The sequence below is a fragment of the Caloenas nicobarica genome, chromosome 7, assembly GCF_036013445.1.
Source record: "Caloenas nicobarica isolate bCalNic1 chromosome 7, bCalNic1.hap1, whole genome shotgun sequence".
Lineage (NCBI taxonomy): Eukaryota > Metazoa > Chordata > Aves > Columbiformes > Columbidae > Caloenas > Caloenas nicobarica.
Window position 1 is genome coordinate 21,606,516 of NC_088251.1, and position 122,065 is coordinate 21,728,580.

Sequence of the window (122,065 nt, forward strand, 5' to 3'; positions counted from 1 at the left end):
GATGAGAAGAGGTATTTGCAATAATGGCAAAGAACTTCAGGAGTCTTATTTTAAAGAAAATTTTATCTCATAAAAGAGAGAGAAGGAAAATTTCCTCCCGAAACACTTTTGGTGACTGCATATCCTACAGAAGATGAGCAAGTTTACAAAAAACAAACAAACAAAAAAACTCCACCACCCACAAAAACACGAATCCAGATTTTCTTGTAGTCTGGGTACAAGCATACTATCCAGAACGAAGATACTATCCAGAAATGCAAGCTGTGCAGGAGTTCCCCAAGATGTCATGACCTGACAGAAGAGTCCTGCTCACAACCAAGGGAAGTTCACCTGGCAAAGAAAAGTAAAGCAGCCACAAAAGAGAAAGGAATAAGGGCTTAGAACTGGCACATGTCCTCAGCACCTGGAAGTGCACCACCGTACTTCGAGGGAACATGGTTTTCATGGGATTTGAAGCTCAGCACTGACAAAAGAATGGGTATGCTTCGCAATTAGAAATGCAAAGTCCATCTCAAACTTAGGTTGAGTGCAGTTTTAAACACTCACTGTAATAAAGGGACCAGAAATAAAGCATATTTTCAATTACAGTCAGTAAGACAAATCCTGGGAAGAACCAGCAGAATGCTACATGCAGCTCAGGATTAACCTCAGTTCCAGACTCTAAACATATACTTATGTTACACTTAAACAATCACTCCTGAAAATGAAAAAAAAAGAAAACGTGGGAAAAAGTGGAAAAAGACAGGTTGGGAGAAAAAACCTGGTCAGAATACACATCATAGCCTTGTGTTCTACTTCTGTAATCAATACAGATTTGCAGTTCTTTTCAGTGCAACTAGTCACACAGTAAGCCTTTCCAGAGACCCAAACGGAAGGTAAAGTCTGTGCTTCACTTATTACCAATAACATATGATAAAAAACAACAAACTAAGGAATGCGAGGAGAAAACAGATAATGGGAGGCTACTTTCTAAGTAGACTTTTCCCATCATTCACAAATCAGAAAGCAAAAACAAAGCACAGAAAAACTATGCATAATAATATAGCATATTTCATATATTACTTCCAGCCTCAGTATATTGAAGAAACATGCATATTTGTTTTAAAAAATGTGTGTGTATACACACACACACACATATATATATGTACACACATACATACATATACATATCTCTCCAGATAGTGGCAGCAGTGGAATTTGTGCACCGGTTTACCTTGGTATTATTTGTCTAAAAGTATATAAATATTTGCTCTGGATAGTCAATGAGACAAACAAGTACACCTGTACATTTATTTGCACATACCTGCTGATTTCTCTGTAAGCTTACCTGTTATATTATTCAGCACTTCTTTTAAGAGGCTAAAGCTATGCAGCAAGGGATCCCTTTCTTCATCCTATAGGTTACATATATGAAGGAAGTAATTAATGAGGCAAACATATTCCTGAATACAAACCTTAATAATGGGTCTGTAAAGAGCTCACATTCACAGAAGTACTGTGGGTTGAGTTTATCACTGTCAGTGCATTTACTCCATCAAAATCAGGAGAAGCATTTTTATTTTCCTGCTAGTGCTCCTCAATGTCATACAGCTCAAATGTCAAAGCATAGTTTCAAGACTGAGCATTCTGGTTTGGTTTTATTGCCCTTAGAAGTATTCCTGATTAGCCTGCCGCTGTTCAATACATTTCAGAGCAAATCTAGCTGATGCCATATTGAAATGGCTCATCTGGATTTGCTATAATGTTAATCTATGCAGATTGTAATGGGAACAGAAATACAATGACATTTGGTGTCATTAAAATAACTTGAAGAATCAGTGCAAACTTCATAAGAATAGCTGCATCCTTTAGCCTTAGTTTGTCTTCACGATATCAAAACAAGGAGAAGCAGCAGTTTCTCCAAGCTCTGTAAATCTGCAGTCACACCTCCTACTGAGTGCCAGTGACCACTAATGAAGAAATACCTGTTAGAAAGTAACAGGGCCCTGCCCAAACTGAAACCGCTTGTGCTGGATGACAGCCACCTGCTATTCACGTGACTTTCTGAAGTGCACCACAGACACAGTGAGCCATATGCACACATTTACACTGCGGAAGCCGTCAACTGACCAATGCATCATTAGACTTGGAAACGCTGTATTAATGGCTTTTAACAAAACAGGTTTGAAACTATTAACAGGTTTCAGCCAGGAATATAGCTGGCAGTCACAAAACAGAGCTAAAAAAAGATTCTACACTTTATGAATTTTTTTTTAAATACCATATATATAATGACTTCCCCAATTTTTATTTCATGGCTTTCATGATAAAGAAAGTCTTCTCTAAGAGGGCTGAAAGATATATAAAACCAATGTGCTAAATCAAATAACACCATATATTCAAAATCCCTGACATACCAGGTGATAGAAGTCTAAATGAGATAATTCCCACGTGGAATACAGTGTGTGGGTTTTTGTTTCTTTACAGGGTATACTGATAGAAGATTCCAGCTTTGTACCTCTTGCAGTTGCTGGCACAGAAGACATCAAAACCACTCAACATGAAACAATGCAGAAAGTTGTTCCAACTTTACTTACAAAAATACTATAACAAGTGCTAAAAAACAAAACAAAACACAGATATTTTCTGAAACCAGGTGGTTTCTGCCACAGCATGCACAATTCAAGGTCACTTACCAGATGTGTGTGAGTGCTCCATCGGGCATTACGCTTTATGGCTCCCACCACCACATTGATTTCGCCTTGTACAATGTAAATGTTCTTATCCACCATCCTGGCAATCCTGAAAATAAAGGTAATTCAAATTAATCTCCAGACCCTCAGAATCATTCCCTTCCTTAGATGAAACATCAAGTTGGCCCTGGTCAAACAAGAGGGCAGCAGAGACGCAAGGAACTCTTTGAGATCTTTGTTTTGTGCATGCAGACAAATGCAGTTATTTTGTCAAAAGGAAGACAAAAGGAAGACACTTTTCCACCGACTGTATTTTCAAGACCATAAGAGCAGACAGTTAGTTACAACAGGGCATCTGTGAAGCAAGAGTCAACTTTGCCAAGGCACATTCCTCATTTTTTTCCAGTCTATGTGATTTCAGAGAAAGATAAAGTGTTAGGGTACCAGGACAGACATCCATGACAATGCAATAACATACGCATATCCAGCACTTATGCAAAGTCCCGCAGCTCTACACAGAACACAAAGCCAATCTTGTACTCTGTTAAATAAGCATCAGTGGCTTGAATAAGCTGGCCAGAGAAAAACTCTTTGGGACTTCAAACTCTGACAAAAAAAAGTAATTTATAACAGATGTTGATTTCACACTTTGTCCATGGAAAAAGCTTTCAAGAAAGTGGGCAAGTAAAAAAAAGTCATGGGTAAGATGCCACAGAGAAATGAGCAAAACTAGAGACAAAACTGGATGGAACACAGGGAGAAAAAGTGAAAGGCAGACGTTTACCTCTCTGAGGACTTAGAGGAAAAAAGTTAAACCTGACGTACCCACAGAGTGAGCCAGAAGACGGGAAAAAAAAATTACAAGCAAGAAATATTTGTAACAATCTGAGGAAAAGAAACAAAGGGTGGACTACTATAGGGTTGTTCTCTCTACGCTAACTGTAGCCCTGATATAGTCAACCATAAAGAAATAAGAATGCAGGGGAGTGAACAGACATGACTGTTTATAAGAAATAAATAGGACTTATAAAGAAGCCAGAGTCAGATGATACCATGTCTGCAAATGAGAAGGATTCAGTGAAATGGTAGCCAAGTAATGAGACTTTTTCAGAAGATATAAAAGGAAAATGAGGAATTCAGCTTGAAATCACAACAGGCCATCCATAGGAAAGGGAAATACTGAAAACAGATGCAACATTGATCAGAACACTTCAAATCAGACATGCTCATTTAAAGGAGTCAGCTGGGTGGGGGAAGGGGCTGTAGCAGGTGACAAAACATGGAGAGCGTAAGAAGGATTTTTGCCCATGTAAAATAGCAAAGCTGAAAGGACAGAGTCTTGGTGTATTAATCCAGACCTCAGAAACACCACCACAGAAATTTCAGAACATACATCTTGGATCTGTCAGGCTTCACATTAACATATTTGAATTATCAACAACACTTTAAACATAAAAATATCCTCTGAGTGAATTATACCAATTTGCTTCAGAGCTCTGTAAATATTGGAAAGAAACAAAATATTACAAAAGATACCTTATCAAGGGAGAACATCAGATCTGTTGTTTTGATTTTTTTTTTGCAATAGGATGAATAATCTTATGGCAAAACTGTTTCTTACATCATTATATTAATTATACATAATGGTATTCCAAAGTGCTACACAATAAATTAAGGGCAAAGACAGAAGTATCTTATAATATAGGAACTGCCATGACAGGCCAGATCAATAGTTTATCTCATTCACTACTAGATGATTCAGAAAAATAAACATATAGTTCTGCCACAGTTTGCTTGTGCCCTGAAGGACAAACATTTATATCCTCCCTCCACAGCTGCATATAACAGAACCACAGATATTCTTCCTACTCATGTGTCTGATGCTTGAGAGATGTTCCCATTTTCAACAGTAACTTATTCCATTTATTATTTATAAGACTGCATTAAAATATTTCATAAAAATACCCTTGATCATGCTTTTTTCTACTTCAGTGTGTTTTCTTTGTTTTAGTACAAGGCATTAATGGGAGATTTTCTCCTCTGTGTAAAATTCCCCACTCATTTATTTAATTTTTGCAGTACTTCCAATATTTTCCATATTTCTACATAGGCAGTTTCAGGAATCAAAACTCTGGTCCACAGAAGTACTTTTGGGGAAATACTTCATACTCAAGTTTTTCCTGTCTTCACTGTTAGAAAGCAATACTGAGCATGTAAACTTTGGGGTGCTGTTCCAGACATTTAGCAAACTGACATGGAAACAAAGGCTCCCCAAATCTGATCTGGAAATGCATGTAAAGAAATACCAGACATACATATCACATGCCTTGCACACACCCAGATACTCAATAGTTCTGCCAACACTTAAATTGATGCTAAAGCTTAAATGCTATTCTGCATACTACTGAATCTGCTTGCAGGACTCCCATTTCTTTTCCTCTACTTTTAACTTAAAAGAATAAATATAGAAAAATTTGTCAAACTCAGTCCTTCCTGAATGAGGGAGACTTACAATGCTCAGTTGTTCCCAAACCTGGTGCAATCTCCGAGCTGGAAAATATGAAGAGGACAGACACAAACCTCCAACACACACCTTTTCTTTTTAACCTGCTGTGAAACCGAATGTGCAGATCCTTTCAAGCAAGGGTGCAAAAAATTCAAGTTGTTTGGCAGGGCTCTCCTGACATATTAAAATCCTGCAACACTTAAGGGGGTTTTTTTGCAATGATACCCTTTCATTGCTAACTACTTGAGAAGACTTGATGAGAATGCACTCATTTCCTCCTTGCAGATTCCATTAAATGCGGCTTTATTCAAAAGTACAAAATTTCACTTTACATACAACAAAAAAATTATTGGTCCAATGCAATTGAAATAACCTATCATGCTGGAGACACAAATACACTCTCAGATCTCTGAACATCACACCACACAGCCTACCTCACCATAAACACTCGGTAAAGACAGGGAAAAATCCTGCTTTACATTTAAGCCTGCAGTTAACCAAATAATAACACATACACGTTCCAAAGTGAACCAAAGCCAACTATTGTCGTATATGCAAAGGACCTCTGCAACCGTGTGCTGGCAAAGGAAACAGAAAATAATTACTGAGTTGGGGGGAAAGCCAGACGACTGTTTTCAGAGATGTACCTTGTAGGCTAAACCTGCCAAAAGCACAATCCATCCCTGTAAAAGTTTAAAAATTTATTTAGAGCAATGGAAATAGCTTCTCTAAACTCCGCACTTCTCAAAGCCTGCCCCTTTTAAACTATCAGATAATTTCAGCATGCATTCCTTCAACTGTATCTTTATCATATGCAATAAATACCTGCTCACACTTTAGAGCTCCCTGTAGATGTATTACATTGAAAGAAGTTTTAAGATTGAAATTAACATGCTGAGTGGCAGAGAGAAAGTGACAAGATTTACCAGACCAACCTGGAATGATCAGTTGGGTTTACAAGAGCATGGTGGTAGTCAAGCAAAACCACTAAATGTATGTTCAATATTAAAAGAAAAACAAAACAAAAACCACACAAACACAAAACACACTAACATGAATGCAGGCTTTATGTTACAAAGGTATGGTCTGAAGAATGGAATGTTGTATAACTGTTGGTTAGACAGCTTAACAGAACTACCAATGCTGAAGATCATCAAAACAGTTGAAACGACCTCCCTAGTAAAGCCATTGTTCCAACACCTCTTCATGTTTCCAGATCAAGACCAGATGCCTTTCTTGAAAGCAACCTTTAATCAAACACAAGACAGTGCACTCAGTACAGAAACAAACAGATTAAGTTCTATGGTCTTGAGTTACGCAGAAAAAAAACCAAGAAAGGGACCTATTACATTTCAAATGCTTTTTAGCTCCTTATCTCCTCGGTTAGTCCTACATAAACTCCTGCTTCTTCCTCATGATAGTTTCATACACCTGCTTAAATCTGCAGACCAGTCCTCAGATTTTGCTCCTGCTCAGAGCATCAATGGTCAACACAGTGAAAATGACAGCTCCAAACCAAGGCAACACAGCTGCCCAGCCCGCCACAAGAGACAGGGAGGCTGTGAGCATCCACAGCATCACTGCTAACAAGGTCAGGAACACTATGATTGGAAAAAGGTGGATGCCTGAGCATGTTATAAGAGAACCAAATCTAGCATGCATATGCTTCTCAAAGCCTTCAGCAATGTTCTCTGGATAGTAATTATCACTATTCTGAGACTCCTGAAACCGTATCAGATGTGAAATCTTCCCATAAAAAACACTGAGAAGATTTACATCTGCAAATTGTATCTCACACGTGCACCGAACACTCCACTGTTCAGCCTTGGAACACCCTACCCCAGAACATCCCAATGCACAGGAAGCCATTTTTTTCCTGGGTACTACCATACAAAGACTCAGATACACTTTTAGGAAACACTCCCTCCCCTGCAAGGAAAAGTCTGTAGCTCTTCTGGAAACAAGCAAGAGTTAGCATCAGAAGTTACAAAGTCTGGCAGACTTCCATCAAGTCGCTTCTTCCTCCCACTAATTTTAGCCTTCAGCTGTGGCAACTGACTCAAACCTGGTGAAACTACCCCAATAAGTAGTAGCAATAAAAAACAACATAATCACTACATATGCAAGAAAGGCAGTATTTCAAAGGAAGCTTCTGTTGACCTAAATTTGCACGGGTTATGGTAATGCATGAATAATATATATAGTCTCTGACCTAAATTTGGCCACTCAAGTCCTGATACAATACACTGCTACCAAAACAGAACACACAACCCCCTTCAGTCCATGAATCACAAACAACTCCTGCATAACTCAGAGACAGCTAGGTTACCCAGGAGCACAGCTGACAATGAAAAAGCTCCTTTTATTCCTTCTAAGCCACACATAGAAGGTACATGAATCTCTATCACAAGATTGAACTTGCTTGGGTTTTTCATGTAATAACCACTCTGCAACAAACATCACAAGCAGTAAAAGTTCAGAGAACTCAGGATGTTTCTCCAACAGCTAGCTCCTAATGCCTGGACAAAAATAATAGAAAAGTATTAATTTGTAAGTACAGCAGGGAACTGTGCAGCTCAGTGATGCCAAAAATCTGGGCAATTAAGAACACCCTTTAAAAGATATGCAGCAGCAAAGTGATAGAGGTGGCACATCAGAAAGGAAGGTGGGACAGGCTTCTCTGCAAGTCTCCACTTTCAGTTGCAACAGTGAGAAATCACCTGGGAACCAAGAAGAAATAGCAACTCGCATTTATCTGTCGGAACTGCGGAATAAAACCGAAAGTAAATATAGAGAGAAGGTCGGTTGGTTTGGTTTTTTTTTCAGTTAGTTCACACCGTTGAAACTAAAGAACACAGCACCAGCTGGACTGATAACGTACACCCTGAGTTAGCTCCGAGCCTTCCCCCCGCAACAGCTCAGGAACTGGCTATCAGCTGGGAAAGGTCTCTGTGTCCAGGGCTTTTACACAGGCCGCCTTGGCGCGGGGGAGCGGGTGCAGGCGCAGCGCACAGCCGGCACCTCCGACCCCGGCGGGGCCGCCAGCCCCGCTCCCAGCCCGCGGCGGGTGTTTGCCCAGCGCCGGGCAGCCCCCGGGGCACCGCGGGCAGGACGTCACGCGTGTCGCGTCACGGCCGGGGGCGGAGGGGGCAGCTGCCAACCCCCGCGGCGGCCCGCTGCACCCCCGCGGCGGCCCGCCCCGGCCCCCTGCCCGCCCCCGGGGCCGCCTCGGCTCCGTCCACGCCCCCGCCGGCACCGCACGGCTCCCCCGCCTGCGGCCGCTCTCCCTCCCGGCCCCGCGTCGCGATAGTATCGCGACAAGCGCTCGCCGCCCGGCACTGACCCCCGCATCCAAAATGGCGGCGCCTGCTCCCCGCGGCGGCGGCCGCTTCACATATCGGTCAGGCAAGCGGCACCGCAGGCGGGAGGGCTCGGCCCGCCCTCTGTCCGCCCCTTCCTCCCTCCCGGCGGCAGCGGGAGGCGGCGGCGGTCCCGGCGAGGCCGCCGAGCGCGGGGTCCGCCCGGGCACGGACAAGCGAAACCGGCTCCACACCGCTCTCACTGACGTGGAAACCGGCGCACCCTAACCCGCTGCCTGGTTACTGCGCCGACGGACAGCCCAAAAAACCAACCCGCACACGATGCGGCAAGCAGTTTCACCAAATGCCCAATAGGATCACGGTGCGTAACCGGAGAAGGCGGATCCCCCAGTGACAAGCAGAAGAGAGCCAATGACAGCAGAGAAGGTAGAACTAGCAGAACCGCTGGCCAATCGCGAAGGAGCCTTGCGGTCGAGGGGCGCGGCCTCGCTGGAGCTGCAGCAGCAAGGGTGGTTGAACGGAAGCCGGCGGAAGCGCTGCCTCCGCAAGGCATTGTGGGCCGGGCCGCCCGGCGGTCGCCCCGGGGCGGGACAGGCCCCGTTCCCCGGAGGAGAAACGCGCCGGCGAGGGTCCGCAAGGGGCACGGGGCCCGTGAGGCAGTGCTGGGGCCTGCCGCCTCTTGCCGGCGAGGTGGAGCGGTGGCCGCAGTAGCGCCTCTGTGCCGTACTTGCAGAGATTTCCCGAGCTGCTCCTGCGGCCCCTCCCAGCTGCTGGTCCCCTGACCCGGCCCTGAGTGGGCAGGAAGGAAAGCTGAAATGGCTGGAACGCGGCACACAGCTGCTACGGGAATACACAGCACGCACACGCAGCTGCTTCTGCCTTTGCGGTTGTGCTGGCCTGGTAACCTCCCTCAAACCTGAACACGGCTGGTGCTTTGCTCAGGTTGGTCTACAAGCCGTGTGCTGCAGCCTCGGTGCATCCAGCCTGGCAGCCAGGGACCACAACTCCGCGTAACTGCTCTTTGAAGCCGGTTTACTAGCCAACTCTTTCCAGCAAGAGCAATCACACAGCACCTAGCAAGGTGAATTCATGGTGCTGGTCCAACCTTCTCAGCCACTTTCCACGTCTATGCGCCAGTGTCAATGCAGTGTACTTCAATGGCAGAAATTTGCAGGGTTTGCTCTGCTTTAAGCCACTGCCCGTTGAACTTGGGGCAGAGGACAGAAGGTCCTCGCAGTTACCTAACAGTTTTATAGCACTAGTGTCTGCAGCCAGGTCAACCTGGGGATCTGTTGTGGCAGGTTTCAGAGCGGTCAAAGCGGCAGCTACCCCAAAATCTTAGTTCTGTCTGTAGGGAAAGCACAGATGAAACTGAAGGTGAAAAGGTCAAAGAGTATTCACTGACTGTCCTAATAACAACTTCATCTGCTGCAGTGTGGCTGAAGGAGTGAAGTTCTCAGACGAAGGCCCGAGAGAATGTGCAGCAAGACTCTTACCTGGCCAGCCAAACCCAAATCTGACTCTAATGCCACCCAACAGCCAGATGTCATCATGTCCCTCGCTTAGGGGCACAACCTCCAGAGAGGGTGTTGTCCCAGGAAGGTGTAGGATGGGACACTCTGGAAATGGTGATTACCATATCATTCCCTCTCCACATGAATAGCTGCCTGAATATTGCCTGATCGAGAATCAATGTATCTTAGGCTGAAACTGCCACCATCTCCCAGCTCTGACAGATGGAGGCCAGAGGACCTGCTTCAGATGAGCTTTACCTGATAACATGCAGGAAGTCTTTGGAGTTGGAAGTTTAAGCTGTAACTGCATTAAGCAGCCACATTTGTTCCCCAAGAGTGGAATGAGAAGCAGAATGTTCCAGTGGCCTAACCATGGGCTCAGAAGCTAAAAACTCTCACCGCAGCCTCTACTGCAGCCATAGTACATGCAGGTTTTATCTCAAGTTCCTCAGCTATAAAAGAGGTGGTCAAATACCTACCACAGAGAGATTTCAAAAACCACCTAAGCAATGAGCGAAGGTTTGCAGAACAAGATTAGTTGCCAGTGCTTTCTCCTTCCCTTCTGTCCTGTTCCAGGAGCCACTAAAGCCCCTATGGTATCTGCCAGACATTTGGAAACCCCCAGAAATTTGTCATTACCAGTCTGTCCATCCACTCCCTGCTCAGGGAAGGTGGTTTTGGGTGCTGGCCTGGCCACTGCACACAACACAGCTCAGCCAAGCCTGCCTGCCCTCTCTGCCTGACTTCTTGCCCCTTCCAGTGCCATTTACACAGCTGAGGCTCCCACCCAGCCTGATCTGGTGAATCAGACCCTGCTAACATGTTATTTATGGAAGCCTGTCACGGAGCTTGAAACCAAGCCAGCCAAGAGCCTTCTGCTTCACCCAAATGCATCTTAGTGCATTAATAAAGAGCAAACATTGCAATGTGCTTTGCATTTTTACTTACAATCCAGTACTGCATTGTCTAGAGAGAAAAACAAAACGGTTCAGCCCTGCACGGCCTGAGGAGAAGAGAGTTCACCCTCACGCACCACGGCACTGCGTTAGTCAGCCCTTAGACAGCCCAGCACCGCCCTGGCTGCACAGAAAATCCTGCTGATGTGACAGCGCAGCACCAATGCCCCCAGCTCAGCAGCAGCAGGGAAACTTGGGCTGCCTGATCCAGCAGCACTGCCAGAGCAGGCACAGCTGTGTACAGGTCACGTGTGGGCACATTGGAGCACTCTGTTTGCACCAAAGGAGCCAGGTGTAGGACCAGGACACAGGACAGTCCCTTGTCCATTTATTCGCAAGATAATGCACGAGTTCTTACACACAGCGCAGTACAATGAAGCCAGAGATCAGACAAGCACAGCCTGTGCAAATCCTTCAGGTCCCTGCTGTCTGGTCAAGAAAGCTGGGCTTTATCCTCATGGCAAAGATGCAGCTTTTCAGCAGAGTTTCTGTCTTCAGTATTCCTCCTATGCCCATAGGAGCATGTGGAGGGGATGCAAATGCACTGACAATCATCCTCTCAGGCTTTGCCCAGGTACCTGGTCAGCTCACCTGCTTTCATCTGAGACACCTGAGCAGCCAGCTCCTTGCAAGGAGAGTGTCTCCATGGTGCACACCAACTGCCTTCATCTGGGTCCAGACTGCCAGTGTGATAGCCTTCTCCCCACAAGCCTTTGATGAGACTGTCACAAATCCGTGTTGCAAATCACCTCTGCAGTCTGCACTGACGGATAGGGCTGACTTTGCACAGTCTATTACCCTTGCTCAGCCCCTTCCAGTTCGTGGTCATCTGCAGAGCCCAGATATCAGACCCATAGGCACATGCAACACAGAAATTTTCCAGCAGGTTAAATAGCCTGAGAGAGGTTGAACTTGAATCCCCTCCTCTTGGAGGCTTTTGCTATTTCTCAGAGGCTTAGTCTCCAGAAAAAGGGCAGAAAGAAGGGGCTGACTCAAAAGGAACAAGCAGTTGTCACAGCTAGAAACTACTTGCAGCCACTCTTCTCCAGAGCTGAATATCCCAAAAATGCTACTGAGTGCTGAATGCAGTGGTTCTAAGCATCTGCTTCTTTCCAGGGCAAACCCAAAGCCAGCTGAAGGCTCTTGTTTCCTTAACAGCTCTCCAAAGGAAAACTGATGTGCTGCACCTGGTGCAGTCTGCACTCCAGCCAGGACCTACAACTGAAGCAACAGAGCTAGACTGAGACACTCAAAAATATTAAAATCTTTCTCTGGAAACTATACAAAGTACAACACTGAAGCTGCAGAGCAGCCTTCTTAGGCTAAAATACCCTCCCACCTGTTCTACTTAGCCCATGTCTCAGGAACACTCCTGCACTTCCTGGTGACATGAAACCCTCCTGATGAACATCCCCATGTAATGTTTTCCATTGTCTCTTCTTGGCCAAGGCAAGCCATGCCTTTTTGGCAGGAGCAACTTGGGCTCAGTTAGTCATATCTTCGTCGCCTCTTGGCTAGACTACAGCTACGTGATACATCTGGGCATGAAGCCCACAGCACTTGGCAAATGCCAACCAGGAGAGTATGCTGCAGTGGGAGCCCTAGCTACCACAAACCCATCAAATCTTCCCTCTGCTCCCTAGGCCGTCTTTTGGCTTGGAAGCCAAGCCAAATTCAAGCCAGAGTCCTGATCTTCAAGGTATTTGATGGCATGGACCCAGTGTGGCTAAAAGATCAGTTTAGGCAAAGATGGAAACCATGATCAACAATCAACAGCTCTGCCACTCTCTGAGAGCAGTGGATGTATCCAGCATGAGGACCGCATTTGCCTGTGACAGAGGCAGGGATTTCTCTGAGAACAAACTCTTCCCAGCTGGTGAAAAATGAAGTATGTCTAAGATGCTGAGTAATTCCCTCCTTTTTCATATCCCACCTCTCTACCAAAATGTGAGCTAGGTTCACTCTGTGTTTAGTGTGCCTTTGCCTTTTTTTTGTTTGTTTTGTTTTTATTTTATGTAAAATAGTAACCTCTCTCTCCTAAATCCAGGTGAACTTGTTGGTCTCTTCCCCAGCAGTGAATTCTCCAGCTGGCAAGACAAGATGCACTACATCTTTGCACTAAGCAGCAAGATCTGCTACTACATTTCAACAACAAACACTGGAGTACTCCCTCCCAAAGAGACCCTTCAGGGGTCAGTCCAGCAGTTTCACCGAGGTCGTCCTAATGAAAGACTTAGTGCAGGTGCCTGGATGGCCTAATCCAAAAGTCTTCACACTGCACTCCACAGGGAGCAAGCTTGTGACATAGTGCCTGTTTGTATTTACAGTTCCCCAATGGAAATAGCTAGAAATACCTTTGTTCGATTATTACTTGAAAGCGTAAGCACTAACCATATTTGCTGTGGGCTACTGATGGTGAAAGATTTGGAGGGAGAAGGAGTCAATTCAAAATATGGTCCCTTCATTGCTGCAGACCTTGAGCAGTGTTTTTAGCTTCCCTGTGGCATGTGGTGATAGGGACAGACTGCCCGCTGGAAAGTGCTAGTGCTGCTATACTGGATCTGCTTCTCTTGACAGAGACAAGTGTATACCGGGATGGGTTAAAATCTGGGCTGGAAAAAGATGTGGTCTAGTTTGCTGTCATTTTTGGCAGGCTAAAAACCAGTAAGGCAAACACAAGCCTCAGATTAATATCATTTAAAAAAACCCCACAGTGATTTATCATGAGCATGTCAACGTTGTGACTCCTTTTAAATCTCCACGTTTCTACTGAATTAACGTGTTTGTGCATGTTTTTGAACTGTAATCCATAATGCCTGGGTCTACTTAACCTCTCTTTGCATCCTATGCTTCTTCATGTGCATTTGTCTTCCCATACATATCTATATGCCACGTTATGCATTTAGCAGGCTCCTTAAATATGGCTCATAAATCACATAGGGTTAAAATTCACTCCTACTCTCACAACATTATTTCCTAATCTCTGAAACATGTCAGTGGAAGAGCTTGAGGGTGACCTTTGGCATCATAAATCGGGGAGTAGGTTGACATGGAAATGACCTCAAGAAAATCAGACCGTAGAATTGTGTATCCAGCTCCGTAAGAGCCTTACAAGGGTAAACCTGTCCCCGGGGCTCCAGGGCAGGACAGAAAGGCTGAGCCCGACTTCTGCAAACCTCTCCCCGTGAGCACTGGGAGAGAGGGGACGTGTCTGCTGGGAGTGAAATGTGTTTGCAAACACGTCCAACATGTCCAAGGCTTGCTCTAGCAGAGGCGGGCATTTGGGGACATTTCAGGGAGCGATTGGACCCGGCACCGCTGCACCGGGATTTTGCCATGCACTTCGGCAGGAGCCGGGCTAGAGCCTGAACTACAAGCAGCGTTTGGGTTCCCAGAGAGCCATTTGTGGGCGGGAGCGCGGTGTTACCGCACAGCCGGAGCCCCCGTGTCCCGGGAGAAGCGGCACGGTATTGCCAGAGAAGCGCTTCTCGGTACGGCCAAGAGCCGGAACAGTGCGTGCGGTAATTAGCCTGTAATTAGCGTCTTCTGCGAGTGCTGCTCCATCGTGCAGGGGAACACTTGCAGCAGCCGACTAAGGACTTGGTTCCCCCAGAAACCTCTGCCTGGCTGGTGGCTTTAACTGTGAAGCCGAACAGGCTTGCCGCGACGGAACTGAGCCCGGGGAATGCCCAGCACGGGCTGCAGGGTACCGGATCGCCAAGCAGGGAACAACGCACGCAGGTAACGGCAGCGACAGCAGCAATACATAAGTGTACATATACATATACATGGACACCACTATGTGCCCTCAGACCTGGCAGAGCCCCGCGCCCGGGAGATGCCCCGGCGCGGCCGAGCCGGCGGCCACGGTGCGGCGGGACGGGGGCGGGACCAGCGCCGCGGGGGCGGGGCCTAGCGCCCTCCTCGGCGAATCCGGGAGCCGGGGTGCGGTGGGATGCAAGTGAGGCACGCGGCGATTGGGCGGTGGGAGCGCGGGGTGGGGCGCGGGGCGGAGCCGGGGCGGGCGGCGCTGGACGGGGCGGGCGGGCGGCGGGCGCGCAGCTGGAATGGGGCGGGCGGGAGCGGGGCGCCCGGTGCAGCTGGCGGGGGGCGCCGGCCGCCCGCCATAAAGTGAATGGCCAGGGTGAATGGGAGGCAGTCGGCCGGCGCCCTCCGCCCTCCCCGTGAGCCGCGGGCCGGCAGCGAAGCGCAGAGTGCCCGGGGAGCCGGGGGGGATTTACTTTCTGACAGCGGCAGAGCAGCCCGAGCCGCGGGCCGGGGGCCAGCTTCGCCCCTCTCGCAGGATTAAGGCCGCCCAGCCGAGCCCGCATCTGGAGCCGCTGTAAGTGCCTTTCCTTTCCCGTCCCCCCGGGCAGGGTTTTGCCCTTCTTTCCTTGTGAGCCCCTCGGCGCCAGACCGGCCGTGCGGCGCCGGCCGGCCGCAGCCCTTCTGGCGCGGGGTATGAGCATCCCCGGCGGGACGGCTCGGCGCGCTCTGCCCGGCAGCGCGGGGCCAGCCCCGCTCCTGTCCGGGGCCCGCGACCCGTCGCTTTCTGCGGGACAAGGGGCAGCAGGTAGGGGAGGGGGAGAGCAGGCGGATCGGGCCCTGTCCAGCAGTCTAGGAGAGGTCCCGGGGCCGTGTGCGGTGGAGCTGTCCCCCGACATTGCCGGCGTCGCTGCCTGCCTGGCGACGGGGCGCGGCGTCTTCCCCGCTCTGCCCTTGCAGGGCCTGGCGGCCCCTGCCCGCCGCCGCCGGGGTACCGCAACCCCGGCCACCCCCGTCGGGGCCGCCACGGGCCCCTCCCGGCAGGCGCTGCCGGAGCCTCTCACTGTTGCTAAACTTAGTCATTTTCCACTCGGACGAGCGGGGCAGGGGCTGTTTAAATTAACCGGGGCTCGCTGTAAATAACGGCGTTTCGGGCTGCGGCTCAGCTGTCTGCAGGGTCCGGGGGAGAAGGGCGCAGGGAGCAGAGGCGGGGAGACGTCGCCAGAGAAAAGGAAGGCAGCCCGACGGCTTTTGGACAGTTGGATAAATGATATTTATGTAACGGGCTGGCTCCTGTTTATAGCAGAGCCGACCTCCCTGCAGCGCCGGGGAGAGAGCGAGCCGGCCCTCGCGGACGGAGCGAACCTGCCCCGGGACGCCGCTGGCTGCTGCGCCTTGGCAGCCGGGGGTCGCGGGGCCCGACCGGGAATAACAGACCTGGTTGGGCTGCGGGTGAAGGAGCGGGGGAAACGCCGAGCCGACCCGGCGGAGCAGGGCCGCCCGGCGCCGGGAGACTGCGGGCAGAGCCGGCGCTCGGAGCTCCGGCCGCTTGCACGGGCTCCGCCGCCTCTTCGGCGCCGGGGCCACGGTGCAAACCGGCACTTTTCCGTCCCGCCGGGTGCCCAGGAAGCCCGACCGACTGCAGCGGGCGCCCGACGGAACGCGGTACCTGCCGCTCCCCCGGCTATTTCCCGCTCAACGAGTGCCGCTCCGGGCGAAGGGCTAGCCCGCCAGCGCGGTAGCCCCCTCGTTCTTCTCCCCGACCTCCTCCTCGGAGCAGGGGAGAAGGGCGGCTTCGCTGCGGGTCTGGCGAGGGAGGGCGGCCGGGGCGGGGGTCGACGCCCGCGCTCCGACGCAGCTGCTGGAGCGGCCCCAGGGGAGCGGCGAGCCCGGTGCCGCCGAGCGGGGCACACCTGTCGGCCCCTCTGCCGGCGCCTCCGTGGCTGGACAGCTGGGGGAACGGGCTGGGAGGGGGCCGGCACTGCCCCCCCAGCAGCGCCGGGGCCCTGCGGGGGCGCTGGTGGGGGTCGGTGCAGCCCTCCCGCCCCGCCGGGGCTCGGCGGCCCGGAGCAGTAGTCCCCCGGCCGGAGGTCCCAGGGCTCCACACACCTTTCCCACCCGGCCCGGCGGGTTATGAGATGTAGGGCTCGGCTCCGCACTGGCAGCCGCAGAGGGGCATGCAGCCGCAGAGAGGCATGCTGCTGCAGGGGCCCGGCAGAGCCCGGGTGTGACCCTACAGCCACTGCACCCGGCTGATGCTTCGAGCTGGTGGTGCAGGAATTAAAACCAGTCCCTCACATGCTTTCCTGTTCCCTTGTCTAAGTGAGATGCTGCTTCCCACCTGATGGGTCCACTTTAAGTGGAGACTAGTGCTGAAGGCATCCCCCAGACAAGTGGGTCCTCCATGCCTGGCCCATGGCCTGGAGGATGCTAAGGATGAAATGGCTTCATTCCTTCTGCAGTTTCCAGAGATACTAAAAGTGACAGTTCAGGAAGGTGCCTTTCAGGGGTGTCACCCTTGTTCCTGTCCCACCTTCCAGAGGCAGGGAGAGGACCACGATTTTGGTGATGGGATCAGGGTCTCCCTACATTCCCTCCCAGGCCCTCGGCCTGTTGGTGAGCCAGAAGGATGGGTGTTTGCGCAGGCTTTGATGGTGCCTTGCTGTGAGGGACAAAGAGCTGCCTGCTGGTTCCTGAGGGACCAGCAGAGCATGGTAGCTGCTTTCAGTCTCCACAAATGTCTGCAGAAGAAAAGCAGGGTTTGATTTTCATTAGAAAACCATCTCACCATGCCCAGTACTCCTTACAGGGAGACCTCACGGGGAGATGTCTTTTCCCAACAGCCTGGAGAGGGGTCTGGGTGAGGGCAGTGTTTTTTCCTGCTGTTACTGGGTTTGCATGAGTCGCCTCAGACCTGCAGCCCAGGCTTCCCCTCATGAAAGTCCGCCTGTATCCCTATAACTGAGTTGTCTGCTGTCCAAGGCACTGGTTTAAAAACCAGTATCTTTCTCTGGGAGAGAAACCATTGCAAGCCTCACTTAATATCTATTACGTTTCTACAAGGGCTTAATTCAGGCAATTAACAGATGTGAAAATTGTGACTGAATTGCAAAAGTGTTGGTTAATGTACCCTGCAGGGAGTTAGCAAAAAAGAGTGGCATCTTCTCTCTCTGTCAGAAGCTACCTAAAACCTTGAGACTGAGAGGTGAGGCTGACTTTGGAGTCTGCCAAAATGAAAAAGCCAGAAACCTGATCTACAAGGCTGCTCCAAAAGGAAGATGAGATGAGCTGGGGACATGAGGTCTGTCTCGTGACCTGGCACATGCGCCCCAGCTCTGGGGACAGGGGAGGTACCTGGGCTGGGAACAAAGTCCCAGATGGGGAGAACCGGTGTTTTCACACTGTGTGCCCTGCGGTGGGAAGGCAGTGGGATGAGACCATGGGGCCGTGAAGGGGGTGGGGGGAGGGTCAGAAATGAGGTTGTGGCATCTCCGAGTAGGCTCAGTGATTATCTGGCTGTTTGAAAATGGGAAATTGCTATTTACTTAGGGCCTGATGGCAGAGGGGGCAAAGCTCTCCCTCTTGCTGTGGGCCACTGGGGCTGAGGGCATCAAGCTGTGCCAAGCCCAGGCATTTGCTGTTGGCAGGCGGACAGCCTCCACCAACTGGCATCCAAGTTAGTGCTGAGGCTGTAGGAAAAACCCTCTCTTGTCAACACCCAGCTGAACCAAGCTGGGGTTTCAGACGGCTGGAGAAAGAGGATTTCTGAGGCCAGCCTGCTGTGCCGCACTTCCCTGCCTCCCCTTTGTGTGCTGCTCCCCCTCGCCAGCACCCCTGCCCTCCTCCCACCTCACCTCTGAATATTAATGCCTCTGGCAGATTGGATAATAATGTGACTGGGAATTGAATGAAGCTGGTTATTAGCTCTGGGCTTCCTTGGGGCATTTAAGGGAGTCCATGGGCTGTTGCTGGAGGCTCGGCAGCACAGGGGACTGGGGCTGGACCCAGCGCAGAGGGGTTCGCTTCTGTGGAAAATTATTTGCTTGAAATCCTCATGTCTCTGACCCCAGAGGAGGACAGGTACGGCAGCCTGCCCGGAGCTGCAAATTCCCGCAGGATGGTTAGTGATGGTTTTCAGCAACAATGAAATTTTAAAAGTTGCTCTCAGGAAGGAACTAGGAGATCTAGCTGGACAGAAGCAGAGAAACGTTTCTGTTATTATTAGGCTTTAAAAAGAGACAGAGAGTGAGTGAGGGGTGTCCCCTTCTTCCCTGTCCACCAGCATCAGGTTGTGCCCAGCAGATTCAGGAACAGGGCCAATCCTTTGCACACTGAACAGGAAATTTCCTGCTGATTTGCAGGGTACAAGTTCAAGCTCAGAGCCCTCATTTCTGAAGAGATGCGCCTTACGATGTCTTTCCTCAGGAGCTACCTAGCCTTTCCATAGGCAGATCTGTGGATGCTTTAGCCTAAGGAAAATATCACTGTCGTGCAAAGGAGAAACTGAGCTCTGGCAGAATTATCTAATCTGATCTGAGCCAGAAATACAACCTCTGTTCCTTGACCCTCAATCCGATGCTCTTTGCTATCTCCCAAACCACAGCTTCACCAGAAAAATAAACATTTACACCCTGTTAACTAGAGCAAAAGAGGAGGGAAACCAGAGCTGAATTTGCAGAAGCTGCTATTAATTTTGTCCATCTGATTTTTAAACTGTTATAAGTGTTCCAAGATGCATTAACGCTTCTGTAGCTGCTGGGGATCTCAGTTGATGTGGGGAGCTGGATCCTGCTTGGATTAAATTAACCCCTTCAAATCACATTCAGAGCTACTGCAACTGAGACACCTGTTAGTAAACCCCTATCAAACAAGTTCCACAATCCCAAACCTGACAGCCTAAGAAACACTGCAGTATATAGCATGTATGCTGCTCTGTTTTACATAGCCCTGATCCTGCAGACAACTCTTATTAAATAAATGCATTTATTTGCTACTTGGGGAGCTTTGGTGGGATGGCAGGGGCTGGAAGACTCGGTGCCTGCAGAGCTGCCTGCAAAAACTGAAAAAGTACAAAGACAAAATTAATGACTGGAGAGTTCAGTTACTTTTGCCTCTCTCCTCCTTCTTTCCATCGTTGCCCAGTCTCATTTCTCCCACTTCCAATGCTGCCGTTTATGCAAATCTAATTTTTAAGAAATGCTTATTATAAATGACCAATGAGAAGCATGAGAGTTTAACTATAAATCAAGTTGACCTGTCTGTGTGTGGACATTTTTATTTACTCCTCCTTCTGAAAAACAAATAAACGGCAAATCCCTCAGAAATAAAGCAGCTCCCTGCTTAGATTTGAACACACTTTAAAAGGAACCTCTTTTGTTTTAGCCATTTTTATTTCCTGTTTGTTTCTGAGCTTAGACTTGACAATGAAAACCACATGAAATTCTCTTTTTGTTCCATCAGTTTTATTTTTGGTGCAATAATATCCCAACTTCCAGTTCTGCAAGTTGATTTTTGGTTTGTTTTATTTTTCTAATGCGTTTATTGCAAGCTTATTTTTTAAAGTAAATTTATGGGAGAAGTTTTCCTCCAAAATAAAATAAGACTTTCTAGAGGACTAGGTGCATCAGGATGATTAAAAAGATAAAATCTAAATCTTGAAGCTAAATTAATTGAGCTGTGAAGGTCAGTCTGGGTATAGATCCATACCTAACCAGGGAGAAATTCCAAATTGATGAACAATATGTACTACTGTATCCCAGTTAAAAGGGTTTTGCATCTTAGCTTGTGTTGCGTGGATTTTAATAGTGATGTTTAAAAAACCCCAGTGCTTGATCGTAGCCGTGCCGCTAGTCCCAGGCCCTGGTGGGAGCCAGGGGAGGCTGTTCCCACTGCCCGGGGCTGCCGGTGGGGTTTGGGGGAGGCTGGCGGGGGCAGAGGCATTTCTGGGGGTCAGGTCCCCGTCCCCGCAGCAGGCGGCTGGCCCGGCGGTGCAAGGTTGGTGGTGTGACCTAAGCGGCAGCGTTTGGAGACAGCTCACTTCCCTCTGCCCCGGCCCTTTTCTCTCTGAGCGGCTTTGATGGGATTGCCGGAGGGCCCGGCTGGATGAGTAATGAGGGCTCTGCAATTTGCTTTCCTACCCACCCAAACTGCCTACCTCCCAAGGCTCTGCATGGGATGCAGCCTCCAGCAGATGGAAAAACTAAGGATTTGCGGGGGGGGAAGAGACAGACTTTGTACTCAGTCCTTAGGCAGCACAGTGCATTTCAGGATCCCAAAATTTAAACCTCTTGTTTTGCTGCTTGTGATGTCTGTTGTGCTCCCAAATTTAGGGACGCAAGGTGGTTTAGCCACAGCCTCGAGTGGGGCACCTGGCCGAGAGGCTATGGGGACGGAGGGCTGCCAGCCCTCGCTGCTTACCCACCCGCCGTTTCTCCTCGTTTCCCCCGATACACACAATTTAACCATTTGCCGCGGGCAAGCAGCACGATAACCAGGCAACCTGTGGGCCCGATCCTGCCAGCACCGGCCGCTTGCAAAACGCTGCAGGATCAGCCCCAGCAGTGTTTGTAGCAGGGAGAGCTAATTGCCACCCTCAGTCCCCTTCGAACAATGTCTGGGTAAACAGGCTGACCTTCAGGGCATGTTGCAAGATCCACAAAGGCAGAGCGGGGGGCAGTGAGCTCCTGCATCTCTCCCGGAGCAGCCCTCCCCCTGCCCCGGCCCTACAAGCCGCAGTATCCCAAGGAAGAAGGAGGGGATACTGTGGGCTGAAATCACCCTCTTGTTTTATTTACGGCAGCCTTAGTCCTGCAAGGATTTTTCTGCCAGAGAGCTTCAAAAAATATTAAATATAAATTGTTTGGGAAAAAAAAAAAAGACAAATCATCAGGAAACCTTACAGCCAGGCGCAGCAGACATCAGCTCCCTCCAGCACTGCAGGTTTGTGCTGTGAGACAACACATCCCTCGGAGTGAGCTAGCTGCTTCTGGGCTCTCTTTGCCTTAACCAACAAAGCCGCTTGTTGGCCATGGCGGCTGGTGTGGCCATCACAGCACCCTTAGCAGTCACTGCTTTTCCCTTTGCAGCCCTGTGACCCTCTGTGCTTTGCCAGGTTGTTTTAAAAGAATGATCCAGCACCACCGCCCCACCAAAAAAAAAAAAGAAGCTGCTTTTTAGCCACCAGTTTTGCCAAGTTTTGTCACAGAACAAATGTTTATGATCAAGTCAAACTTCTCCAGAAAGGATTTCTAGCAGAAGTGCTGACGGATGGTGGACACGGACAGTTCTACAGTGTCCCAAGGTCAGCCATCCGTAAGGGTGTGACATGCCGACAGCATGGCGGGATTCTTCCTGACCTTCAGCCCTATGCATCACTCACTTGATTAGGGGCTTTCTTGAGCTTGTTTACTAATTGTGAGAATCATTTACATCTTCAGTAACGTCTGAGTCATCCGCTGCCCTCCATCTGCATACAAAACTCCCGACAGCAGCTGGAATCACACAGCTTCAGTCCTTGATCTCGCTATCTCAAGCCTCCCTAAAATGGGCCAACTTTACAACCACAGAGATACAGAAATGACCCCACCATGCTGCCGCAAGTGCAGCCCCCACAGGAATTGGGCCAGTTTCCTTTGACTGCCGGAATAATTAGTCAAATTCATATAATCGCCCAAATAAATACAGCAACGCATACCAATCTGCTGATGACAGCCCTTGCTGCCCTTTGCTGCTGCGCGAGCAGCGTGTGCCCAGCGCCCGAGCTGCAGGCAGGTCACAGGCAGGGTGCCTCTGCCTCACACTCCTGCCTGGGATCCTGGTTTGCAAGTGTCTTGTCTTGCTTCCAGCTCTGCTTCTGCTCAGCTCATGGGTGCAAGGGAAGATTACGGTCCCTTGTACGGGGGTGGCTGTGCAGCTGTTTTCCCCCCATGCAGACATAGGCAGATCCTGCAGGGCTGGCAGGAGGTGCTGTGAAGCCAGCCTGCTGGGGCTGCGGGAATGGGCAAGGGCAGGCAGGGACGAGCAGGGTTGCTATGTCCAGGCCAATGCCTGTGCTTCTCTTTAGTGGGTCCTTTGTTTTGGTTGCGAGATTCTCCCAGGCCGAGTTTCTTACTGAAATCAATCTATTTTCTTGGTTCCCCGAAGCAAAGGGATTAATTTCTCTGAAGGACTTTTCTTTCCCCATGCTCACATTCCCTCCTGTGCTGCGGAGTCTCACCATGCCAGCAACTTTGTGTGATCACAATTCATTCAGACAAAACTGAGCCTTTGCTGGTTTGTTTTGTTCCAGATGCCTAACAAACAAAATAAGCCATAACAAAGCATGGCTTTATTAGTATAACTGCATAGCCTGTCAGAATCCCAGTCCTGGCTGATGGAGCTGAGGTGCCGAAAGCCCCACCGAGGCAGGGCATTCAAGGAATACCAGAAACCCTTCAAGGGATACCAGAAACCCAGACAGACATGGTGAGACCTCCATGCAATGCTTACATGAGTGCAAGAAGCATGAACATTTAGTTCAGGAAAAAAACCAACATTGCAGAAAGTCTGGCAGGACTTTCTGTGTTAGAATTAGCTCTTCATTTCCAAATTTTGGGCATCGTTTCGCAAAACAACCAGGTAGGCTAAGGGCAGCACTGGGGTCTAAAGATACTAACCCAGATTGTTTAATTTAAGCCAAGCCCAAGCACGTGTCCCTGTCTCTGCAGACCCCCATGGTTTAACTCAGCGGAGTCTGTACCAGACGAGTCCAGGGGCTGCAGACGCACCCGTTGGGGAGGACGGTGCATTATGTACAGGCCACGGTTACTGCAGGGCGCTTCCCCGGCGCGGGGGCACAGTGCAGCCCGTCAAATAAGCGAACGGGACACATTCCATTGTGGGCTTTTTTTGCTGTGGACATGGGTATGGAGCTGTCAATCCTTGGGACATTTCCATTGTCATAATCCTCCAGAATATGGGGGATGTATTAACCCTCTGCTGCCCAGAGCAGATGTTTCAGCTGTCACCCTCCTCTGCAGTTGAGTCTCACTTTGAAGCAGAGAAAGCAGCCAGCTTGCTCTCACCTTGCAGGCTGCTGCCAGCCCCCCAGGGAATGCATTAGGCAGTGTCCAGCAAGGCTAGGCATTTCCCTAGCACCTCTTATCTGGGGATCTGGAAACAATTAAAGGAATTTTGCTTCATTGCCTCTACCAGCTTAGATAGGCTCATTAATGTAATTTCTGAGATGAAGGATGGAGTCCCAGAACAGCCGATTAGTTTTAACTACATCACAAGCCAAGTCAGTGACAGCACCTTATCTTCCCTACCCTCTCCCCACTTTGTGTTATTGGGAACTTTTCTGTGGAGCCATGCACAAAAAGAGAAGAGAGTGGAAACAGCCAGGACACCCTCCTCAGAAAGCCAGCCTGTGCTGCCGGCTGCGGGCAGGAAGCCTGGCAGCAAGAGCGCGGCGGGGCTGCTGCGGTTAGCACAGCACCATGAGCCACCAACGATGCTTTCGCAGCCCACAGGGCAGTATCAGCCAGCCCAGTGATGGGGCAATTTGGAACAACAAATTGCTCTGACAGCAATAAGATACCAAGCACCTCAGGAAGCTTTGGCAAATCCTACCGATGGGAGGAAAAAAAAAAAACACCAAACCATGTTCCAGGCTTTAAAGTGGCACAGACTGCTATGAAACCACTCAGTGCCTGAGCTCAGGGGTTAGTGCCCAACTGCAAGGACTAAATCGAGAAATAAAGTTTATTATAACCTCTGACTCAACCCCCATTGGAGGTCGATGATCCATTTCTGAGTGTGCGCCTGAAAGCGCTGCTCAGCCAGCCTGGCCTGTGCACAGCCTGAAGTTTTGGAGGCAGGCAGCTCGCCCTCCTGTCCCGTAATGGCTCTGCGCTCTGGGTCACCGGTTGGCTGCTGCTGTTTATCTTCCAGTGATTAATGCTCGTTCTTGGTTCCTGCTGCAATTCCATTAAGATTAGAGACTTAAAACTAGGCTGAAATGTTTAGCAGTGAGTGACCCTGGTCTCCTCATAGTTGTATTTCTATAGTCTTGAGGAAGTGAAGATTAACTCTTGTCTTGCATCCCACCCTTTTTGCTTTCTAGCTTCAGGGAGGGAGCCCCTCACAGGCAGCACTCCTGTCGGCTGGCAAAGAGAGCCTGGCGCTCAGGTCATCATGTAATTCATGTGCCGTGCAGGCTGTGGCACTTGAAATCCCAGCCTGCAGGCACTCCAATGGCACCGTCCCCTGAACAAATGTATGGATCCAGAGAATAAAATGTTCTTCCAGGAGAGGACAGGCACAGTGTCAGCCCCTTCCCCTTTGACATGGGGCAGAGGAAGAGGCAGGGGCTGCTCCACGGTTGCTCAGCCCCTCCTGGGGACCAAAGTACAGAGGCAGAGCGTCTTCCTGAAAATGTACAGTTAAATAGAATCCCAAATGCTTATCTCTGCTAAAAGTAAGCCAGCACACAAGGAACACAAGCATGAGAGGAGTGAAACAATCAGCCAAACTCCATTGGGAATCTAGTTACTCCCAGCAGCTTGACTTTTGGGATTGATGGAGCAGGAAGAGACAGCTCAGATCCTCAGAGATCTAGTGTAACATCATACCTTCACCTCAGGGGATGGAAGAAAGACACCCTCCCCCTCAAATGACTGCAGAGCACCTTTCAGCCTGAGGGATAACCCTGAACCCTTTGTGGAGATCAGCAATCCCAAGCAGAAGCTGCAGTTACCAGCCCTGGCTGGAGGCACAGGCGGTGGTGGAAGCTCTCAGGACCTGGATCTGCCAGAGGCAGCCTGGCTGGGCATCCCTCCTACCTGCGGGTCACCAGCAGTCTGTGTGCTGCTGCCTAGGGACCCCAAGTATCAGGTCCCTGCTGAAGCACTCCTGCATGCCCACAGGAAGCCAAATAACCTCAAAACAACCCAAGAGACAGCTTTTCTCCTCGAGATCAACTTGCTAAAGCAGGTTCAGAAGGTAGCCTGCTCCCTGACGGTAGCACAGGGAGCTGAGCAGCATGTACTTGTCAATCTGAAGGCAGCTCTCAGCAGGCATATCCACATCACAAAAGCCACCACTATAATTAGCCTTACTTGGCTCGCAGTCAGCCTTTATGTTTCCTTCCCACCCCTCCAAAAAAAACAAGCAAAGGCATCTTTGCTCCCTGGTGATGGAGCAGCGTGTTACCGAGAACCAGGAGAGAGGTCACAGGGATCCTCGCTTGCTCTTTTTGGGTAAACAGGGTTGCCCTTCTGGTGTAGAAGTGCCCTCCTCCTCCTGCCCCAATGGCCCTGGCTTGGGCAGCCTGGCACTGATGCAGAAATCAAAAGGGAATAAACTTGAAAGGAGTAAAAGCCTAAAGCCAGAGCTGCTCTCTTCCTCCTGCCCTCCACCTTGCCCATGGGGCAGGGACAGCAGCTCCCACCTGGCTGGAGGGACCTGCAGAGGCAGCAGCCAGCACCGTCACACAGGAGCCAGGAACAGGATGCACACAGGTGGTGACTGGAAGAAAAGGCATGTTTGTTACAGATTTGGGAACCTTTATCTTGGGAGCAATTACACACATCGATGAAAGGAGTTACAGGTGCCAGGGCAAGCTCGGAGCCAGGGTAGTTTTACAAAACTGAAACCTCTGAGCAAGCCTGGCTGCATGTTGCTAGTACAGGACCTGTCCCTAAAGAAACCATTCTTTTATATTCAAAGTGAGATGGAAGACTCAGATGGAGACGATAAATTTGATTTTGTCTAAAGATGTTTTTGAGGTGCCAATTTCAGTAACTCCCTGAGAAAAGGTAAACAACTTAGTAGAAATGCCATGAAGGTTTAGCGTTGACTTTTTTAATGTCTCTGGCTATAGTAAGATCTAGCCAGTGTGGAAGAAAGCTCCTTTAATTAAACCAGAAAGGGCTGTATAATCTAGAATAATACCTACAACCTTTTGTGTTAGTGGCATGAGGCTGCTTTTGGGTAAATGCATTGGTACAGAGCTCATGTGCTGTCCCCCATGGCAGACTTTTCCTGCAGTCTCTCATAACCAGAGCAGATCCCGCTCTCTGTTTGCTTCTCTGTGACCTGCTCGCAGTGAACTGAGGCAGCCTTCCTTGATGCCATCACATAGGGCACATGAAATAGGTATGTAATTACATATATACATACAAAATCTCCCCTCTGAAATCATCCTAGTTTTAAATTCAGTTCAAAACCTTGTTCTGAGCCTGAAGTCCCAGTTTCAATTTGAATATGGACCACACTTTAAAACCAGTTTTAATCTAGGTCCCAACTGCGTCTCTGAGGCAGGTCAAGCATGCTATGTTGTGCCCTGTTCTTTGGATCAACCAAGTAATCACCTCACTGGTGCAGTAAAGGATGGTGTATGAATTTTCAATACCAGGACTGGGATGCCCTGAGCCTTGTACCTTGTGTTGTCATTTACATCTATGGAACCAGCTGTAAAATACTCCCTTCTGGTTTTCCCATCTCCACTCTAGTTTGCACGGATGAAAGCAATGCAAGATACGCAAAAAGAGTCCCAAAGCAAACAGGACCCTGTGCAGGAGGACAGCGTCTTTCAGTTACAGCAAGGCAGGAGTCTGAATTCCTCCTTAAATCTGGTCCAGTACAGAGTCAACCCCAGAAGAGAGGAAATTGCGCTTGACAGATGCAATCATATGCAAATGGCTGTAGAAGAGGGGAAATTATCATCTACAAACATTGGGCAGAAATTCCATCTGCCGCCACCTCAAGAAGGGCTCTTAATAAATTCTGAGACAGCAAAGTGACACACATCTTAATCAAGACTTAATCCATGGAATTAATTCACTGCGCGCTTCTGCATAATTCTGAGAGTAATGCTAAAAGTCGTGGCAATATCAGCAGCAGATGGACTCCCCCTACTCTGTGCAAAGGTATTAAAGAAAACAGAGCCCCTATCGCATCACTTCATGTACGTACACATGGCAAAAAGCAACAGGGCTGTGCCCTGCTGCTGCCAGGAGCTGACGCAGCCCGCGGACATCAAAGGTCAGGCTCGCCGCGAGGTGGAAATGGAAACCAGCCTCACGGCAAAGACTGAGCCCCACTGCTTCTCTCTGACAGGAGATGAGAAGACCTGGGAAACCAGCAGCAGGTCCCTGCGTTAGATGCAGCCTTTGGAGAGCGGTGATTTAGGCTGGTGTCAAGTCAGATTCATCAGCACTTGGGAAAGGCTGGGGATGGAGGTTAAGCAAAGGGGAGAGCTGAAGTAGGACTAGAGAGCAAGAAAAGCTGCTGGGAGTTTCGTGAGAGAGATCTGCTGCAGAAACGAGGTGGATAACAACCATTAGAAATGGCTCCCTGCCCTCTTGCCACAGCCTGGGAAGCACGCTTCAGGTATGGGGGTCAGCCTTGCCAAGGGCCCCAGCGACAACCCTGCTCAAAATGACAGGAGGTTTTAGACAGCTCTGAAAATACATTCTTAGTCACTGTCATCCACCTCCAAAGGAGGTGCAACAGCTATGTGATTAATCTCTTGTTTACATGTCTAAACACTAGTGCAGTCCAGGCGAAATACTGCCTTCAGTAAACTCCGTCCCCGACATGCACGGATTTGAGGGGCCAAGCAATCCTTCACCAGCTACAATCCAGTCCTCGCAAATGACTTCCATTTGCAGTCTGGAAATCCCAAACACCTGGTCCAAATCCCCCTAAATCTGAGGAACTCGGATCCCAGCACAGTGCATCAGCTGCTGTTATGTTGTAGAGTGACAGGCTCTGCAGCTGGGCAGGTGAGATATTAGCTGAGGTGACCAGAGTTTCAGGAGATGCTGTGGTCCCCTCAAAGTGGTCCAACTTGCAGAAGGCATTACACCTGCATTGGTGACAATGCATCTAACTGTGTGCAGCAGGGTCAAGACCTGAAACCCAGATTTAAGAGCTAGCGCAGGGCCAGCTCACCTTTCCAAGGTGATGTGGCTGGGCTTGTACCACCTACTGCTTCACAGCTGTCTCTTCATGAGCATTCAACATGATCCAGCACAGAGCAGTGCTCACAGCCAGGCTCCTCTGGGCAATACAGGTGAACGGCGCAGGGTTCCCAAGGAAGAGTGTGATGAGAATAATTGATCCTGCGACAGATCAGCATGGAAAAAAAAGGTGGCTGAGGAGTCCCAGTGGTGCCTGAAGTTGTGGGGAGCAGCACCACTAGCTTCCCAGCTGGGATGCTTTCAGCCAGAAGAGGTGACCCATGGCCACAGAAGAGGGTCTTGGGAGGACACAGGGTGCCTTCAGCCCAGATGACCTAGGGCTGGAAGTGAGCTGCTGCTGCAGCCGGGCTCACTCATCCCCAGGCACCCAAGGATGTGTAATGTGATTCCAGTGTTAATTCAGGCTCCAGAGGTCCTTGTGTACCCAAAAGGAGTCCCTGTGCACTGGCCAGGATCTCTGCTCATGGCAGTGGCTGTGCAGGCAGATGTGCCTTCCTATCAGTGCCACGCACAGGAGTGCATTTCTTTGGGGATGTGTAAGTGTCTGCATTAACTCTCTCTGGACTGCCTTCCTGCATTAGGCTTTATTTATGCTTGACCAGTTTGTGGAGAAGCAAAGGAACAAGAGGAGGGAAGCTGGGCAGGGAGGATGGGAGGCGGGATGTCTGGAGAAGGTGCTAACAGCCCTTGGCTGGCCCAGAACCACTTCCTCAGATCTCCGTTACACAGCATGCTCCTGGCGTTGCTATTTCAGTCTGAATGTCACCTATAAATTGGAGGCTCTTTCTCTGAAGGCTGCAAATAGAAGTGTCACTAGATGATCTTTGATTTATAGGGAAGCTCAGCAGAAAGCCTGGCATGTCCATTTTCCAGCCAGGAAACTCAAACTGGTCCAAGGATCACACAGGGATCCTTTGCCTTTCCTATACCTTTCGTCAAGTGTTGGCAAGTGCCTCCCAGAGAGGGTGGGGAGAGGTGACACATGCAGATTCATCTCCCTAATCACCCTATGCCTGCTGCTTTTTCAGATTTCTCCTCCTCTGCCACCCACCCCTGCCTCATGGATTTCAACCTGCTGGCGGACACAGAGGCTCGCAGCCCAGCCTTGTCTCTCTCAGACTCCGGGACCCCTCAACACGAGCACAGCTGCAAAGGACAGGACCACAGCGGTGAGTGCAAGGCTCAAGATGCCGGAGAGGTCCTGACCTGTCCTTGTGGGTGGATCTGGGTGGCCGGTTGCTTGCAAGAGCTGGCTGCTGTTCTCCTGGGAACACACTGAACTTCTTCTTGCACCGTGAGCCAGCACAGTGCCATGGCAGCACAGCCATCCCAGTGAGCAGGGGGAAGGCATAGGGGCATGTATCACAATGACAGCGCTGTCCTAGTGATAGGAGGTGCCTGGCTGGGTTGCAGGAAGCCACCGCTGACAGAGCATGCAGGCAGGAGTCAGGCAAGTGAGGTCACTGCCCAACTGAGATTTTATTGTATTCACATAAACCAGGTCCCCGGAGCAGGAGAGTTCTCCCTGCAACATGGGAAGTCCCATCCAAGGAATGGAAGGCTATGCCTGGTTATAAATTACCCTTTTTTAAAAACCCTATTTAAATTTCTGAGTTTGAAACTTTCCATGCTACAGGTTAACCTTGGGCTGAACTTTCCAGGTTCAGGCAATAAGAAGGAAGAGAAGTACCATCTTGCCCCTGCTTTAATTGAAAAAGCCTGGTTGCCTGTGCCTTGGCACAAGGCTCCACCGTGGGCAGTGGGTTGCTCCTGTCCTGAGAAGGTCCCTCTGACCATTCCTGAAGGCTGAACAAAGCCCATACTTCCTGTATTCTTTATCAAGCCCTGAAGAAGAAACATCACCATTCACATCTGCTCAGAAATCACCTACCAAATGCTATGGCTTCCCCTGGATTTCGCATCTGTCCTGTGAGTGCTCCATCCCTCATTGCTCTGGATGCAGCAGGACAATGCAAAGCTGCGCCGCCGGTGCCAGCACGAGGGGAGGTGAGGGCTGGGGACAGCCTGCTGCTCCCTGCGTAAAGCCTCCAGGCTCACCCGCATGCAAAAGCTAATAAACATAATGACGCAGATTAACATTCCTCAGAGTAAGTATTGTGAAGTGAGTTGTGCTGGGATAACTACGGTCAGAGAATCCACCCACCAAATTCCCCACTGCACGCGTACCTTAGTTGGGCACATCCCCAAGCTCAGTGGCTCCTTGTCAGCTGCTTTGGATGCACGGCGGTCATCTCTATTCAAGTGGCCTTCCGGATCGAGCCCACCCTGGCACACTGCAGAACTGCCAATTTAGGAGCTGACTTTTATTTCCATTAGGCATGAGCAGCTAATTCCAGCTATGACCACAGTCGTTTCATTGAGTGGGCGAATGTGCACGAGATATATTCCACACCCTATTTTGGGTTGACAATAAATGCTGGGTGCCTGGCTACGTCACTCCCCACTGTCTTAAATGGTCTAGAAATATAAACGGTTCTGGGAGGCGGGTGTTTGCCAGCGCTACCTGCATGCAGAGGCTGGCAGCTTGTGCATTTGCACCAGAGAGGCCGATGGCAGCCGCATATCTCCAGTGCCAGGCAGAGCATGTCACCAAGGGCTGCCCGAGATGGGGTGGGGCTGTACTTCTGGCACGTCTTGCCTCCCTCCTCAGCTCTGCTTCCTTCATCCGCAGAATGTGGGATCCTGAGGAAGGGAGCACAAACCTTCTTGTCTGGGCTCAGCTCTCAGAGATCTCCTGGGATGGTGTGGAGTGGTTTCTGACACCCCCTTCTGTTAGGTTTCATCAGGCAGCAAAGGTCAGGTGGAGAGCAAGGATGAAGAGGGAGGTGGTGAGGAGCTGCCCTGCATCTCCCTGAATTCTGCTCCTCAGTATGGATTCAGGGCACCCACAGGGTCTGTCCTTCCCAGAGGGACCCTTGTTTCCCTGTATTGCCACGCTTTTGATCCCCACTGCAATGCCCGAGCTCTGCACCATTTACAGAGGGTACTTTTCCCCTGCCTAGAGAAGAAGCAGAGGTGGAGATGACAGTCCCTATTAGCAATGTTCAGGAAGAGCCACAGGTAGCAGGTACAGAAACAGAGAGGACAATAAGAGGGACATGTACCTGCAGAGATTTTTCCAGGCTCCAAGTCAGGATTCCCACATCTCCTTGGACTTCACAAGATTTATGGAAAGTTCTACACCAGAAGGTATGGAGAAGACAAATACCAAAGCAAGATTCTTGGTGAGCTCTTCCACCCAGATGCTACAGCTGGCCCATAAGCCAGTGGTATCTTCGCTCCATTCTCCTTCCCTTTTGGTGTAGTTTCTTCCTGTCTGAAGAAGGGTAGCGGTCCTGAGCAGGAGCTCCCGATCAGGGCACAGTGTCCTGCTTGCCAGCAACCCCTTCAGAAATCCACATTTGTCAGGGGCTCCTCTGGGAACATATCCCCTGTATGCATCAGGCTCTTAATTAACCCAGACTTAGCAGACGAACAACAAACCAAATGTTGTCCCTTCTTCCATACTGAGCCATTCCTAATAACTAGCTCAGACATGGTGGCATCGTTCCCCTTTTAATCTGTTTTAGAGGCGGATAATGCAGGAATCTCCCTCTTCCAACACTGGCTTAGAACACTGAGCTAGAGAAATCAGATTTATCCCCTTGGAAGAACCACTATAAAAACAAAACAACACAAAATCCACATTAAGAGCATGATTCCAAGAGTTCTGCTGAACGTAGGATCCCCACATGAGGATGCTCACGAGAATGTGGAGAGTGCCGTAAGACCACAACCATCTCCTGCTCTTCCACATTTCAGGTCCTATAGCTTCTTGGGAACTTTCCAATGGGAAAGTTCTCACGCAGGTACACCCTGGATGGAAACAAGTGCTCGTCCTGGCACTGGGAACAGGAGACAGCACCTTCTCACTGAATACAACCAGCTTGTGCTCTGCTGCTGTGAGCCAACACATGGTAGAGGCCTCTCCAGCTGTCTCAGAGCAGTTCTCAACAGCCAGCTAGCTCTCCTTGCAGTTGCTTTCCTGCTGGCTGATAACATTAAACCTGCCACAGAAGTGGAGGCAGCTGGTGGGGACTCTGCATTGCTTCTGTCAATGCAATGCATACCCGTAGAAACAAACCTTTTCTGACTGCACTCAGGCTTTCCTCCATGAAGAGTGAGTATCTCTCCTGCAAATGCTCTCCGTGGCTCCAGCACTGCTCCCTCCAGAGGCAGGCAGGTGCAAGAAGGGTTTTCCCAGAAACAGCAGGGAGCGGTTTCTGAATTAGCGCACTGGCACAGGAATGGAGTAGTGGCACCAGGTCCCAGGCCCTGGCTCCTTTAGAGCATCTGCTGGTGGGTACAGCACTGCCCTGCAGCAGAGCCCTTTCTCTGTCTCAGATGCCTTTCAGCCTCTCTCTTTTCCCTTTAGCTTTAAGGGGCATATTTTTCCAGACCACATCCATCTGACTTGAGGAACCCTTTTTTTTTTTTTTTCCCCTCACCCAGCTGTATTCCAGGTTACTATTTTTCTGCCTCCCTGCTTTTTAAGGGGCTATACAAGATACTTGCCATGGTAGGATTTTTCTAGACTTTGAATCCTTTTAAGCTATCTTCCACTTTAAAAAAAAAAAATACAACCAAACAAAAATTATTTTAATCTGAATCTCGGCAGAGCGATGCCAGAATTTGTAAAGGCTCTTCTCCCAAATGGAAAAGTTTAGCAACTGTTTGCAGTAATTTCTACTTAGTTTAGCTGAGTATTTCCAACTGTAAAAGAACACCTCCCCTTCCTGCTGAAAACCTGATTTTCAGTTAGAACTGCTTCACCTTGCTTCTAGATCAGAGGAAGGAAGAAGTGAACACCAGAAATTATTTATTTTCACTGGAATAATTTTCTTCTATGGTGACTTGTCTTGGTTCTTAGTAGAATTAAACGTGAGCTGTGGTTTTCCTCCCTGTAGTTGTCCTCCTCAAATTGCCCAGGTGCTCAAATGTGACATTTTCTTCTGATGGTGGAAAATACTTATATTTGGATTCTGCCCCCATTTGCAGGACACCAACAGCCCCAGGAGGGGCTGTGGCACAGGGAAGTGCCTGGCTGCCCACCTCCAGTCACGACAGCCCAAAGCTTAGATTTAAGGCCTGGACTTAATGCCTAGCAGGGGGCTGAGCTGTACTTTTCAGTTAGATACCAGTGGGAACGCTGGAGAGTTTCAAGTTGTTCACTTAAGGGGCAACAAAATGAAAGACGCTGCTTCTAGGAGAGGGATCTCTGAGTGAGGAGTGGGGAAGGGGCAGAAGAACAGGGAGATGCAGAGTATTTCATTGTATGGTCTAAGAAAGGCCTTTTCCTACTTTTTAAAAATAAAAATACATGCACCTAAGTAAGAAGGTAGAGGAATAAGAAGGTAGGAAGGATAAAAATTTGTCCTTCTCAGGTGTAGTTAATTTAAGAACCTCAACTTGCTATCATTGTCAATTTGCTTTTTCCCATTACTTGTCCACAAAAACACTAATGGATCTTTTGCTGTCTCATAAGTGGCAGTTTCCTTTCAGTTTTTATAAAGGGCACCTTAGGCAGAGAGTTTTAAGCAGAATAGGACACTGCTGGCCTGGGTAAGTTCTGCTGCTATATCACCCATCTTAACTGCAACAAATGAAAACCAGAGGTTGGAAGTCTGGAAAATCAAAATCCAGTCACCTGGAAGGTGACATCTATCGGAGCAGTTAAACAAGAGCAAGCTGTGCTGCATCAAGGGGCTATTGTTTTGGTGCAGGGTGGATACCTGCTCACAAGGGCAAGGGAGGGAGATGGGACCACTTGTGCAGGTGCAGCTGGAGCTGCTGGTGACCGCAGCAGAGGGGGACCTCACTGAGGATGTACTGGTTGCCCCAAGGACAGGCTCTCCAAATGCATCCAAGCTCCCGAGTTAACTCGGGGGATCTCTCTCACCTTTCTGTTTATTGCACAGACACCGAGAAGTCCCAGCAAAACCAGACGGATGACTCCAACCCTGAGGATGGGTCACTCAAGAAGAAGCAGCGGAGGCAGAGGACACACTTCACCAGCCAGCAGCTCCAGGAGCTGGAAGCCACTTTCCAGAGAAACCGTTACCCAGACATGAGTACCAGGGAGGAAATTGCAGTCTGGACCAACCTGACGGAGGCACGAGTCCGGGTAGGACTACAGCCCCTGCATCTTCCCAGGCCCGAGCTTGTGGGGAAGAAGCCAGCTGTGATACAAGCCACCAAGCTGTCCCCAAACCAAGAAATCAGGGGCACTAGAAGATTTCCCTGTCTTGAGAACACCTCACCAGGGTCTATGCCTGAGATTTGGCACATCCAGCCACACACATACCCCCATGCTGGTGGCTCCTTCCCCAACCAGTGCCACCTTGAAATAACACAGGGAGATGCAAAGCCCAGGCTCTGCCACACAGAGCCCCACCAGCTGGCTGCCTCGACCCAGCAGTCCCCTTCCTTTCAGTGCCATCGTCCCCCAGCCTTGCCCTTGCTGGAGGGCACTCTCTGGGGTTCCCAAAGCACTGTGCAGTCACAGGCATAGTGTGGCAGGGTTCCAGCTGGAATGAGAGCTTCTCTCTGCTACTAGAAATATGAGTTAGCAGCATCATGAATAGCCTTCCAGCAGCTTCTGTGCTCTAGGAAGTTATATTGTTTGAGTCCCTCCAACACTAATAGATTTTTCCTGTTAGAAGACAGACTTCTAACACCCCACCCCAAGCCAGTCCTGAGGTGAAGTCAAAACAAGAGAGGTTATTTCCTCCACTCAGCAGCTCTCAAACTGCATCCCCCAAATACTTTGCTCCCAAGTCACACAATCCCAACCCTTCCTCCTGGGCTGTGGTCATTTGGAAATACAGCGAGTATTTTCCTGCCTTTTCCCCATGTAAAGGGCATCCATTTGTTGAATGAGGTGGGTTATTCTATGTATTGTAAAATGGCAGTGGTTGGGTTTTGATCCAGCTGGTGATTCTTGCTGGGAGATGACCCTGCAGCCTAGACATCTTGCTGCAACCCGTTTGTGATGCTCAGCCTCCCAGCTCCCTGGGAGCATCCCCAACCCTTCAACAGCTCTCACCTTCCTGGACAAAGAGACCAGAGCAAGGCTGCTTGCAGGAACAGCCCGGAGCAATTCCCATTCCCTCCTTTCTCTCTCTCTCATAGGTCTGGTTCAAAAATCGCAGAGCTAAGTGGAGGAAACGGGAGAGGAACCAACAGGCTGAACTGTGCAAGAACAGCTTCGGAGCCCAGTTCAACGGACTAATGCAGCCTTATGACGACATGTATTCCAGCTATTCCTACAACAACTGGGCCGCCAAAGGGCTTGCCACAAGCCCGCTCTCGGCCAAGAGCTTCCCGTTCTTCAACTCAATGAATGTCAGTCCCCTCTCCTCCCAGCCCATGTTCTCCCCACCCAGCTCCATCGCCTCGATGACCATGCCTTCATCCATGGTCCCTTCCGCAGTGACTGGAGTACCGGCATCCAGCCTCAACAATCTGGGAAACATCAACAACCTGAACAGCCCAAGCCTCAACTCCGCTGTCTCATCCAGTGCCTGTCCTTACGCCTCAACAGCCAGCCCCTACATGTACAGGGACACATGCAACTCCAGCCTGGCCAGCCTGCGGCTGAAGGCCAAGCAGCATGCTAACTTCACCTACCCGGCAGTGCAGACGGCAGCTTCCAATCTGAGCCCTTGCCAATACGCCGTGGACAGGCCCGTATGAAAGGCTGCCCTCTGACAACCAGGGACTTGACCTTAGCCTGACAGAAGGAGACCTTTAGCCCTACAACAGAGTATGTCTTGCAGAGAATGAGAGTGAACGCAAGAGAGAGCAAGAGAGCGCGAGCAAGCGGCAAGCAGGCAGATGGACCTCTATGAAGATTTGTCTAACTATCGTATGGTGAATTTTGACTGTCTTTCCCCTCCCAAGCCCCTTCTTCTCTTGCCCACCAAACCTCCTTCTTCCTCGTGGTAAAGAAACCAAAACAGTCTACTGGAAGCCCCATGGGGAAATAGGAGCCCTGACATTTGGGTGCTTGACCCATGGGGAGGAGAACCAAGTGTGTTTCAATCTGCCCCTCTGATCCCCCCCCCCTTATAGTGAGAGCTCCCCAAATCCCCGAAACAGCACAGGCAGCTGGACACCACCCCTATGGGGAACAGCCAGGGATAGGGCAATGTGGGGCCACTGTTTGGTGCTCGGCTGAGCCCTTTTCCCTGCAGGCATGTGAGATTTCAGTTAAAGATGTCTTGCCTACCTATTTATCACACAACCTTGTCTGAATTGATTGGCATCTCCCTTTATAATGCATATATATGCATGGCTCTTCAGACTTGAAGCCTTTAGGATTGGGGAGTTGTAAGAATATAAAATATGTGTGTGTGTATATATATCTTATATATATACAAATACATATATAGACATTAAAGTATGCTTTTTTGGTTTGTACACAAGATAACCTACAAAGTAGACCTTAAAACCAAAAACCCCATAAAGCAAGCACATCCACCGAAGCAGCATCCTGCCCGTCATGCTTTCCTGCTTCAGTCTTTTCCAGTCAGATGGGAACACCTTTGCAAGTGTACATCCAAAGCATCCCCTTTTACAACAATCAGCTCCCCCTCACACATCTCTTTCCCTTCCCCAAATCCCATTTCAAAAACAGATAATAAAATAAAAGTTGGCACAATTCCTTTAAGGCTTCTGCCTGTCTGGTTATTGAGAGCACAAGCCTGTGTCAGAGGACTCAGAAATCAAGCGCCAGCAGCCTGGGCAAGACCATCCTTGGGATTGCCAGCATGAGGCAGCTCAAGTCAGACCAGGGGGTTGAGGTTTGGAAGAGCCATTGCTGTTCATCACTTACAAATTGAACACCTGGCTCCTCAGGGCAGCAAAGACCTGTTGGCATAGTACAAAAGGGAAAACAAGTCCCCTCCCTACTCCCTGTCCACATGCACCCACTGCAGCAGGAAGGTTGAGCCTCTCTCGGTGCCAGATTCCCCGCCACAATGGATGGGGCCAGTGCCTTTGGCGTCCTGGTAGTCCGAGGTAGAGGAGCCCCTCCAGGCACTCCTGCTCCAAAAAGCATTCCCCAGGGGAATGGCCAGCTGCAGCCACCTGCCTTGCTAGCCTGCCCCTGCGCAGTTTCTGTTGGGTAAGCTGTAAAACAGAGCTAGCTCTCCTGAGATGTACATGCACCTGATACTTCAGCCAATAGAGGGATGCAGCAGGTTCCTCCAAAGGCTCAGGGAAACTCCATGTGTAGTAGGGGAGCAGGACATCTCTACCCAGTGCAGCTTCCTTTCTCTTCAATGGGCCCATGTTCCAAGGGGAAAGCACAACCCTGAAATTTTACTTCTCTCTTAGAAAACAAACAAACCAACCAAACAAAACCCACATAACCACAGCAAACTATCTTACTTGGATGAATGGGACAGGGAAGCCTGGCATAAACCAGGTTTCTGCAACGCTGTTAGCATGCAGAGAGGAAGCAAGTTCTTTGCTAAGGATTCTCACTAGGACACAGTAAGAGTTCCTTCACAAGCAAAGCACATGAACCACTCAGTCTTTGCCAAAGCCTACTGCAGTGGGAGCTGCTGCTGCTGCTGAAGGTATTGGTGAGCAGATGCTGAAAGCCATCACAGAAGTCAGCCCAACTTCACTGTAACAAAATTGTGCTTTGCTCTGCACTAATCCAAAATGAGGGAGCCAAGTCACCCTGCACTGAAACAGCTACCACTGGAAGCACAACACTATCTACAATGTGCACTCAAAGATCAAATATAAACATCAAAAACATACACGTAACACATCCAAGACAAGACCATTCATTGTAACCTGAATCCTACCTTGCCTCTGGGTGCCGCCGCTGATGAGGTCACTTCAGTGGTTAGTCTTTCTGTACTGATGCCTCCATCCAGCAGCCTTCCTACCAAACACACGCACTGCCTTCTCTGCAATAGCTCCTCCCCTTAAGGGAAAAGCGAAGGGCTTGAGCTTCTCTTTAATTTCCTCTACTGAACCTGACTCACAGCTGAGTCCAACTCTTCTCCCTGTTAACCTGCACCAGGTGGTGCCACAATCCTCTTCTACTCCTTGACAAAGGAGCTGAACTCTTTACACAGCTAGTCCTTCCCCTATATCCTTTCCAAACACCGTGCCTCTCTACCCCACACTGATCTCAAGTGCAGGTGGGAACACAGCAAAAACAGAACGGGCATCTCTCATAAAGATACAGCTTTGCCTAGAGAAGCATTGGAGACCCATCTTCCCTTTCACTTGGTTGATGTGTCTATGGAGGGAAAGCAAAGTCTCCCTTCTCCCCAGCTGAAGCAAAAAGCAACATGGGGTCCTCCTTCCCTTTTAACTTGCTCTAGTAGCTGTGCTTTGCCTTGAACAGTTTCTGTGCAGCTTTTGGTTGTCCTCCGTGTTGCTATGATGCTTGTGAAGATCCTCTACTTGTCCCACAGAGAAGATGAAGTTTAATTGGGGCAGGAGTGTAGGAGGCTGGCTGCAGCTGACTGTTGCAGAATTCAGACGATAAAAGATATGCCCAAACATACAGAGCAGAAGGCCAACTCCAGCATATGGTTCTCATGATCTCCTGTTACAGCCAGTGGGGAAAAGTCAAGACCTAGTTTAGGTACTGATTTTTCAGCCTGAGATTTTTCATGTAGTCTTTTTAATTAACGTTACACCAGATCAATCTGATTTCTGAACAGGACAGACGGAGTCAGTACCCACACGAGGCAACTGGAACATGCAAGTGTGTGGCCAGTCACTCTGCAGGCTGGCTAGTTTGTTCAAGCTACTTCTTCCCAGTCCTGCACAGAGAGAATGACGGGGTCTATCTCTGCAGTCAAAGGTGTTACACCACGTAGGATCCAGACCAGCTGGCAAACCACACACACACTGTGAGCTGAAAACACTTTATACAATGGCACCAAATAACTGACACAACCTCGGGAGAACTTTAGAATCTGCAGACACCAGAGATGGCCAACAGTAAATAACGAAGTGAGCAAGTTGGCAGCAGAGAGCACTGGGAGACATCCCATGCTTTCCAAATGCCACCTGCCTCCTGGATGCAGCTGAGCCAGTACAGCCTCTCATATTCACCTCCCTCCCCATGGGTCCAGGACGTGGACATCATGCTCTCTGGTCTAGCACAAATACAGCAGGTGTCCCACAGACCTTCTCCAGGACCTCTCTTTCACAAGTCCCCAGTACCTCCCTAGCTGTATCTCCTTGGTACTGGAACTCAGTGAAGTGGTTTTTAGCAGGGTCCTGTTTATTTGAAAGACCAGTTAGGCAAGTAACTTTGTCACTGGATACTTCCCAATCTGCAGATTTAGCAAGTGCACATTCTTCTCCATCATCCAGGTCGTTAATGGAAATGCTGAAGAAAACCAGATCTGGCACATATGTCCCTGAACTTCACACAACAGACCCTTTCCAACCATGAACTGTAGATAACTCTCTGGGTATAGTTATCTGATGGATTTTGTACCTACTCAACATCCCATCTGCATCATGCTTAAAAGCCCCTTAAATGGCAGCCAGGGCTCTTCTTCACCATACCCTTACGCTGCCATAGAAGAAAATTAGATTACTTTGACCAGATTCTGTTCCTGACAAGTCCATATGGCTCCCGCTCATCTCTACTGCTTACCAGTGGTGAGATTATTTGTTCCAGCATTTTTTGGGTGGTGGGTGGGTGAGTGGATTTAACTGTCAGCAGTTCCTAGCTTTTGACCCCAGTCCCAATTTTGAAGGGGGGGTTGAAGCTTGCATTTTACAGTCTTTCGATGCCTCACTGTCCCCCAGTAGTTCTCACAGATAAAAGCAAGTGCTTCTGGGATTGCTTTGTGTGAAGTTCACCACACCCAGATGGTCTGAAAAAATTCCCTTTTGTCTAAATACTCTCCTACTCATGCTTTCCTTATTCAAGGCCAGTCTTTTCGCCCCCATCACCGGCATGGCTTGTGTTATCCATGTAGTACAGACTATAGCTGTCTTCATCTGAAGCTAAAGCAAGGTGCACCAAACAGCTGGATGTCCTTGGTGGCTGCCATCAGTGTTTTCTCTCTCTGCTAAAAACAGCACAACACGACCATCCATGGTTAGTCTGTTACTGTTAATACAGTGGAGAATTGTTTTCTTGCTTGGTGCATGCTAGCTTGTACCGTGTTTCTCAATAGATCCCCAAACTGCAGACTGGATGTGAACATCCAAGCTCCTGCTGGAGGTAGGAAAAACTGGGCTCAGGTGGATAGACGGTTGTAAGAGATCGGTCTCATCTCTGTCTTCATTGCCTTTAGGACCTGGTTGCAGCCAGGCACAGGAGAGGCTGGGCTGGGGGTGCGATCCCGCACCGCCCGCAGCAGCGCCGCGGCGAGACCCCGCGGGCCGCCGGGAGCGGGCAGCTGGCCCAGCCCGCCGGGCCTGGCAGGTGAGCTGGTGTCACCTACCGGCTGTCAGGTGAGCGGGTGTGTCACTTACTGGCTGCTGGCACCCGGGGCTGGCCCCGCCGGCGGCAGCGCCGGGGTGGGGAACGCCGCTCTCCTGCCCGTGCCCGCAGGACGGGAAAAGCCTCCGCGCAAATCCTTCACCTCTCGCGATCCCCGCCGGCTCTGCAGCCCCTGCTGCACCGGCTTTTTCAGCCCGGGGCTCCGTCTCCTCCTGCTCTTGAAATCTTCCTCTCTACAGTGCACCCCCCGCCCCAACTGTGCCAGAGCTGCAGGGCTGCTCCCCCACACCCTCCCCACATCCCTCTGCCACTCCTAAGCCAAGCTGCTCCAGACACTTTGCTGTTGCCAACCCTGAGGAAGGCACAGGATCGAGATGAAGAAAGCAAAACTTCTCTCATAGTTCAGAGCAAAGGTCAGGTATGAAAAAGGCATCAAGTAAATCAATCCACACACGACAGCATTTATTAGTCATTTTTACACATCACACAGTGGCAGATGCACCCTGAGAGGAGCTGAGTCTGGGACCTCTCTGCCTCCAGCCCGTGGGGCTGGCCCTGGTCTGGGACCATAGGCAACACCTCACATGCTCTGCAGGGCAGAGCTGGGTCCTGCTCAGCTCCCAGGGTCTGAGGCAGTAGCAAGTCAGGTTAAACAAATTGTTTAATATCATTGAAGGGGCACAGCCATTAAAGTTAATGGGACTCAGCTTCTTGTATGACAGAAGAGAAGAGAGTCTCGCAGGCAAAGGCCCTCACATCTCACTGGTTAACCCCATCCCCCAGAAGCTCTTTTCCACTGGATCACCAGTATGGGGGGTAACATTTAAGCCTGCATTGCCTCTCTTTCCCAATTTTAGCTGGAACCCTTCCTCCTAGCCACTACAACACAGGTGCATTTCTTAGGAGGTAGAACAGAAAACAAGGAGGCTAAAACCCAGCAATCAGAGCTGCAGAAAGAGCTTGAGGAGACCCCATCCTCAGTGCAGTGCTGGGTAACCATGACCTGGCCTGGAGCTGCAGTCAGCTTGGTGCTTCACAGGTCTGCTCGTGCATGGTCACCCTCTGGCACCAGTCACCAGAACTTGTGACACCATGGTCTCTGCTAGAGGGCCTCTCAACTATTTGGCCATTAGAGGGGAGCAAAAGCCTGCAAAAGTGCAGGGAGGCATCGCTCACTGAGCAGAACCCTTCACTCCCCAAAAGCAAGAGTAGGCAGGAGGCTGGCTGTGCTCCTTCCTGCGACTCCTGAACTGCTAGCTGTCCTCCCCTGGAGAAGCAGGGCCCTGAGGCCAAGAGAGAAGAGAGGATCCCCTGCTCCTTGCAAGCAGTCCATCTTTAGCTTCCTCAGTCTCAGGTCAGCTGAATTGCCTTGCAAGAGTCATCCAAACAGTATGATACAGACAGTTTAGGGTTTAACACCTGCACAGTACCAGAGGAAATAGTCCTTACTTGCAGCTCCCAGAGTGGCATTTGACTAGCACTCATGAGACACAGCTCAGCAATAACATCTCTTTAGCCTGTCAAGATAAATCCATAAGCAGCAGCTTTTGTGCCTCTATCAGACCCTCACTGTACAGCATTTGGGCATGGTCCTCCTGAAGGGTGTGTGTGATGATCAAAAAGTTGGGCATTCAAGAACAATTTTGCAAAGAGCTAGCCAAAGCAGTGTCCCTTGATGCATAAATACTCTAAAAGATGGCTTCTGAGGAGCACACTGGATGGGACTGCTTTCCCTCTGCCAGGTGAGACAGCATTTCCCAAACAGGACAAAACCAAACCAAACCAAACCTGGCCTTATATAGCAGTCCATGCACTTCATTGGTGGGTTCAGGGCATAGCCATTACTGTGTCCCTGCCTGGAGTCCAAAATCCAATATTACCACTGCTTGAACTGATAGATCACCTCACCCAAAGCTTTGTACAAAGAGCACTGAAGCTTAACTCCAGTCAAAACCTCTGTTGAAATCATATCATTTGTATTATAACACTGAGTCTGCCACTTGCAGAGCATGCAATGTTTCTTTTTTTTTTTTCTCTTTTTTTTTGTAAGATGAATAGGATAAGCTGTGTTGCTTTCAAGAATGGTTTAGCTATTATTCTGTTGCTTGACAGACTTTTCTAAGAGCAGACAATAGATATATGAGGCTGCCCTTACCCTAATGAGTACTACCATCTGGTTTTCGGCAACTCCTCCAAGCTTCCTTGTTCTCTCATATTTCATAAAAACAGTCACCCCTGTTTCCTTTGAACTACCACTAAATGCCTCACTTTGAGCACACTCACCTCGTCACAACCAAGCAGGATCACTCTGGTCTTCTGGGATTACCAATAACATTTTTAAAAAAATCTCAGCTCTGCAAAGCTCTTTACTGAGATTGCTGAGTTTTATGTCAGCACATGGTTCAGTCTCAGAAGAGCTTGCCTTACAGAAACACACATAACTGAATTCAAAGGAGATGAGGATTAGGTTAGCCAACAGCATCACTACAAATTTATCATTAAATAAGTAAAAAGTTTTCCTTAAGAAGATTACTACATAGCCTTTGCTATTATGGACACCACTAAGAGTAGCTGTAAAAAGCTGAAGAGGAACTAGCCCCAGCTGTATTCTACCTGGAGGCTTTTATAGCAGCAGGTAGAGTGGCCCTGCTGGGGGGGAAATGGGCTCAGCTGGGGGGAACAGGGTGGTTATAGGTATCAGGAGCTGTGCAGCTCCCCCTGCAATGTGGAAGCATCAGAGGAAAGCATTGCCTGTGATCTCAGGGGCATCAAAGATGTGCATGGAGACCAGGAGGGAGAGGTCCATGAGCCACCTTGTCCCGTTGAGGACAGTGGCTGGGGCTGAGCCATGCGCAGGTCCCTGCATCAGCCAGAGAGAAGGGGTTCCTGGCGCAGAAGTGCTCTTTGCTCACTGTCATTTAATGGTGGGGTGAGTGAAAATCGTCTTCGAGGAGCCCGTTCTCCTTCAAGCTTTCCTCTCACAGCCGGAGCAATTTCACATTCGCCTGCAGAGGGAGACAGCTCTTCTTTATTAGCCAAATCTTGTTGACACAGTTTGGTACCATCCCCTTACCATGCTGGAAAAACCAGCAGCAGAGCTGATGTGGCCCTGTTTCAGTCCACGAAGGGAGTCTCTGGTAGGGATGCTGCCAGGGGGACATGTGAGGACCCTCCCACATACAAAAGCGCTGCAGATGAAGCATCAGTAGCTTATTAGCTGTTTGCAAAGTCCTGGAGGAGAGCAGCATTTGAGGCTGTGCCAGGCCCTCCTGTGTGATCCAGCAGTGGTACAGCCACAGATGCTTGGCTAAGAGAGGGGTCACAACAGGAGCAGTGTGTGTGGCTTCACCCCTTCTCTGTCCCCAGCCAGGACCAGCTCCCAGCAGAGGTGCTGCTTCCAGCCCAGGGTTTGGGCAGAGCTGCATGACCATCACCTGGAAAACACACTCATGTGCAAACCCAAGGTGTCTCAAATGCCAGGCTGGCTCCTGCTCTCAGGGCTGTTGCGCCTCACACGTAGAGCAGGTTTGTGAGGAGCTGCTGGGGCTGGGCAAACCTGAAAAGCTGGCTCATGTGCACCCCGAATGCCTCCCTGCCTGCAGAGCCTCACGGGGCCCTTGCAGGGAGTTCTGCACACAGTAACAAGGCTGCTGGTGTTTCGGCATCCCACTCAGGCTCCCCCTTGCCTTGTCAAGAGAAAGACAGAGGGGAGAAGGCAGCTTTGCACTGTGCAGGGCGCAGCTGGGGTTGCAGCTCCTGGGTGAGGCTTCTTCAGCCCTCAGGAAAGTATTGACTCATGTCCTGCTTTTCCTTGGCTGGTGGAGGGGGGGAAAGGCTTGTTCCCTGCTTGTTGCCTCATAAACTATGGTTTTAGTTTCTTAAGTTACACCACAGCCCCACCTGCCCACCTCATTGCCTGTGACAGGGGAGGGCATGTGGTAACTGAAAGGCACCTTGCCCAGAGATCAGGTACCAAGCTGAAGGCAGAGCTGCCTGAAGGATAAAACTCACCTACAGGCCTTCTCCCACCACGGCTTTTAATGTGTGTGACAGGCTACTCGTTATTCACAAGTGAACTTAATAACTAGCTTCAGGCTTTGTTATACTTTTCTTCTGTATTCAATACTGAAGGAAAAATGAGGACAAAAGTAAAGACAGACAGCTATGTGTTTAGTAGGAAGAGAGTGGAGAGGATGGGAATAATGCTGAAAAAGCTAGAGGAGCCCTCATCTTTACTAAGTGTATCCAAACACTTCCAGAACCTGCAACCCCTGCCCCCCAACTCAAATAATGGCTCCTGACAGTTTCTAAGCCTATACACAGCTTTTCCTGGGGAAGATCCTTTTCACTCAGGGATGCTTTTTGAACATCCACTTCTTACAGGATCCTTGGGCAGGTTTGTGCTTTAGTCCATTAAAAGTAGTTCTCATCAAGTTATTGGATCATTTTTTAATACACTATGTATAATTTGACTCCCTGGATAGACATGCCTTCTAACTCTGCTCTGTATTTGGAAATGAAAGTAGTCATGAAAAGCTTGAGGAGTTAAGGACATATCTAATAGGAGACAATACGCTAATGCTGCACGTGGTGCTGGCTTGAACTTCTTTCTGAAATTGTGAACAGCAAGAAGGCAGCATCCTCAGGAAGTCAGAAAACAGACTCACTTTTTTGTAAGCCCACATAGGCTCCTTGGGTCTCAAACATTTCTCTCTGCCTTTTTACTTGGAAGAAAAAGAAGCCGCAGGTCTCTGGCCCCATCAGGCCATAGTGCCTCTATTTCCTCTGCGGTGCCAGCACTAGTGATCCGCATCTGGCCTGGAGGATTTTCTTGGGTGAGGCTGATGCTCGTACCCTCTCCTGCAGCTTCTCTGAGGCCAGAGACAACTGCTGCGGGGAACAAACTGAAGGAGCCTGCAGTGGACAAGGAAGGCAAATTTTTTAGCACAAAAACAAAAAGAGGGAATTGTGGGAAACTATAGTGGGTCTGTGGATTCCCTGACAGAGGGTATAGGAACAGAGATCAGCCTTGAAGATATTAAGGTGTACCTGTGAGAGAGAAGGGAGTAAAAGATTAACATTGATGATAGCAAAATTAGCCAATGATACGTTACTATTGCAGCCTGTAACCAATAGCAAAAAGACACTTGAGCTGATAAAGACTATATAAAAAAGCATTTGTGGCAATAAATGGAGACTGCTGTTTGTACTTAAGAACTTGGTCTGTGTCATTTGTCCGTCTCACCTGCGACAGGAGCCCCTCACCTCCAGCATGTTTTGCCACATGGCTGGGCTGTAGGGGAAGGAGACAAGCCATGCAGCTGGAGCACCAGTTTGCAAACATGGTGCATTTGTCCTCTTGCTCCTTTTTCTTCTAAGTTCAAAGTAAACTGACTCTGTCACCAAGCCACAAGCTTCCCGACTCTCTATATTCAGCCTAAGCTAAGTAGCCAACCTCTCACATAGGCAGCAGAAATGATCTCCCTCTTTCACTCCAGCAATGACAAAGAACTGAGCAAAATGCCCCATCTCCACCCCCTTGTCCATACTCACCTGCCAGGAGATGACAACAAAGCCATCATAGGGCATCTGGCAATAGGCAGACACACTGTAAAACTTGTACCAATATCTTTTCCCAAAAAAACCCCTCAAATCACATCAACCTTTAAATTTTGACTCACAGGCAGAAAAAGTACCAGGTACCCAGTTTCTACTATTTATCTAATATCCCTGCTTTTCCCTTACTGCTTATTTCTTAGCAGCTCACCTTGCTCTGATCTCCCCCAGCTCCCCACTGGAGACAATTAGACTCCACATCCTCAGCTCAGAGGGCACAAAGCCACATGGGACTGCTACAGAGCAAGACTGATGGGTTGCAATGCCCACTGCTGACCACAGCCAGGCTTGTGCATTGCAGGAGACAGCAAGAAACTCCAGGAAGAACAACTTCTGCTGTGGGATCGTTACAGGTCCCAGCTTAGGTTTATGGGCTATTCTCAGCCATCCCTGATAGCAAATGGGATTCTCAAACAGCACTTTCTTTACTACAACTGATCTGCAAGCTGTGACGATTAGGGAGGGAAGGCAGCACTGCTGAGACTTGAAGGAGCTACTGAGTCAGAGCTGGATGCTGCTCAAACCTAAAGCATCCCAGGAGCCCAACCAAACCGCAGTTCACTAGGCTGCACATGGCAATGTGCCTTTCATTTGGAAAGAGAACCATGTGCAACAGCAAGAAAGAGCAGAGCCTGGAAACACCAGTGAGGGCAGCTGTGGCAATGAGGTCACTCTTCAGCTGGTGCCAGCACTGTAATGGCCCCATCTGAAAGGACAAGAGTGGAGCCCTTGACCCTCAGTGTGGGGCATTCCCAGTTGGACCATCAGTCAATGCTGCAGGTGGGTTGTGCAATCACACACAAGCATGGATTTGCCTTAGAACCCAGGGTGAGTAGAAGCACATGGGCATCACTCCATATAATGTCCCCAAGGGGGGCAACAGTATGCCTGTTCACATTGAAATGAGCAGGTATTTCTGTTTTCTTCAGAAAGAGCCAAGCTCATTTGTTCTATAAATGTGCTGTATGGCCCACTATCTATAACCAGCTCTCCAAGCTACTGGCTGCTCTTCCTGTGGTCCTGGCACTCGTACCTGTTCCAAATTCTTATTTTATCAGAGGTCTGGAGACTCCATGGGCGCGTGTCACATGCTCGCAGAGGAGGGAAGGCACAGCTGAAACCCTGTGGGAAGACCAAAATGAGTTGCTGACAGAGGTTTATAGGGATCCAGAGGTACATGGAAACCACAAAAACAGTGACAAGAAGAAGGGCTTTAATCTTGCTTGAACAACAACCCGAGAGAACTGCCACACAAGGGAAAGAATATAACTTTATTTTAAAAAAATAATAATTTAGCTCAAACACAAACAGGATTGCAGAGGGTTGATGGAAGCACAAAGAACAATATTTACCCATGGAATTTAAAGACCAATTTCATTCTCTTGTAGATGATAGTTCCAGCACCTTTCCCTGTCCACAGCTCTACATCAGGTCCTCACCTGCACATAAAGGAATCCTGACTCCCAGGGTTCTTGGTAACAAGGCAGAGGAGAAACCATGTCTGCCACACACAAAAAGCTATTCCTGCCTCCAGAGCCTCCCCAGAGATCCAAAAAGCCAGAACAACAACATCAGCATCTAAACCAATGTGCAACAGAAAGGGAACAACTTGCACTCCTCCCTGGAAGTCTACCTACCCATGCCCCATTCCCAGCGTCCTGGCCAAATGCTTCCACCCATGCTTGAATTCGCATCCCCGCCCACAGATGCTGTACACAGAGGTGTGCACGCAGGACTTGGCAATACTCCTCCCTCCCCCCTCTTCTCATCCAGACCTGCTGATTTTTCACTTCTCTCCATGCCTGCATGCCGTACATTTCTTGGCACAGCAGCAGTTCATTTCACAGTGATGGATGGGATGTGCCCTGCAACATGCTGAGCCGCTACTGCAATTTCTTCTCTTCTGTGAAGTGGCCTTTCACACAATTGCCGTTCTGATATACGGGGCTGGCCCCCTTCCTTCTGCACCACACCACAGATTTGTAGAGGACAAATCCAATACCAGCCAGGCACAACACCAGAAGAGCCAAGATGTCCAGGCAGAAGTACTCATACAAGGAGAGGTCATAGACAGCAGGGCGAAGATATGGTGCCCCGTCATGACGAAGGATGTACTCCAGCCAATACACTGTCCTGTTGAGAGCATGCATCGGTCTGTCCAGGTGCAGAGCTGAGATGAGCTTGGCCGCTTTTCTGTAGCTGCAAAGGAAGAAGACAAGAAGTCACCCTTTGGACAGGAGCTTCATAGCTGGGAAGTGGTCTGAGGGGTCCAGGAGTGCTTTCAAGTCCCAAACCTTGGGAGAGTGGCAAATTTCTTCCATAATTCCCTTCATCTATGCCTCTGAAAGCCACTCTGATGGCAATCTTTAGCCACAGCAGCACAAGGCAGAGCACATTTTACTTTGCGTTTTGTTAACAAGACTAGCAGTTCAGCTCTCACGTGCCTGTTCAGTGGGTTCATGTGGATTTTTGCTTTTTGAGGGGAGCTTCCACCCAAAGACCTCACCAGCACCAAGCAGCACATGCACACTTGATGACTGGCCAAATCCTTCAAGGTTCTAAGTTGCAGCACCTTAACAACTTACATCGAGGTCAGTAATTGAGAGCTCCTACCAGGTAACAAAAATGCTCAGACGGCATTTCAAACACTAACAGTTGCACATGTCCTGGTAGAAAGTGGGAGCTCTGTGTCTCTGTGCTGCAGCAGATCTAGAAAGGGCAGAGTATCTGGTTGTCAAAAGGAACAGATGGAGCATTACCTGCAGTGCACCCTCTGTGCTATTATTAAAGAAAGTTGTTTGGACAAGACCAGGGAGCCCCCAAGGTGAGGTTGTGATCCCACTTTCCCCAATGAGAGGCTGGCATTACAAGGAAAAGAGATTTGTTCTCAGAAAGCTTTCTAAGAAAATTGCAGTCAAACAGATCACACTCTCTAACAGCAAATGCTAGAGTATCTTCTCCCAGACAGCATCTCAAGATTTCAAGGCACTAACACATCTGGGCAGCTGAGCAATGCTTGCAAGTCTGTTTGGTCCAAAAGCCACCACAGGCCATTTAGGGTCAACACGAAGACACACTGGTCCCTACATACAGTCTGCACCAAGGAAGAGCTCAATGCTTTCAGATACCTCACCTGGGGTCAGAAATAACTGTGATGACAGCCTGGTAAAGATCTTCTTCTTTTACTCTGCTCCAGTCCATGAGGATACCCATGCCCTTTGCCTGCACTCTGGTCATGATGTCAAACTGGTCCCCATAGAAAGGAAATCCCACCACTGGCACACCGTGATAAATTGCTTCAAATACACCATTCATCCCACAATGGCTGACAAAGGCTTTCACATTGGGATGGCCTGCAGGCAAAGAAACAGCAGTGGGTCAGTGCCTTCTACATGAAACATGGTTACTGGTGGCTTCCTCAACAGACGATGTTAATGTATGTTTAGGGAAAAACAGGCATGCTGAGCAGAGAGGATGTTACCCTTTGGGAACACACCTGGCTTCTGACAGCCCAAAACTTGTTGAGTAGCACCTGGAGGAGGAAGGAGATAGGGGCCAAGATGCAGCTTCAAGCAGGTGTTAGGTGAGGATTGTGTTTTGTACAGATCAAACAAGCAACAGACTTAGACCCACACAGGTGCTGCTGTCCTTGAATGCCTTTGCCATGGTTTGGGCTAACCTCCAGGGACATCGTTAGCGGCACAAACACACACGCAGAGCCCAGCCTTACCTAGCAGGTCATTCTGGGGCAGCCACTCCATCATCAGCGTATTCTCACCCAGGTTTTTTGGCTTCTGTCCAAAGTACCTGTGGGAGGAGATAAAGTAGGGGGAAAAAAGGGAAAAGAAACACACAGAGAACAATTATAAATTTGATCAGATCAAGAGATGGAAAACATTCTATGTTTTGAGATGAATCACCCCTCAACATTAAATTTTATCTGACTCGAGTTAAAAGGAACCCCATTCCCTCCTCACCTCCACACCACTCTCTGCGGGAGGCGAGCGAACGCACCAGCCATCTTCTCCACCAAGTCACTGGGAAGAGCTCGGATCCCGATGCCAAAGGAGACAACAACAACACCTGCGTCTGCTGCTTCCACCCAGAGACGCAGACCCTGTGGGCAAAACACACACGGCTGCCTTGAAGTCTTGTTGGAGAAAGACCCTTCCCACTGTCGCCTCTGCCAGTAAAAAGTTGCTACAGAGAGGATGAATCCAAATCCATCTGCAACACACAGGTGACAAGCTCCAAAACCACTGTGATCCCTGCGCCCAGCCAGGCAGAAATTACTTGAGCACTTGCTGGGCTTGGGAGGTTTCAGGGAGGTGATCAAAACTTGTGCTTCATAGCATCACCTCCTGCTTTGGAGGTAAGATTACTCTGGCAAGGAGCGCTCTGAAAACATAGATAGGGGCCACACAGGAGCAGCCAGAGCAGAGAAGGAAATTGGAGTAAAACGAGGAAGGCTGGTTTCCACCATCACTGAGGCAGGAGGCCTGCCAGGGTCTCCAGCTGTAGGCTGATGCAACAGACAAAATATCGTGCAGAGCTTGGAACAACATCTTGCTGGAGATTCCCCAAAAACTCCCCAATGTCAAAGGCTCCTGGAGGTGGCAGAAGATTTTGCCATCTTGACAGGAGATTTCTACCCATCCTTGATAGCTACCTGCAGGCAGCAGATTCAGGGTTTGGTCACTAGGCAGAGAGGTAGCGACAGCTCCAGCAAAAACCACAGATGTTCGTCCTTCGGTTAGAGGCTACCTGTAATGCTGCATAAACTGGTGTCTATCTAGAATAGAGCCAGTGCTTTTTTCAACCAGGGCCAGAAGGCTGCTGGGAGAAGAAATCAGCCACCACATGTGCTGTGGAGCAAACACAGACTATTTCCTTTTATGCCAGGCTAGGTTGATCCTATTTCTCATTATGGATTCTGTCTGGCTTCAAGTGTCCCATGTATCAGAGTCAGGAGCATTTTAGGGAAGTTTCATAAAATCTGTCTTTGAATATGAATACTTAATTGAAATAAACACCATAGAGGAATATGAAGGGAAAAAATAGTTCTTCCTATTATTGAAGGAGAAAAATAGGATGATTAATTCAGAATATCTTATTAATAGTAGTCTACAAGTTGGGGGACCATAGTACAGAAGAGTTACAAAGCACATTTTAGCGTTACTCTCAGGGGATATATGTCCTTTGCTGTATGCTTCAGAGACTCAAACTTTTTAAGCAGAAATGCTTAAAAGCTCTGAAACAACCCAACAACAAAAAATAGAAAAAGTTTTTAACTGAGGGATTTTGATTTTGCCATTCTTTTGAGTTTCACATCCTTTGAGCAACACAACCACTAAAACTGCTGAAGAGAAAGCGCTAGTTTTACTTTTCTAAATAAAAGTACAATGACTCATAAAACAGATGATTATGTCATCCATTATAATTGTGTCTTAACACCTGACTTTAAGAAACAGCATTAAAGTTGCTAGGGAAGCATGGTTGACCACCGAAAGTTCTCACCATCTCTCAAATATGTATCTATATTTCACTGAGTCCTAATTAGAGGAACTCACAATCATAGTGTTTCAAATATGAGGAAATAAACCACCTTAATTATGTAACTCTGCTCCAGTTCACATGGGAGATTCCTTAAGCTACATGTAGACCTACAGAGGCCCTCTCTTCTGCTGGCATCACACAACCTGCCAGCACGATGGCGACCGCCTACTGCAGGGCTCCGGACTTATCTCCATCACTCTTCCCCCAGGTGCCCTGGGATCAGTTCTGGAAGCCATGAAGCACATGAATAATGCCGCAGAAAACAACTCCCTTCTTTATAAGGCAGGTGTGTACGTGGCCAGATTGGACCAAGCCAGTGTTTTGCAAGACCTGTGAGGCGGCGACTCTCTGACGCAGCTTTTGGAGCACCTACATGCGTTGCATTACCTGCATGCCCCGCCACATGGGAAAGGGTGATGTGCAGCCACACACATCTGGAGAACTTCTGTTCTAAAGCACCTGACCTCTCTTTTTCTTTTTACTTGGAAAAAATTGGCACCCCAAAAACTGTCTTTATTAAAGCTGCCATCAGAGATCTTGACAGGCCTCTAATAATTTGAAACTTGAATGTTTTCTCCATTTCGGTCCCATAGTTGGGACACTAGGACAACCTGACTGCCTGAGTGTCATTTTCCAGGTCTATTTCCCCCCAGTGTTTGTAAAAACAATAAGGCAATGCGAGGAATGACAGATAGATCCTGCTCTGTTCCAGTATTGTCTTCAGTTGTAGGCTTTAAGAGCTTGCTCCTCTGAATTTACTAGTGGGGATAGTGAGGTATAGGCCAGAGAAAGCCTCTAGGATGACTGGGGAGTCTTCACTCTGGGCTGGAGCTTGAGAAAAAGAGGATGATACACTTCAGTTTTGTACACTTTGGGATTCCACATTGAATTTGATGATGGAACAAGCACAACTGTCCTCTATGGGTTCTTAAGACTATAAGCTCGAGGCCAGAAACACCCTGCGAGAAATAGAATTAAGGAGGAAATTCTGGATTGACATAAATCAGTGATGAAGCAATGAAGACTAATTTTTCTTCTCATTTCCGCTTCAAGTATAGGAACAAACAAAATACTCATGATAAGTCCCAGTGACAACACTGATAATTTAGGACTTACACACACCATTTTACACAGATTGTGAAGCCAAATCCTGCTTCGGGGTGGACAACTTAATTCTATATCCTCCCTGCAACCTCACAGTCCTCAGTGCTCCCTGCTGCACCCAGGCACCAAAACACAGCAGCTTTCTAGACTCCTGGAGTGTCAGAGCATTTACAAGGCTCTTCTGAAGCAGATTTACACTGAATAACTCCCCAGGTTAACATTTAATCACAGCTCAGAGCTTCACTGCACTTACCACTGGGAGGGGCTTTGCAGGCTCAGCGAGGATCCCCCCTGTGAAAATGACATGGGGGAGCGTTGGCCGGGGAAAGTCCAGCACCACATCATTACAGAGGAAGAAGAGGCTAGATCCATGGACAAGGTCCAGCATGGATATCTTTGGCTCTACCCTGTGCTTCTCCATGAGATGTTCGAACTTGGGCAGGATGAACAGCTTTGTGGCCACACGAGTGATCATGTAGACTATGAGATTCCAAGTCCTACCAAAGAAGCCCATCCTGTCTGTCATCAGTGAGTTGAACTCAGGGACATAGGCAATGGGGGAGGTTGCACCAATCTCTGCTGGGAACCAGAACCCAGTAGAGATCACAGCATATTTGACATGGAGAATGTGGGCCAGAATAAAACCGCACATCTCATTGGGGTCCACCAACAGCAGGTCAAAGTGCTCATGCTGGAGTTCCTGCAGAAGTGTAGAGTTTCCCAGCACTAGGTCACAGTTTTCCAGGTACTTCTCCAAAAAGGAAAACATCTCCAGAGAGGTCATCTTCCCTTGGAAGACACGCTTTATCTTCTCCTGCACCCAGGCATCTGCGCTCTCTGTGCTAAAGATACCCCAGTACCTTTGCACACGGAAGCTGGGCAGGTAGGTTTCCACATCCCGACCTTCATGAAGAAGTAACACAGGGTCATGTCCCCGGTCAGTCAGTGCCTCTGCCACTCGCATGAAGACTCGCAAGTGGCTGTCAAAGACTATGGTGGGCATGACCAGCACCTTGGCACAGTGAGATGGCTCCAGATTGAAAGCAGCCACCAGGAAGATAAGAGCAGCAGGGCATGGTAGCACCTTCATCATCTTCATCGCTGCAAGGAGAGAAACATGTCATTAATATATTATGAAATGCTTGGTCATGTAGTTGGGCAACTACCAACTGGGATTGTAGCTGCAAGCCAGAAGCTCATGACCAGGGAGAGAAGAGCAGTCTGGAGTCCACCACTGGGAAGAAAAAACAAACAAAAACAAAACCACCACAAACACAAAAACAACCCCCCCATCATAACCACATAAAAAACCCAAAAAAAATCACACACAACACCCTCCAAAAATACCACACAAACTCAGATACCAGGATTTATCAGAAGAGTTTTCCAGAAACTCAGAACCTCTTCTCTGTGCTGATCTGCTCCCAAGGCTCAAAAATTAGCAGACTGACTTGCAGAGAGTTAGAGGAGAGAGCAGCTGGAGGAGCTCTGCTGGATCACAGCACCACGCGGAGACACTCGCTGCTCAATCCCCAGTTACCACTACAGAACCAGCACAGCTGGATTTCGTTTCTATTTCTGCTCAGCCAGAATGGCCGGTTCCCTCTGAGCCCTTGATGTCTGCGCAGGCTCACAGGGAGGCTGCAGAGCCCGGTGGGAATGCCAAGAGGCACACACTGGCTTCAGCCCTCACACGGCTGGCAGGCCACCTTGCTCAGTCCCGATGGGGCAGGAGCGAGCCCAGATCACAGCAGGACCCTCCGGGAGGGACCACGATCCCAGAGAGCACAGCAAGAGTCCAAAAGGAGAGCTGCTCTGCCGCGGGTCAGCCGTGGGAGGATGGGGAGGCTCCAGAGAAAGGGCCGGGAAGGGAGAGCAGGCACCAGGATACTGATGCACTGAAAGAAGGCAAAGCCAGAAAGCAACCTCAGAGATAATGTGCAACACCCATGGCACACTGACGCCCCTTAGTCACACCCCTACGGCCCTTGTCCCATTCCCAGTTTGGTGAAACACCCAGCATTTCTGTTGTGTAAGGGGTGTTGCTACATCACTGGAAGCGAACGCGTCTCACCCACACCTTACATTATTTTGGGAGAAGAATTATGTGATAATTATTTGGGAACAGTCAGAAGCAGAGCTGTGTCCTGAGGACCCAGTTCAGACATGCTAGGAAGGGTGGGGGGCAAAAGTTACAAAGGGAACAATTGTAAGTGGATTTTGGATGGCCTCACATGCTAAGCCCCAGGAGGGCTGCAGGGATGTGGTAGAGCAGAATTTGATCCAAGATTTTCTGCCAGCCTCTCCACTATTGCTTGATCAATTAAGATGCAGGAAAAGAAGTCCTGTGTTGGTGGTTTAACCCCAGCTAGCAACTTAGAACCATGACAGCTGCTCGCTCATTCTCTCCCTATCCCCCGCCTCCCCAAGTAGGGGAGCGAACTGAAAGAGAAAGGAGAAACTTGTGGGTTGAGATAAAAACAGTTTAATGAAACAAAATAATATTAACATACTACTACTAATATATATAAAATAAAATAAATGATATTTGGTGCATTTTCTCATGAAACCCCAGCTGCGCTGAAGTGCCAGTCCTGGACAGGAGAGCACCCTGGTCCCAAACAGCTGATCCCAGTGCGAGAGCAGAAAGGCAAAAAGGCCCAAAGGTCACTGCAAAATGGCAAACCAGCAAAAGGCCAAACTAACCAAGCTCCCAAACAGAACCAAATTGAAACTGAACTGAAACAGATGAGTCAGAAAATCCCCTCCCATTATATATGAAGCATGACACTAGTGGCATGGAATACTTTCATTGATTAGCCTGGATGTCAGTCAAGGTCTGTCCCATCTATGCCCCTTTCTTATCTGCCTTGCACCTGCAGACAGAGCGGCCAGAAAGACCTCGGTCTCCCTGACAACAGCTGAAATTAAGTTCTTACATTCTCTTCATACCAAATCCCACACACTAGAGAGCTACTAGAAGAAAACCATCAACTCTGTCCCAGAGAAAAGCAATGTTATCTCATTATTCTTACACCAAATACTAGCTTACACCATACTAGCTAAGAAGAACAAAAGTTTTTAACTGCATGGAAAAATGAAATCAATTTCAGTTAAACCAGCACACCTGGATAAGATCCTGCTAGATACAGTCTTCAGACTCCCCTCAGCAGCTGGATATCTCTGGCCAGAGAGAGTGAGCGGAAATGCACACAAGGGAGAATAAAAGTGCCACACTCCCCCGATTGCTTTCCTGTCCCATGTGGGCAAGGACATGGGAAAGAAGAAACAGAGCAGCCGCTGACCAAGACACTTGCCTGTTTCAAAGGCAACTACTGCTAGTGCTTGGACTCCCACCCAGGGCCAGCCAGGTGGCTGTGCCTGCAGGAGTGAGGAGAGACACGAGATACGCTAGCAGATACCAAAGGGGTGGTTGGACCCACAGAGGAAGAGCTCCAGGAAGATGGAGACAAAGGTGATGGGCTGGAGAGAAGAGAGCAGAAGTAAGGATCTGAGAGCAGAGAGTAAGGATCTGCCCAACATCCCACCCCCTGCCAGCAGGAACAGGCTGGCTTGTGCTGGCAGCACTGGCCACCAGGAGCTATGGCCCATGAAGCTGGTCCAGTTTTCAGCTTACTTGAGAGGCCTAAAGGAGATTTGTCCTGCTCAACTCCAGAGAAGGCAAAGTATTTGGCTGTGACATTGTGCAGCAGATCCAGAGTGCATGCAGCTTCCAGAAAAAGAGGGAGGGATGGCAACCCCTTGCTGCTGCCCTTCTCCAGGACAGCAGGGAGCTCAGGACAGGCTCCATGGCAGGAACAGGTCCTGGGACACCCGGTGGGTCATACACACATGTAAGTGTGTTAAGAAGAGTAGAAGAAGTGGTTTTATATGTGGAGTGGGGTGTTTTCTCATTGGGCAACAAGTAAAAAGTAAAGAAACAGTGCAGGTGAAAGCAACAGTTATTTAAAGAAAAAAAAAAACCACATCACCCATCTTCAGCAAGGACCATCTCCTGTCATGGACCTATGTGCCAGACATTGCTGAGACCCTCAGCTCTGCCAGGACCCTCTGGGGGCTACCAAAATTCAACTGCAATAAAGGTGTCAATCTCAGGCCTCGGGTCAGAGGCAGATGCTGACACAGGAGACTTGTAGATTGCTCTTAGCTGCTTCATCCCTTCCAACATCAGGAGCAATCCCTAAAGGTGCTGGCTCAGGAATCCCTTCTCCCTGCCAGGCAACAAGGGAGGCTGTAAATCTTCCTAAATGGTGTGAGGATGCCAGGCTGCAGGAAGGGACTTTTTTTCCTGCCCCAGCTCAGTACCACCAGAGCAAATGTCTGCTCTGTCCATGCTGGTAGAGGTACTCTGGCCGAAGAATCAGCTCCAGCCCCTGATCTGTGCTGGATGCATCAGGCAGGTTTTCAACCAGGCACATCCCTGCTTTTTAATGCTCCTAGGATATAATGAAGGCATAACTAACAGCTCAAAGAGCAGCACTCTGCTGGCTCCGTCCCTTGTTCAGCAATTAGTCACTGTTAGGATCTCAGCTTGACAGCGAAGGGGAAAGGAGAGAAGACCTAAAACTTACACACACAAGGGCTAGATGAGGGAAGGCTCAAAATCCACCTGCTCACCTCCCTGCTTTACCTCTTGCCAACACCAAACATGTAGCTACAGCCACTCCATGAGCTTTGCAGCAGGATCCTCCAGCAAGGGCAGGTGCCTTAGCCAGTGCAGCTCAGTCTACGTGGGGCACTGGCTGCCCCCCAGCCTTCTGGCTATGGGAGCTCAGCTGCCTGCACCCACTATCGGGCTGCAGAAGGGTGGTCTTCAACAGAAACTTCCAAACTGCTGGCCACAGGAATAGGATTCTGCTGGAGGTGAATTCACAGCCTGCGCCACAGCAGAGATAAGAAATCTAAGTAAACAGCAGATCCCACAGTAGATCCGAGAGCAGAGCAGACAGAACCACCTTCTCATTTGTGGTGTGAAGTCCTGGGCTAGGGGCTAAATCAGATAAATATTGTAAGAAATAGCACCGTCACTGAAAGGAGAAGGCTTGTAGAGGAAGAACATAGCCTTCCCTTCTGTCATGACAAGCACTCAGTAAAGCCATTGAAACTGGCTGATTTACACAGAGCAATCCCCCTAACACCACAATTAACCCTAACAGTTAGAAGTCAGGGTTCAAGGAAACTAATTTTCAGTGCTGCAGCATGCAGGGCAAAGCAGGCACGTTGGTAAGAACCAGGACCAGAGGCTGCTACAGGAGGGGGGGGCAGGGGAAAGCTCTTGCACAACTGTCACTGCAGGCAGCAGCATCCCTGCCTGCCCTGCACACCTGGACACCATCAGTCGCTGGGAGTTTGCTTTCAAAGCCACAGTAAAGCATTGAAATTAAAATGAGAGGCAGCAGAAAGGGAGCAGAGAGAAAGCATCCCTCAAACTCCCCTGAGAAACCTCTTACTGGGCTGAAATTTGCCCCTTGATTTTGCTATATTTAACATGCTTGACAGGGTATGATTTTGATACCAACCAAAAGATTACATCAATTTAACTTAAGTGAAGTAACTGAATGGCTACATTTCTAAAGATAAATGTTTCTTTAATTCAGGTGCCTTTTATTACATTGAAGCAATAAAACCTCTGACAGACAGCAGTCTAAACAGAGAAGCCCACAAAGAAAGGGCAGCAAACAGACCCCATTGCAAGGACTCTGCCCTTTCCACCTCTTTGTCTACTCCAGTGCTTTGTACTGCCAAGTTCCTGTCAAGGACAAGGAAACCCACATCCATGGGGCCAAATTATTTCCCGTTCTGCATCCTAGTCTCTATCCAGCTCTTGCCCACAGTAAGAAGTGGCTTTGCTGTAAACTTCTCAAGAGTTAACAAAGCAGCACAATTCATTTGAAACCAAAAGGAAAAGGTGTCTTCACTTGGATGCTCAAAACTCTTCCTGGAATAAGAAACCAAAGTCTGCCTCATCTGTTGGGTATAATCCAGAAAAAGTGGGACCACCTGCTACCATCAAGCTGATGACAGCCAACCCAACCGTGGCTAATTTAGGGAAGGCAAAACTCCATGCAACCAGGCAGGTATGCAGCTCTGGGAGCAATTCTGTCACTGGAGGAAGATGTTGCACTACAAGAAGGAGCTGCCCAGGGGAATCTTTAGTAAAAACCTAGAAGATACAATGCTGTATAAACTTAATAAAGGATATGTTGAAACGGGGAAGTCTAACCATCAATCACATCCAACCCATTGCTTGATGGGCTTCTGTGTTCTGGTTTTGGATTATCACAGACTCCTGCTTCACCACAGTCATCTGGGTAAATAACACTAATACTAAAATACTAATATTGGTATTATGGTATACTAATACTGGTATAGTATAGAAAACAATGAGTGAGAAAAAAAACCCACCACAAACAAAAAACAGCACAAAACTTCCTTCCAAATATAAGCCTTCCCAGGCAGCCTACAGCTGAGTTTTTAGTGCACATGTGGTCTGCTCAAAACAGTGTACCTTTCTAGCATTTTTCATTCAACATCTTCATGGAGGCCCACCAGAAACAGAGAATGAACAAAGCCCAAATCCCCAAAAGACTAAAGGGAACAACCAAAGCAGTGATCAGGTCAGCATCAGAATAACTCATATTTTGCACCACACTTGGTGCTACTGCTTCCACACAACAGCCTCAGAAGTGCTCTGCTCATCCTCATCCATTTTGGACAAAGATGGATACAATCCCCAATCAGTTCCAAAGTTCTGGGACCTTGGGCCATCTTCAACATCCTTCCTGGATCATCGGAGTTGTATGGAGGAACCTCTACAGGCAAGGTGGGAATCTGTGGGCCAGCAACAGGCTGGCAGTCCATAGGTCACAACCAGGAACCATAGTACTAAAAAAATACTGGTCCATAACAACTGAGAAAAAAAAGATCTGTATCTCAGGTTGTCAAGGCATTTGACACTACACACACATTCAAGAATTTGAGCTGAGGGATGGTGTCAAATACCACACAACTGCTTCCCCACCTTGCCTCTCACCATACATTAAATTTGTCTAGGTGGTGAGATTTCCCCCCACTCCATATCCACAGGCTTCCTGGTTGTCTTCTGGAAGGGACAAAGATGGTTTGTGCACTACAGTGCTCTGCAACAGCAAGTTCCCCCGTGTGGCCTTTTCCCCTCACTTGCAACACGGTTGCAAGACAGAGAAGCGGCCGATATGTGAGACTGTGCTCCTTGGAAGCGGTCTCTGGTCTGCAGCGTGGAAGCACATAAGAACATTATTTACAATTCCTGGATGCAGGAGACAGAAAGGCTTGGGGCCATTTCCAAATACTCACGTGAGCCATAGACCTTAAGGCAAGAGCACACGACAGTTCAGTACATACTTTGTTCTTAAGAAGGAGTTACGTCTGTGTGACAGTCAAGTTGAACAAGTTCTTGGGACTACAGTGAATACTGAAGAGCTACAAGTGTACCAAACTTTAGATGAGTGGTCAAGATGGGTGGGGAAGAAAAGTCTTCCATTTACTGCCTGTCATTTCAGCTTCTTTATGCAGAGAAGTGCCGCATTAAAAGAAAGAAGCAATTAAATATCCCAGAAGGTTGTGAAATCTTGTGTAGGAAGCACTGGGGATTGATAAAGTCCTGACGGACAAGTCTGATCACATTTGACAGAATTACAGCAGTGGAGAAGCTAGAGATGAACCTTATCTTCAATAAAACCATTGATGCCCTCACATTAAAAAACCAAAAACCAACAACAACAACAAAAAACCCAAAACAAACAAAAAACACCACCAAACCACCACACCACCACCAAACAAAACCAAAAAAGTAAACCAGCAAACAAAACAAACCCCCAAAGAGCTCTTTGGCTCTGAGCGCACTGGAGGAGTGAGACCTGGCAGAGCTGCCATAAACAAGGGTTGAGGAGGGATGCATAGGAAGAGGAGGCAGAACAGGAGAGGGAAGGCACTCCTTAGATCTAATCTAGAGGAAGATGAAGCAAGTTACATAAAAGCACTTTGAGCATTTGTTCAGGTGCCAAGGCTCTGATCTTGCACGGTTAAGCAGATGCTTAACTCGTGCCCTTCGGTAGCCCTGCTGAAGTTACCCAGGCTGGTCACACACGCATCCAGGCAGAGCCAGGACCAGGCTGACAGCTGGGAGCGCAAACCATTTCTCTCTCTCCGGCAGCAGAGGAGCAGTCAGGTGCCTCTGCCATCGGCGCAGAAAGTTCGGTCCGGCCCTTCAGTGCTCACCCGGAGCACGACTGGCAGCCGTGCAGCACCCAGGGCTGCTGCCACCGCACGCACCCGCGGTTCACACTGAGCCAGCCCGTCCGTGCAGCCCACCGGCCCCGCCGCGACCGCCCAGGGGCAGGAGGGGCCCCTCCTCGCCCGGCAGCTGGGCAGGACGGCCGGCGGCGGGGCACACGCCGCAGCCCTCGGCCGCGCTCGCACCGGCGGCGGGGCGCTCCCCGGGGCTGACCGCGGGCGTCCGGACAGGGAGGCAGCGCCACACCTACGGAGCCGAGAGCCGCCCCGGCGGGACGGGGGATGAGGAGCACCGGCCGCAGCTGCCCCCGTGCCGGCTCCCCCCGGACGGATCGCCCGCCCCAGCCCGTTCCGCCACTCCCGCTCCACCGGCAGCGGAGCCGACACCCACCTGCAGCGAGTCTCGCTGGGAGCGCGGCCCAAGTCGCGGCGCAGAACCAAACGAGGCACGGCGGTGGGAGGAGAGGGAAGCAGCCACCGCCCGCCCGCCTTCCCTTTCAGGCCGGGCGGCGCCGGGCACGGGCGGGGCCGGGCGACGCAGCCCCAGCCCACGGGTCGCACCCACGGGCCGCCCCGCCCGGCCGAGCCCAGCCAGGCGCTCGGCCCCACTGGGGCAGGGCGAGAGGGTCGGAAGGGACAGCACGGGGAGCCGCCCCCGCCGCTCCGGCAGCCCGAGCACGCAGGGAGGCAGCGCCTGGCAGCTCCCGCTTGCATCTCCTGCGTCTCTCCAGTGACCGGTGCTGCACCCTACTCAGACGCTCACAGGGCCAGGACCCCTTCTGCGGGCCGTGGGAGAGGAGGGGAACAGGGGACTGCACGCGTATTAGTCAGGACACCAAAATGGAAAGGATGGCAAACAGGGGAATCAGGAGGCTAGAGACAATGTCCCGGGGCACCCATACAGGTACAGCACACACCAGAGGGGGAGATCCTGTTAGTCCAGTTCCAGCATTAACCACAGCTGAAACCACAGCAGTGATGCAGGGGGAAACCAGGCCTAAGTGTTCCATGGAGTGTTTCCTTTACACCAGGACAGTAGCAGAGAGCAGAACTGTGGATTAAGCCTGCCCAGCTGCAAAAGCTTGTGAAGGGAGCAGTTTTTCCCTAGGAGTGTCAAGCACATGGAAGAGCATGTAGTTTTGAGTTTCACAAAGCACTTCCTCTCTGGTACTTGCTGCATTTGCTCAGTCAGGTGCTGATCTCCAGAGAGGCTAATGATATTTGTTGCATCTGCTGCTGAGACCCCAGACAGCGTTACACCTTCTCCTACAACATCACATTCAAGGTGGAAGGTTGTGACAGGCAGTGTTGGTTACAGAGCAACAGCCAGCCCAATCTGCCTGGCCATTCTGTGCATCTCAACCTTTACCTAGAGGCATAGCACATAGGGTAAGAATAGGCATTACAGCACACAAGACCTCCACCAGGCTCTACCTAATTAGCATGTTTCTTTTTACTGCACACATGGTCACAGAGGAAGAAGAGATCCAAGGGAACACAGAAATTACTTCTTTTAACCAGGTATATACAAAATTTTTCAGTTATGCTCATTGTTTCTTATTACCACAGCTAATGTGGCAGCAATATTTGAGAACAGCTAACCAGATATTCTGGTGGGAATGGACCCAAGCAGCCTCAAGTTGTCTTGGTATAATCAAATATTCTTACAGAATTTTATCAAAATTTCTTGCAGAGTCACTTGACAGCCAGATGCACAGACCACCTTTCACTTCTGAAGGCCTGTTACATGCACATACAACTGAGACATGAAGTGGTTGTTGACAGATGGAGAGACACAGTGTTACATTACCCCCCGCACCAATACCCTCCCCTTTTCCACCTGCTATTCCACACCTTTGACTACAGCATCCACTCAGGTTACAAAGGCAGCAGTCTTTATTTTCTGACACATTAAAACTCTCACACAAAAGTTTTTAAAAAGTTTAAAAGTTGCAAATGTTAAGTTCCTAATAAACAGCAGAAAAAGGACAAATGACAAGTCACAAGCAAGATGATGTTCAAATCCCCAGGCCAAAAATACTCTCTTCCCACCTTCCTTTGGCCTCTAACCTTTAATTCCTTGTAATAACCGTGGTCTCCTGGGCCACTCTGCACTGTAGCCTAGAATCCAGGCACCAGAGCGATTGTGCAAGCCAGAGGGGAAGGCCTGAAAAATGCTCATTGGAACAAGTTGCAGCTCATGTATATGAGGGTGGTTCATCAAGTCTCATCCAGCCCTCTATTAGGTGACACTGCTTTCCACAGAAATGTGTCTTCCTGTAACAAGGCTCTTCTCATAGTCACCCTTTGGTGAGGGAATGGGCACATGCAAATAAGGGCCTGCATAACCTCTCCTCCTGGTGGCTGGCAGTTTCACAAGATGGGGTGAGCAGTTCTCACAGCCCACTACCCCATCTCCCAAACATGCACTACTACTGTTGCATTCATACTGGCTATGGGCTCAGCAGACTGCTCCACAAACCAAAATTAACCCAGCTAATGGGAAAAAAAAGTAGTTGGGGGAACCATTTTCTACAAGATGTGAGCTGTACCAGAAAAAAGGAGGCAGTCACACAACTGGTGGGAAAGCAAGCCCTCCTTCTCAAAAGCAGTGGGCAATTATCTCAGTTGCTCATGAAATCTCAGTTTAGGCTGCAAGTTACTGAACTTGTTTGAGGCTCCCCATACTGAACATGTACTTGTAGCCGACACTTCAAATCTTCCAACACGAGGGGGAAACTGGCATTTTACTTCTTGAGAGGGATTTAGCAGATGGAAAACAGCTCAAAGAGCAAGAGATCCAACTAAAAAAATCAATTTAAGGCATTAACAATACATTCAACTCCCAACAACCTGCACAGCACATTGCTGGGAGTAAGCATAAGCTGGCACGCTGTACGTTCAGAAAGAATGAGGAATAATGCTGCACTGCAGTCAGAGCCTCTGAAACAAAAACACAGCAAAAAACAGAGCTGGGTAGAAAATAGAGCTTTATCTCCTCTGCCTCCTTACCCATTCCCACTGAGACAACTGTCACAACCTCTGTACAGTCAGGAGCGTCTGCACATCTCCACTCCCCAGCTATATTCCCAATGAAAGTGTTATCAAGACTGCTGCAGCACTACTATAGACCTTGGTCTTTCTGACAAGAGGCCCCAACTTGCAACTGCAAGCAACACAGTTACTCAACTACTAAGGTGTCTTTAGATTCTGCTTCTCTAAGGTTAGTGGCTTCAACAGGAGTGAAGAGGAAGGTAGGAATTTATTGCAAGGTGAAACCATGAAAGGAGGAAACAGAAAAGAGGAACCCTGTCACACTGCAACTGTGAACTTGAAATGTCAGGTGGGGGTGGGGATTAGAGCCAGAGGGTTCAAATCAATTGCTGCTCTTACAGAACAAGCCAAAGGCAAGTTACAGTCCTTGCCATTTCACAGGTATCCAAGTTAAACTGGCTGAAAAAAAAGAGGGAGGCTAAGATACAGGAGAATGATTTCTTTCTGCTACTAGATGGGCAGGAAACCAAAATGAAAAATCACTGCCAGCCTTTTAAAATGAGACTGTTGAAAATGTAAGTATTGGAGGTCACGCTAGTGGTGCCAATAACACCAGCTCAAGGACGGTTCCAAAATAGGGGCCTAAACCAGAATTAGACATTAAAGAAGGAAACATCCAACCATTCTCCCACATCCCCACTCTGGAGCTGCCTGTCCCACAGTGGGCTAGGGAAGGCAGCATTCCAGGCAGGTTTGACATCCAGTGTCCATATGCCCATCCAAGCCATTCTGGTGGGCAGATGGTTTATGAATTCCCAATAAAACATTCTCAGTCACTTTCAAATTTGACAGAATTGATTTGGGTCGATATAGTGCCCCCACGGTAGCTGCCTCGCTTTTTCTTTGTCTTCTCATGGCGGAAAGATTTGCCTTTAGTGAATTTCAGGACATTGTTAGCCTTCTCACCCCAGTCACCAGCTGCTCCTTTCTGTTAGGGATGAAGAGAGAGAGGAAAAGGAAATTCAGGTCAGTACCCAAGAGAGTAAAAGCAATGCTTTGCACTTCATTCTGCCCAGCAAACACCAGTACAGTAATGCTGGAGCCGACACCACTCTTCCATGCACGCCCTACAAGTGCTCACACGCTTACCAACAGCACCTCCTGGTGGAAAAAGTTCCCACCCACAGGCACACCAAGGCTGCTCTGCCGACCTGTGCTGGCAGAGGCCAAGTGTTCCCACACTGGGCGTTACCAAGCCCTACCTTTGCTTCAAATGAGTTATCAGCAACACGGGCATCCACCTCAATCTCTTCTTCCCTTACTCGGCGGAATGGGGAAGCTGCCTGTTTATGAGAAAGAAAACGAGATGCAGTAAGCACATACATGTGCATGTCATTTTCTTAGTGACAACCTCCTTCGTTTCTTGCCCTGCAAATATGGAGTCTGTTCACACTGCCTCAATCTTTTAAGTGTTTCTCAGATTTGTAATCCTTTCCCTTCTTCACATCAGGCAGCACGGGGATGCTCCTGTGCAAGCATATCCAATCAACCTCTGCCAGAATATTACACACACGTGTGCACTAGGTTCAAGTGCTTGGAGAGGGAGCAAAAATACAAATTATCCTGTGGGCCCAACCTCTCCCCCAAAAACAAAGCAAGCCTACTTGTTCAGAAGGCAGAGATGCCTCTGCCACCAGTCACCAACAGCCCACTCTCACTCACCCGTTTCACCTTGGGAACTGTGTGTGGTGTTTTGGCTTTGATCTTTGCCTTTTTACTGTGTGGGGTCTCTGGCTCTTGAGCCTCTTCCCTCTTCTGTTTCTTCCTGATCATGCCTGTTAGATGTACAGCAGTAAAACTTCAAAGAAAGTAACTGCAGTGTTGGAGAAAGTAATGGCACCTCTCCCCCAGAATGCAAACCCAGTGTTGACAGAGGTGTGAGAATCAGTCCCTGCATTACCTCACCCAGACTGCTATGACAGACACTAATAGCCATTCTGGGTCAGCAAATATTTGGCCATCCTGTCCTAACGGATACAGATAATTTTGGGAAACTGAATATCTCTGTATTAATGATTTAATGCGCTTGAGAAAGTTCTGTTCATTGAGACTTTCCAGTTCTTTGAATCACACAGCAGGCACTTGCACACACCACTAGCACAAAGTTGTTTCCCTCCTGGAGGGATAAAGGTTCAGGTTGTGCATTAGGGCATCGCCTATAGTGCTCAGCTCAACACAGACAAGGTCCTCCAGCAGTCTGCCTTGCTGTCACTAAAAATCTTGTGCATACACAGATGGCAACTGGTAACGACTGTACAGAAATGTGCTTCATGTTACCACAAATTCCATTGCCAGCAGATATGTAATACGGAGAAAAATGATCACACCAAATTAAAAAGTAGCAGTACTGCACCACATGGCATAATCTAATAGCACATACACATTAGACCAGATATTGTTTAGGAAAGGCCCCCACTCATGCTTAGCTCAGTAACACTGCCTGACAGACCCACTTGCCAGACTGTAAGTAATACCTCCATTGACTTTTCCGGTCTCCTCTTCAGAGCTGCTTTCACTGCTGCCACCAGCTGGCTGAGACTTCAGGTTGTTTGCTGCTGGTGTGGATGTTCTTGATTTCTCTGCGGAGGCAGTAGTTTTAGAACCGTTCTGTGCCCCTTTCCCTGCCTTTTTGGGCTTCTCATCCTCTTCGCTGGAACTACCAGATGAGCTGCTACTACTACTAGAAGCAGCTGCCTTCTTCCCATTTGCTTTTGCTGCCCCTGTAGATTTGCTGGCTGGTTTCACTGCTGGCTTCTTTTCTTCTTCACTGCTAGAGCTATCAGAGTCAGAAGTGCTTGCTTTGGGAGCTGGGGTAGAAGGTTTGGACACTGGCTTACTCGCTTTGCCAGCTAATTTAGCTGGAGTGCCTTTCTTCTTCTTCTTCTTCTTCTCATCCTCAGAGCTGCTGGAGCTGCTATCTGAATCAGAGCTACTTTGTGCTTTCTTTGGGGCAGCTTGCAACTTCTTTGCTGCAGGGGCTGCTGTTTTAGTTGTGGGCTTCACAGGGGCCTTCTTGTCAGAGCTATCAGAATCTAGAATTTAAAGGAAAATAATAACTAAAGCTAAGCCCTGTTCCTTCAACATGAAGCTAACATGCAGATCTTACTGCACCCTCATACCCTGCCTAGAAACATAGAGGTCTGGGCAAGTGCAACATGCATGTGGGAAATACTCATTTTCTCCTATCCCAATACCTGAGCTGTCAGAGGAGGAACTGGAGTCTTTCTTTGCTTGTCCAGCCTTGACAGTTACTTTTGCTGGTTTGGAAGTGTTCTTTACCACAGGTTGTTTAGCTGGGAGCTTACTCCCCGTCTTCTTCTTGTCACCTTCAGAGCTAGAATCTAAACAAAACAAACCAGCATGTTTTAAGTTAATAAGCTTCTGGTGCAAGTTACTTTAGTAACAACATGTATACAAGCCATGGGGAAGTGAAAAGCAAAATGGGTTGTGGCCCAAGGCTGAGCCACTAGATAACTGGCAATAAACAGCATTTGACAAACACTTGAATAGTCAGGGGAGAGCGTTCATCTTTCCACATGTCGTCTTTGTTGGGAGGAAGTAGAAACAAGCAATTTAAGTTCTTCACTAATGTATGCACAAGGAAGCAGATATGTGGAGAATAATGTAGCAAAAGAGGTATGGAATAACAGACTGGAGAAACTACAGGTATCACCAAGAACAAACTCAGGGAGAAGAAACATTGAGAAAAGAAGCTATGTGGTAAAGATCAAAGAACAGGTAGGAAATTAGGAGATAAAATTGACAAAGCAGCTGAAGTGAGGCATCGACAGGACAATATCTCATTTTAGCTTTCTATTTCCTGTACCAAATGTGTTTAGCAGCAGTCTGAGGATGGATCAGAGACTCCTGCATACAAACATGCCTTTATGTTGTGTATCACAGCAATGTAGAATGCTAAGCCTCATCTATTCCAACATTTCTGAGCACTTTAATAACAATAATCAAAGTCTTGTCCATTTGTGAGAAACTAGGCAACAAAACCAGAACGCAGAACTCCTGCCACTTAATGAAGTGTCACACAGTCTAGTGCTAGCTGTCTGCAGACAGACAGGCAGCTGCCACCCACAGACCCTGCCATGGCACCAGAAATGTGGAGATATACAACAGAAGCAACCTTGAACTTGGGGAGGAAATGTACATGGGAAATACAGCTTTGCAAACCTTAAACCTGATCAATATAAGACACAAGGCACACTGACCCCTATTTCTAGGGTCACATTAGGAGAAGACATCTTTTGAGTCTCTTTTGAACTTGGTATGGTGATAACGTTTTTCATTTTATAAACTTCTTCCAAACACAGTGGGATAGCAGAAACCAAAAATCTTAAGACACAGATCCTCAGAAAGTGTAATGATTAACCTTCCTGAAGAAACCTGATACACAAGGCCCTACCCTTTCCATCCAGCAACATGCAGACCGTTCTGCACTTGCCAATGGTCCCACTGGTGTCTCACGCTCAAGACTTCACTCTGTGTAGAAAGTGGCTATTTTTCAATTTCACACCTTGTTAGCTATGGAGACTGTGAAGCTTTCAAGCTCACACGCTAAGGATCTTAGCAGATACACCACTATACAGCAACCTGGCCAATAAAAACATGAACACAAAAAAATAAAAAAATCAAAACTTTATTTCTTGCATTACCTGAGTCACTGTCAGAACTGGATTCAGCCTTCTTGGTAGTCACAGCTTTGGTTTTGGGCCCAGGGGTTGTTTTACCTACTACTGCTTTGCCTGCAAAAGCAATTCTAAAATTAACAGGCTACATCCACAACAAACCTTTGTCCCAAGATCCAAACCTTTCCAGATGTGAAAAAGCTCCTTTCTCGGTGCACCAGCCATTCAGTCAGCACGGGGGAGGCCAAGCAAGGACCTGGCCAGCTGCAGTAATGGACCTGCCTTATTCCGCATAACCACATCCTGATGACTTTTCAAATCAACATGTGCAAAGCAATCCAACCTGCACGCAGTTTGGATCCACAGGTTGTACACAGTGTCTGGGATTCCTTCAAATTACTCAAAAGCTTCCAGAGAACCAAACAGCACCACACACCGAAGTCAAACAGCTTTTTTCAGGAAACCAAGACATTGCCAAAACATTGACCACACCATGTGGTACTTCCTCTGTAGATTCCTCTCCCCACAACATACCTGCTCCTCCCTTTGGGGGCACCTGCTCTGCCTCATCACTACTGTCTGAAGAGTCACTGCTCTCAGCCTTTTTTGCAGGAGCCTTGGCAAGGCCTTTCTTTGTCTGTGTAGCTTGAGGAGGTGGCACAGCACTGTACTGACCTACAAAGAGACACACAGCATTCAGATGCCTGCATGACAACGCAGGCAGCACATGAGATGTTTCCTGTAGTTTGAATAAAGCACTTCTGCTATTTGGTTCCATTTATTACCCTTCTGTAGCTACAATCAAAGATACTAGCTTATAGTTTTAAAGGTTACACCCACCCCACTGCTACCTCCTGTTTCTACTGTGAGTTTAACTCTCCTCCTGGGGTTCAGTTGACACAACCATTTCTGCAGAAGTTTTCTCTGCACTTCTAGAAAAACGGGAACTTGTGTCACCAAGCATTTTCAGAAAAACAAACACACAAACCCCAAAACCCAAAGTAACAAACAAAAAACAAACAAACAAACAGAGAGAAAAAAAAAACATGCCACAAAACAAATGATGTCAATTGTTGATTGTTTTCATTTACTGCCTTCTCAAATCTTCTGATCAGAGAATCAGACTGAGTTTCGATGCATGATCCTACACTCAGATCAGCTCTCTGCTGGAATCCTAAGAGCATTAAACTATACTGAACAGAGGCCCATTTAGTCCATCAGCTGGATTGCAACTGAACAGTCCTGGATACTTCGCAAAAAACCTAAAAAGCTGAAACTGCTGCAGTTACAGAATAACTCAACCACTGGCAAATTACTTCCCAAAACCTGGCAGACAACAAACCTGCAAGAAGAATGTATTTAAAGGCTACCTGTGCAGAACACATGCAGCAAACTAAGCAGAGTCTGCCGCAATCTCTCTTGCTCCCCAGCCCTTGCTGAGGGAGAAGCTGAGTTGTAAGTTTAGCACCAACAGCACACATGAAAAGAACTGCTCTACTTCTGGTTCACATTACAACCACCAGCACCACCTGGAACCTTGTGTGCAGCAAGATTTTCCTGTGCCCTGCACACACTTCTCCTGGGACAGCAGGAATAGCAGAAAGCATCTGCTCACATCACAGCCATGGCACTTAGCACTTACCAGACTTTGGCTTTTGTTTTGCAGGTGGCTTTTCATCTTCTGAGCTGTCAGATGAGTCCTCACTACTGGAACTTTCCTTGGCACGTTTGTTTTTCCCTGGACATGCTTGAGTGGCTACAGGTTTCAGCAGAGGTGATTTCTTGGGAACAGCCTTATTGCAAGAAGGAAAGAAATACATATTAAAAAAGATGTTACAGAAATCTTGTGGGGACAGCTGGATGTGGATCTTGTTTAACTCTACGCCTCACTTAACAGAGCAAATATTGCAGACAAAGAGAGAAAGATTAATGGAAATTCTCAAATGCAAATTTTAGCAAACACGAGCATCAGGCTCTTTGTGGCCACTCTGCTGTTGTTTTCTGCTAAAATCCCTAATGAGGAGCTCCTCTGACTAAGGGGCACAGAACTGACCAAAATGATAGCAACTGCCACTTCATTAAGCACAACTACAATTATTTTTGTATTGCGGAAACTTTTTTAAACACTCCCTAGGGGAAAATTCAAATTTACAAATAGCTAAGCACAGAAGAGTCATGCAAAAGTGAACATATAATGGAGACTACAATATGGTTATGACACAATTAGATGCCTTCCTGCAAAAGGAAGGAGCAGAGGACGCAGTAAGGAGGTAGCAGGGAAGCAAACCAGCGCATGGAGAGATGCCAGAACACATCGTCCCACTGTATAAAGGAGAAGGAGGTATAAGAGCCACAAATACTGTGCTCAGAATCTGTGCAGCCTGTGCCTTTGTCTGCACATCTCAGTCCCTGTGAAACAGACACACTATCTTACTAGACTTCTACAGTGTTCATTAAGTTTCTCATGGTCTAATTTACCTTCTTCGGTGCAGCCTTTTCCTCATCAGAATCTTCACTACTGCTGCTACTGCTTGCTGCTTTCCCATTGACTGCCTTGGGGGCTGCCTGGGCAGGTTTACTTCCTTTTGAGATAAGTAAAAAGGGACATTAGAAGATATGCTGTGGTAGCTGAGGGGTAATTACATTCAGCATAAAGTATCACAGAGAAAAGAACCACAGGAAGCCAGAGAAGACTAAGGCAGTACTGCGAAACTGTTGTTTTATCCTACTGCAAGCTTAGATAAAGTTTTCAGAAAACTGTCTGTTCTAGCTCATTGGAAGTTCTAGAACTAAAGGCTAAGTAAAGATCTTCCCTGCTCTTTGAGTGGAAGACACTGGCAAAAGCACTATTTAAGCAGTTAAGGTTGCTGATTGCAGTTACTTATGCAAATGTGGCAGCATCTGGGACCAGATGTTTTATTTGCAATCAGTTCTACACCTCTTCCATGTCAGAAGCAGACTGGACTGGAATGCAAATGGCCATTACAGTGGATTTTCAGACTGCTATGTTAATACATATGCCTTTGCTTGTAGGTACAGCCCCCATCACTCCTCCCTGGCTTCCCCCCCAATGCCCCACTTTGACTCGTGATCTACAATAAGAGGTACCTGATTTAGGTGTTACTGGTTTTGGTGGCTGTTTCTTTGGTGCTTCTTCATCAGAGCTGCTTGAGTCAGAGCTGGAACTCTCTGCTTTCTTCTGAGGCTGGATTTTGGTTCCAGCTGGCTTCACCACAGGTTTTGCACCTTTCTAAACAACAGGAGGGAAAACTGATTAGCCCTCATAGCCATGAAAAGAGGCTAACAAGCAGGACCCATGTACAGAGTATAAACAGCTGTCTTTCACAGAGGAAACTATTTTGACTTGGGAACACCACTCTGCCTAACAGTTACGGCCTGACAATCCCAGGTAAAAATTTTGCTCTGGGAAAACTCCCAGCAGGCCATGGGAGACTTCCTTTGCGCCTCAGTCTGCAGTTCTGCCTCCTCAAAAAGAGGCAGCTCTGAGGCTGACACTGTTGTCTTCCTTCTCCAGACCACACTAGTTTTAAGCCTGAAAACACTGACAGAGAAACTCTGTTAGGTCTACTCTAGTGTACACTGACATAATTCTTCCTCCTCCGCTATTTCTCAAGACCATGACTGTAGCAAGAAAAAGGAAAGAGAAGAATCTCTTTTTATATATATGTATGTATACACACCTATATATACCAAAAAAGGTCAAATTTATTTTAGTGATTGTAAAATGAATCTTTCTCTGCAAAAAAGTAAGCCCTGGCAGTATTTGGAGCAGACCTGGAGATGAAACAAAGTGGGTGCTGGACATGAAATTAATTTCTCACGGGATCAGTCCAAATGGCACACTGTCCACTAAAAAAATGTCTTCTTACATAGCACCTGCAACACTCTAGAGACTTAACAGATCAGGAAAAGTGAGTCAAATTTTAGAGAGAATTCTGCTGGTCAAATTTGCTATCCCGATCAATTTGCCATCACTGCAAAATATGCATTAAAGAGGCTGGAAAGAAAAGCTGACCTTTGGTGGTGGCTTCTCCTCCTCCGAGTCAGAATCATCGCTGGAGTCCTCGCTGCTGCTCTCTGCCTTCTTGGCTGGAGCAACTGCTTTGGCCTTGGGCAGAGTGGCTGCTTTAGCTATCAATAAGGTACAACACACATCAATTTTAAGTTAATTCACAACTCCCATGTACCTATATCCTGCACCAGTGTGTATTAGGGCAAAAGGATATACTAAGGTCATTAAACCATGACTAAAGTTCATAACACCAACTTCGTCTCTTAAGCAGGTGAGGCAGAAGACTCCAAAATGGGTAGGCAAGCGGATAAAACCAATTCTAGATTTTTATCTTTGTCACACACAAAGTGCTGATTTATATCACCAAAAAGGTCACCCCACAGGAAAGTGTCCCCACAAACTGAGATAATATTAACTGGATCTGCACACTTTCCAGCTTAAAAAAAAACCACCGAATGTGCGTAGACTTCCAAAGAGAACCACTGCAACATTGTGTTATGGTTCCAAAGACTTTGCTAAACATGCTTTAGCCAAATATACTCCTTCCTGGTTACTGATTGTTTTTTAATAACGTGGAGAAAAATAAATCATTTTCCCTCAAATTATATTTGCAACTGTCCCTATCAAATAAAAATGAGATCTAAGTTCAAATTCAGGTTTAGGATGGCTTAAGTTGAAGACCAGTTTTCTTTCTGTGTCTCTCCCGCTCCATGTCTACTACTTCTCTCCCAGAAATCTAGTCCTAGATATACACAAACGTGTACACTCTGATTAAGGCAAGGCAGAAGAACAATTCCAGAATAAAAGGGAAAAATGCAGATCACTACATACCGAAGTGCAGGGGAGGAATGTATTTTTTTATAGTACTAGGATAAAATTTTGAGAGAGAGGAGAGCAGTAACCTCACATAAGCAACAGGTGAGTAAGGATGTTTGGTGTTTCGTTGGAACTCAGGGATACCGTGTACGACTGCCCTGCATCAAACAGGTCACGGTGTCCACCAATACAGAGGTGCCTGATAAATCCTAGCCATGCAGGAGTTTTGTCAAATTATGCATATTTTAACAAATGTGAAAGCACTTATAAAATTTGAATCAGTTCTCCTACAATAGCAAGATGAGAAACCACTCTTTAAAGCTCTCAATGAAACTGTCCCTGGAAAATAGCATGGAAAAAAAATCATTTTGGTTGGAAAAGACCCTCAAGGTCACTGAGTACATGAAGCAGCTGCCTCCCATTAAGAGAATACCACCCCTATCCACATGCACTCAAACCCAATTTCACTCGATATTTAAATCAACACATAATTTGAATGTGCTGAAGCAAGCAGTAGTAACCCTGCTGAGACATCCTATCAGTGAGTGTTTGGAAAGTAGAATCTCAATATAAACAAGGTAATGAGGGCGCTAGCTCAACAGCATCTCCAAAACTCGGTGCAGTCCAATGCGTTCACCAGTTTCAGCAAAAAGAGACAATCTAAACGGCTGAAACCTTCCAGCAGACACAAACCCTGATATGCTCAAACTACAACTGCGTAAAGAGATCACCCTTAGCTGGGGTGAACACATCTCACACGTCACGGCCAAAGAGCTGCCAGAAGCAAGATCAGGGAATACACCCCAGTCCTTGAGAGCTGCTGACGGAGCCCAAAGGAGCCGCTGAAGCTGAGCTCCGCACCCAGCTGAGGAGCCAAGGCCGAGCACAGCCCGGGCCGGCCCCGGGGCTGCTCACACCCCCACCTGGCTTCTTCGCGGGGGGCGTCTCGTCCTCCTCGCTGGAGCTGTCCCCGCTGCTGGAGGACGGCTTCCTCTTCGCCTGCGGGCCGTTGGGAACCAGCTTTCTCTTCCTGGCCGCCGGAGACCTACGGGGAGAGAGGCTGAGCGGGGACCCGGCGGCGGCCGCGGCCGGAGGGAGCCCGGCGGCCCCGCGGTGACACCCCCGCCGCGGGGGCACTTACTTCAGCCAGTAGCTGTAGATGTCCAGCAGCGAGGCAGCGTTGGGGTCCTGCTCCTTCTAAACGGGGAGAGAGGCCGCGTCAGTCGGTCGGTCGGTCGGTCGGTCGGCCGGCCGGCCCCGCCACCCCTCAGCCCCGCCCCGCCCCCACTCACCGCCGCCGCCTCCCTGGCGAAGGCGCGCGCGGCGCCCTCGAAGCGGTTCTCGCGCAGGAACGCGAGCACGAAGGGGAACAGGTCACTGGGCACCGCGCGCCACTCCGCCATGCTGCCCCGCCGACACGTGCCGCCTGCGCGCACGCGCCACGCACCGACGTACGTACGTACGTGCGCACGCACACGGCCTCAGCTCCGCCTTTCCCGCCGCGCTGCCCGGAGGGGCCCGGCAGGCACAGCCGTCCTCCCGGCGGGAGGGGGCCGGGGAGGCCCAGCTCAGTGGTGGCGCCCGCGGCTGGGTGAAGGCAACAAGCAGGGCGGCAGGGCCGCTTGTGGTGCAAAGGGAGGGGGAGGTGGGAACCCAGGTCAGCCTCTACAAGGAGGTTCGGGAGCAGGCGTGTGAGGCTGGAAGGCTTTAGTCCACTTGAACACCTTCTGCCCCATCAGTCAGCTCCTAGTTTTAACCCATTTTAAATATGATCGCTGAAAGGAAAGTGGTGGGAAGCAGAATTGCTCCATGGAGGAGAACAAACGGATCTATGTGCAACCTCAGTGCTGGTAGCGTCCTTGCCAACAGTGAGCAGTCCCAGCTCAAACTTGGCAACCAGAGACAGATGCTGACAACAATGAGATTCATCAGTAGTCCCAGGAAAGATGAGCTACAAAACAGGTCCAAAATCCACACTAGGAATGTGTTCAGGAGCAATGGTAGAAATAGCAGAAGAGCTAGAGTAAAAGTAACACTGCGGGCCTAAAGGGACTGCCTGGAACATGGAGCTAGAGAGGGAATTGAGGATAAAGTTACAAGACAGGATTGAAAAGCATCAAGGAGGATAAGGTTGGAGGCAGGACAGGAAAAAAGATACCACTACAAAGTAGAACAGACAAATGGTAAAGACCCAGGACTGAGCTTAAATGGAGCTTCTGGGCCTATGGGCAAAGGGTGGGTGTGGAAGCCCCAGGTGAGGCTGATGGGGACAAGTGTGGCCTGTTAGTGTACTCAGGATCCTGATGAGGAGATTCCATTCAGCTGTTGGATATTGCTGTGGCTTTAAATTAGTCATTTCTCTACTGAAGGTTTTTTTTTCTTCTGTGAAACTGAGGGTTTGCTCTGATGAATACACTGTTTTGTTCTCTTTGTGGTGGGCTTTTTGTTGATTCTTTTCAATAAGATGTACTATGCAGCCTGCTGAGAGTGAAGAAAGGAGTGAGTCCTGTGCTGAAGTTATGAGTTAGGACTGCTAGGGTCAAAAAAGCAGTAGTAGGTAGTATTACACTCTTTATGTTTCCCCTACCTACTCCTCTGCCCTTAACCAACTCCAAGCACTGTTGTGCCTTCTTGTGTGCAATTAGGTAGTGCAGGCTGAACACGTGCTTGGGCAGGTTCTGTGCCCAGCAGAGCACACCTGGTTCTGGTGTCTCTGAAATGTACTGTCTTTGCACTGCTGGGGAATTCAAAGCAGCTCATGCAGTGGTAGACTATACTGTAAGATTTTGTAGTTTTGTACAGGTGCTGTTGTCTGTAGTGTAGAAAAAGGATAGTCAGCTGAGGGCTTGTTAAATATGCCTACTTAGTTTTCAGCTGTCTGTGATCTGGCCTGCCCCTGTTATGTATGGAATAATCTAGGGCTGTGCTGCAGAAAGTAAACTTTTCAGGAACCAAGATTTCTCTCAGTTCTTGTAGCTTCCATCCACAGTAAGACAGAGCTTCAAGCTTCATCTGAAAAGCTCAGCACAAGGTCAGTGCTTTTGTCAGCATCAGAAAGAATGTAGCCATTGCTGGTAAACTTGTTATTTTAAATCCTGCTGTCACAAGTAACTGCTGGGAGGATCCAGGGAAATGATTGGCTGTGTTTGCTTCTCATTTGGTGAGCAAGCATCACCCTCTCTTGCCAGGCCTTTGCCGGTTAGGTCTGTTCCCAGGAGCTATGGGACTGCTGCTTTTCAAAGGTGTATGTGCCTGTCTAGGTGAGTTCTGTTGTGTTGTGCCTGGAGCTCTCCAGGTGACCCGGCAGGGCAGTAACTGTGGAAGGAAAGCAATTTTGTTCTTGTATTCCCTAAGGCAGTAGTGGGAAATCCTGGGATCTAAAAGGTAAGCAAATTAAACTGATTTATGCTATTGCTTTTGAATTGATTTGCTCCCCTCACCTACTCCTAACAGGTGTTTTCAGTCCTTCCCCTTGGCTGATGTATCTCTTCTGTTAAGGCCACAGGGAGGGCTACTCACTCCAGAAGAGAGGGTTCCTGGGAGAGGTCTCTGCTCTTGCCATTCTTTTCGTGGTCTTATTGTGGGAGCAAACACTCTGTTTTTGGAAGACTGGCTGTGGCACACAATTTGTAAGCTTGAAATAGGTTTTGGGTAAAGAAAGGTTTGGAGGTTAACAGGAGAGTTTGACCAACTTCTAAGAGTTGCTTAGTAGGAAACAGTCAGTTCTTTACTTTTTGTAACCAGCTCTGTTCCAACATTAATGCTGGTGGCATTAAGTAAGCTGCAAGGAGGATGTCCAGTGACTGTCTTGATATGGAAACAAGATTGTAAAGAACCTGCTTTTGCTTTATTGAAGCACATCAATGAAAAACTTTGCTGGTTCTCAGCAATAAAATGTTTATGAATGCAAATCAGTGCATGTGGCTTTTCCAAGTTTGTGAATGGATAGTCTGAAAGAATTGTTTAGGCAGAATCTGTTGCTTTGTTTTCAGTGATAAAATTAAACTGAATCCTAATCTCTAAACTGCCAACAGTGTCCTTCTGGGGCTTATTGTCTCTGTACTCATATATGAGCATGGTCACATGGAATCTGGTAAATCTAATGGAAAAGACTGCATCTTTTAGAGGAAAATGCAGAACATCAAGCTGCTTCATTCTATATGGAACAACTTGTTTTTCCCCTAGGGAAGAAACAGAACTCCTTGCTCATAGGAGAGAGAAGTCAAAGCCTGTATTGGGGGTGTGCATAAAGCAAGTCTCACTTGTTCTCTTCCACAGCCATTGCTCGGAGTTTCTTGTGACTCGGGATATGGAATTTCGATACGACTGTAACACATCACCTTTCCTTCAATGTAGCGCTGTTTCCTCAGACACCTATGGAATATACGATTGGAGCCAGCTGGAAAAGGGTTTTTCCCTCCCACGGCAGGGGAATCCCGCCGTGTACCTGCAAGGCGATGCGGGGCCGGAGCCCCCCCGTGCCCGGCTCTGCAGGGGGCGCCGCGGGCCGCCCTCCGCTGCCGGGCACCCTCCGCCCGGGCCGGGCAGCGGACGGGAGGCGGGGCTGGGCGGCGGGACCGAGCGCCCGGCCGGGGCCGAGGAAGTGGCCACGGGAGGGACGCGCCGCGCGATGTGAGGGACGGGGAGCGGCCCCTTCCCGGCAGCCCCGGACCATGGCGGCCCCCGGTAGGTGCGGCGGCTGCTCGTCCCGGGGGTCGGGGGCAGCAGCGGGGTTTCTCCGCCGGCCGTGCTGCGCGGCGGGGCCGGGCGGGCGCTGCCCCCCGCTCAGCCCCGGCGAGGCGCTCCGGGGTAGCCCAGCCCGGGAACGAGCTGACCCGCGGTTCGGCGCCGGTGAGCGGGGAGGTAGCGGAGCGAGCGATCCCGCCTGCGGGGCGGTGCCGCTGCGCGACTCCGCTCGCTCCGGGCGCTCCTCCGCTGCTGGGAAAAGGAGAGGGAGGGTCTTTTCCCCGAGTTTAGGGGAGCTTTTCGGGGCAGCGGTGGCTCCTGTGTTCGCCGCCAGGCTGCTGCGCTTTTTACTTTACCTTCCTTCACCTGGCTTTGCTCAGGGCAGGTTCTGGCGGAGCTCTCCTGTGACTTGGGTGCGCTTCAGGTTGGCAGCTCAGCTAGCTCTGAGGGAGAGTATTCTGTAGAGAAATCTGTCCCCGCTCGACCTTTGCCACCTAGATGTCTTTCTGTGATGTTTTGTAGAGAAGTCAGTTCTTCCTTAATCCTACTTTATCCCCCTATATTTGCATACTTCCTTTTTGGGGTACGACTTGGTGGCCCTTGCCACAGTGGTACAGGACCACAAACTCGGCGAAGTTGCCATCAGTGAAAATGTTTTAGTTAGCATGTGTGCAGGTAAAACTGGTTAGAATAGAGCTGGGAACTCCAGGGGGAGAGGGGTTTAGCCCATATTGTGCAAGTCTTGCTAGTGCCCAATTTGCAAGTTCCCCTCCCTGCAGGGAAGTGTAAGTGTTTTATCTAAAAAAGGAAAAACGTGCCATTCTCGGAGTGTGAAGTAAGTTTCAGTGAAGTTAGTGTTTCACTGATGCATATCTCCTTGTGATGTAAAAATAAGCTAAATGGAGCCTCAGGGGATTTGTGGGCAAAACTACTTTTCTCCTTATAAACAGAAGGTGATTTCACAAAGACTCTTAAAAGCGGAACAACTGTAGGTTCACATATCATAATGCAAATCTCATGTTCATGTCACTGAAGTTTGGCTAGCAAAACTTTTTTCTAGTTTGATTCTGCTATTTCCTCTTGCTTGTTTGCAGCACTTTATTTAAAGTGAAGGTTTTCTACTCTGGTCAAAGTGAGAGGTCTTGCTAGGATGTTAATAATTATTTCATGTGATCACTATTACTTTGTTATGCATTCTAGCTAGGCAAAGAATGCATTAATTTCCTCATACATCACTTAAATACACATACTTCAGACACTGAAATATGAAAGGTGCTGCGGACTTCTGTTACTGCTGTTTCTGCCCACCAGCAGCTTCTAACAGCTCTTGGAAGTGTTCTCTCTCTCTTAAGAATTCTATTATTAAGACACCTTGGACTGGGTTTCATTTATATCATAGGCAATTGTCTTTCATAGGAAGTGGATCCCCCTCTATCAAGAATTGATATTTTCTATTGCCATATTCAGGTATCCTCCGTACACAAGAATCCCCACGCAAACTGGTAACAGGCTATGTAGCACTTTTTCATATAGTCAGAATTTGAGTTGGATTTGATCTAGCACATGATCATCTGCGTTGGAGTAAAGATTTTGTCTGTTGGTTTTTTACCTTGTCCGTGAACAATGAGAAGTCACAGTCTACTTAGGAGAGGGATGTGAAAGGTGACACAGGAAAGCTGTGTATTATTAGAGGCCCTGAATTTGCTTTGTGGGACCCACAAGCACAATGGAAAACTATTTATGATCTATAAATTGAAAAAGGTCAAACCTTTTGGCTTGTGGAGTGAACCAATAGGTAATAACAATTGATGACACCTGATTCAATTTTGGGAAGCATTAAGTGGGCAAGATGTAGTCTTACCCCAAGTTGATATGTTCGATTGACTTGCTTCATCCCCTTCCATTCCGTGAGCAGTTTATAAGCTAGGGAAATCTTTGTATCGTGTTCTGCGTCTGTGGTATTTAGACTGTGGGCCTTCCACCTCAATTAGAGGTCTTAGGCTTTTCTACAGTACTGGTTTGTAATCTCATTGGTCTTTTATCATTGCTGTATAATGGAGTGTGCAACTAAGCACTGAAGAGGCAGTTACAGCATGAGAAGAGTCCAAAGATTATGTTTTATCATTGCAAACTTACACAGAACAGCACCTGGATTATTTTCTATGAAATAAATAGTTACACATGCCCTGCAGTAGTGTTAATAGTGCTGACGTTTTGTAACCAGAAGCAAAAGACACTTTTATACCATAAGTTTAGGAATGGAGAAACAAGGTAATGTTAAAATTTAAACTAGATTACACATGAGAGCATGAAAGATCTTTGAAATGGTTGGCTGGCACAAATCCTTCTTCATCTTGCTATTGCATATACTGTTCATACCTTTCTTACTTGAATCAAAGGCTTCCTTGTGTTTGTTTTTCCAAAACCAGACTGTCCAATGCATTATGAAAGCATCCATCTAAGGTCAAGGTTTAAAGAAATAAAATGCTTGCTGTTCACCTAGGGATTTCCATGTATGTGTACAATAGGCAGAGTTTACATTGTGCTTTGAAGTGTGCTCTCTGGGTTTTTCTGTAACTGTTGTGTGAATAGTTGTGGGGAAAAACTCCCCGAAACATTCTGTATTCTCCATTTATTACACTTTTCCCTGAGGAGTGAAGGGCAGTTGGTGCTGCAAAGGGAGGTATAGCATGATTTAGGAAAGCGAGTCTGTGTCATCTTTTTTTTTTTTTTTTTTTTTTAGAGGTGTTGCAATTGAAACTATTTCTAGATTTTTGTTTTCTTTGCAGCAGTCCCGTTGCTGACTTAAGCTTACTTAGCTCTTCAAGATGCACTTTCAGTGTTTTTGCTTATGAACATAAAGAGTTTCCTTGGCTCTAAAAGCAGAGTCAGTAATTTTATATCTCAGTTCTCCTTTTAAAAGCATTGTTCCTCAGTTTATCATAGAAGTGTAAGAGGCTATAGGAGTTGAGGTAAGAGGGCCTGGGGAGGGCTGGCACAGCTCTGTTAAGGAGAATGATGTGCTGGTAGAGCAAGTGCTGTCTAGGGAATTGATACCTTTCCTAAAACACTGGGTGAAGTGTCTTCCTTCTTACTGCAGAGGCTACACTGCTCTGGCTGATGTTGTCTCTGGGGATATAAATGCTGGTAGGGAACTTGCAGAGAGTCTGTCAAGTTTGCATCTTTTGCCTATGTATCCAAAAGGGAGGCTTCTTGGGTACTTAGTGCCCCTAAAGTGCAGTGCATGTTTAAAATCAGTGGCTCCCTCACCCTGCATCCTCTCCAAGCACAGCTGCTTATTTCACAGAAAGTCTGGACAAGAGGCTATTTTGCTAACAGGTTTAGTTGTGGAAGCTGTGCTCTTTCTAAAAATGCATGGTAGGTTTAGGTGTTCCATTTTATAGAATATTAAAATGCCCTGGAAGCCACTGCTGCTTTCCCCAGAGGCTGGACTTCTCCCACAGAGCACCAAACACTTCAGGAGCCCTGGGCAGATCTCAAAGTCACTGCATCGTCTCCCGTCTGACAAGGTCTGGCTCGGGCTGTGCTGCAGTGTGTGGGCTCTGTTCTATGCAGGTAGTTGTGCTGCCCTTTCCCACTATGCTGCATGTAAATCAACACGTGGCTCTGGAAGCAGAAGTCTCTGGTACTCCTCCCTTTCTAGAATGAAACAACTGACCTCTTGAGTTCTGCTTGGTTTTCCTGTTTCTACTCATGTGATTCTGTCGTCTTTGTCAGGTGGTGTTCAGCTAGAAGCAATATTTTGGGGGTAGTCGTGTTCTCACTGGTGTGAAAGCCACACTTTTTCACAGCAGTTTTGCACTCACAGCCTAAAGTCCCAAGGCTTTTGGTCTGTTTGTCTGTTGTATGAGTTTGCTGGATCCCCTCCACTGAGAATGTAGTCTTCTACAAGCCTCCATATGGGGTTCAGGAGCTCTATTCACACAGAAACATGGAGCCACCCTAGTGAATACTGCTGAACTGCAGTGTCTGTGTTCTCCATAGCTAGGACATCATCCTTTCAATGCTAGAGACTTTCATTTGTGCAGGTAAATATAACGCTGTTGGTTGAGAACGGGGCACATCTCTACGCTTTACTTCTCAACTGTTCCACTTCTGCTCAACTACAGGTTGAAGTTGGTAATTGTATGGTTTCGAGCTGGGGTACCATATGTAGCCTAGACATCAGTTCAGCCTTCCTTTCTTAATGAAGGTTCTGGGGAAGGTGGCAGAACAGAGTCTTCGGAGGCTGTCCAATTTTGGTTGAATTTTAATAAGGTGACTGCAAAACTGTCATCTTCAATTCTGGCAAATTCACTCTCTGCAGATGCTCTTTTTGGCATGCTGAATTTTAGGCATCGCCTTCTACTTTAATTAGAAAAACCTGCCATTGTTTGCTTGCTTCTGGATGGAGATGGGTTGGAAATGTTAACACTTTTAAAGAGCCAAACTAGGATTAGAAGACAATCAACTAATAAGATTTGAAATGCTCAGCACTGAGATGTACCATGGGACCAGAGCTGTAATCCTAAAGTCTGGGTGAACTTCTTCACAGGCGAATGGTAAAATTAAATTTAGACTTAAAAGTTTTCTTGAGATTGGTGGGAGACCACTGCATCATGTCATATTAGTTCAATCTGCATGTGATCGTCTTAGCAAGTTGGAAATAGTTTTAAAAGTGCTTTCATTCCAGAGCACAGAAATGCAGGAGTGTGTAGGTAGGAGCTGTCTCTAGAGAATTACGGAACAAGTCAGCTTTGGCGAGTTTATTTTGGGCTGTGTTATGGCCACCACTATTGTATTAGTTCTTTCCCTCTGAAAAGAGGGTTTGTCATGTCAAAATAGTTGGGAAAGGGGGGAAGGACTCTAACACAGGCTTGCAAAGTGTCTGACAACCAGAGTGGTGGAATTTCCGTGCTGTGAGCACCAGGGCTGGTTCGTACCCTTCAGTTTCACACATACTTTGCAGGCAGTTTGCATTCTGCTGCAATGGCAGCAAGTGTCTAACACTATGGAAGCCATAGTGACTTCCTGTAAGCATTGTGGGACCTCATTTCAATAAAGGGCTTTCTTATTTTAGGTGTACTATGTTTAGTGTATGCTTTGCTTGAGTGTGTAATGGTCTGTAGTTGTGTTGCAGAGACCCTATAGTTGTCTAAAATGATTTCACTTCACACCCAAGGGTGAACTCCCCTTTTCAAGCTAGTTTGTTTTGGAGATCGGGTTTTTGTGGGTTTTCTCCTATCAACATGCTTTAAATCTGTAGATCTACACATGTGGTTTGTTTCACTTGAAACTACATAGGAAATCCCCTTCTTCATAGGAAGCTTTTTGAGATTGAAAAATGTACTTAAATTTTAGTGGGGTAAATGCAATTAGGAGTTCAACAACCCTTAGAATTGCTCTGTGGCTGTGAACACCTCACTTCGGGTATATCCACTGTTCTTTTAAAGTGCTTTGGAGCTTCTGACATGAATTATAGGGACAGCCCTGTGGGTTGTGTTTGTTTTGTTGTTGTTGTTTTTGTTTGTTTGTTTTTTCTGCAAAGCTGTGGGTCAGTCAGTTCTTGCTTTGGATTTAATCCTTCTCCCTGTGATCATCTTGCACTCGTACAGGAGCCCCTGGAGGATATGATGTGCTGATTGTGTATGCAAGTGACGCCACTGAATGGTGTCAGTACCTCCAAAACCTCTTCCTCTTTACTCGGCACGTTCGAAAGCATCGGATCCTGACCTACGAGCTGGAAGGCGGGTCTGCCATCTCCCACCAGGATCTCGACCTGTTCAACAAAAGTCGGAGCATCATCCTTTTGCTGTCTGCTGAGCTGGTGCAGAGTTTTTATCTCCCCCCTGTCCTGAAGAGCCTTCAGGAAGCTTTATGGCCCCCGTACAAAATAGTCAAGCTGTTCTGCGGTGTTACGGACTGTGATGACTATTTGACCTTTTTCAAGGACTGGTCTCAGTGGCAAGAACTCACAAATGAAGATGAGCCTGATGCTTACCTTGCAGCTGTCAAGAAGGCTATTTCAGAAGGTAAGGTGGCACCTGTGGAGTTGTGCATCCTGGTCAGGGGTTAGAGGAGAGAGATATGTGATATTGTTTATCCTTATTTTAACACTGATAATGTGTTTTACTGAAATATAAAACAGTCCTTCTGAAAAAAAGATGACTGAGGGATTGTGCTGAAGATGGCATTCTCAGGTAACCAGGTCACAACGGATGTTTTAGTACCTTTCAAAAACCTGCATAAAGGAAAGTTTGCATCTTCCTCTCAAACACCCCTAAAATGTCTTGGTCCCAACAGATAACCTAGGGCTAAAGTAGTCTGGCTCCTTTGCTTCCAGCAAGGAAGAGGACAGAAAACAGTGACTGAGCTTTTGTACTCTGAAAAATAAAACTTACCAGAGATAAAATTAGCTTTTCTGATGCTTTCTGGCAAAAGTAAAAGCTTAGTTATTGTTTTCCTCCAAATGTGGGTCTAGAGCATGGCACCAATATTTTATTAATTTTAAATACGCTATTCAAAGTTAGGGAGGTTTAAACAGCATCTCTCCAGATTACTGATGTTAATGGCTTTACTTAACATGTCCGAGGACCGTCAGAGTGTTTTAGGCCAGAGTAGGAGTAAGTTCTAGTGTAGCTGAAGAGCGTGTGAGAGTAAAAAGGGATGTCGATGCTGAAATTTCTTCCTGGAGCCAGCTCTCGCCAGTCTATTCTGGCTTGCTGTGCTCTGAGTGCACAAAGCACAATACTGGGCAGAAGAAAGACTCCTGTGTCCTGGGCTGCGGGTGGAGTGGGAAGGACAAGTGTCTCCATCCTTCATTAGATCGACTGGCTGTAGTGGGAGGTTTCACATAGCCAAGTGTTTCCCTACTAGTGAGAGGCTTTCACTCATCTTGCTTGTTTTGGGCACAATAAAAATCAAAGAGAATTTGAGTAAAGGGGAAGGTTGTCGGAATGGATCAGCTAGAAACCACTCTGGATCATCTGCTTCTCTCTATAGAGAGAAGCTGTGTTTGTCAAAGGGAAGCACCCAAAATCCAATCTATGTGCTGGGAAAGCACATCTGTTGGCAGTGGTATGCTGAATGCAGAGCCTTATCAACTAAAGAGCAGCCTCTGCTCTCTTTGTCAGATGCAGTCAATGAATTGTACTGAGCTGACCTGACCGATCTCCTGAGAGATCTACTCGAGGTGAACCTGCTCTAGCAGGTGGGTTGGACTAGATGATCTCCAGAGGTCCCTTCCAACCCTAACCATTCTGTGATTCATTCTGTGATTCTGTGACCTGGCTCTCTTCTACTTCAACAAGGGGTTCTCCACAAGTGAGCTAGTTCTCCCTGTGTACAGCTGCTGCCCTTTGGCACACCGGGGACTGTGCCTGAGAGACCTGGGTGCTGGATCTTCTCAGCACTCCTCAGAGATATGACCAAAATCATTTGCAGTGGAGTCTGCTGTGGCATTTTCCAAATAGTTTGGTACACAAAGATTCAGAATTTCTGAACTGCTGTTGAGGTTATGGGAGGCCCACCTGATGTGAGCTGTCAGCTGCACGCGAGAGTTGGGTAACATCAGGCTCCTTCTTTGTGCACATCAGAGCAGTTGCCAAGGCAAGCCATCCACTGTCACTCTGACTCTTGTGGAAGGAAGAACCTACATAAGCTAGGCTGGTTTCATGGCAAAAGTATTTGGATGAATGTATGAGATCTAACTCTGTGTGGGGAAAAAAGTGACTAGGTGACCTCTTCCATCGCGTGATTCTACAGACCAGATTTTGTGAATGGCCTCAAATGCAAATGTTTTGATGCTTCCTCTGAAGAGATGACAATTCCAGGTGTACATAGTTCCCTTTTTGGGTGAAACTGTGAACACTTTCTTCTTGGTTGGTAATAAAAAAATAGCATCTGTCTTACAGTTTGGTTGCAGCCAACCCCAGCGTGAGTGGCTTAAACTAAGAGTGTTTGTGACAACAGGTCTCTCCTGTAGAGAAACACAGCCTCTACTCTGCTCACAGGACTTCACTGTTAGGATTTTAGATGAAGGCTTTGAAGTCGGGAGCTCTTAAAAGGTGTCAGTTAAGTCCATTCTCTACAGCAGTCTATGAACTTCTCCTGAGCAAGGCAGCCCTCAATTCCCACAGCAGTTAGAGGAAGTTCATGGCCATGTTTGAAATGGTTTGTCTGGGTGTCGTCTTCTGGGTAGTGCTTCTCTTCACATGCATTCACTGGTACTTCTAATAGCAGTATTAGCACAATTAAAAAACAAAATCTGATGCAAAATAACCGAATTTCAGCTTCCTAATAGCTGAATCCCAAATCAGTGGAGCATATGACACAGGACACCGTGAGGGCAAATATCCTTCCAGAACCTGCACACTGGCCCAGCTCAGGCTATGCTCTGGCCTCTAGCGCAGCTGTTAGGCTGTGGTTTGTTTAGTATCATGGGAATATGACACCCCTAGGCATCACATGCTGAAAGCTATTTTAATTTTTATTAGTTTGGTACAAATTCAGAAATGAGGAAGTATTTATCTAGCCTTATTGAGAACTAACTGTGCTGACACTGACTCTTGTTCTCTTGTAGATGTGCCATTTTTACTTTAACAATTTTTCAGTCCTGGCAAACTACAGAGACCATGAAGGTTTCTGTTTGCGGGCGCTCCTGTTATCGATGGGGAAGCTTTTCAGGCTATGTCATAGCTGTCCTAAGGACATGGAAATGCTCAGGATGGCACTGTACAAGCCAGCTCAGGTCCGGCAGGTTACAGTCACCAGCCAGGGTGCAGTTAACAGCCTGCTGCTTAAGCCCTCTTGTCTGGCTTGTGATACCACACCATGCTTTGCTGTGTGCGTTGGTCAGCTGGGAGTCAGTGACCTTTCTCTTCCTCCTGTGTTCTCAAAGCTCATTTGACATCTGCTTTGTATTATGAACATTTCAACTTCTCCAATTTATTTCAGCCCCTACCTGTGTTGTCTTGAAAAAATTCAAATTTCCTGCTTCAAAGGTTGGTGTTTCCAAAGCACTTACTAATTAATCAGTGGCTTTGAACTTCCTGTACCCAAGCAAACTCTTTCAGGGAAAAAACTCAGGGAAGCTGACATCTGCCTGAGATTGCCAAGGTGATAACTGAATGTAATGGCAGCTGTGAACCGTGCTGCTGAACATGGAGTGTGGACTTGGCTGAGCTGAGTTCTCATGCAATGAAATGGACAAGAAAGGAAGATTGATACCAGCAAACTTCTTGCAAAATAGGAAGGTAAGGAATGGGTGTAAGGAAGCATGTGGTGAATATGGAGGAGAGCAGGCAGTTAGAGGATGAGAATTTTGCTGCAGCCCTGTAGGTGAGGAAGAGCTGGAATGTTACTCCACTTAGTGAGGGGCTCATTGAGAGATGCCAGACACCAAGGCAGCGAGCGTTTGGGAGGGAAATGGCATAACAGAAACAGCATAAGCTGTTATCATTCTCCCTCCTGTACATGTTAAGGAATTGAATTAACTTCCTGGCTTTCTTCTGTTGCACTGGTAAAACCACGAGTGAAACTTGAGAGTGCATCACAGAATTGTTTAGGTTGTAAAGGACCTCTTGACATCATCTTGTCCGACCTCCGTGCTCAGACGTGGTAAGATAAATCAGATTGCCTAAGACCATATCCCATCAGGTTTTGAATGTCTCTGCAGGTGGAGAGTTCACAATCTCCCTGAACAACCTGATAAAGTGTTTTCTTGTGTTCAGATGGGATTTCGTGTTTGTTTGTGTCCATTGCCTCATGTCTTGTCAGTGAGCACTACAGAGGAGCATCCGGCTCCCTCTTTTTCATTCCCTCCCATCAGGTAAAAATGATAAGGTTCCCCTCAGTCTTCTCCAGGCTGAAGAGTTCCAGCTCTTGCAGCCTCTACATGAATGAAAGATGCTGTGGTCCCTTAATTATATTTGTGGTCCTGTGCTGGACTTAATCTGTAAAGATAAAGTAACCTTGGAATAGGCTACTCGGAGTTTGAGGTCAGGTTGGACACATGCGTAAGATATTCTCAAGTGTGTCTCAACCCAGAGGGATGAAGTGGTAGTATGCAAGAGATTCAATTCAGCCTGACACTTCTGTAATTATTTGATTGCTGACTTTTGCTCGTAACTGCCATTTAGGGGTAGAGCCCTAAATTCACAATGGATTTGTAAGTTGGGCAGGAGCTGTGCTCCCATTACTTTGGGGTTAATGATAAATGATCTGTTCAGTGATGATAAATGAATTCCTATTATGTATCTCAAGATTTCTACCGAAAGGCAGTTTTTTCCTGGTGTAGCTCATTGGCCACTAGTCTTTCTGTGGAAGGGTATCAGTTTGTTCATTTGATTGCTCAAACAAGCTCCATGTTAGGCCTTGATGAACTTATGACCTTCTGATTTACTGTGTAACTATTTCAGGACATGAGTACAGTGAAATCCAGTGTTATCTGGTATGTGAAATGTCCTGAGAAATGACAAAGCAAATACCATAACCTAGAATAATAGTCTGTGGCTTTTGTGGATAAATTTGAACACTCTTTCTTTTTTCCCATTAAAAATATGCTAACTCACATCGAATACTTTTAAGGGCAACTTTTCACTAGAAACCACAAAAGCCACCAGACAGTGACAGAGCTGCACACTTTAGCATAGGACAGTGGTGATATTATCTCAGGTGGCTACTACAACAATTCATTGAGGTGCGGGTGCTTTGTACTGTGCGGTGGCATTGGTAACTATTGCCCTGACAATAGCAGCTACTGTATCTGTTGTGCTGTGTCTGTTTCTGGCGGGTAGTGCTTCAGTCAAGACTGCTCTGTCAGCCTAATACTGAGACTTGCAGATGGGGCAGTAGTGAAGGGGGTGCTGTGAACTGCAACTTCCTTCCCCACAGGTCCATTCTGCCCTGTATAGGAACATTTTCCTGCAAGAGGAAGTGTTGTAGTATGATTTCCAGTGCCTGGGAGTTTGCTCTTGCATGTGGAGGCAGAACAAGCCCTGAATGTTGTAGCAGCTCTTCCCTGTGCTGCTTGTTAAATTTCATAAAGCATGGCCATTGAGGAATATTGGATGCAGAAAGAAATCCTGTTAGAAAGAGGCATGACATGGCCAAGTACTTCAGGGGAATGTTAAGCCACTCCCTTAAAATATATATCCTGGAAATAATGCAGCCAAAAAGAGTTCTGTGAGTTAATTTGACATCCCTGGTCATCTTTTTAGAAAAGGATCATGAAGCTATGTCAGATCAATGCCTCTATGAAACTACCTCCTTAATCTTTTGCCTTACAGAAGATGGTTCTTTGGGACCTGTTATATTGCTAGAGAGATAATGCTGTATCTCTGAGGCTCCAGCTTGTGAGCAGGCCCAGGTTCATGCAGCTCTAGCTCACTCCAGTGTTACTCTAGCCCTGCTGGAGTCTCTTGTCTGCATGAGATCCTAGATGAGATCCTAGCATTGCATTTGCCTCACCAGTTGATCTCTTCAAGCTCTCACACAGTGGTCCCACACCCTCACAATGTTCCTGAGGAGTTTCCAGTCCCACGCATGCGATTGCCATTCTCTGCAAGATACATTTTGGCCCTTAGGAGGTTCTAGAAACCGAAGATTGGATGTGGATGCCTGTGCCAAGTTTGTGATCCCTGCTTGCATCTTCAGAGTCTGTTTGGATATCAGAAGTGCAGTAAAGACAGCAAGCTAGAGGTAGGAAGGGATGGGAATCGATGTACAGACCTAAAGGGAAATAGAAATGTGAAGCTGAGGACCATTTGGTGTTTTCTTCTGGCTCTTGGTGCTCTGTGAAGGAATATGTTCTGAGTAGTCCTGCCTCCGAGAATTACGTCTCGCATTTATTTCTACCAGTTTATTGGAGTGGCTTTGAACAAATGAGGTAGCATGATTATCTGCTGTACTGCAGTCCTCCCTCCCTCCCTTGCTCATTTTTTTCCCCTTTTTTGAAGAGGCAAGGTTAAGTGAATTCTTAAAACTGTATTTTTCTCTGTTACATTGTGTTGAAACAGAAGATACGCTTCTTTAACCCTGCTCTTTGAAGAGGAATGGGAGAGGTATTAGTCAGCCCTCTGGGTGCAACGAGAGTCTGCTTCATTACGTGGGAGCTCTGCAGCCAGGCTGGTTCTCACTGCCTGTCAAAGAGAGGAAATTGTGACGCTCTTGGACAGGAGTTAAGGTCTGGTAGCATGTCCTTCCTTACAGATGCTAGTATTGTTATAAAAATGACTGATGTTGGAAGCACAGAGACTTCAGAGAGCTGGTTAAAGCAATCAGAGAAACTTTTAGTGTCACTTGGGGGCTTAGTTAGAGAAATGCATGAATGTTCTTATCCATCTGTAGCAAAACAGTTGAAATAGTCTTCCCAGCTGCAGTATGGATGCATTGTTTGTCAGCTAGGTGCTTCATAAAGTCCTAGTTTATGCACATTAAAAGCAATACTTCATGGCAGTAGGAGATTCAAGCAGTGCTAACGTAGGTGCATACTAGCTTTCTAGACAGAGACAAAGAAATTATAGCCCAGAACTAGTAAAGTACAGAAGTTGGTGTGGTTAGGAAGTGTCAGGCTATAACAGACTCCATGCATGTCACAAATACTAATAATATTTCTCTGTAGCTTTTAGTTCTAATAATTTTCCCAAGTGATTAAGCCAAATTCTAAATATCTGCCAATGTGAATGGCAAGGCTTTAAAACACCTGCTTAAGATAAGAGCCCAGTAACCATCACTGATGGCTTCTTTCAAGTTTGGAACAGCTGAAGTAATTTCTGCAAAATCTTTGCTGAAATGCATGGTCAAACCAAAGATGTTTTACAGAGTAGGTCTGAAGAGATATGTGTAGCAGATTTCAGGTTGTTTCAAAGACGTGTGTTGTGCACTTGGACAGTAGTTTTGCTTCTAGGATTGTATTTTGTAGGATTTTCGTGGCTGTTTGTTATTACCGTAGAAAACTTTCTAGGCTTTTTTCAAAAGTGACTTGAGATTAACAGTGGATCTTGAGCTTCCTGGCGGGAAGTTTCATCAGTGGCATAGGCTGGCCTTAGCATGGACTGCTGCAGAAGAGAGTGTTCTGCCTCATTTGCCACCTTTCATCTGGCTGGGAGATCTGGTGTGGCGTTGGACTGCAAGTTGATGTTCCAAGAGAAACTAATTGAAGGAGGGGGAGGGTGGGACTGCCCTTTCAGTAGTGATGTGACCTGAAGCAAAGGTCCTGGTCTTGTGTCTCACTGATACAGCCAAACACGTGGGGTTTTTTTGCTGGTTCTGCTGCATGGGCCATAGCCTCTAGTGAAAATAAAGAGAAGGGGAAACAGGAAGGGGAAAGAGGGCTGTGATAGGTGTAGTTGTGTTTTAAACTGCTATAGCTCTTTCTGTTGTATATGCTCCCATGAATGCACAGATACGATTTTTTGCAGCTCAGCAGACTCACTGAGCCAGGATAACTCTCTGGAGTGAGGTGTGCATTTGAGCTGAAACAAAGTCTTTTCTGGACAAGTAATAGCACTCTAAGGGCTGTATTGGTACTCGTGCTTTATTAGGTAATGGAAGATGACATTTCTTCTCTAGGACTGTGTTAGGTCATCTGATGAGGTTTCTATGAGCAGAATTTGGCACAATCTCAGAACAGTATTTGAAGGGGTCTGCATTTGGGGAACATGTCTGTTACTGGGGTTGGAGGGAAACCCATGCTGGATTCAGACTGCATGCTTTCCCTGAGGTCTTGCACATTGCAGCTCTAAGAGTCGCTGTTATCTCGGATGCATCTGTTCTTGACATTAAAGGTGCCGTTCTTAGCTCAGGGCTGCTAGTGAATGAGCAATAGGTGTAAATTCGAAATAGTTTTTCAGGACGTCACGAATTGCAATTTCCTCTTTAGTCTGTGACAGGATTACTGAGTGTTGCCTTGTCATCCTGGGGAAACCGCTGAGGTTCTCTGAAACTACCCTGTGCATAGACTTTTGTGGATGATGTTTTTATGCAACCTGTAGCATTACAGACCAAGAGTGTACCTTCTGCAGCTACTGAGGAAGAGGCGCTGCAGACCAGTGATCACAAACTGAACTATAAGAGCCCATCCAGTCGTCATCTCCAGTCAAGATGCAGGAGGCTGAGGAGCATGGCTGGGGCAGATGATGTGTGGTAGGCTGTTTCCCAGCTGTTACCTCTGTGGCACGGTATCCATGACAAGAATTCCAGAGGTGTGTTAATCCATTTCCATCTGTTCCTAATGCAGGAAAGACTTCCATCTGGGATTCCTACCTGTGCTTTTGTGCATCAGGAATGTCACATGAGGTGCAGTGGTTATATGCATCAGTCTGATCACAGTTGCTTTGCAGATGACCTTGCCTCCTCAGTCTCACTTTTAGTTTCACATTAATAAGGAGTGCCAGGAATAATTAAAAACTGCATCCAGCCCAAGCAGGCAACTGGAAGTTAATGGTGACATTTGTCCCTAAACTGGAATATTTCCACAGAAGCTGTCTTTGATCCTGTGGATTACTTTCCTGTTCTCTGCCAATTCCCCACCTGATTGAGGTGTTTATTTTATCACTGCTTTCTAGCACTTGGTGTTTTTCATATTTTTTCTCTTTGCTTTCTCTTCTATGTCCTCTCTACTCCTGTGGCTTTTCAGACTTTCCTTTATTTAACTCATGTTCTCAAAACTATGTGCTGAGTTTCCTGTTCCTGAAACCCAAGTAGGGTATTTATTGGCCACTTTCTCCTCACTACCTTCCAGTATTTACAGGAGTGACATGGAGTTGCCCTTGGCATTGTAAACAACTTTTGGTGACTCAGCTTTCTCCAAATACTTTTTGTTTTAAAGGTGGAGTTAAAAAATAACTTGGAAGCAACATTTGGGAACACTGAACCAAGAAAGTGAACAGATTTATTCACTTGAGTTAAATTTTCATGAAGATCACGAAAACCTGCTGCAAAGACATTTTTCTTTTTTCAGTTACATGTCTGTAATTATAAAATATAACAAAGAAGCCTGTTCCTAAAGTTTGGATGAGATGCTATTTATAGAGGAACTGTGGAGTAACGTATGTTTTTGAGTATGAGGGGTATATAGTGTCATAGTAGATTACAAAGGTCAACACAGCTCACCTTCTAGCTTCTTACGATTTGCTGAAACACTGGTCCTGTCAACAGGTCTCTTAATAACCTGCTTCTGTTCTTCATAAGGATCCAACCTCCCTAAGAGAGGCACAAGCATGTGTATGTGTGCCAGCTCAAGCAAAACTTGTCATAGTAAAATACAGCTTGTTTCCTTGATGGAGGATGAGAACTAGTTTATTGTAACTTCCAAGGACAAATGAAATGTGACCACTTTCTTTGCAGAACTGAAAATCTGGTTTTAGGTGCTATGCTTGTAGATGAGCTACTTGGGTAAGAGGTTTGAAGAGAAGGGGACATGTCCCATACTTTTTGTTCTATATGGACAGTTTTACGAAATCTTACATTTTCCTGCGTTTTTCTCTGTTTACCTGCTGCTTTTTTGCTTGGTTCTCTCTACTTAGTTGAAAGGGGAAATGTTGCTACAGCATAACCCAGTCTTGAGGGATTATCACAAGATGTTTCACTGCTGAGCCTGTATCTCCTTGGTAAAGCAGGGGCTCGGAGGTTGGCATGACAAAAGATAACTTGCCCTGCTTTGTCAGTACTCTGCCTGCTTCTCACAAATGCAGCTGGAGTTGCTCTGGGAGACTTAATGTCCTTGTTTGCACTTGGAAAAGGAGGCTGGCCAGTTGCAAGCTTCAGGTGACAGCAGGAGCTCTCTCTGAGGGCATTCCCTGTTGCTCTGGGTGTCTGTGGCCTCGTGAAAGATAGTTTTCTCGATTGTTGAGCTGATCAATGTATAGAGTGTTCACAAGACGCCAGCGAGGGGGTAATATACATATGCAGAAACTTTATGTTCAAGCTGTGGCCCAGTTCTTGCCATTTGCCTTAATATCTGGATGACAGAGTGGTCTGGACAGGCTGCTGACTCCTTCCGAGCATTCGTGTGTCCTGTGGTATGAGGGCTGACTTCTGACAAACCACAGCTGCCGGCTCCATGCCGATAGCCCACTGGCTTCACCAGGAGGAAATGGATGACAGAGCGAGCTATGTGCGCTGCACAGCCACAGGTCAAAATAACTGGCTGCTTCACGTTGGTTTCTAAAGCCGCTACATGGCTTGTGGAGCGCAAGGCCGTGCCTGTGTTTTCCCCGGGCTTTTCCCAGGGGTGAGTTTCTGCAGGGCAGCTGTGCAGACAGCCTGGCAGGGCAGGTGAGAAGGGGCTGGCACGGGGCTTCTCTCTGCAGCGCAGCTGCTGACGTTTCGTGGAGGGGGGCATGTTCTTCAAGGGGAAATGTGGTTGTGTTTCTTGGACCGCATCTCTTCCCCTTGCTGCTATTCTCACAAGTATTTCACAGACTCAAGCGTGGCCTGAGGTAGCCTTAATTTAAAGGGGAACAGAAAGGCCCTCCAGTCAAGGCAGAGCCCTTTATAACCATGAGCTGTTGACTACAGCAGCTGCTCATGGAGAAACTCAATTCAGGTATTCACTTAGTTTTCTAATGGTTCTGTTCATCTCCTCAGTGATGGCCTCTAGCCTGGGTATCAGAGAATCATAAAATTGTAGTGTCATTATGATGATATAATTGCTGAATCTGTGTATGCAAGTGAGTTGCCATTACTCAAGTATCTTTAGAGCATGGATATTATTGAATGTAATGAGATGCTTTCCTCTTCTAGTGCTTGCATGTTCACAAGTCAGTAGCCTGTGACTAGAACTTGCAAGATGACCATAGCATCACTTCACTGCTTATGTGGGAAGTTGGTAATTTGCAATTTCAGAATTTTCTGAATGAAAAAACAGATGAATAATTCATACCCGAAACTCCAAGTGCCTGTTGCGTCAGCTGTTAATCCAGTTACTGATTAACATTGCATGCTGCTTCCCATATTACCTAACAGCTCTGTTCTTGCATGTCATCTCCGGGCAGTCAACTCTGTTACGAGAATGTGGAAGGGCAAAACAGTATCAGGCAATGCCAGAACTTCTTAAAAACTCTTATCTGGTAATTTGTTTCTCGTATCAAATAACATCAGTAAAGCGAAGAGACTGGGGGGCTTGTTCACTTCTTGCTCGCCTATTATCCTTCCTTACTGTAGATGTTGTAGCTGAGATCCATAGCTTTAAGTTTCATTCTCCTCTGAAATGGACCATATGGTGGGCAAGTAAGGTACAAATTACCACACTAATGGTTCCATATTGGGGTGGGAATGATGCCCTCAGTGTCAGGATGCTGGCCAGTGTCAGCTTGTGCATATGTTACAGGAACAATAATGCTTTGCTGCAATTTGGTCATCATTTGCTCTCATCTGTGGTAATCTTAATCTTTCTGATGTAGTCATATTGGAAAAAACCAACAGAGATTACAGAGACACTTCTAGTCATAGTTGCCTCTTCTCCTCCCCAAAAGACCTGGTGTCTTGCTCTGCATGTGCCAAATGCCTGACATGGCAGCTGTCACGTAAGGGAAGGATGTGGGACCAGTGCTTTGTTTTCTTCTGTGCAGCTGGGCAGCCTCACACTCCCAGGTGGGAGTAGCCACCTTTCTCTAAGAGAAGGGTTCCCAAAACTGGGGTCTGCCTCTTTCAGCTGATGACTTTGGACAGTATCAATTAAAATAGTGAGTTAAGGAATTTAAAACCTCAGTCCATTTTCTGTAATACTTAGTACCACTGTCTAAAAATCCAAAAAGATCACATTCAGTACATAGCCTTGTGTCAAAGTAGTTTCTTAGTCAAATCTGTGTATTTGTGTTGGTGCAGTTTTAAAGTCTATTTGCTAAATTACATGTACTGTTCTAGATTTGCTTTAAGAAATGTTGATGTTGGTGGTGATGCCTTACTTGAACTTTACAGAGCTGAGCTGCAGATTTTTTGCTTTACTCTTTCTGCAGCAAACATCAAAGCAACAATCTACTTGTACTCATGTGAGTAGGTTTCCTTGCCATGTGGAGTGATTCACATACTTAAAGTTAAGTGTATGTGAACCACTGTTTGTGGAAAAAAATGTCAGCTGAATGATTCGCTAAAATTTTGTGGCTTAAAACCTGTCTCCTGAAAGCAAAGTTGCATTCATATAATTCGTGAAATCCCATTTAAATGTATAGGAAAAAAAAGTGCATAACAAAGAATTTCAAATGTCCTAAGTTTAAGTCTTTGGTAATTATAATAATGCAGTAGTCTAGATTTAAATTCCTACCTTCTAGCTTCACTGTTTGAAACTGGCAGGCCATGAACTCCTAATATAAGCCTGCTTTAATAACTTTGACTCTCTTGTTTTGTGAAAACTTGAGGTACCCAGAGTTTGGGGGATTCTGAGTAAAACCTGGACTGTTGGCAACTTCGCTGTATGGATGCCACAGATTAGACAGTGTGGTTGGGTCTCATCAGGACTGAGCATTTTAAATAGAACGTTTCTTACTAATATAAAACCTCTGCCAGTCCAAATTTGAGTTTTCATCTAGTAAATAATTTGTACTGCTCTTTACAGATGTGTTTTACAGTAAGTAGTCAATAATAAATAACTTTCAAAATGTTGTCTGAAGTCCTTGGCTGCTCCACATTTTTGCAGGGTTTGGAAAATTTTGGTCATGGCAGATAGAGTTTCAATAATTCATGCTAGTCTTCTGGCAAGAGGAAATCAGTGACTTTCACCACATGTTTTGGGAGACGGGAAAAACAGTGTGAATCATGTGAATCAAGAGGTAGAAACTAGATAAGAAAGTGCTCTCTACTAAGTAGGTACAAAATTGTGTGTTTTTTCCTTTCTCTAGCTGGGAAAAGTGTTTCCTAGCAGGGGCAGGAGACCTGTAATCTATTTTCATTCTTGCTAGGCTTTTTTTGCAGCCAGTGATATCATTTCAGTTTGCTCTTCCATCAATATCCATGCTATTACTGGGAAACAAGAACGAGAATGTTGTTTTGTACACACAGATTGTAGGGTTACATGCATTTACTTCTACTCTTGGGTCTGTTTGGGTAGAGTACTGTTATTCTTCAATGCAAAGGCTCTGGGTTTCAATTTCACTGTTGTATAGGTACAGGAGCTTATATTTCTTGCTTGAAGAACAGGATCCTTTCAAACTACTGCCTCATGTTGTATTTTGGTGACACAATAATGAACTTGGGAGTTGGGGTGAGCAACATAAGCAGGGAGATGCTACTGAAATGAAATAAAAGTTAGTTTTCTTCATTTGCTTTAGGAGAGGAAGACTAAAGGCTGCTGCTCATCCTGCATTGTACTCAAAGCTCAGCTGGAGTCAGATGAGTTCAGTTGCCAATCATTCTTATATTAGACATTGACATACTAGTTTTTCTATCTAATGCGAGAAGGAACTATCCATCTCAGCAACTAGTGGCTTTGGCTTTTGTTTTGTAAGCGTGTTCAGTGCTACTCCAGCACTTTTGTGTCTTTGTGGGTGTTCTCCACATAAGGAAATAAAAGAGGAAGCTCTGTAGTTTCCCTTTCTTTGACTAGATCCCCTTTTCTAAGCATTACTTTGAGAAGAATAGCAAGTTTCACCCCACCACCTCCCTGGCTGTTTTTCAGAATGGATGTGTATGATGTGCATTTTCAGCAAAGGGGAGTGATGTAACAGAACTCCGTATGCTTTCTTTTAGACTCAGGCTGTGACTCTGTGACTGATACAGAAACGGAAGACGAGAAGAACCCAGTTTACTCCCACAGACTCACTATGAGTGAAGGACATGGATCATCCAGGAGCACTGGGGACCATCTGGTGGTGCAGCCTGACCGCATACGGTGTGGGGTACTGTATGTTGCCTCCTTGGGCTACGTTCTTACTGTGGGCTTGTGCAATCCATTATACTGCTCAGTAATGGACAGCTTTACAGGCCTGGGAATTAGTCCCTAATTCATTTTCTGTCATCTTCCCTCTCAGCCTGCTATCCTCAGTGTCTCTGTTTTGTGAGCTCGGTTCCCTGGGCCCAGAAATAGCCTGGCACCAAGCAGGGCCCAGTGTTGTCTAGGCTGCAATGTCAATTATTGACAGATAGTCTCATTAACATTGCTGTTTGCCTTGTGTGCTGTGAGGCAAGTTCACACTCTTGACTTCCCATCTTCCATTCTGGTGAGATTTAGGGCTGGCAAGTGGAGTAAAGTGATTGTAATGAGCCAATTAACTCTACAGCCTGGATGCAGTCTAATGTGACAATTCTGGTGCATGTCCTGCAAGTGACTCCAAAGAGCTCGGATCATGGCTTTCTGTCCAAAAACCAGCATTTCTTAGTATAGCATCCCCTCGTACTGAAAGTTTCTTCCTTTTTTCTGTTTAGAATGGGGCTGTGCTGCTTGGGGGAAGAGAGTGATAGAATTGAAACTAAATAATGTTATAAATCTGGATTTAATCAGTTTATAAATCTAGTTGATAAATCTGGAGTTTTATCGATTTAATGCATGTATCTATGCTGGTGTAAGCTGTAACAGAAGCCAGCTGCCCAGTTACTTCGTGACTGGAAGATGTTTATGAAAAATATTCAGGACTATGAAAATGGCAGATGAAAATTTGTTAGTTGCAGTGACAACAAAATCCCTAGAAAAGGAACTTAACAAAGTAAGTGTTCTTATGTTATGAATGTGCATGTTGTAATGCCTTTTCTCTTAGGTGCAGACAACAGTTTATGTTATCATGAAATGTAAACTAGATGGCGAAGTGAAAACTGAAGTTGAATTCTCTCCAGAGAATGCATCATCTGTGCGTGTGCTGGCTGAGATGGAGAATGAGTACACAATCTCTGTGGAGGCTCCAAGTAAGCTGGGCTGAGATTTCCCCCCTCTCTCCACCCCATTGCTTCTTCCTATCTCAGCCCGCTTGTCCTGAAAAGTTCCAGAGGGATGAGGGTAAAGGTTGCAGCACAGAATTTGGGGCCGGGAAATATTGAACTTACATTCTCATTCGTGATGCTTTTGTGATGAGGAATTGAGATAGACCTCTGCTTGGGGCCTCTGTTTACCCCTCAGCAGTGGCAGGGTTGCAGTGTAGAAACACCTTACTGGGAGTTCTGAGAGCAGTTTGCAGCTTGTAAAGCACTTTGAACTTAGCTGCATGTTATAACCACCACCACCATGTTAGTATTGGCAGGGCACCAAGAGATAAGTAAGTGCCAGTAAATAATTGCATGACTATAACAGCATGTGCTTAATGTTGATCTCTCTGTGATCAGAACTGAAACTATTTATCCTGGCTTACCTTTCAATTTACATATGTTCTGTCACTCTAGATATTTATATTTGCAAAACTGTAGGTTGTCTAAACGTCAGGTTCACTAAACTTTAGGGGCAAGATTTCTGAGCCTTATAGATTGATAGTAATTTCCCGGCATGATTTTATTTAATCTACTTTGGTCTGTCCTCTTTGAAGAGTCATTGTGGCAGATCTGAGAATAAAGATTAATAGTCATTATAGCAACTCCCATTAATTCAGTGAGGTGGACTGATCTAAAGAAGGTGACCTCATCCACATAAGTGTTCAACTTAATCTGTCTTAAATCAAGATTTATAATTTAAACACAGATTGGAAACTAACTTGCACTTTGAATTATAAACATGACCTTCACATTGATGGAGTTTACAACTATGTAAGCTCTGCAGTTTCTAACAGTAAAAAATATATTTTTAATTCCCTTCATCAGTTCCTGAGTTGTTAACAGCCAGACATGTATACAGGGAAAGATCAATTTCACTGGGATTCAAAATATTTGTTTGAAAGTGACAGTTCAGACCTATGAATACACACTGGACAAAACATCAAGAACCTCCCAAGGTGCAAGCAGGAGAGAAATCCTGTGCATGGCTAAAGTTGCAAAGCTGGAATTATTTTAAGTTGATTTCGTTCAGAGATTAGTGTGGCTTACAGGGGTTGCAAAACCCCTAGTGACTCTTCTGTTTTCTCTCCCCTCCTTCCCCAGCTCTCATATTTTATGGCATGATTTAGAGACTGTTCCAGAGGAAGCCAGGCGTGGAGAGATGTGAGGCTTTCTAGTTTGCGATGGTGTGCTGTTAACATTAGTGGTCCAGACTACTGTTAGCAGAGGACCTAGCAGGTCACAGGTGATGTACATTGACGTAACTACGAAGAAGGCAGTTCCAAAGTACTTTCCTACCTAGTGTTCAGACCAACATATTTTTTCTTGACTCTTCATTAATTCAGTACAACAGAAACTGTTTTGGCATCCAGCTGGCAGTATCTCCAAACCCAAGGTATTTGATGTAGACCTATTTCCATTTTTTCTTTTAACAGTGATTTCTTCACTTTCTTTTCAGATTTAACCTCTGGGACAGTGTCTCTGCAGATATATTCAGGGGATTTGATGGTGGGAGCAGCAAGTGTCACCTATCACACCGACATGGAGGAAATCAGCAGTCTGTTGGCTAATGCAGCCAACCCGGTACAGTTCATGTGCCAGGTAATGACTCCAGCAAACAGCTGCTATGGAAATCAGTTCTTTCAGAGGCTGCACAAGTGGACAAAAGCAAAAGTGCTTGTCATGAAGTAGCTCTTCTGAAATGAAGAAATGCAAGGTTATTTAGGGATTTTCACATAACCTTAACATCCCCTTTTAGTGAAAGCATTGAGTGCTTTTTCTGTCTCTGGAGCAAATAGCTGGCTAACATAACTCAGGCTGTTGAACTAACAAAAACTGCAGTCAGTCAACACTCACATTTAGACCCTGATGACTTGAAAAGACTGGGATGACAGAACCTGATATAACAGAAAGTACAGTAAAGAAATAAATTGTTTGCAAATTTGTATCTAAGTGTTCTTGGAAAAGATGTGAAAAGGTAGCAAAGATTCATACTAGCTGAATGGAGTTAACATAAAATGATTTGTTTATTCTTAGCGTTTTTTTTCTTTAAAGCCACTCATCAGTTCTCATATTTTGCACAGCTGGAGTATCTGAACCTTATTAGAGGGATAAAACTTGCACAAGCAAGTTGTCCAGATGCGTTGTCTTTGCTGCCTGCCTGCATGTCCCTGATCAACCATGTAGCGGAAGCCTACAGAGCAGGGTTGTTAGTCATCAGTGTACCTGGGGCTGGAGAGACCCTCTTTCCCCTTTTTATTTCAAGTTGTGGAGCAGCTGGTACCGGGCTGTGCCTCTATTTGGGGAACAGGCATGCTTCTCAGTCTTTGGTTAAGAACCAGTCCAAAAGCCAAACCCAGAGTGTACACCAGAGCAATTAAAAATGGGCTAGTTCATGCTTAAAGCAGGAGTGACACTTCATTGGAACAGTATCAGAAGTAAGATTATACCTGTCAAGAAGGAGGAAATAAGAATTTTCTGTGCTTCCAGTTGCCCGAGTGACTTTCTCATTGTACTCTGTCTTGTTATGGAGTGTAGGCTTCTCATCTGTGCAGATTAGTGACGCTCTGTTTCTGGACCAGGAAGCTATTAATGTTCTCTGCTTGACCTGAACGTTGCTACCTTCAGTGTTTATGTCTACTGTTTTCTGATATGCTCTAAATAAAGAAACACCTTATAAATCTCACCCTAACCGAATCTCCAGTCTCCCCCAAACAAAATATTTTTTCATTTTTCTCCAGGCCTTTAAAATTGTGCCATACAGCATAGAAGCACTGGACAAACTGTTGACTGAGTCACTGAAGAACAACATTCCTGCCAGTGGCTTACACCTGTTTGGAATCAACCAGCTGGAAGAAGAAGATATGACAACAAGTAAGTTGAAAGGTTTTTGTTTTCTTTTTAAACTTCATCTGGATCAGTTGTTTTACCTTGGAGTGCATTAACACTGGAGTGTCTGATACCTGAACAGGCTGTCTCAAATTTTGGATCTCAGCCAGGAAGCTCAGTTTCTCATGATGCCTATAGATTGGGGATTGCTGTTTGGGTCAGGTGACCCTTTTTTATTACATGCACCAGTCTCACTTCCTTGCGCTGCGACAGATGCAGCTATGTAGACAGCTTCAAACACAACCAAAGTGAAAAGATGATGCTCCCCAAAATTCTCCCATATTTTCTTCACTTTTTCTTCTCCCAGTCCCACATGGCATTTCTCCCCAGCCCAGTCCTTTTCCCCCAACCCTGTGACTCTGCTCTAAGGTGCACAGTGGACACTAAGCAGTTTGATTGGTGTGGCACCATGACATGGTCGCCTTACAGCAGCTGTATTCTACTGGAATAATGATCTAAGAGGTCCTTGCAACCCTGTGATCCTACATATGTTTCATTGTTACAGTGCCAGATTCCTCACTAAAAGTCATAAGACTTAAGCCTTGAGATGCACTAGGTACTTCAGTTGATTTCTGCAAGGTTAGCTCCATTTTGAAAATGTATTTATACTTTTCAGGGCTTTCACATCTGCTTTGGTCTGTGTATTTGCTAGGAACTTTGTTTCTCACCTATTGGCTCTGTTGCTGTTAGAGATAAACTTGGATTCTAACAGGCTCCTGTTCTCACAGATCAGAGGGATGAGGAGTTGCCAACACTGCTTCACTTTTCTGCAAGATACGGGCTGAAGAACCTCACCGCCTTGCTGCTGACATGCCCTGGAGCACTGCAGGCCTACAGTGTAGCCAACAAGTATGGCCACTATCCAAACACCATCGCAGAAAAGCATGGCTTTAAGGACCTCCGCCAGTTCATTGATGAATATGTGGTAAGAAGAGCAGCAGTCCTGCATTGTCCTACAGCAGGTGTGGGCAGCGGCACCAAGCTTGGCACTTGATGTCGTGGTAGTAGGAGTGATGGTGTAATGAAGGTTGCAGTGTGGTGTGGTAGGGTGTAGAAGACAGACATCCAGCCACACTGAAAGATTCCAGGCTGGAGGGTGGAGTACATCTCTGGAGCTGCGGAAGTTCTTGGGGCTTTTGCACAGAGCAGATAAGATAGAAGCAGAGACTGCCATGCTGGGTTTCTTTATCATCCATCCTTCTAATGAAGTTTCTGCAGGGACGTGGTTGGTACCTGATGCACTCTTGTAACCTCTGATCTTGGGAAAACTACAGCCCCTTCATCCCGCTTACTTTAGGGACTAATATGGGAACAGAATATATTTGGGAAGGTACAATCTGGGATGCTCTCTGATCAGTCATAGCACAGTCTGGATTGCTTATTAGCTCATTCACAGTTTATCTGTGTAGTCTGCCTGCTCCAAATCCCTTTCTTCCATTTCTGCATTAGGATAGCTTTCCACTCCCTACTTGTTCTGTCTGGGAGCCCAATTCACAACTCAGTTCTCTTTGAGCTAATCCCATCCCCAGAAAATGGCACTTTGACATGTCCAGATGGACCTGACTCCAGCTGCACAGGCAACTTGGGGCTTGCTTCTTGAAATAAGCATGAACCTAGGGTTATACATAAGAGCTAAATAAATGCTATTCCCTGTTCTGAGATCAGGAGGGCTGCAGAAACTGTAAATTGTGTAATTAAAATCTTTGCATTAGGTAAGCGAGAGATGCTTAGGAAGCCTTTCCAGTATCTTATGGCAGTACTCTGCTCCTCCTGTGTTCTCTCCACCAGCACAGTGACAGACCTATGTTGAGAGTAGATCCTGCTACTGGCCATCAGGCTAGTGCAGCTTAGTACCAGAGCACACAAATGATCTGCACCTGTGTGTCCACTGCAAGGTAGTGGCTAGAAGTACTACTAGCATGGATATCTGAAAATCACAGTAAACCTCTTTATTCACCTAATTTTCTCTCTGTCAAAAGTTCCTCTGCACCTCTCTAAAGCATCAAATGAGCTACCTGCTTGACCTGTTTTGACTGTGAAGGCCCATAAGGTAGCTGTTGTGGATGGAAGAATATCTTGCAGCACTGCAACTGGTTAAGGTGGCTGTGCTTGTGACATGGTTGGAACTTGGGAAGGGGGCTGGGACGAAGCTTTATATTTTGCTCCCTTGCATGGTTTGAAGATCTGCTCTCCCACCCCCCCTACTCCAAGTTGCAAATATGTGAGAAGAGGGTTCTGCTGTCCTGTGAATTGAAAGTTGCCTGTATTACATGAACAGCTACGTGCTGTGAGGTTTCCTGTTAATTTCACAGAAAGGGGTCTGTGTACTCCCACTCTGGGTGTTAACGTGCTACTGCTAATGGCAAGAAACTGAAACTGAATCTACACCAAAGCTAAAACTTTGCTTTCTTGTAAGTGCTTCACATGTGGCAAGCTTTCCCCCTTATGGTCAGCTACGCTTACCCCAAAATAGCATTTGACAAGCATTTGTATTTTTAGAATGAGGTTTGCCTGTGTTCTAGGAGCTTACAGACATCAGGTAGGACATGAAACTGAGGGGATGAGAGGCTGTAATGAGTAGTCAGTGTGTCAGCACCAACTTGTTTCTCACCTTCATTACCTATTAATACAACATAGATCTTGAAGGCAGGGCCCAGACAGCTGTAGTGGGGATTTAATTCCTTTGAGAAGCCTTAGTCATTGGGAATGGCTACTTTTAGAAGGTTTTTTCCATCAGTCATGGGAGAGTGAGATATCTTTTGCTTGCTTTGATTCTCCAGTTTCTTTATTTAAATGAGACTTGAAATTTTTTTTTTCTTGCCCTCCTTCCTCTGCAGGAAACTGCAGATATGCTGAAGAGTCACATTAAGGAAGAGCTCATGCAAGGCGAGGAGGATGAATCTGTTTATGAGTCCATGGCTCATCTCTCCACTGATCTGTTAATGAAGTGTTCCTTGAATCCTGGATCCGATGAAGAGCTTTATGAATCCATGGCTGGATTTGTCCCTGGTGCCCCAGAAGATCTTTGTATGTATATTTATAGAATTACAGAATTGTAGGATGGTTTGAGTTGGAAGGGACCTCTGAAGGTCACCTAGTCCAACACCCCTACAATGAGCAAAGATATCTTCAACTAGATCAGGTTGTTCAGAGCCCCTGTCCAAGAGGCCTAAGCTGACCTCAGTTTCAGAGTAAGGGCTGGTTATAGCTTTTCTGCTCTCACCACGAGGAAACCATCCTCCAGTTCTGATGTTGCATGGCTGATAAAATTGCTCTAAACCTTTCTTTGATTGCCACTCTACAAGATCAAGAACTGTTTCCTCAGTGCTTTGAGGACTCTGAACCCTGAAAAAGAGAATTAATATTTTGAAGAGACCAATTTTCTACCATGTCCTGCTTCTCCCTCCTGAGATCCAGGGAGGTAGGGACACTCTGGCTTGCAGACACTAGTGGAAAAGAATACACTGATTTATTGAAAACTGGGAAAATGAAAAACAAGAGCTGAGATTCTACCTCAACAAAAGACAACCAACATCTAGAAATATATGTACTGAAAAGATTATAATTGAAAAATCATTATTCTAATCCACTTGGTTTATTGCTAAAAATATAGAGCTAATTCTGATAAATATGCAGATATTTAACTTTTTCACTATTCCATTAATATTCAGTGAGGCCGCAAGTATTCAGTCACTGCAAATATCAAGTTAAGTACCTATATTAAGTAAGAACAGCAAATTTACAATTTCTCATCTGCCTATTTGGTCAGACTTCATCCCACTGATATATTTTATGATTCCCATGATGAGCAGAGAATCTAGCTTATTACAGTTTAAGTACCTGCATAAGGACTTCTAGTGTTTCTGCAGTTTTAAGTGTGCTGCATCAAGGATAAAGTTTTCTTACTGAAATACTTTTACTTATAGGCTATGTCTGTCCTGGGCTGGTTTTCTCCTCTTTTAGATTAAATGATGTTATAGAACACATTGTTGATTATGGAGTCCAGAAGACTTTGTTGGTTCTCTGCCTGAAATCATAAACTCTTTTTTGTTAAGTTTTGTTTGGCTACTGCAGGGATAGTTTTGCTACCAAAGCCAGCACTATTCTGCCTTCAGGTGGAGATAAGCAGTAAGGCTGGTTTGACTTATAAGGAACAAAGCTGCTGTTGTTTGCAGTAAAGAGGGAGAGTGTTTCTAGATGTTTGGAAGCTCTGCCTGCAATCAGTGCACCTATGAATGGGGTTGATTAAGTCTCTAGAGGGGGAAAAAATGTGTTTAAAACCACTAAGCCAAACTTCTTGTCTTCTACCCCTGAAATGTCCAGATTGCCCAGAAACTATGTAGGCGATATTCCTTTCTTTTGTGCATGCAAATCAAGCTCCCTGTAATCAACCACTTTTGAACTGGACTCTGAAAAGCATCTCTGAAAATATTCTTGTATTGGTTCAGATTAAGATCAGAATAGCTTCCTGACAAGAAAACCATTTGCCAGCCCTGCAGATTGTTGGTGGAGGAACTAATTGTTTTAAGGTGCTTGTTTCTTCTTCCCTACTGAAGATCACCGCCTCCCTCAGTCTGCTGTCTCAGTGGCTTGTGTGCCTGTCCCCTTGCCTATTCCTGCCAAACAAGCCACGTTAAATTAAACACTTCAAGTACACAAGTTTTCCTGCCTTACTCTGATGGATCTCAGGAGGGAGTTTGGCTGGTGTTTTGGATGAATTCAAGAAACAGAGCCTGCTTGGCTGACAGGCATGGAGATAGAGAGCTAGGAAAGGTTATGCATTTGAAGCCTAAGCCAGGCTGTTTTCCTTAAGCCTCCTCAGTAGCCCAGGCCCAGCAGGCATATGTCTTTTAGGGGAAGTTTCTGCAAGCACAGCCACATCAGCAGGGTGGCGGAGGTCTCTGGGATCCACACAAGAACGTTCTCCTGGTGTGCAAGTGTGCTGCAGCCTCTGCAGGGATAGTAGGACTAGAAAGGTAAAAACTCAAGCTGTCGCTAAAATAGGTACTTATGATTCCTTTGCTGAAAAGCAGAGCTGAATGAGTCTGTGTTTTAAAATGTTTTCTTCATTGGTGAGTTGCTGGATACAGCTTATCTGTAATACCTCAGCTGGGAACATTGAGCACTCTTCCTGCTTCTTCTAGAGTTCTCCTAGTGTATTGCTCCTGTACGTCAATCTTCCATGCAGGAGTTTTTTTACTGAAAATCTCTGCGTTTTTATGTAGTCTGTTAGTCTTTGACTGAAGAATATTTACAGCTTGTCTGAACTGTCCTTAAAATCTACCTGTATTGTAACAGGTAAGTTTAAATTGACACAATGCTCAACACTTAGATTGGTTCTCTCAAAGCAAAGGTGTTTCAATATTATTTACAATACCAGCACACAGGCAAACACTCACTGAAATTAATGGGAGCGCTGGCTGGTTTAGAGCTGCCATCACAAATAAAGGGTTCAAGCTTTTGTAATGACTTAAAGGTTCGTGGGGATAAAAAGCTCCCTAGGAAATCATAATCAACTTCTACTGAGGTACTTTTCTCCAGGTCAGAGTAACCCTTATGTGAGTAGTTATGGCTGCAGTGTAGAGGGCAATACCTAGGTTATCTGAAGTGTAGCCATACTATGGCAGCACGCCCATTTATTGTGATCAAGATGTGCTTCCACCACAGTTTTTCAGAGACTGATCAAAGGAAGGTTAGATATCACAAGGTCATTTGTCTGGCAGGAACTGGTTTGAGAACGAGGTAACATAGTACTGGAGCCCTTGTAATGAGTTAAAAGTAGTAGCAAATCCTTGAACACCAAAGTGTTCTGTTAGATCTTGTATTCTTATCTGACTTCTGATTTTTTTCAATGCATTTTTCTCTCTGCATTTGGTCCTGGGGAAACATTTACAGAGAAAGTGCAGAAGCTGTGCAAGGGCCCAGTTTTACTTAAACTGATGCTGCATGAGAGTTTCACACACCTGTGTTGAGTTGTTACTTGTCCCTTTACGTTTTGAGATAAATGATGAAATTAAAAAAAAAAAAAAGTAAAAGGTTTTGTTCATCTACAGAACACTGACTCCCCTTCTGCTAGAGGGGAGCATTCCTTCCCAGGTAGGTCTTAATGCCCTGAGCAGTGTAGGACATAAAGTACTCCTAACCAAATCAGTGGGAACTTACTAGCTCCTGCTGTTACCTTGTTTGCTGTTCTTTAATAATGAGATTGAATTGCCTTATTTAATTTATCATTAATCTTTCCTGCTTCAGAAGAGCACTTCCCTCTTATTACACTTTTCAAATACCTGCAAAGTCAAACATAATTTTCCAGAATATGCTCCAGGTTGGTGCAGGCTGCAGGTAAATGTCATTTAGCTGAGTCACTCAGACATTGTAACAAACAGCAGCTGAATAGCAAAAAGAGAGGGTTACCTCCATTCTATCAGTCTGGTAGTATGAACTGCAGCATCAGGTAGTGCTTTGCTTTTTCTGCTTTCATTTCACCAGCACCTTCTGCTGATTTTTGCAAAACAGAGTATTTTGAGTGGGCTGGAGTTGTGTGCAAGAGGGACTCTGAGAGCAAGGACTCTTCAAAGTGCTGAAGACCCGTTTGATTTGTCTGAAGGTTAAACTGCCGGATTTGTGTGTGTGTGCTATTACGCTGTTTTACTTGGGGAAAGAGTGAGGCTGTATTTCCTCTGTCCAAGCTCAGACACTGGCAGCGGCCAAGGGTTGGTGGAAACAAGTCCAGACCCTTGGCACTGTTTGCATAATCTATGAACTGCATGGACACTCAGACCCTAGATAGTGTGTGTTTCATGCAGAGCTTTAATCCTTTCTCCTAGAGAGTTTCAGCTGACTAAAATCTATTGGCCTGTAATTTGCAGACTTCCAACACCTAAAGAGTAGATGTTAGGTCACATATAAATAAGTTGCAATGGAATAAATTATACTCTCTTGCATGTTGTTTCCCCTCTTCCACCACTTTTATTCTCTTGAGATCAAGCTGTCAACACTGTCCTTACTGATTTTAATTTTTTCCTTAGTTAATGCGAGAAACAGCAGCCTCCTTATCATCCTTGAGTAAACTGAGATAATTGTACACAAAAATGTAACTGCTTATAAAGTTATGAGTTGTGACTTACGCCAACACATTGAAGCCTTTGTCATGCATAATAAAGGATTGGTCTTTGTAAAGAGGTGGCTTGCTTCATGTGCAGGCATCTAGTGTTTGCAAATATTTAAAGGGAGAAGGGTGCCATTACGTTCTAAAGGGTGCCATGCACAGATATTTTGGCTGTTGTGAGGGGTCTGTAAGACATAACTCGTCTTCTCTATGTCTGTCTGTTCACAAGTTGGTTGAGCTCCCTTCTGAAGCTTTAAACCCTATAAGGGGAAACTGAAGCTCTTTAAATAAATACCTCTTAGCTACTAAATTCTGACATATAGGAATTACTTAAGTATCTTCCTGCTAACCCTTCAGACCAACTTTCTCCAATAGTCTCAGGAAAATCTGGGAACCTTCCCTGTGATATGCAGAGTTTGTGTGCGCCACCTTCTTGTCACTTCTATCTCACAAGCCTGTTTTTGCAGCAAGTGGAACAGAAGGTGTCACTGACGAAGCTGATAACTTCTTTCCCATTTTGGTACGTGGGTGAGATGTTAGATCTCATCTGTATGCAAGACAGGCCCACATGCAAGAGGCTACCAAGGTGTCAATTGTGTCTTCTAAGGAGAGCTAAGAAGTTGATGAATTTAACAACATTGACTATGTGACAGAAAACAAACCCTGCAGTATCCTGCTGCACTGCTGGTTTGGTGATCCTGCAGAGTACAGCGGACACTGGGAAGACACTATTCCCTCCACAGAGAATGAAAGAAACTTGGCACACCTGTCACTTTCCGTTCTACACCCAAATCCATAAAGTAGTGGCTTTCCTCTGGGCCTGAATTTGCTACAGGTTCATTTCTAAAAGCTATGTTAAAAATAATCGAGGTGGCTGCAAGGTGAAAAAGTCATTCTACAGAAAAATACAGGTCTGTAGTGCTGATTCTTTAGGATTCTCAAATGTCAAATCTGTGCTTCCATGTAGTGCAGCGATACTGAAGTGAACTTTATATTAGGTTGGTGGTGAGTGGATTAGCTCCAGCAGCATGCAACTTGGCACGGACTGCAGAGCTCTTGAGAAGCTGCCAGGGTGGTTAGTCCACACAGCATGCAGTGTTGCTGTGGCTGTGCTGGAGCTATTCCTGGGAGGTTAAAGCTAGGTTGGGTGCATTCACATGATTGTCAGTGGGTCCTTTGACAATTATTGTTTAAAAGAAACCCACAACATTCTGACAAAGCAAAATCTTGCTAGCATTTCCTTATCCCTTTTTCATAATCTCCTCAGCTTTGCAGGAAAAAAATAAGATAGGTCAGCAAATATTTAAAATACATTTATAGAGAAATATTTAATATTCTGTCACATAACTCAAACCATCTAATTTACACAGTAATAGTTATTTCACAACATTTCATTTATATCACTCTTGGTTTTGATATCATTAGAAGCATGGTTACCTAACATTTTTAGTTTTAGGATTAATTTTAGACTTACAGTGAGGTTAACACTTTTTTGTTTTTTTTAAATCAGAATTCTTTATGTCAAAACACTGACCTAACAAAGTATCTTGTTTGCTGTCACTCTTTTCTCAATACTAAATTATCTGACCCTTTAAACGCTTTCCAGTCCAACTAATTAACTCAGCCAGCTGTTTTGACTTTTATCCAATAAACAAAACAAATACTATCTTCTGTGTCATGGGCAAATTGTCCTTAATGTCTTGTTTTGCCAAGTCAGAGTTTCCACACAGTTTGGCCCCTCAGGAGCACAATGCAGAGGCCAAAGCCTTCACCTGGCCAACACACTCTCAGTAGTAGCTAATCCTCAGTGCCTGCTTGGAGCCTTGTCAGAACTTCTCAATAAGCAATGTTAGTCATGCTCAAGTGTAACCATCAGACAGCTGGCAAACCTTTGTGCAGAGTGAACATCAGAACTTAGGAGCCTTTTTTGACACAAATGTCTGGTCAGTTGCCTGGCTTCCTCTTTGATTTTCACCATAAACCAAAGGTTCTGTTTGAAATGTCACATAATTTTCTTGTATTACATTGTTCCACATGTTTAAGGGCGTAATCAACAGGTTAATCTTCCTGGGTTTGTTTTGTTTTGTTTTTTCCAGATGTAGAGATGCTTCAATCCAAACCAGACACTCCAGTTGCTGGAGATGAAGTTTCTCTAACTACAAAAGACTCAATGCTCCGCAAGTTTTTAGAAGGTGAGACCTGTTTGGAGAGAGGAGTGGCACTAGCACAGTTAAAAGCAATTAAATGGGAATTGAGATTTCTCCTTGATCTGTTAAGGATAGGAGCTAGTCAACACTGTTGTATGTGTGCAGCTGTGCCTTACTGGGTACAAATGAGACACAACAGAAAAAAGCAGCTTGTGAGGTGATTTCACAAATGTGGTTAGTTTCTTACCAGAGGAAGAGTGATTTCTACTTCCAGTCCTTGTATACCTGTGAGTGCAAGCACACAGCTGGTATCAGTTCAGGAAAGGCTGTCTTTTGTTCTTATCTTTGTGATGGGAGTTAATTCTGGTGTCCTGATATGGGTGCAGACTCCTCTCATGGGCAGAGGCTGAGTATAAAGTAGAGCAGCACAAGCTAGTAATGAGTTTTAAGGTAGATGCTTTATTCAAAAGTCCATCCATTGAAAACAGCAGAGTAGAAAGAGGAAAAGGAACTGCTGGTTCCCAAACTTGCTCTGCCTCTTCAGTGTTCCCTTCTGCCTTCTCTGACCAAAGCTAGACCTTAGCTCCATGCTGTCCCCATTGAGCATGATCTGGGTGTCCAAGCCTTTTCCTGACTTACCAGGTTCCATGGGATACTGGCTTACTCTTTGCGGGTGACTCAGCTGGACTCAGAGCGAGATTAAGTCTAGGGCTTTTAACATCTTGTTCTGTTTTCCCTACCGACACTGATGCTCTGGCAGTCCCATTCCATTGACTCTTCTAGGTGTTACAACATCATTATCAGAAAGTTAATGCAGTGGTTAGGTTATTTGCTTGTGACTTGATAACAGAGTAGGGAGTTAGTCTAGGGGCTCTTAATTCTTTTTGCTAGCATGCAAACACAGGGAAGCTAGCTTTTAAATCAGGTATGGCAGCATTTGATGATTTTGCAGTCATGTTAGGAGTGAGAACAGAATGGGTATGATGAGGTGGTATAATGGTAGCTGGGCTTGTTAAGTGCATATGTGTGTACTCAGCTCCCTCTGGGACACGTTGTTCTGCAATCAAATATGTTGTCAGCTGATGGTGATTGCTCATTTCAAAGGAATAATTCTCTGTAGTACTTTGTAGATCACCACAAATGGCTTTTGAAAACCAGTGCTCTGTTTGATATGATATAGCTAATATAACATAACTGATAATTTACTGGGAGTAATTGAACTAACTGTTCATTGAGTTGTTAAAAACAGTTATCAGATTTTCCGTTATGGTTTTTTCACCAAACCAGATGGTGCAGGCTTAGTGGCAAACACTTAAATGCTACTAGACGTTAGTGACTTTATCAAGTCCTGACTTGAAGGGCTTTGGCACTTTAAGTAATTGCAAAACTGGATGTTTTTGCCTGTGAAATGACCAGCTTGGTAAGAATGTGGTACATAGTGCACCTGGAAGGATCCAGTGTTCAGTGAAGTGGCCAGGTTTATGTCTTACCAACTCTGCTCTGTTGTAGGCAGTAGCATGGATGTACCAGATTCAGAAGAAAGAGTTTACCAGCAGCATGGTGAAGATGTATACTACTCAGTGGAACAAGATACTTTCCCACAGGAAATGGCGAGCAGACCTCCAGTTCCTGTTCCAAGACCAGAATCCAGCTCTCCACAGCCGGACAATGAGCTGTACATCTCCAAAAGTGAGTTGGGTACCAGGACCTAAACTATAGACTAGTCAGCTGTAGAATGGCCTTGACATGGGTTCCAGTTGCCAAATAAATACCAAGAAAATGTACCTGTTTTTGAGACCCCTGGATTATTTGGCTCTGGAGCTGGATTACCTTTGGGATCCAATTTCAGATGTGTTTTTCATCTTCTGCCTACTCTGAAAGCGTGGGGATGTTGCATCCTGAGGTCTTGGCCTGAGCTTTCTCTTAATGAAAGCAGTAGGATAGCAGGTTACTCCCAAATGGTATAAACAAATCCAACTAGGTAGGAAAGATCTTGATATTACAAGCTAATAAATTGAGACATTGCTGCTCTGTAATGATATCATTGATGTTATAGCATTTGTATAGGACATGATTCTATACCTCAATACTTCCCTCTGAGGTGGGGTTTAATTGAAATCAAAGAAAATTGTGCCTCTTAGTTTGCTAGGCAGTTTTGGAAATCTTGGTCATATTTCACAAACATTCTAACAAGAACTACAGTAATGTGTGGGAGAGTCATTTCAGTGGCTCTTTGTGCATGAGATAACTGTGGGGAAAGCATGTCCAGATTTCTCTTAGAGGTGGCTGAGCTCAATTCTTTGAGGTCAATAGAAGGGGAGTTCTATGGTACAACTCATTATCTTGTTTTCTTCAATGGACTTAGTTGGGTAACAGAAGCTGTAATGCAGTACAGTATTGTCTATGCTTCCCATATTCATCCTTGCTACTTCTGTCTTCATGAGATGCATTTTGGTATCTAAAGAGTGCTTGTTTTACAGTTTTTGCGCAGAAAGCTCAAAGACCTGAGAATCTCTATGTCCCTAGAGGAAGGGTTAAGAAAGGTAAGCCAGAAGTTCAACCTGAAAATCTTTCCAGTAATCCAAAGGCTAACCTCCTGAGGTAGCTTCATTTGTGTGAAATGTGACAGAATAGTCTGTTTTACAAGACTTCTGGGATAATAGTCCTGTATGAATGACTTGACCTTACTGACCTTATGTGACATTGAAACTTTTTATAACAGCAGAGTGTGAGAGGGGTACCTTTTTATCACATACTCTACATATCTGCTGTCTTGGAATTTATCCTCAGTCAGGATCATAATGATCATCGAAGTCCTTTTATTATATTGTGACCCATAGTACTTCATGGAGTCAATGTCCCACTTTTGATCTTCTGGATGTAGCCATTGCATGTTGACCAAAATTTCCTGGCATTTAACCTGTAGAGAACTGCTTGCCACTGATCTCTGCACTTCGAAAACTGTGCTCTTGTTCTTTCACCTCTTATCCTGTGCACTATCAGAGTGCCAGGAACCACATGTGAGTTTTTATCTCATGTTGGGAACTCCTCTTTGTTGCAAATGAGTTACAAAGGGCTAGCATCAGCAGGATGGGTTTTCAGCTTTCTGTTTCTGGAGTTACACTGCACAGATTACCTAGGAAGAGTCTGGCTTTGTGACTGCCAAGGTGAAAGCTCTGTTTTGTGGATTGCTGAGGAGACAGAGACTTTTAAAGTGTGGAAGAAGAGTACTTTAAGGAGTACATTTTGTACTGTTCACTTAATCTCTGTTCTTAAAAACATAATTTATCCCTGGGACATATTTGCGTACAAGGCTACCTCTCAGCTGGGCATTTAGCCCTGACAAATAAGCGGATGGCATAAGGACAGAACACTCTTCTGGCTAAGGAAACATTAATTTTTAATTCTTTATTCTCTGCTAAATCAAGAGTGCTTGCGTTTCTTTTTATTCAGTGAGAAGCGCAGATGCCACAAATTCAGTAATATTTTTTGTGTTCTTCTCTCTTCAGAGACAATAGTCAGGCCTGTAAGGGACCTGTCTCAGTCAAGCATCTATGATCCATTTGCTGGAATGAAAACCCCAGGTCAACGGCAGCTGATTACATTACAGGAGCAAGTGAAAATGGGCATACTCACTGTTGATGAAGCGGTACTTCATTTTAAGGAATGGCAACTAAACCAGAAAAAGAGATCAGAATCATTCCGGTTCCAGCAGGTACAGGCTTATTCCATGGTTTAAGAAATACAGCTGTCTCTCTGGGTATATATCACAAGCTGTTCAGTGTGGGTACATTTCTTTCCTGGTTGGAGCAGGAAGGTTGCTAACCCAGTCCCCTCCGCTAGCAGAGTTCTCTCCTGACATGGTGGGGTTGTTTCTATGTGGCAGCAAGCAGGTTGCTGTTTTACAGATCTATTTGTCTTGCAGTGGTTTTGTTAGTTTCTGGAGATCCGTACACTAGGAATTGGGTCAAATCCAGTTGGCTAAATTACCTTTCTACAGGTCACCTAGCACCTACCTGCTGGCAGGGGGCTTCTGTGATGAACATTTAGCTTGTCAGTTCTCATCCATTTCAAATCAGTGAAGACTCTGTCCCAGAAGGGATAGTGGCTTTTAAGTCCTGTCTTGTAGGTGGTCTGATTCCTCCCTGGGTGTTTGATGGCTCCAGGACTACCTGTTCCTCGCAGCTGCGCAAGGTCTAACAACAGTCATTAGTAAAAGCACAGTGTCTGGGTGGCTTAGCCGAATGGAGTCATTATGTTGGCAGCAGCAGCATGACGACTGGTGGAACTACCAGTCATAGTTTAAAATTTCCATTCTCAAGTTAGAGTGAGGCTCCCTCTTTAAAGCCACTGCCTGCTTCTTTTGGAGCCTTTTGTTCGTGCTGCAGCAGTCTGCTGTCATACTTGAGGTGCCGGTCTCCAGAGTGTGATGCTGTTTTGGGAACTGTCAGACAAGGGGTTTTTTTTCCTCCTGATTCTCACTTGGAAGGGTCCTCTCTTCCTAGAAACAGTCACAGGAATCCCTTCTTCTGTCAATGAAGAATGCAGAACTACTTAGTAGAAGTCCGTAGCAGAGATGAAGTGGAATGCTCTGTGCCCCATCCCGTGAGCAGATTTCAAAGTCTGTGCTCCAGATCTTGCCTTGTGCTACAGCAATTGCTTCATCTACTTTTCGACCTATATAAGGGTTTTCTCCTCCAACATATGTACATATTTCCCTGCTGGAAAAGTTGTCTGTCTTTGTTTTCCCCCACCTTTCCTTACTGTAAGGTGCAATATACTGCCATACGATGGTGAAGAGACTTTGCACCCAGTTACATTTCCAGGTGTACCTTCTTGCTTCAGTGGGGACATTCTGAATTCTTTCTGAATTGTCCCTCACACTTTGGAATGTGTGGCAGCCTCCTCCATTCCTGTAGTCAGAATTATCTGTTCATTAGTACAGAAAGGACTGTGTAGTTACTTGATCATGGCTTTTGTTTCTGTGCCAGTGTCACAGTGGAAACAGAAAATAGAGGGAGTTCTAAACCATGTGCTGCTTATCTGCAACTGCTAGTGGGTCTGTGAACTTGACTTTAACATACACAATGAATGTCTGAAAAACACTTGGCTTCTGAAAGGCACACATGGATTTCTGAAGGGAATAGGTTACAACCTGTTGACATTGTGTGGACTTCAGCCAGGTCTAGCAGGCTTTGTTACAGCTTGGTTGTAAAGTTAGCTGAAATATAATATTGGTATCATCAGAAAGCTGCTCATCCTATGTTATCCAAAGCCCTGAAACCAATATCTTGTGATGTTTCTAGGAAAATCTGAAACGGCTACGAGACAGCATAACCAGGAGGCAAATGGAGAAGCAAAAGAAAGACAAAAGTGCAGGTAATGGTCTCTGACATGAAGCAGTTAACAATGCTAATAGGCTCTTCAGGCAGAAATTTCTCCATGTGTATTGTAGTTATGTGGTATTTTAATATTCACATCTATGTGCCTGTTGGCTAAAACATATGGAAGTTGCTTTACTCCTCAGTTTCCCAGACTGAGGAAAGGATGCCCACATCTGGGGAGTGAATCTGGATTAATTCATGTACAGTTACGATTGCCCTTACATGACTGTGTTTAACTTTGTTCTCTGGTGCAAAGCTGTCTCTCAGAGGCTATGCTTGCATAGACCCTTCTGAGCTGTTCATTTTCCCTTACAGACTTGGAAATTACAGTACCCATTCGACATTCTCATAATACTTTGAGGAAACCAGAATGTGGAATATATGAATATGCCCCCAGGAAAAACATTTTCCCACCAAAAAAGGAGTTAAAGCGAGGAGACTGGAAAACAGAAAGCACGTCCAGCACAACAAGTAAGCAAACCATGAGTGTCATTTTCTCTACAGGAAAGCTGGATGGAAAATGCTTCCCCAGCCTGACTCTGCAGTCAGGTCAGGGGACAGGACTTCTCTTCCTGAGTCAACACTGACACAGCCACCCCAATCCCTGCATGCCTCAGGCTGTCTGTTCTCAAAACTGTAAAAGCAACTCCAGGTACATCAAGTGGTCTGGGCATCTATGTCTGCATCTCTGCAGGAGGAGAACTTGAAAGCTGAGTAAAAGATTCCCTGGAGCCTTCTCAGAGAAGGCCTATCACCCATCTGCAGTTCTTTAGAGTACATGGCAGCTGCTCCCTTAGAAAAAAAGGATGCTCCCTTGCTGTGACTCTCAGCAGGCAGCGTACTCTTCTGGTCTGAAGGACATAGTTACATTGCAGGCTGGGAACCAGTCTCTACATGTTGTAGATAAAGGGCAGCATTTTTCATCAGTAGCTATGGGACCTCTTGAGTGACTTGGGCAGTCTGCACATTTTTATCTTTGGTTCTTATTAGGTTTAATTTGTGCAAATTAAATCCCTGTATTCTTGCTCTTACTGAAGACTGAGAAATTATTGCAGAAATCATGAAGATCATTTTGGTCTTCTGAAAGGAAAACTGAGTCCCAGTGAGGTTACTACCTTTGTGGCTCTTGGCCGGATGCAGCTGACACATCCAGAGCAGGTGCCGGAGGCAGCTGATTTGTGTATAAGCAGTTGTGAGAGAAACGTTACCAAGCCTGCAGAGTTTGCTGTGTGCAGCTTGGCTCTCTTAGCCAAGGCATGATTGTGAGAACAGACCCTAACACCGTATTTAGCACTCTCAAGTGCTGCTGTTTGTACCAGCTGATAATGAGTTACCTCACCAAGGTTAGAGAGGGACTGCATCTTATGAGAAAACCTCTCTAGCCTCCATTTCAGTGTATAGGTTCCTGAACATTAGTGTCCCAGTATCGCACAGCCTTAGAAAACATTATGTATTTATGACCGAAACCAGCCATAACAGTGTAGGATGTGTTTGTGAGTTGGTATCCCCTTCAGAGATGGCGTGACTGATTAAGAAAATATTCCTTACTCTGAGTATGTGCAAGTTAAATGGGTTTGCATAAATGGTTGCTGAAGGTTGTTTGAGCAAACTTGTCATTTTTAGCTCTGAAGCAGACCAGGAAACTTTCCTGTGATGAATAAGGATTATTGTGAGAGGAGGTGGTGAACATGTATTGGGAACAATAACCTCTCAAGCAGTCACTTATTCTAGGAAGGAATGCGTGACAATGCTCAGAGCCATCTACCTCCATGCAGCTGTTGGGGTTTGATAATTTAACTATACATACATGTTGGGTGTGTACCACTTGTGAAAATATTTACCTTACTTGCCCATCGATATTGACACTGGATCCTTTCAGTCGGATTATGATTGTGAGTATTTAATCAGAAGCCTGGACCTAGATAGGGCAGAAATATGCTAGACAGCAAGCAGAACTGAATGGTTTAGCCCTGTGGTCTCTGTTGCATGCCATTGTTTGGATCCTGAACATGTGAAAAATAACAGTAGAAATAAATTAATCTAAAGAAGCATTAAATGATGTGTGCAAGAGGTAAGCATGAGGTTAGAAGTAATCCTGAGTTAGTGATTTGCAGTTAAATTGCCAAGATTTAATAACCAGTTTGTTTTCTCTTGCTCACTCACTCCAGGCAGTGCAAGTAACCGCTCCAGCACTCGGAGCATATTGAGTGTCAGCAGTGGGATGGAAGGGGACAGCGAGGTAAGCTCTCACCTCTGCTATATACTAGTCCACTGTTCTTAAGCACATGGCTTTGTTTTCATGCAGAAGAAAATGAGTTCAGGGGTAGCACTGCATTTGCAGAAGTGGCAAAATGTAGCTACTTCTGTTGTGAAGTTAACGAACCAAATTATGTTGGCCTGTAACCTCTTCTCCATTTTGTAGGACAACGAAGTCCCAGAAACAATTAGAAGCCGCAGCCCAGTTGCCCAACAAGCAGAGAGGCTGCCTTTCTCAGAAAGGCCTCCCAGGGTGCCTCCTCGAGGTGCAAGCAGGTAAAGCTAAAATGCAGCCTAAACATGGGCTTTCAGTGAATCAATATGGAAGCCTTCGGCAGGAAGCAAACGTGTCTTTCAACAAAATCTACCAGACTATTATCTATAAACACACTGTTAGGAATTGTAAGATCCTTGCTTCTCATCTGTAATAATTGGTGGAGTTGGTTTCCTAGTTGGTGACACACCTATTGCAATGCTGCTGCTGCGGGTCACACACTGCAAGGGCAGCGCTATTGAAGTACACAATGCTTGACATAAGACTGATGCTGGTGGAGTAGCATCCTGCCTTTGGCAGAGATGTAGTACCCAATCCTCCTGAGAAGATCATCTTGCAACATACAAAGTGTAGGGCAGAGGGAATTCTATTTTGGCATTCCCTTGGATTTATTTTTGTTTTTACAAGTTTCAGATCTCTCCAAATCAGACTCCTTTACATATTTGGTGGGCCTCAAAGAACGAACTGCACTGGTTTTATAGAAGGTGCTGAGGGGTTTTGCCTTGATTTGATCAGACCACCACAAACTTACGTAACTTGTAAACATTGCTTTAGTCCAACTAGTGCAAATCTATGAAGTCCAGGCCCCAGATGCTTATCTAATTACAGATGCTCATAAAATTCTCCAGCTGTTAAAATAGTAATTAGTGATGTGTGGTGCAGTAAGTTCTGTATGTTGGATTGGCTCTGGCAAGAATATTGCTGGAATATCTGTAGTTTGTTTAAAAAAAAAAATTTGAATCTTTCGATCTCTTCCTATTGCTCTTCATCTAATTTTCAAGAGAAAGCTACTATAATATCAAAGTTTCACTCCAAGTATTAGAGCGTCTCTGTCCAGTAATAGTAGAATTACTGCAGCTGGAGAGCAGAAGAAAGAACTTGGTCAGGAACAGGGCTCTGGCACCTTGGCACCTGTAGCTGAATCACTGATAGCCTGTTTTAGTTCTTGTATGACTATTGCTTGTACAATAGTCTTACATATGATGTTACTGCATGCAACATGTTGCTCCAGAACCCTATTCTCTACTGTTTTTTAAAATGCATTGTATTCTGTCTTTTTACAGGCCTGTAAGTTCTGAAGGCTTTTATCCTCCACCTGTGCCACCAAGAGGCCGCTGAATCTCTCAACATCTGTGGAATATGAGATTTTTCTGTTTGTATGTGTGTTTGTACAGATATTTTTGGGTTGTCTTAAATTATTTATAAGTGGAAGCCAGATGTTTTCTTCCATTTCTTCCTCCCAAAAGCTCTAGTCACTTTTCCCATGATTTTCACTGAGACTTCTTGGCCTTCTATAATTTTTTTGCTTGGAAGGCTTTTGGTGCTTTGGGACTTCAAGAAAAAGTATCATGATTGGGAAGGAGAACGCTGGCGTGTGTCTTGGCAGCCCTGCACCAACATGAAGTTTCCTTTTGACCAAGGAAGAATGTATGTCCTTTTAGAAACTAAATCCTGATAAGCATTGTTACCAAAACCCTTGATACAACATACAAGGGCTTGAAAAAGTAAAGAAAATAAGTTGTTCGAAGATTTTTGTTTCAAGAACACTCATTACAGTGGGAACAGGTGAATGTAATGCTGTTTGGTGTAACATTTTGGGTATGGACATACTGGCCTTTCAGAAGGTATGAAATATTGCTCCAGCAATCATTAAACCATGGGAGGATGAGAAGTTGTCTTTATTCAAGAATGTATTTTGCATACAGCCTTGAAAATGCCTTTCCCTTTCAACTTCCCTCCCTGAAGAGGACAGACTTTAACAAGGTGTTGTGTGTGCTGCATTTACCATGGAAATTCCCAAGGCAGCTGGTAAGGTACCTGCTGTATCACAAAACAACTATACTTAAACCCTTTTTGAGGAGGGAGTGGGTATGTTGTTACTTGAAATCTCTTGACCGACCTCTCAAATTAGAGGAAGGAATTGGCAGCAATGCTGTGTTCTCTATCTCTTACGTTCATTGTAGAAGCGATATGAAAGTGTTGCACTTCATGCTCTGGAATAGTATAGTGAGTCACCAGTTATAAATGCACACACCTCAAATACCACCCATGTAGTTAATTAGCCCACTGCAGTGGAGACAGGGGGCTGGACTCTGCTTGCTCTGCTCTTCCTTCCTAGTGATGT

At 46.6% G+C, this 122,065-nt stretch overlaps 5 protein-coding genes across 12 annotated transcripts in view; 2 read left to right on the forward strand and 3 right to left on the reverse strand.

Annotated features, from left to right (window-relative positions):
* GBF1 (golgi brefeldin A resistant guanine nucleotide exchange factor 1) overlaps nucleotides 1-8,769 on the reverse strand; it is a 106,310-nt gene extending 97,541 nt beyond the window's left edge. For all 7 annotated transcript variants that reach the window (XM_065638460.1, XM_065638457.1, XM_065638455.1 and 4 more), the window contains exons 1-3: nucleotides 8,522-8,769; nucleotides 2,676-2,781; nucleotides 1,328-1,394 (exon numbers count right to left, since the gene is read on the reverse strand). In XM_065638460.1, coding sequence (XP_065494532.1) covers nucleotides 1,328-1,394; nucleotides 2,676-2,781; nucleotides 8,522-8,529 — 181 coding nt within the window. In that variant the 5' untranslated portion in view covers nucleotides 8,530-8,769. The remainder of the gene's footprint in view (nucleotides 1-1,327; nucleotides 1,395-2,675; nucleotides 2,782-8,521) is intronic.
* Nucleotides 8,770-15,047: 6,278 nt separating this feature from the next.
* On the forward strand, nucleotides 15,048-37,428 carry PITX3 (paired like homeodomain 3). Its single transcript, XM_065638688.1, has 4 exons — nucleotides 15,048-15,310; nucleotides 29,726-29,866; nucleotides 34,676-34,881; nucleotides 35,889-37,428. Exons 2-4 carry the CDS (start codon nucleotides 29,758-29,760, stop codon nucleotides 36,450-36,452), a joined length of 879 nt encoding a protein of 292 aa, XP_065494760.1. The 5' UTR covers nucleotides 15,048-15,310; nucleotides 29,726-29,757; the 3' UTR covers nucleotides 36,453-37,428.
* A 10,727-nt stretch (nucleotides 37,429-48,155) lies between these two features.
* Nucleotides 48,156-54,574, reverse strand: LOC135990948 (2-hydroxyacylsphingosine 1-beta-galactosyltransferase-like). The gene is made up of 5 exons (XM_065639135.1): nucleotides 53,729-54,574; nucleotides 50,793-50,932; nucleotides 50,546-50,622; nucleotides 49,949-50,168; nucleotides 48,156-49,014 (listed from the first exon to the last, which is right to left on the reverse strand). Exons 1-5 carry the CDS (start codon nucleotides 54,572-54,574, stop codon nucleotides 48,699-48,701), a joined length of 1,599 nt encoding a protein of 532 aa, XP_065495207.1. The 3' UTR covers nucleotides 48,156-48,698.
* Nucleotides 54,575-63,648: 9,074 nt separating this feature from the next.
* Nucleotides 63,649-75,735, reverse strand: NOLC1 (nucleolar and coiled-body phosphoprotein 1). The gene is made up of 14 exons (XM_065639393.1): nucleotides 75,603-75,735; nucleotides 75,452-75,507; nucleotides 75,234-75,355; nucleotides 73,498-73,613; nucleotides 72,570-72,711; nucleotides 71,940-72,043; nucleotides 71,104-71,254; nucleotides 69,996-70,136; nucleotides 69,489-69,578; nucleotides 68,019-68,165; nucleotides 67,299-67,856; nucleotides 66,487-66,599; nucleotides 66,027-66,107; nucleotides 63,649-65,752 (listed from the first exon to the last, which is right to left on the reverse strand). Exons 1-14 carry the CDS (start codon nucleotides 75,711-75,713, stop codon nucleotides 65,594-65,596), a joined length of 2,091 nt encoding a protein of 696 aa, XP_065495465.1. The 5' UTR covers nucleotides 75,714-75,735; the 3' UTR covers nucleotides 63,649-65,593.
* Nucleotides 75,736-78,883: 3,148 nt separating this feature from the next.
* On the forward strand, nucleotides 78,884-121,468 carry PIK3AP1 (phosphoinositide-3-kinase adaptor protein 1). 2 transcript variants are annotated; one of them, XM_065639085.1, is made up of 17 exons: nucleotides 78,884-78,996; nucleotides 84,612-85,028; nucleotides 98,683-98,831; nucleotides 99,687-99,831; nucleotides 101,345-101,487; nucleotides 102,627-102,759; nucleotides 103,503-103,699; nucleotides 105,612-105,801; nucleotides 111,976-112,071; nucleotides 113,536-113,715; nucleotides 114,507-114,569; nucleotides 115,536-115,741; nucleotides 117,333-117,405; nucleotides 117,726-117,881; nucleotides 119,579-119,649; nucleotides 119,833-119,942; nucleotides 121,005-121,468. In XM_065639085.1, the coding sequence occupies exons 1-17, from the start codon at nucleotides 78,984-78,986 to the stop codon at nucleotides 121,057-121,059; spliced, it is 2,397 nt and encodes a 798-aa protein (XP_065495157.1). In that variant the 5' UTR covers nucleotides 78,884-78,983; the 3' UTR covers nucleotides 121,060-121,468. The 2 variants fall into 2 exon arrangements, with proteins under 2 accessions (XP_065495157.1, XP_065495159.1); XM_065639087.1 differs by lacking the exon at nucleotides 84,612-85,028.
* The last annotated feature ends 597 nt before the right edge of the window (nucleotides 121,469-122,065 follow it).

Bases quoted from the DNA above. Each gene is read 5' to 3' on its own strand.
- PITX3 (XM_065638688.1), top strand. From the start codon at position 29,758: ATGGATTTCAACCTGCTGGCGGACACAGAGGCTCGCAGCCCAGCCTTG. The intron at 29,867-34,675 runs GTGAGTGCAAGG...TTTATTGCACAG, and splicing joins CAAAGGACAGGACCACAGCG to ACACCGAGAAGTCCCAGCAA. The intron at 34,882-35,888 runs GTAGGACTACAG...TCTCTCTCATAG, and splicing joins TGACGGAGGCACGAGTCCGG to GTCTGGTTCAAAAATCGCAG.
- LOC135990948 (XM_065639135.1), bottom strand. From the start codon at position 54,574: ATGAAGATGATGAAGGTGCTACCATGCCCTGCTGCTCTTATCTTCCTG. The intron at 50,933-53,728 runs GTAAGTGCAGTG...TTTTGCCCACAG, and splicing joins CTGCAAAGCCCCTCCCAGTG to GGTCTGCGTCTCTGGGTGGA. The intron at 49,015-49,948 runs GTGAGGTATCTG...CTTCCTTTGCAG, and splicing joins ACAGTTATTTCTGACCCCAG to CTACAGAAAAGCGGCCAAGC.
- NOLC1 (XM_065639393.1), bottom strand. From the start codon at position 75,713: ATGGCGGAGTGGCGCGCGGTGCCCAGTGACCTGTTCCCCTTCGTGCTC. The intron at 73,614-75,233 runs GTGGGGGTGTGA...CCTTATTGATAG, and splicing joins GCCCCCCGCGAAGAAGCCAG to CTAAAGCAGCCACTCTGCCC. The intron at 69,579-69,995 runs GTATGTTGTGGG...TTGCTTTTGCAG, and splicing joins GCCCCCAAAGGGAGGAGCAG to GCAAAGCAGTAGTAGGTAAA.
- PIK3AP1 (XM_065639085.1), top strand. The intron at 98,832-99,686 runs GTACTGTATGTT...CTTTTCTCTTAG, and splicing joins CTGACCGCATACGGTGTGGG to GTGCAGACAACAGTTTATGT. The intron at 117,406-117,725 runs GTAATGGTCTCT...TTTCCCTTACAG, and splicing joins AAAGAAAGACAAAAGTGCAG to ACTTGGAAATTACAGTACCC.